Consider the following 141,774-nt stretch of genomic DNA (forward strand, 5'->3'; position numbering starts at 1 on the left):
AACTCAATCGAATACCTACACCTGCAATAATTCTCTTGGGGTCGTGGAAAGAAGCTGTTATCACAACAAACTTTTCCAGACTTGAGCTACTTTAGCATGAGTGGTGTTTCTGGTCTAATATTTACTCTGTTTTTAGTCTCCTGAGGGAAATACCTGTCTCTTTAGCTGCTAAACGCTCCACTATGTTCACCATCTATTCTAGACCCTAACTGTGTCTGTATGCTGCTCGGTGTTGAGCAGATAGTGTGCATCGGGTTTTTAGAGGGTTCTTTTTTTTAATTGAAAACATCTGTGGATGAAAAAGGACGCCATGAGAGCAGTGAGACTGAACCAAAACCGCGAAGTTGAGGGTCAGAAAATCTAAACTAAGAGCTGAAAGACGCTATAAAACTCCGTAAATCTTTTGTAAAAACCACACCGGTGTTTTCACTGAATTTGACTGACTACACCTCCTCAGGAAGTTGTGGATGTGAAGTCATGTGACTCTCACACTGTCATGGCTTACTGGGAGACGTCGTTAGTGTGAATCGTAACACCTGTGCTTTACCTGTTATGACAAGCCAAAATGTAAAAAAAAACAGGCCTGTCGTAAAAGAATGTTAGGCTACGAAAAATGTTTTTTTTTCCTCGGTGGTAATTTTAGTAACTGGTAATTCATGAACATGTTCCCTCATTTCTTTCCTCTGGATGTCTATCTCTGTCATCTTCAGAGCATACGGCTCCGTCAAACATCTGCCAAACTGCAGCTGAGCCAAGAGACCGGCGGCCATGTAATTCTGTCTAACTCTGTCTCTGTCATCAAAAAATACACAATTCCTGAACATCAATGAAACCTTTATTTGTAGTCAGCCCTCCTCTGGTGTGCACTTAACCAGAGGAGTGCAGGCCGAGAGCAAGAGGAGCAGGCGCAGGAGACCCGAGCTGACGTTTAAAAGGATCCCTGGACTCGGCTCTCCTCTCCAATCATCCTCTGCAGAACACATTAACTCCAGATCAGCTGCGCTTCTCATCAGAGACAGGCTGAGGACCAAATGTCGCACATCAAAAAACGACTGGGATGGACGTATGAACACACACACTGGTTCATGTGTGTGTGTGCAAAGCAGACGCACACAACCTGTCTTTCTAGCACACACCGTATTCCAGTTCTTTAAACGCAGCCTGCGTGGGAATCCCAGCCTGCTCATGTTGCAGGAACAGATTCGGCGAGTGTTCATTAAAGTGGCTGTAAACATCATCTCATTGAGCACATTCATGGTGTCTAGTAGAGAGATGTCTCATTCAAATGATCATTCATGATGCAGGTTGTTGCTGAAGATCAAGTTTTTACAGACAATCATCGTTTACTCTCATTTCGTGCATCACTTGAAATGTTCCTTTATTGCTTGTGTTTTAACAAGCTCTCTGTTTTATTGCACTTATTCGTACAGCGAGGCACAATATTATCGACTCTTAGAGCATACAATGGGATGTCTGCTACCAAGAAAAGCCTCGCGTGTGAGACTGCATCCAATATCTGCAGGATATGTTGAAGGAAAAGCAAATCTTTCTGCAGCAGAAAGGCGGTAAGATAAACGTCCCTCTGTCCATGAAGTGTCCTTCTAGTTGTTCTCTAAAGGTTACACAAGGATCCGATGTGCAGGGGAGAGGCAGAGGTTAGGAAGAACAGAGGTTTCAGCGATTGTCTCTGGAGTAGCTTGATTCATCCGTGGAAAGACCTTGCTCCGGGTAATTTCATTATGCAGATGACTGTGAGTGCTCCTGTGTCCGTGACTGCGCTGAAAAGGACACGGGCGGCGTGCGGCTGGCAGGAACACGTATGGGCTGGCAGAGTTATCCATGCACCACAGTGAGCTCCTGATCACTTGCAGTTATCCCCTTTCCCTGATTGAACAGGGGGGGAAATGGAATTCTGAAGAAAGAAAGCCACAGCATTCCTCTGACAATGCCTATGTCTGTATAGCATACACAGATGGGAGTTCTTGGCTTTGCTGAGTCGCCCGCTTATTAACTTTGCTCTGCGATCTATTGTTGTCATTTTTTACAGGCTGCTGCTGTGTTGGCATTTTTTTTTATCCTGTGGAGACTTTGGTGCTCAATCAAAAAGAATTGGAAGGAACTGAGACCTTCGTTGCTAATGACAACAAAAATGAAAGTGGACATTTAATATAACGTGCTTCATACGACGCGTTGACATGCACCGTGGAAACTCTTCATTTTGTTGATGATTGGTTGGTTTTCTGTTCTTGGAGGCAGTTTTTATTGTTGTCTTTCCTTTCTGTCTTTGTGTTGTAAATAATCACCCTCTTACCTCTTGCTATTAAATCTTAACCATTTCTGCCGCTGTGCAATGCGTGCACTGATCCTTCCGAGCTTTCCTTTGCATGTAATTGGTCAACTGCGCAAACGTACGTTGAATTCTCTCCGTTACTTATCAGTTGAGGTGGCGGGTGATGTGGGTAAAATAAGGTGAAAAATCAAAGTCAGTCATCCATGGCTTATCCACTCCAGCTTGCTTTCATTTTGGGTTAATAGCAAGAATCCGCCTCAGAACTTATGACTTAAAATAGAAGAGACAGGGTTGGTTCCCTTCCACGCCAGAGATCAAGACTTTCCCTCTCTGCTTTGACTTGTGAGGCAGACAGCAGCGTGGCTGCCGCCACAGGGGGCATCGGGGCTCAAAAGCAAGACGCAGACCGTGCTGATGGACTCCTAAAAACGTGGTGGTTACTTGAAGAGAAAAAAAAAAGCAGTGCAGCCACAGAACCTTGAACTGATTTTAGACAATATAAAAGAATGGCTGCCCCGATCAGTGGACTAATCAGTTGTTTTGGGCTTAGTTGACCAAGATGTATTACGTTGATTATCCGTTTTTTATGCTTAATAACTTATTTTTAAGAATCCTATCAACGCAACATTCAAAGTGGTGCATCTGTGTGATATTTAAACTCAGTTTTACCGTTTCTCTCGATGGAATCAACTAATCGATAGCTCGACAAAATCGTGTGAGTTGTAGTCGACAACCAATTTCTTTGGCAGACAGCCCTATCATAGCAAGCTGCAGTCGGGCGCTTCGATGATGCAGTTGATTCTTTGATTTAATTGCTTTTTAAATTGGAAGTGTAGTTCTCAACGCACCATCGCACACTGATGTGGGAAGATAAACGTGTGTGAGTGCACATGTTGGCACTTTATCTCCATCTATATTTAGAGGGACCAGGTTCAATCTCGTCTTCCTACCATCACACCACCAGGCACTTTGAATCTCCTTTCTCCCAACAGCAGAAGTCCATCAATGTCTCGTCACAGTTAATGGACCTGCCACACGGACTCGCTTATTCTCTAATGAAAAAAAGACAAATTACATTAATGGAAATGCCACAGCATCCTGTTTGACGGACACATGCTTCTTCCACCTCCACTCGACCTGTCCATCACCGCTACGTTTTCTCCGACTGCGTCATCAACTCTGAAGTGAAAAGTGATTTACTGATGATGGTTTACTGCTGAGTAAGCTGAGTCGAGATGAATATTCGGAGCCTCAAACTAACTTGCGTTTTTTTTCCTGATTGCTGAAGTGTCTCTTTTGCAGTGTGAGCAGACTCAGATCTCACATCACATCTCACTTGATATTCATATCAGTCCCTCCGAATCGGCCACAAAGTCGATGAAGCCTCATGGCTTCGTGCGAAGCCGTACTTAAGAGAGCCTGCGTTAAGCATCACTTTCTGTTTTACCGCACTCGCGTTTCTTCTTCATTTTTTATTTTTTTTTCACCCATGCAGAAGTGATTTGGCCCTCAGACGCGGGTCTGAACCTGTAATTATCTAACAGCCAGAGCAGTGTCCCTGTAATTCTTTTAAACCGTCCAGGATCCCAAGACATTCAGGGAGGTCTTCCTCTATCACACATCAGGCTAAAGGCCCCCAGTGCCCCCTCTTCACACACACACACACACACACACACACACACACACACACACACACACACACACACACACACACACACACACACACACACACACACACACACACGTGTTTTCACTTTGGTGGACACTTTATATGCGTGAAGCTGTGAACTTATCTCCATAAAGTACAGTCACCGGGATTCCTGCACACAGAAGCTCCAGTGTAAATACTTTTTACAATACTTTAATCTAAAGGATATATATTTAACACAGTTAACACAAGGATCTAGAAAGTAGCGTCAAAAGTATTCAGATTGTTGTAAAAGTAGCAATCACACAATGTAAATACGATATATATTATACAGCTTATGAATATCCTATTGTAAGTAAAAGTAAGACTGTGCAGCAGAAAGGGTGTTATTATAACATTATATTTTTGCAAATGCATCAACAGGCAGCATTTTAATGTAGTAGTTGGTCAAGGTACTTTACTTCATACATGATTATTGCCACATTGACTCCCACAGTTCAGACATATTCCACTACATTTATTTGACAGCTGTTGTTACTTTTTAGATTACGATTTTACAAAACAAATGATGAGCTTGTTGAGTATGATGATCATATGATATTTATGAACGATTAGCTGATTAATCAGTTTGTTAAATGACAGTAAAACACATCAGCTAGCTGGATGAGTTAGATTTATTTTTCATTCATTCATTCCATTGTTCCAGCCTCTCAAATGTCAGGATGTGCTGCTGACTGGAATGAATCTGACATTTTTTTGGACATCAGCAGTGCAAATGCATCAGTAAGAATCTGATGAGCTCATAACAGTGACAAAATCCATGTTGGCCTCCAGTACTTTCTACGCTTCAAGTACATTGTTCTAACATGACGTACTTTTACTTGAGTACAATTTTCAATGCAGGTGCATGTGGTATTTTTTACTTCAGTAAATCTGAATACTTCCTGTTTTAAGCTCTCGACATGTTTTTAATGTGACGTGTAAAGTATGGGGCTGCAACAGGCACTTATTTACATTATTGATTATGTTCATTTTCGATCAAATAAAAAAAAAAAGATTCATTGCTCAATGTTTGTTGTATGAAATGTAAAAGAAAAACCACAACAAACGGCCAGATATACCGGTATATATTTCATCATCACACATGACAAAGATAAGCACATTCTTACAAAGGATTCTATGGACCCATCGAATATTTTGCTTGGAAAATGACTTGAATGAAGAATTGATTGTCAGAAGAGTCGCCATTTTCTGTCGGTCGACTGTCACTGAATGAATGCGGTGGAATAAAAAGTACAATATTTCACTCAGAAATGGATTGGAGTAGAAATAAAGATACTCAAGCAAAGTACACATCCCTCTAAATGTTCCTTCGGTGCAGTACTGGATTAAAGTTACTTGCCACCTCTGCCAGTGGTAGATCATAAAGTTTTGCAGCATAAAACAGCGAGTCAGTGTAGCACATGTGCACATGCTTTGAACCTGCAGGGTGGGGTCATTCATGTTTGGATATCTAATCAGTCCTCAGTGAGTTGTGGACCAGAAGCAAAAACCTTGTGCCGGTCGCTCTGATCAGTCTAATTAATTCCTGAAATGTGTTACAGCGTAGTGTCCTGCTGCTGTCCCGTGAAAGGCTGCATTGAGGTCTGCTCCGACAGATGGGGTCGGTCCATTGAAACAACTCTGAATCAATATGCAGTGGGCCAGGCTACATGCGTTTGTCTGTGGAGCACTTTTACAATGATTATTTTTCTCCTTTCTTTGCTGCTGTTCTCTTACCTCTTTGTATGCAATATGGAAGCAAGTCAAAGAACATTTCAACAGTCGTGAAGAGTGGAACACTCTGATTTTAATATGCGGTATATTGCTTTCGGAAATCCAAACTTTCCAAAGGCTGTTCCTGCTGAAATTGATGAAACAAGATCCAATCTACAAAAGTATCGCAGGCCGACTAACCAGACAACGAAAGCTACACATAATGTAAATGAACACTCACTTTTGTTATTTTACTCCATCAGTGTTTTAAATGGGTCATTTTGGAACAATGACAAAATCATTGTTTTGTTTTTATTGAATATAGTTTTACAACAGAGACTGCAGTATTAAGTATTTGAGTTGTACTGTCTCCCCACAGACATCGTGCACTGTGAGCCCTCTACTGGTCACACATCTCCTCATTGTGAGCCTGCTCACACCTAAAGCAATAAAAAGCAATTACTGGAATGACATTGACAAGACGTTTAGTAGCCAGTGTGATAAACATGTCACATATTCTTCACATCAACGAAAGGGAAAGTCCCCCCCCCCCCATTATGATTCAGACAACCAGTCCTTTTGATCAAGTGGTCTCTATACTCAGACAGAATCGGTGGACTGATAGAAGTCCAACGACAAAACTGATGATGATTTGAATGATTTTTAAAAACTAAAAACAGACTATTAAGTAGCGTCAGATAAACAATTGAGAATCTTCCACCTTTTTACAGATATGCCAAATCACATACAATGTTCTTTTCATATTTATTTTCTGCAGCTGTGATCATGCAGTTCATTGACCTATCAGTACTAGAATAAAAGTTGTTGGATTTACTACAATCATTTTACAACACACTGATTTTTTTGAGCAATGCTTTTGTATTTTACATAACCTCAGCACTTTTCTAATTCATATAATTCAATAAAGATAATTTCGAAAATTACCTTAATTAGGGAGTAGGAGTGTACATACTAAAATATATCTTAATTCACTCATAAGACGGTGTTTGGTAAATGAGAAGAGTGACACCTCTGATGGAGATAATATTCCATTCATTAAGGTAGTAACCCTTAGAGAATAAAATGATCGTCAAATTTAATGAAATATTCATGATTATACTCTGAGAATTCATGGTACCCACCTGCAATAACTCCTAGATGTCCCAGAACGTCACTCTGAGGACCACCTCCATATTATTGACTACTGTTAGTGGTAGGAAATGACCCTTACCAACGGGTCTCGGCATCATGTAGCGTGATTTATTCCCGTCTCCAGAGCAGGGGCAGTGCGCATGCGCTCAAGATCTCCCAACCACATGCGTTTGAATAACGCCTGCATCAATTTACCAGAGACACGAGGAGCAGGAGCGGAAGTGATGCAGATTTATCTCAGTATTAAAGCATGAGATCGATTATGGAATGAGAGACCACTACTAGGAAAACAACTATATGTAGAAGCTTTAATATAAATAAACTTATATAAATAATATTTTGGCCAATTGCTGTTTTAGGCGAGAATAAAACAACATGACACACATCAACGACCAGATAATGCTGAAATGGATGATTTTTTGTCTCCAAAAAAGGATCCGTATTATTTGTGTTAAAGCCTACCGTTAGCAGAACACTTCCTCATGTATCATTTCTGATATGCACTTATATACGGTCTATTATTGCTCGTGAACGATAACGCTAATCAGCCAGCTTTATTTTGGAAAGCCTAACCGGAAGTCGTAGATGAGGTTGCGGCTGACTTGAGAGCGGTCCGTCCAGCATCGGCCGCTGAGCATCACAGCGCTGATCCTCTCCTCTGTGTTGGGGAGGCGTGCAGCAGACGCTGTCAGGAGATCCACTGAACGCGCTGCTCGTGTTTTATTTTCTGCCCAACTCTCAGCCGGAGAAATATAAAGCTCTCCAGCTCGGTCCCAACATGGGTTAGAGCGGAAGCGACCTATGGATTAGCCACTTTGTGCACTTCGCCGAGGATGATGGGGGGGGGGGGGGGGGGGGGCGGGGGACTTGTTTTCCCTGAGACATCCTGACAAAGACGGGGACTGAGAGGGAATAGAGATCGGGATTTTGCTGCTCCTGTGTCTCGCTTTGCATCTTTGTCTTCTTTTTGATTTTCCTGTTTTTGCATTTTTTTAATTTTATTTTATACATACATTTTTTTCCCGCGTGTGTGCGAGGCAGAGAAATGTTTGCAGAATTGCTGTGCAGCGCCGTGGCTCTGGTCCTGTATGTCAACACTCTGGACGCCGATTTCTGCTACGATGACAGGTACTTGGGTGAATGAATGAATGAATGAATGACGTGCAGCTCCGGTGCCGCTAACGTCCCTTGTCTCCGCTGCTGTCCTCACCTGTAACCGTTATCGATCATGGATATGAATAAAGGGGCTTCATTCATCATGTTTGCAATAACTCCGAATGAGCAGTTTGCTATTTCACTGTAACAGCAACACTGGCAGCTGACCTGTGTGAAGCTTTTTCATTAACAGGAGCAGTCTGCCCTCAGGAAAGTATCGATTCATCAACAGAGTATAGGGTGCTTTGACTGCCCTGCTGGTCATCCTTACCCATCTGTAGCAGCTACAGTGTGTAAGAAACTTTTAAATCACTGTAGCATTCCGACAGACGTGTGTGTGTGTGTGTGTGTGTTTTATATGTAGAGATCATGATCATACAGTATTTTCACACCCCCTGTCATACTCCTGCTGTCTTTCCAGGACCACTATCTATAGGATGAACACAGTGACACCAGGACTAAACAGGCAGTGTGCTCGGATGCCTCAGTGCAAAGTGTTGCAGCCTCCAAAGTTTGGACTTGAGTTGTGCTGAGGAAATAATTGATCTCTGGAGGACGAATGTGTCTCCCCACAGCCCGACAGTAGAAGTCCCCCTTTTCCCCCTGAAAAACAGATCCCACTTTGCAGCCTTCACCTGAAACTTTGAGCAAAGTATTTCTTCATTTGTATTTACTGTAGAAAATATGGAGTAAGTCGTCACCCTGCACTTGGGAACCATCAGTTTGAGGAGGCGAGGGCGGTGCTCGGTTCAGCCCGCTGCTCTAACGCGTTACTGCATTACTCATAGCTGGCCATTTGCTATTTGATGGCTGAATGGTTGTCGGTGCCTCAGGCTCATTTATGCAGCATCCACGCTCTCATGTAGGTCAGACGCACCATGTTGCGTCTTGCTGTCGTTGTACATGTACACGTTGTACACGGTTTGTGTGTGTATAACAGGTGCAGCCTTTCAAAGCACACCCAGAGGATACATCTTAGTGAGCTAACACTACATTAACACCCTCCACATCAACCGCTGGTGTATTTCCTTTACAGCTTAGCTCTGTACATGGAACACTTCCTGCTCAACACGTCCCCCAAAGGCCTTTAAAAAAAAAAAAAAGATTTTGCTGAAAGTCTCAATACGTTTCTTGTGTTAAAGTCGCTTGTGTCTTTGCACTTTGTGTTATGGTCAGGTGGTTCAGGGAGAGAGATGGTGTTCTGTGTCCATAAAGCTGTCAGGGAGTGGCGGTGCTGTGCAGAGGTGAGAGGCTATACCTACCGCTGCTGCTGTCAGCCGCTGTGTGGCTGCTGGAGAGCCTCGAGCCTCTGAGCTTTAATGCAAGACAGAAAGCCTAACCCCGATTGTTCTGTGAAGAGATGTTAAAACATAGTGTTATTTATTACCATTTTATTTATTACCATTTTAACCACCGTTTTTTGGCCCAAGTTACTGCAGGCTTCCTAACCGGTGAGTCCTCCAGTCCAGGCTCTCTGACGTGTTCCGTCTCTGACATGCTTTTTTTTTATTGCGGCCTATATATCTCATCCGGCGCTATCTGTTTTTAACACCATGCGTTAGGTTCGGGCTTGCAATTAGCAGCCGTCTCCTGTCCCCCTTGGGCTCCACTGAGGGAGGGAGGGTTGTGACAGCGATAATATTGCGAGGGGGGAAAAGCAACCCTGGACACACACAGACTGATCTAACTCGCTAATGCTGCATTTTAGGAAATACTGAACGTGTGAGAGACGATAAATCAAACTGCACGCTTGCCATCACCCCAACGCCCTGCAGCTCGTATCGGCAGGATTTATTTTAACTGCGAGTCCGACGGTATAATTTATGGATCATTCAGATCATGTTTTTTAAAGGACATCGGTATTACAGAATGTAAAGGCCTCTAGCTCCAAAAATAACGACCGATAGTTGGATGTTTTCTTCGTTTTCCATTTAAAAGTGAAAGTAAACTCTTCTGCTGAGTGTTCACGATGAACAGCTGCAGAAGTATTAAATATGGGTATTTTGTCACAGTGCAACATTGATTCCTCTCCGTGAGAAGACGAGTTGTGCTTCTTTTTGTTTTACTCCTGGCTGTGAAACCAATGCATTGACTTAACTCGGCGAGTGATAAAAAGTTAGAATCCAAAATTGTGGTGTGTGTGTGTGTGTGTGTGTGTGTTTTGGGTGTGTGTAAAATTACTAAGAGCTACAGAGCCTCAGAAGAGACATCTGAGGATTTTGCAATCGATTGGCTGGTATAGTCTCGTATGGCGGCGGAATACTTAATGTGGCTTTCTCTTTGTGTATTCTTCTCGTGGTGAAAGGAGTGTTTGAGAAACATACAACTGTTAAGGGCTTCTTATCACTAACTCGGCTAGTCACACATTCATTTGAGCAAACTGTGTAGGCCATGAGGAGGTCACAGTTAAAGGGGAAAGAAGTTTACGCGTGTTACAAGAAATACCCTCCAAGATGTAAAAAACAAAAGGAAGAAATCTCATGCATGACAGTTTCTTGACAGCCAGTCACAATCCCTCCCTGGATAAAAAAAACTACAGCCTGAAAGAGTAGCCAATCTCCCAGTGAGCTTTTCCTCCAGGACACACTCATCATTAACACACACACACAGCTTTGACACCTGCACCTGGAAAATGGGAATCGTACGTCATGCAGTTCATATCGCTGCTGTTATATAATCCACAGTTAGGGCCGAGCGAAGGAACGGGAGAGCCCAGATAAATGTCAGAGGAGAAATACTGCCGCAATAGTGTGCAGACTGGCCGTGAGCCTGCACACCTGCGGCACAACAGCGAAAACCCGGTGAAGGCATCGGGGCATTATTAGCTTGATTGCAGGTGGCAGAATTTATGTCACAGCCCTTTGAAAAGTTTCTGAATGATGAAGCTTCCTGTGCCTCAGGGTAAACGAGGGGAGCGCACGAGTAGTGAGGTTTAAAAAGAACTAAAAAAAGACCACTTTTTCCATTGAACAGCAGAAAACATTGAGTTGTTTTCAAGGTATATTTCAGCCTGCCCCCACACACACACACACACACACACACACTGGCTCTATGGATTATCGTTCGCTGTCAGGAGCTTTGACAGATGTGGTGAACTGCGCCCAGCCCCGGCGTGATGTCTTACGGTTTCGACTGTGTGAGGATGTGTGAAGGTCGCATCCTCCCTGGCCATGGCCGATGATTTATAACGCTCGGGACAGTCGGTGAGAAGGCGAGCCGGCGCTTTCTGCTCCGTGGCCCCGAGAGCTGTATTTAGAGAAGTCGGGATCGGGGGGCACAACCGAACGCTTCACGCTGATGCGGTTTGATGTGAGCTTCGAGTCGATGACTGCAAAGAAGCCACACAGCGCTCTGGGAAGTGACTCATGTTGCTTTAATGATCTACCATAACAGTAGGGGATCTTTATTAATGTATTTTGGTACTTTTTTTCCATTTTTGCTTATTTTATTCCACTTTCTATCAGCGGTTTCCTCAAAGATGCGCACACAAACAAAAGTAGGCTGGATACTTCGACTTATTGTCGAATGACAAGAAGGTCTTTGCAGAATCTTCATACAGGGCTCTGTGTGGTCCTGCCGGCCTGTTGACCTACCTGGCCTGACGTGGAGTAGGCCGCCGTCTGTGCCCATGGCCGCCTCCTCCTCCTCCTTGGCACTGTGTGTCAGTGCGCTGATCTGGAACCCTTCTCTCATGGCCTATACTGTAGGATGGGCTGTCTGCGGTCATGTTGAGGGCCCAAGGGCGGCAACCCAGCAGTTTGAGTATCTCCTCTTTTTTTCCCCTCCCAGTCAGGCTCTCTGTCTGCTCCCTGTAATTACCTACATGGTTTGGTAGACGTAGCTGCTCCACTCTCTCTCCAGCTCCCATCATCCAACGACTGCCTCCAGATGGTCCCGTTTGGTAAGCAGTTCAGGGTTTTTCGCCCTTCTGCAGTTTGAAGGGGAAGGTTTTGAAATGGATTCAAATGGAGGATGTCGTGTTTGCTTGTCGTTGCCAGGGTGGACACATCAAAGTGCCCAATGACACAGACGGTGCGTTACGGAGCCAGTGAAGAGGGCCTCATGGCAAAAGCACATGCAGCCATATTGTCGTATGTCAAATTGTCAAATGGCAGTGAGTAGTATGAAAGGGCTCACTCATAGTAGACAAAGAAGAAGCTACGGCGAATTAGCTTTGTATCATCTTTCACCTAATTGGTTTTAAGACCAGCATGGTTCACTCTCACCTCTGTCATTGTGTTTTTAGGCCACAACAAGTAGCTGTTTTCAGTGAAAACGCTCAAAGTACCCACTCGACACTACCTTCCCTGCATGTCGCTCTGTATCTGCTGGATGTGTTTAAACTGTTTGCTAACAAGTTAGCCTTAGCAACTAATAAGGTGATACTGTAGCTAGTGTTTGATAGCTTGTTTCTGCACGAAAGTGGCTAATTGAATCAGGGTCTGCAGGTTAATTTAATATCAATTATCAAATGCAAATACCAACAAATTATGAAAATGATTGATGATGGTGGTAGTGGCTATTTTCAAAGTGCAACGGATTTGTTGTCTTTAGGAGGAAGCTTTGGTGTTCCTGCATTTCCTTCCCTTAAATCACCCGGGAGTACGATCTGTTGGCAGGAGAGGAAGGAGGTGTGTGGGAGGCACCCTGCCCTCCCTTGTTGGCGCACACACTTTCTCTGACGGAGTCTCTCAGATGAGGGGGAAGACGGTGTTTGTGATTTCTGACCAAAGTTTACAGATTAAACCAAAATTCCACGTGCCAACTTGAGACTGTTCACATACCATGCACATTAGCTATTGACACGTGTCAACACACTTGTAGAGGTAGAAACTTATTTTCATCCCAGTTCCTTTTAAATTGTTCTCTCAAGATGATTAAACGTCACAGAAACAATAACTGATCTCCTGCCATCGAGTCATTCACAGAAATGGATTCATCTCTTTTAATGTGCCGTCACTGGGGCCATCTTTAGTTGAGCTCCAGCAGCCCGGAAAGATCAGCTCAGTGTCTAACCACAGACAGATCGGATCTTCTTTTTTCCTAAGCTCTCATCCTCCGACAGTTAGCCGATGACGGTAGAAATTGTTATTTTCACCCTTGCCACCAATGTAAGAGAAGCTGTCCTGGCAGAATTTAATTTGTTTCTAAAAATACCATTAATGAGGGGTTATGATACGTTTGTGTCGCTTCCCTTACCCCCAAAACCCTACAGAATTACTTAAGCATCTGAGTCTTGGGTAGCACGAGTTCATATTTAGGTCAATTGGAAACAGCTGACTAGATATGATGCTCCTTTTTCTCCCTCACTGTCATCAGACCCAGAAAAGGGCTTCATTAGACTATATCTTGGTTGTTGAATTGTACCTCCCAAAGTTCATACAAATGCTGGCCTTTCTGTACTGCGTTCCCTGTGATGAGGGCAAAAAAGGAAAAATCTGAAATACCTGCATATTTGGAAAATGTGCAATCGCGATTGAATTTGAGAAAGTGTTTTATTGGTGCACTTCCCAACATGTAAACATGTGTGGACTTCCCTTTCCCTACCTTTATCTTTCCATTCTGGGTCGCCACAGGTTTCTCAGTGACTGTCAAAACAGTGAAATTAGCTCCTCAGAATCCTGCGTGGCCCAGAGTGGGGCTGCAGCCTCCACATGATGCAACAAGACCAATGCATATTCATCCAAACAGCGACACTTTTACACGAACAAGGTTATTAGCCTCGCTAGCAGCTTGGCTCTATGGCAGTTTCAGTAGGTCAGTTCAGCACTTTAGTCCAGACTGAAATATCTCACCAACTGATGGATTTCCATTAAGCTTTGTACAGACATTCATGGTCCCCATAGGATGAATACTACTTACTTTGACTTTTCCTCGAATGCCCTCATCAGGTAAAAATGTAACTTTTGCCAATAGTTTGGTTCATGGCCAAATACCTAGAGCGATAATGATATTACCAACACCTGAAAACTGTAAAGTGCCACTTTTGGTCACGATTTTAAAGATAAATAAATAAATGTTTGTTTATGTTATGCATTGAAGTAAAATCTCCTGGGACCCGCCAGTGGGTCCTGACCCAGTCTTTGGGAATGACTGATATGGTTTATATACACTATGCTGCAACTGAAAGACACGTTTTAAACAACTGCATTCAAATCTGATTAGCGTGTGAACAGAATCAGGTTGAACAAGGTAGCGCCACTAAGCCGCAGTTCAAGTTTTTCACCTCGTCACAGTAATCCTGAACGAGACTTTACAAAGGCAAACACACTACCGGACACCCGTAATCTCCAGGCCCAGAGGAGTTCTAGACCCTTTGATTGCCGGATAAAACTGCAATCGGCATTTGATGAAACTGAATATGTGCTGAATCACTCCGGTGATTGCCCGCTTCGGCTGATTGTCATTTGTGATACTCTACTGCTATAGGTCACTTTTCTCACTGTGGGATTGAGAGCTGCTCACCATGGCCATGGTTTTATGAAAGCCCTCGCTGTGCTCCAGCCTGGCCAAGGCAAGCTGCTTGAAAGCTGAATTAATCAGGCTCTAATGCTTTATAATCACCCAACTGGTATGCGGTGGGATGAGAAATGTAGCCATATGTAGATGTCTGGTTGGCTGCCTGGTGGTGGATTGAAGCATTAGAGATTGTCTTCGCTGCCCTGCACAAGATGTTGACCTTAGTCCTATTTGGTATTCTCAGTGCTGCTTGCCTGGCCATTTAATTTAAAGCCAGCGGATTATCTCTTCTAATACATCATGTGGTTATAGTGGCACACACACATACAGTATGCTGCACACAGACAGACAGACAATAATCGCCTTAAAATGGGAATGATGTTTAATGCCGGACTGGGGGCGACCGTGGCTCCCTGGGTTAAGAGGTTCGTCTGGGAATCGGAAGGTCAGCGGTTCGATCCCCAACTGGGACGTGTCACGTGTCGAAGTGTACCTGAGCAATACACTGAACCCCCGGCTCCCTGGGCGCCGATCAATGGCAGCCCACTGCTCCCTATATACAGGGATGGGTCAAATGCAGTCGTCAAATTTTGTGTAAATGTATATGACAATAAAAATGGTTTCGTCTTCTTTTTCTTCTTTTTCTTCTTCATCCAATAAGAAAATCCCTCACATAGTCAGTATTGCGTGGCAGATGTTAAACACAGCTACTCAATAATGTGAGAAAGGCGTTAAAGCTGCCAAGGAACGCACCAAGTCAAAAATGATGGATCAAATGTGCCGTTGGACCAACCGAATGAGATTAGTGGGATTTATAATCGAATAACATGATGCATCTGGTGTGTTGAAAACAATGTTTTGATCGTGTGCGGTGATGGGTAAATGCTCGCTGTAGGTTATGCTCCCATCATTAGACGTGGGTCTCAAATGATTTGACTCTGCCAGGCTAAATTCTTAATGGGTCTAGACAACGGTTTGGATTTCGAGGGCTCATGCTGGCTGATGGCTCTTAAGCCGTGGCCACTCTCAGGCTCTTGGCCCTCTTCATATTAATGGGATTAACAGGACTGTGGATGAGAGGGGGCACGACGTGTAAGCAGAGAACCCCAAGCCATTAGAAACAACAACTCCCCTGTCCCCCATATCCAACTGGGATGCTATAGTTCCCCCTTTTCAGTAAAGAAGAGGAGAAGACTACCCCTCTTCCCCGGGCCTCTCCATCTCGGTGGCCTTATTCTCTGACAAGGAGCACTGGCTCGTTTCGATAGGGTTATGACACAAGTTGGCCAGTTCGGGGGCAATGCCTTTGTCCATTGTGAGAAGAAGGGGGGCTGTGTGGTCCCTCTGTTCTCCCTGGACCCAATGAAGGAGGCCATTTGTCCCTAAATAGAGGAGAATTAAGCCCTGGTTGTGTTGCTCTGTTGTTTATGAAGGACAAAGAAGCAAGACCTCAGTGTTCCCTGTTTGGACAGAGCCGATAACTGCTTGCGAACCAAACCTGTCAGAACCAATCGGGTGAACTCATTACGGTCGTACGCGCTCTGGTTGGGGTTTTCAAGTGGCGAGACAGAGGACGGAGGGCAAAGGACTCCCAGTTGGTGAGCTAACAGAGGCTTCTTTGTGTTATGAATATGCCAGCTCAACTTGTTAGCTTTGGGTGGCATGGATGGAAAGATGATGCACCGGTCAATTCACTTGGAGAAATGCGGCCCGACAACTTTTTGGAGCTGGTTGCCAAGCTGGAAAGCAGCCATCAACTTTTGGTTGCCAAAGCTGCCAGAATGGTTGCCATATTCAATTTAGGATTAGAGTAATTAAATTGCTTTTTAATTAAAAGTCATATTTTAATCATGAAAAAGTGAAATCAAGAATGCTTCAACCTATTTTACATAAACCAAAACCACTTGTTGGTGCTCTCTTGTTGGGTTTTGGTGTTTTTGAGAACTGATTTAACGGTTGTGAAGCTTTTGTGAAAAACCTGACTTGCCGCATTTATATTCATAAGCGCGGTCGTGCACTGCTGCCTCTCAGTATTTGAGGTTATTTCTCTTTCATTTAGCTGTTGACAGTACTGGCTTTACAGCAGCACTCACTTGCCTCTTTGGAAAATTCCCCACCGAGGGCTTTTGAGACTGTCCTCACAAGAAGAACGGCAGAAAGTTGTTTCAGCAAGTTCCCCCTCAACCATAAGCATCTTTTTATTATTATAACATGACAACGAAGCTCCCCTAACTGTAGTTTGTATGCCACATCCATCAACCATATTGTTGATTTTTAAACAGTGATTTTTTTTTCTGATATTGGGCATCACATCAGAAAACGACACAACTATGCGTCTTACTAAAGGGCAGTCACACACAACGTATTTTGTCACTTCATTTGAAGGACTTATTTGGACTTTATTTACCAAAGTAGCAGTGGAACCCAAACCAAATGGCTAACCGTGAACTTAATTATCGGGGCTACTGGGGCGGCATGGCAATTGCTGCTGTTGAACCCAGTGGAAGAAACTTATAACTCAGACTTCTAGTGCTGTATAGCGGGCCATCACTGAATATACAGTATGTTGTGCTACTTATTCTATTCATTTGACAATATCATCTGTTCGGACTGTTTCCCCTGTCTTCTGAGGTTCAGGTTCAATCCTTAAGGACACAAGTGTTGGAATGTCTCTGACTTGTGTTATTATTGTGGTTAAAGCGGTTTTCAAGTATGATTACAGTATCTGGTGTTTCCTAAGTGTGGTAAGTGAGTCAAATGCAGCACAGAAGGGCCTGTGGTCTGCACAGTTTAGCCACTGTGGCTAACCTGTTGCTCCCCTCAGGCTTGTAACACCAGGAACACAAGAAGACTTGTGCCCCTTGTGGCCTTTATTCTGATGCCGTGTGCTCTTTCAAGTCACCGAGTTTATGTATCTATAGAGAGGGAACAGATAAGAGAAACAGGTGTGTTGTAGTAGAGTTGTCTTTATTTGTGGACTTGTGAACAGGCTGACGGAGCAAACTGGAAGACTGAAATCTTGATAGGACCTCCTCCCCCTCGCTTCCTACCTCTGACCAGACCACAGCCACGGAGGAAGCACATCTTTTTCACAAGCTGCCTCTAATTGATACTGTCGAGCCCTGGGAACCCAGTGTGTGGTTTTAATACTCTGCAAAATGCGTGCAAAGCACAACAGCCTGCAGTGTGCCACCCTCTGGGACACCACAGGTTATTTACAACCAGACGACCAGTCTGGCCCAGGTCTTCGCATAGTTTCATTTAAGTAAGTTAAAAAAAAGAAAGGATACCCACCGCACTTGAATGTGACCCTTGCCAAGCCTTTCATCAAATAGCTACACTGAGAGAGGGTAAGAGTTGAATCCAATCCAGAGCTGTAATTTCAGCCTTAGGGGTCTTTTCACTCAATGGCTGTGTGGGTTATGAAAGATTGAAACCAGTTCTATCTGTAGGTTATTAAGTTCCTGCTGTTGGTGCTGACTTTATGCTGCTGTCTCTGTTAGTACTTTTGCGTTTCCTTACCAGCTACACCTGCAGAGTTGTTAAAATCGAATGATTATATGTCTAGTTAGCGATGCAGAAGCAAGGGCCATACATTTTGTTGGTGTTTCGATACATTCATGTGGCTTTACCAAATCCAATCAAATGGGGTGTAAATTGACTAGTTCTAATGTAGCTTGTCATGGCTTGGTGAGACAGACGTCTCTGACATCTCTCCAGATGGAGAACAGCTTGTGTTGTATTGTGTTTCACAGCCGGAGCCAACTCTCCCGTTCGCTCCCTTTCTCCCTCTCTCTCTGTCACCATGAATGAAATCACGCTGGTGACAGATTGATGGAATCATGATGGTTTATGGGGTTGATTTCACTGGTTTATTTTGGCTGAGTGCTGACCCTCAGTATCTCTGGCTGTGGTGTTTCCCCTCATCTTTGACCTTCTGGCTGTTTTGCCAAGTGAGGTCTTCCTCTACGGCTGGAGACGGATACACACAATTGGAGTTTATTTTTGATCCGAGGAGGAAGTTTGGGTTGGGAGAAAAGTGTGCGCAACTGTTTTCCCGTTACCAACCGCTGAGGTTTGAGGATCTGGAGAGAAGCGCTCTGACAGAATAATGAGACTCCTTTTAAAGGCGCTCTCAAGAAAAATACATGTATAATCTGGGAGGGATTGAGGTTGAGAGAAAAGAGCAGAGCTGGCAAGAACGAATGACTGATGGGGCATTAAGGAATTAGATGGAAGGTCTGTTTAAGTGTGACTGTGAAGGCCTCGGGGCTGATCTCTTTCATTCTGCGGTGAGCACGTGTTGTCCTGACTGTGAACTCCGGCAGCTTTTGGGGTCTTACAACATCTACCTGATGAGATGTTAAGAGGGCTCAAAACCACACCGGATCCCCCAGGCGGCTCCTCCAAACGTGTCCGGCCTGTAGTAGACACATATCTCGATATCACATGGTAGAAACATCAGCGGCTGCTTTAATTACATAGCAGTTCGAGGAAAATCCGTCCATGGCCTTGCTGGCTCACAAGCTTTGTTTTCATACGTGTGAGTGACATGCCGGGGGTCCCCGATGAAGACCCTAACCTTCAGACACAAGAGGCTCACGACTGTTCAAACAAGCTGTCACTCAAGGCTTCTTTTTTTCTGCCAAAACAGTGTTGGCCTTAGAAAGTATTCTAGCCTCATGCTCAGGCTTAATGTTTCATTTTATAAAAACAAGCACCATTATCTTGGAAAAAAGACGCCGTGAGGAGAATGACACTTTTTTTCCCCCAAGAAACTTCTTGAGGCGAGACGATTTCTGTGTGGGAAGGAGTGAAATGACGTTACCCTGCTGGCGTATTTCCATTGCTTGTGTAAAGAAAAAGACATCATCGTCAGCACTAAACACGAGATTAAAGGACTTGCTCTCCATGCCGCCGCTTCTCCCTTTAGCACTACCCAGTCTGAAACACTTGCTAATGCAGTGCGCCCATCACTCCACTTGATTGATGGAGCTGATGACTCTCCCTCATGACAGCCGACGCAGAGCAGGCAGGCCTCAGGGGGGGACCTGCCATGTGGGCTCGTACGTCCCCCAGGGACCCGGCCCCTTTGTTGGGAGACTATGGACCTTGATTGCCGCTGTGATAATGGCACCTCCTAAACCGCACGTCCCACAGCTCATATTCTCACTCTCCCCAGTAGCTAGCAAACTAACACCGGCAGCTCATTCAGAGGTTATTGATTTCTAGCGACGGAACAATCCACCACAGTTTCCCCGTGAGCATGCATCTTGCAGGACCTTTATTAGGTCCATAAGAATTTCATTAATTTCTTCCTGCAGCCGTTGCAAAGCCCATTCATTCAATGAAATATGAATCAATACAGGAAAATAAGAATGACTTATGTGTCTATTGCCTGCAGTTTCACAGCAGTATACATTTTTACGTAGAATATATTCTCTCTGGGTTAAGTTTAGTATTAAGACGTACAGTTCAGGTTTATGTGGTGCATCTCACACTCCACCGGCGGAGGCGTCAGGTGGACGAGTGATGGATATGGGTTGTTACAATGAACAGATGAGTTGGCAGGACACACGCTGGCATGTTTGCCTGCTCAATGAACTTTTAATTTGCGGTAACAACATGATATCAGCATATGAGATGCAGCATTGGAAATCAGAGCATCTGACTTCTGTGGGAGAATAAAGGACTTGTTTATAAGATGCACCCAAGATGATCTGAGCTGCACACAAAATGACTAATTGACTTTTTGGAAGAAAGGCACAGAAACGGTCTTCGTGGAACTTTTCATGCAAAGTATAGACATTACAAAATAAATGTTCAATAGAAGAGTGTTTGGCTGCATTTGGGAGAAAGCTCTTTGGCACAAGGTATAAGTGAAATTAGCTTTTTGTCTGTTGTGCCAGTATTGTTAAACCCTTTGACTTATTTCAAGACAAAGTTTGGCTTCGGTTACTAGTTTGCTGGGATTCAGCTATGCTTGGCTTCCACAACCTGCTCAACACAAGGCGAGGCCTCCTGTTGGGAGTTAGTCAAAAGTCTGTTTTGGAAATGGAAATGATGTGCTGTAAAGCACTTCCTCGATCATTCCGATTTGTGTCTTGAGAGTCATACTGCGTAATACCAAAGCCTAATAGTTTTACAATACACCGTCTGACTGAGTATATTGTTGGAAAGGACAGTATTGTAGCTTTGCCATAATCACATAATGATCATTATGAATGATCTCATGGCATTTAGACCAGCAAAGCTCACATCATGTCCAGTATCTGATCGATGGAGGTAATTGTTTCATGAAATATAGCTTATTACATCTTGGAAGCCATCGGTGGTCATGTTTTTCACAGTGTTGCATTTCCAGTGTTCAACCGAACCAATACGTCTCCATTCAAATGTCCTGAATCATTATGAGCAGGGGAATCCTTGGCCTGGGAATGAATGGCGGTGAGGGGGAACCTGAGCAGAGCTGAAGAAGAGCCGCGGGTCCTTTTTAACTGCAAAACAATCAAAAACGCAACCCGACAGATAATACTGTTGTTAGCAAAGGTACCTAAAACAATTTAACAGATGGATACTGCATGTTTTTCTCACCCAAACAGCTGCATCCTCAAAGATTTAGAATAATGAATTAATAAAACAGAGGATTCTCCCAAAAGCTTTAATTACTTGCAGATTTGTCTGATTTTGGAGGCTTTCTGTGTAACCGTCAGTGGACTCCCAAGGGTGAGTCAGCTGCTGCAGACCAAGCCTATAGTCTAAAACCAGATTAAGAATTTAAACCTTTTAGTCCCCTGTCGAGAGGATGCTAAGCTTTACCCAATTTAGGCCCGTACCTTTATTTCTGCATGCGAGACTGTGCAAAAGTTAAACATAATGGTTACTAGATGATTCATGACTGAACTGAAAGCTATCAAAAGATAAAAAGAAGAGCTTTGAATGCGATGTGCATTTGATCTTGATGAGAGAATTTGTGAAAAAAAAGATTACCGAGATGAAAGTGCATCAAAACTGGTCAAACATCTTGATCTTATTGATCTTGGTTTTATCTCCAGCGTTGCAGCTAGAGATAAAACCCAGTTCTCCCCCCAACGAGTGCGTGCACAATGTTTTCACCTCAACACTTTTGCACTTTCTGACAGCTCTAAACCTTGAAGCGAGAGGTCACTTGCATATTCATAAAGCTTTTGCCGTTGACTTGATGTCGACCGGGGATATGCTCAGCTCTAAACATTCTCACATGTCTGCAGATGATGCAGTGCGGTTGTTGAGGACAAACTGCAACAAAATAAGGGGCAGCTGCTCTCTACTCCTTCTACATCGCGGCGCTGTATATCGTGCGCCATGATGAGTCCAGAGTTATAAGTCTCGGCACACTAAGTGAACACTCTCTGTGAAAACGCTGGATGCAGCATGACAAGGCCCTGATGTAAAATATGGAGCCGCTAGGACCTTTGACTTTGTTGATCCAATAAAGCCACTGTGATGCAAGTTTAGCTGTGTGCGGTGCAACCTTTGGCTGACCTATGAGTCCTTCTCCCTGCCAGCTTTGTGTAGTAACATCAGCTTTACTGGAACACTCGCCTTCACCTGTATCGCACATTAAAATGTTGAGCGGCCTTCCTCATTTTCTTGCACTTTTATTTTTTTTAAGGAATACAAATGCTCTATTGCTAAAGCCCTCATTAGCAAATACTCTGAAGGTCAACCACACTTTATTCCCAAAAAAATAAAATATGAAATAACACCTGATGCCTTACGGTGTTTCCTGCAAATGATGCAGGATAATGAGGCAATCCAACAATGCCAAATCAACATGTACTGACTCTTATATAAATCATTCATAGCTGGATCCAGTGCGATGGACCAACATCCTGGCATATCTCCAGCATCAGTTGACCAAAAAGCAGAAGTAAACACAGTTTCCTCATTCTGTATTTGTCTGCTAGGATGGACAGCATGCACTTTCATTATTGTCAGCAGCTTCGGTTTGGGTTATTAGCTCCGTTGCGGATGTGTTTATGGCTGTTGGAGCTGTGTTTATTTGAGCAGGATTTAAGGCTGTTTATTTGGGACCAGCTTCTACAGTGTACAGTAGGCCCCGTCAGATAATTGTGAGATGTATTTGCTGAATACAACACCAGCTCAGTGTACAGCAGTGTTTACCTCAATAGTTTCGGTACAGCTAAAACATCTGCTACCTTTACGGAACACCATGAAATGATTATGCCTGGTTTAGAATGAACAGAAAGCACCTGCTGATTTTTCCCTGAATGCTGTCTGATTGTGAGGAACTGCACGTGTGGCTGACTTAGTGCAGAGTAATTATCCTGCTGCTTTTTGAACCCAGCTCGCTCTGTAAAAAGACTGAAACTGAACAAAAATATGTGCAATATCAGGCATGTCTTCTTCATGTTACATTCCAAGCATCCACATTAATGTCTTACTTACTTTCGCATCCATTGAAGTCATAAACATGATCCACATTATCTTTGTAAGCGTTTATAGTCATATCCCTGATCCTTGTGATATAATAGTAGTTTTAAGAATAAGGAAAATACTCTCCTTTTATCAAAACCCTGTGGCACTCAGCCTTAAGTCTGTTCTTTATTACTGAAGACGTACATCTTAAACACACATGGTCACAAATATACCCTTTTATTTACCTCATTCAGTAAAAGTTACCTAAACACCAGTGAATATGGCCCTTTTTTGGTGACTACTTTCAGTCGAGGATTAATGCGCATATGTGCTGCTCTAGCGAGCGTAAACGGCAGCTGGACGATGTACATGTAATTGACACTAAACTACCGTGCCGAGTCGACACTAATGGTGATGATGGAACATGTCACCCAGTGCAACGGTGTGGCTCATTTACGTGTTTTTAATGGCGTTTGGACAATGACAGCATTCTATGGCACAGAGAAGTAATCTATATCTGGCTTTGACTACACAGATATTATGAACTGTGAAAAGTATTTTGTCAGCCAGCACTGGTGGAGCTTCATGGGTTTGAATGACTCAAGCGTAGAGCAGTATCGGCTGGTGCATAGTGTTAGCATAGTGTTTTGCCCCAGAACCAGGGGCCGGTGGTAACCAGCATTGGTAATTGATTAGTTTCAGACCCCCGACTGGCCTGCTGAAATGAGATGACAAGTACAGTTCTAAGGCGTAGCTGCGTGGGGAGGGAAGGATGGGTGGGGGGGGGGAGAGGTCCATGACCCACAGGGAGATCAATACTACGTGATGAGGTCGTGGAAATGGTGCCGCAGGCTTTTGTTCTCATCCAGGCCTTGGCTATAAACCAACCATTTTGCCACACTACTCTTGTGATGTTATTAGAAAAAAAAAAAAATATCTAAGTGACACAGGCCATTTGTTTTTACTGGCCATATGTTTGACCATGTGGGTTTTCCACGCTGCAGGCAGAGAATGATTATTTTTAACTGGCTATCATTGTAAGCGATATCAAGGACATAAAATGCAATGTGGATCCCAGATAAAAGGCTCTTGGTATCCCATAGTCCCACTACAAAGGAATCGACACGTCACTCACTTACTTACGCTGCGTTTCGTGTTTCAAATCCCATATTAGAAGACGTTGCAAAGATTAATAACCACAGTTCTGTTCTTTTGGAAAAGGATGAGCTCACGTCTTTGGGATTTGGGATTGATTGCAGCGTACAATACCTGCCTGATGTGTGGGGGGGAAATGGTCTCCATTAATCCCACCAAATATTGGCATTTGCTCGGGGCAAGGCCGAAATAATTTGTTGGTATAACGTGAATAATGCAATCGGAGGACACTACTGCAGAGATGATGTGAGTCTGTTTCTTCTTCCTGGGTTGTGGATCCGACTTTGAATCCAGCTGTAGTGCTTCATCCATCTGTTTGCATTTACAGTGTAGAATCCATGCAGTGCAGCATTTGGCGGCTATTGCCTTCCCAACTTAGCTTGTCCCCAGCCAAAAGAGGGGATAGGCCAATTGCAAGTACACTTTTCGAGTCATAAAAATCCATATACATGTATTTTTCTTTGGGGTTTAGAGAGAATTCCTCGCCCTCAGGAAAGACGGCTGAAGGGTTGGAGGGAATAATAGCTCACTTTGCACCTCGTAAAAAAACCCTGTGTGCACACCTCGAGTGCTGCTGCTGCTGACGGCCTCTCACTGAAAGTCCCATGCTTGCAGCCCTCAAAGCGGTCCCTGGGGATAATAGAAGTGATGGGGAGTGCAGTGGAGAGGATGATATCTGCCTTCACACCACTGACGTTTGTGTTTAGCCCTCTTCATACCATCCCTCACCATAAACCACCAAGTGTCGTACAAGAATGACAGGGCATCACGAATACCTTCTTGGCTTCACTTTTTTTTGAGTTGAGCAGCTTTTCCCCCCCTGCTGGCTCCTCTGGACGGCCACATCTTCCAGTCGACACTCCAAAATGCTGATAGTGTGTTTCTTTGCCACAAGATGCAAGAGTCTGGCCTGAACCCTTGGCTGTTGAGCTGTGCTAAATGTGTGCACGGTGTGGCGTTTTAACCCAGTTGGTGTGACTTGAATTTTGAATACCTGCTAAGCTCCAGGAATGCACTCTGTGGCGCTGGCATAACAGGCATGGCAGAGAGCGGGGGGTCTCCATTGCATCCACTACTTTTGGGCAACGATAGGAGACTGAGCTAGACGACCAAGAAACATTGCCATCCGTCGAACCAAACCGCTAGCGTGGCTAATAAAAGATTGTAATATTTTTTAAGATAAATGTATTGCTCTGCAGCTGAGCCATAAATAATCAAAAGCTAAAGGGGAGATGGACTAGGGTATGCAGTACGTAGCCATAAATGTTTGACTGAACCGTAATTCTGGATTGTATACGGCTCACTCGGTAGGAGTCTGAAATGAGTCCTGACTGCACTCTTCATTCACTGACTTCTTCTAGGTCAAACAGGGCGGTAAATCTCTCCTCTGAGAAGGCCCGTCCTCCTCTGAACTCTGTTATCTGGGATCCGACATGCTAGCAGGTTGATGTAATTAAAGCCCACTGCTTTGCTCACATCTGCATGCAGCTGTGTCTCACATGAGCCGTCTCTGTCTCTCTTTCGCCTCAACACGTTTTGGCCTCCCTTGTGTCCCTCGTTCGCTCATAATTTAGCACATCAGTGAATTGAGGGCTCACTGGTGCTGATTTGTTTCGGGGGTACGCTGGAGATGAAGGTGTGTCTCACGCTCATGCACGGATAAGTAAACACAAACCCACGCCAACCCATGCAGCTCTTCTGAGGCTGATTGGACCGATGGCCTAGTATTTGGAGAGCACCTGAGCTGAGTGTAGTGAGACTGCGTCACAAAGAGCCCGTTGAGACGTCACAAGCAGCAGGTGTTCATGTCACATTATGACTGTTTTTTAAGGACAAAGCTGTGTTTACTAGTTGGTTATTAATTATTTTTTGTGGTTTGTCTGAATTTCATTATTTACCTTTTCAGTGTTTTGGTGGAATTCACCTGGTTTCTGTCATTTCTTTTGCTGATTGCACTTCTTAAGCGGAGGCTTGAATCACCATGTTTTATGATGTTCTGCATTTAGCTCCTTACAAATCAATTGCTCTGATGCTTTTTAGCCGTGCTAATCTCATGACTCTGTGGATATCGAAGTTCGTCGGTCCACCACTGAAATAACTATTGGATAATTTGCTTTTAATTTGGTACAGAAATTCAGCTTCTCCTCAGGCTGAACGGTAATCGTTTTTTATGATCCTTTGACTTTTCATCATCTTTATGATCTTTTTAACACTTTAGTTTATGAACAAATACCAGCAAAACTACTGACATGATCAGCCTCAGCTGTACTTTGTGTATATTACTAATAAACAATGTTAGCATGATAACATGCTAAGATGGTGAAGATGGTTTAGCATGCTAACAGTATTTATACTGGGTATAAACACTTTTTTAAGATAGCTGTAGGGCTGCAATTAATCATTTTCTTTTCTTAATTGATTAATCGCCTATCTCCAAGGCAACATTTTAGTTTTGTCTAACTTAAAGTCCAAACCCCAAAGTTATTAAATTTACAACAATATGAAATTGAGAAAAGCTGCAAATCATCTGAGACAAATCTGAGAATCTGTAAAAAGTTTTTTTTTTGACAATTTGACTTCATAAATTACAATTAATAATTCAACAAAAAAGCTGACAGTATATTTTCTGATGACTAATCATTTCTAAATCCCCAAACACCTTATCTTGTGTATCGTGTTGCTTTTCTTGACTGTCATAAGCTACTACATTAGGTGGTTGGCAGTTTATTCATTCACACAATAGTCTTGTAAATTTCTTCCTCATTACTAATCTTCCACTGTGAGTCACAGGATTGCAAATCGAGGCCAATATAATTCATCGCCACCTCACTGTTTTGGTCATCGCCACAGAACTAGTAAGAAGCTGAACACACCTTCTGTCAACATGTAATTCTCTTAAGATTATGGCTTCATTGCTCCTTCATGAGGAAATTGGGTTGACACAGTGAAATTCTTTCCATTTAAGCAGCCTTAATACTTAATGCTGTTTTGTCTGCCCCTAGGGCCCGCTGAGTGCGCTTTGCACTTTTCTGGACTGGCACAGATTCTCATTACCTCTGGAAAAACTTCCTGTGTTCATGTGAAACAGTGTAACCTGATACCCCGAGACTCAAAATAGTTTGGAGTGGAGACACGACCTGGTGGAGGCGATGGTAGCTCCCAAGACGAGTCACACGAATAGAAAACGGTAGAGCAGGCGATGTAAAGAAACAGCGTGTGCTTGTTTAACACCTATAAATACCTGAGGCGAGGTAAGCATTATCTGTTCGCTCTAGTGAGAGGAATTAGGGGTAATTAAAGAAGACAAAGGGGCTTGCAGAGGGATGCTATCTCAGCTATTTTTATTTGGCTATGTGCTCTTTCTTACACGGTAATGTCTTTAAAATCTTGTGGGGTAAGGCATGACTTATGGTGGTAAAAAAAAACTGACATCTTTAGAAGTTATGTCTTTGGCTTATAGATTTCTGTCTGATGGATATGTTCCCACACAGTCGTACAGTTACTGCTGGAAACCAGTAAACACTGACAACATGTACTCCATCAGAAGAACGGGATCGCAAAATGTCTACAAGACGTCATCTGTTTTGTGCTGGAGGACGTTATTTCTTACTCCCTGGCGAGATCACTGGCAACTTTCCACACTGGAGCCACCTGAAGAGAAAATCAAATACCAACCCGCTGGATAATGATTCTTTGAGTCTTTCAGGACTGTTGATAGTGATTGCCTCTGCGTTTATTGGAACGCAGCTCAAATTCTGCAATGCGTGTTGTTCGGGACTGTGTGTGTGTGTGTGTGTGTGTGTGTGTCTGTCTTTTTATGAGCTTGTCTGAGTGATTTCCCAGTGAGAGTGCGTTTAACAGCCGGATTCCTCCAGGATGAGTCTGACTGTTTGATAGAAAAGCCCCATGGCGGCCTCCTAGTATCCAGCCTAATGAGCATCAAGTCTAACAGGTGGTCCATCAGAGCACTGAGAACAAGAGGAATTAGGCTGTTTGCATGTAAGTTGCTTTATTTCATACCGGTAGTGCTACTCTTTTCTCCATACCGAGAGGAAATGGAATTCTAAACACTTTCCTTGTATCAGCGATTGGCAGCCTGAGATACTCTGTGGTTTGTGGTTGTAAATTACCAAACGGTTTCAGAAAAGCTGTGAGTTCGTCCCAGTTTATTGAATGGTTTTAGGATGATGACGTCACACTGTCTGACTTGTCCTGTGAAAAAGCTGCTTTGTTTTATGATCTTGAACTTATAAAACGGGGGCGCAATTTAAACAGCTGGAATGAAAATAGTTGTAATAGTGTTAATTGTTTCCAGTTGCACTTCCAGGTTATGTTACATGGGTTTATTATATGCTTTGTGAAAATCATTCGCATGATATTAAGCAGTAGTGGTCTATAAGTGAAGCCTGTACATTATTGGCAGCCATCCATTGTAGTTTTTTTTTCTTTTAATGCCAATTTTACGAACATACATAAAGCTGAATTTCTTGCAATTGTAATGTGCTACAACCAGACTAGGTTCCCTTGTCGTTGCCTTTTACTGTTAATGAAAGTCACAATAATATAACTATATTTTTGAAGTGCTTAACTAGCTGAGTTTACAAAGTCATTTTATCTGCTAGCAACGTGGGCGTGCCAATTGTTGGTCGATCCGTCACGTCAAAATTTCAATTTGTCCGATACACAAAATACTTTGTGTTTAGTGCTAATAAGCAAACGTTAGCATGCTAACACACTAAACTAAGAAGGTGAACATGGTAAACAGTATACCTGCTAAACATTAGCATGGCATCATTGTGGGTGAGCATGTGTGCATACTGGTGTTAAGACTTGGTTCAAAGCTTCACTGAACATTAGAAAAGGTGCTTGCCTTTCTCTCCATTACATGTCCACGACTAAAAGACAAAAGACAGAAAATGTTGGTTTCTACCTTTTGACACAGGGCAACATCTTGTTTACATTTTTCTTTCTTTTGTTTTTCTTGCTGAATTCATTAAGTTTCTAGAATTACAAATCTTGAACGGTTATGAGAAACATGACAAGAGGTTTAGCTCTACTTCCAGCTGTATTTGCTGCTTTGGGAAATGTCTTGGTCATGATGAATCGTTTTATTCTTCATTAGCCTTCAAAGTCGACTGATTCATCTGCTTTATGTGCAACTGTGTTTTTAGGGGTTTTTCAGGAAGGTTCTTATCTCAAATTACACTCATTGCACAGTATTAATTGGGTTTAGTTAGGTTAATTACTTATATCATACTTATCATAATAGGATCTCATTTTATGATAATTACTCAGCCAGAAGAAAAGATAAGAGAAAAATATCACGTCATCTGCCATTAATGCTCATGTGTCTTCTACTTTTTTTTTTTGCTGCTACAACTTTTCTGTTTCCTCTTTTTATTGATTTATATTAGTATCTGTGTTGTACTCCCTCCACTGGATTACCAATATACAGTATTTTGGAAACAAAGCAGCATTGTTTAGCATGACCCCCCCCCCCCCTCCCCCCTCCTCCCCTGCTTTGCTGCAGCAGCTGACTTTTAATGCAATCTGATTTAAAAGCTTGTGAATAATTCCTGTGTGGTTGTGGTTTGTAGGTCATTGTGCCATTATGGTGTGTTCCTGGGCCGTCTGAGGGAATATACGTGCATGTGTGAGTGTGTGTTGGTGGGGGAGGGGGAGCGAGTCAGGGAGGCTTCTCTCCTGCTTGTCTGGTTGAAGCATCCTAGCTTCTCTCTCCACACTACTGTAGATGGTCACAGACTGAAGCCATCCTCCCCCCTCAGGCTTCCCCCACAAATCCCTTCCTCTGGGCAACAAAAGGGATTATGGGAAAAATAGACAAATCTACATATTTACTTATGCAAAGTGTCTGCAACAACACAAGCCCAAAAATCAGGAACATTTAATTAAATTCTTTTTTATTCCTTAATCATCCAAAACTTCACTTTTTCTATTTAATGCTTTCTGTGCAGAGCAAAGAAAGAAAGTGCTGCATTTCCAATCTGAGGGCCTTTTGTTTTCTTTATTTGGGAGACGTGAGAAGGAACACTGGGCTTGTAAGGGGCCACCTGCGATAACAAATTACTCCCCAGTGTGTAGGAAAAACATCCAAAAGCCGCAGTCTGGATGATTTTTTTTGTCTTTGATTTATTAATATACTGCATAGGCCTGAGGGTTGTGCCTGAAATATAGCTGGGGGTGTCGCGAGATGAAAAATACGACTTTGCGAAGGGCGTCCCAGCCAGTCGCATTCAGTAGCACATACCAGAAATGACAGTTTGGTACCTGGACAAATGCTTGGAGAGCAACTTTTTTCACCTCCGAATGGTATTTCTGGCCCGGCTCAACTCCAAACATCTTTAATCTCCTCCCCTTCAGTTTATATCTGGACGTCGTGTCTTTATCTGGCGGCGAGGTGGGAGTGGAGTGGCGGTGAGTGGAGAAGGCTGAACGAGGATGAACTTATCACCTTCTCTTCGGGTGAAGGGTTTCATCATAGCTGGCTCTGTTTCATGTGTTCCTGTCTTGATGGTGTGATACGGCGTATATCTCAGGATAATTCAGTCCGGAGAGAAATAAGCCGAGGGATTTTCCGCAGTGAAGGTTTGCACGCCGGGGTGGCTGGAAGCAGATAGAGTAAAAGCTTCGTGGCAGTGATCGCGTTATGGTTCCACCTCAGACTTCCCTAGACGTTCGGAAATTAGCCTTTATGTTTGCACATTCTGTAAAACGATTGTTTCCTTCGCCACATTTGGCCCGGCGATGAAAAGAGCGTGTGATATTCTTTGTTGGCCGATATTTATCTTAGAAGGAAGAGCTTTGATTGTTGCGTGACAGGAAGAACATGTGGTTGTTAGTCTTTGTGTTGCACAGCGCTGGTGTTTGACTCATTTCCAGACTCGATCCCAGATGCTGGACCTGGGTGGTCACACCCATCGCGATGTTGCACAATGCCTGTTTGCTGCCTCTTTGTTTGCTAACCAACCGTTGTCTCTGCGTGTCCAGGAGTCTTGGAAAAATCAGCCCCGCCCATCAGAGGCGTTTCACTGGTTGACCAAACCATTTAACAGGCAAAGCCACTCAACTGTCACAGAGATGTTTCCTTTACAGATGTTCTAATGATAGTCTCATCAGCTCTCACCACCTCCGTGTTCACAATGTGAGCCAGATGGGGTTGCTCTCTTCTGAGGGTGGAGCTGGTCCGGCAGCATGGATGTGGGGACACCCTGTGTTATCATACTGGCCAGAATATAAAACGATTTTTGATGATAAGACATCCCCGCTTTTCCAACTCATATTCTTGACGATTAGACTCCTCTTGGAAGTTTCCCTGAGATATTGTAAAACACTGTTTAAATACCTCCTTTAAGTAGAGCCTAAATCTGTATGTGTAGTTGTGTCCTTGTCTGTAAGACGAACTATAAACAGACTTGAAGAAACTAGCTAGCAACAGTGCGTAAACGTCCTCAAATATAATATGAACCCACCTTTTTAAAACAAGGAGAGCATGAAAATCTGTTTGCTAATGGCCGATGTCCTTGAAAGGTTCCGACGTGGCGACTTTTCTCAGCCTGCCAGGCTTCTCGCGCAAGCTTCAGTTTGGCTCCTCTCTCGGCTCTCTGTAAGTAATAAATGGCCCTCTGGTGACTTGTTGATCTTGTTAGTCACCGTGTGATCGCACGGTTAGACTGACTTGTTAATTTGATCACATAAAAGCTACCACGGGACCAGCCGGGATTACCCCCCCCCACCCCACCCTATAAAAATCTTGCTTTTACAGCTGCGTAACATTAACCATCATATTTCACAACAGTGAGACACGCCACTCTGTCCGAAAAGCATATTCTGTGTTGCAGCTCATTCAACCTTATCTGAGCTGATTTCTAAACATGGCCCGTTGCGTGGAAACAAGAGCACTGTTGAGCTTCTCGAGCACATCGCGGCCGCTCCCAGGAATCCATCACAGGTTGTAACGAGCTGCAGAGTGCCGTGCGAAACGTGCGTGTTTATGTGCCGTACGTGCTCGGCGCTGACGGATATGCAGTGACAGTTGTGAGATATGGCCTGCTGGACATCCAGGACGGGGATCGTGGTGTCTGATGAGTGGCAGCTCTCTGAACCGTCCTCCTTCTCATCTGCTGTTAGCAGCGGATAATGCAGCTCTAAAGCCTCTTGTATAAGGGACCTGGTCACCGAAGACGGGGGCGGGAGGAGTACAGGGAATGACGTAAGTGCCCTCCCGTTCTCCCTTCCTTTCTCCCCCCCCCCCCCCCCCCCCCGATCTCCGATCCTGAGCTCTCGGGAGGTCAGCGGAAGCAGAGCCACTGACCCCAATTCCTTAAGGAAAGGTTTCCTGAGAAAAGTCACCGCCTGCTCCCCCGCTCCCTTTTGGCGGCTGACCTGGAAAAGACGCAAAAGTCGGCTGACGCAGAAGGAGGATGCGTGTTTGTAGAGGCTTCAGACAAGGCCCCGGAGGACCTGAACTGCCTCCCTGGCTTTTTTTTTTGATCTGATGAAGGACACGGCTCCATCTGTTTCCTGCTCCCGAGGGCTGCGGCATTCGCATCGGATGAAGACAAATGAACAAACGGGAAGGATGAGTCACGGCTTTTTTCCCCTGTGTTATGACAAGGACTTCTGCTTGAGTGCCTGAGCCTGCAAATATTGGCATGTTTGTTAAAATGACTGCGAGGCTGGTCAGGGATCAGGCGTCGTGATAAGCAGATGAGCACAAACCGTAGACGGTTCCGCTGACGTTTCGGTCTCTAGCTGTTTACCAATTCAACATCGGCACGTTTACTCGGCAAGCTTCCATTGTTCGCTCCGTCAATAAACAAGCCAACTCAAGATGTAGGACATAAATGCTCGTTGTGCTCTCCACAGGAAGCCAGTGTCTCCCCTTCATCCACCACCACACTCAAACCCACCAGTCTCCTTTCTCTGTGCTCCGTCCTCTTGTCTGTCTTCCTCCAGCACCTGTCAGCTCCATTGTCCTCCCCTGAAGACGAGACCCATCCAGGCATGCTCCTGCGACCTTTTTCAATGGCTCTCTCTGCGCCTTTTGTTCCTGGAGCCTTTTTTTTACCAGGTTTTGGGGGCAATCAGCGAGGGGGCATCGGTCTTCCCATTGAGGGAGGCGTGGTGCTTGCTGGTTGCCATAATGGACCACATATGGTCGTGCTCCAGCGGCTCACCAAGACCCACGGCCTCGGTGCGTGGGCACAGGCCCCCGGCTCCGCGTCCTCTCCCTCCAGCCGGCCCATAAAGCACTCTTCTTCTCAGCCTTTTGTCAGGGCCCTTTTCACTTAGCCTGAGCTCTGCCTTTGTCCTCCTATCTGGGGGCCCGGTGCCTCAGCGTCCACTGCCTCCGCTTTGTTCACTCCACCTACAATATGCCACCAACAAGTATTCCAGAAATGCAATGAATGCAAGTCTGTCAGTGTGAATGTGCCTAAGTAAAGACCGAGAAAGGTTTTTTTTGATTTCATGTTGCTCAGGAGGATTCGCTGCAGTTTATTGAGCTGATGATGTAGATCAATTAATTAGGGGGGGGGGGGGTCCTTGCATTCTTTCCCTATTTCCCTATTGTTAGAGAAAATAAAACGAGATCCTTGCTTTAAGGAGTTAATTAATTAACATTTTTCCTATATGAGGTATTTACGTACAGTGTTATTAGTGAATTAAAGCCTCATGTATGGTTTTAATGGCAGTGAACTCAGCAATACAGAGCAGATCTCGGTCCCAGGAGTCCCCAACGGTTGAGTTGCCTCCATCACAGACCACATGGATCCCAGAAAGGGCTATTTTGATCAGACCTGTAGACATATTTATCATACTTGACCGAATTACAGAGCCAAAAAAAACAGGCGTCAGAAGTCTGGATAGCACACTAAAAACTTAATATATGTCCGTCTGTCTCCACGTCCACCAACGGGTCTGACTTTGCATCAATAAATCTTTATATGCGAGGCTTATTAAGTTTCCTTTTTATCTGTAGAGTGGAGCTTTTTGATGTTTGACACACATGTCAGTGAGGTTTCTTTCTTCTTCCTTTCATTATACTGGAGGCCTCGCTAATTTAGAAAACTTCTGTCAAGGCCCGCGGTGATGGTACCACCCTGACACTTTATTAACATGGGGCATGTCGGATGGTAATGATGCAAATTTAATGAAATCCCCATCCTTCTTTGACTAGGATTTCATTGTAACCATTTTAAACTATAAAAGGGATGTCATTTGATATACCTCATGAATTCACTCGGCTCTGGTTTACCAGACGGATGGCATTGATTTGTTAGTGCTGCTTTGCTGCGTTCACAGACCTGCAAGACCGAAGCGTAACGTTCCGTTGTTAATGCCGGTCCGCTCGAGTAATAAGTCCTCTGCACCACATGGTCCTTTGTTGTTTTGCTGCTAACCAGAATACAGTTTGTGGAAACATCAAAGGGAAACCGCTACCTCTTGGGTAGCCTTACCAGAGGCCTTGAATTATAATTTTTTCCCCCTGTTTCACTCATTCAGGTCAGCGTACTGCCTGTAGTATTTAAAATAGTTATTTCAGTCCAAGTGTTTGAGGTATCGCTGGGTTGAAAAGTTTCCATCTGCAGAGCCGGCTTGGATTCTTTTCATGATATCTATCTGACCCGTGTAAAATTTTCAACTGTCTTTACTGAGCATCATTTTATTGCCACTAAATCTCTGTAACATCAGATCTCAGCCGTGCCAAACTTTTACAACCCCTCATCAAAAAAATACGAGCTTCAAAGCCTCTGAGGCCCAGTGTGCTGCCCATGCTTCCACATTCAAAGCAGGAATTTTAAACAATGTTTTTGCTACTCACAGCACCGGCTAAATTTGAAATGTCAACATGCGCTCAGTATCATCACCTGGGACTGTTTCTCACCTTCAACACCAGCCTCTCAGGGAAATATTGAAATTGAGCTGCTCTCCCTCTGGACTCACATGACCGTGATCATTTAGGCCGGCCAGTTAGGAACGAGAAAACAAGCAGCTGTCTGTTTAACAACCAGGACTGCCCTCAGGACCCAGAAACTATGGATTGCTGCTGTTGTGTGATACCTGTTCTCAGACTCGAACCAAAGCACATCGATCGCCGCCCACTTTATCCAATTGATTCTGTTCGCCTCATCCCACAGTAATTCAAAGCTGATGCTACAGCCTCATCAACATATATACAGTTCATCTGAACGTTGTTATTATTTGATTTCTTGCATTGTGTATGTTGTACAATGTGGCAAATCCAATAGTGCTGACTGTTGCGGTACATGTTGTGTATTAGTTCGGAATTCAATTCAGCTCCACAATGGGAACTGAAGGAAATTGCCTCCGTCTCTGAGTCAATAACAGTCAGAGATTAGCTCGGGAGAAGTCTTTTGTGGTGCAGTGACGGGGCTGAGAATACAATAGAGAGACGACATGAAGACACAGGAGGAAACATAACTGTTAATACAGCAGGTTTTCCATTTTTGTCCATTCCAGGGCACAAAGACGCATGGATGCAATACGAGCTGAGTGAAATGTCTCATTTGTACCCAATTGTTTCAGATTGGTGGAATTTTTCCTTCCCTTTGTCATCAGTTGACTTTGCTGAATACTTGAATATTCTGTTCATACCGTATATGTTGCAGTTGGGTTGAACAGTTTTGCACTCGTCTAAAATGGAGGGCAAAGAGTTTGCGTGACGTAAAAGAGGGGGCTGTGTTTGTGAAGATAGCGAGCACTTAAAAAGCTCTCTGGTAATTATTCGAACAGATGGAATCAACTTCTGTGTTTACGTGTGTTGATTCATGTATTTCAGAGATTCTACACTTTCTAAATGGAAAACTAGGCGAGCAAATCCAGAGTGTGTAAAGAGCACAGGCACTGGTTACAGAGGAGGTGCGGTTTTGTGTGATGTGGCGGCCATAAACTTTCACATGCGTAAATGAGCTCCTTTGCAAAAATATAAATTGACACCATGTGGAAGACGAGGCATTTAAAAACACGTAAGAGGCTATTTGGGTTCCTCTCGGACATGTTTATAGGTTTACAAGTCAGTGTCTCACGCAAGGATATTTAAGGTTCTTTCACTTTAAAAGTAGGCTCATTGTTACTCTCCCTTTATTTGGTTCGTCTGTTCAAAGTTCAACTTTTTCAGTTGCACATTTAAACACTGTTTTCCAAGGGCTATTCTAAAGTAAAGATGATCTTTCATCTCATTTCGTAACATATAAGCATCAACCCCCTAAAAGCCTTGTTTTCCGGTTCCAGTTTAAGCTAAAATAAATGCCTGATTAGCATCGCGCCTCAGCTTGATTTCCTCCCTGTGTACCAGCTCACATTGGCTTGACTATCTGAGATCAAGCAAACGGTAATGAGGCAGAAATATCAGCTATCGGAGGTGCATCAGTCCAGTCTGTCACGGAAAAACCTCGCTGATCCCAGAGGGAGCACCGACCCCCCCCCTCCCGTCCTTCCCGTCCTTCTACTGTCGACCACCACACACCCACGTGGCTGTCGATGGGGGCCCTCGATCTCTGTGTGAGCAGACTACATGTGCCTTCAATTAGGACCTGGAACTGGAGCCCAAATGGGAGAACGAAGAAGAAGAAAAGAAAAAAAAAGCCCGGACTGAGAGCCGTGTGAGAACACTGGCCTGTTGTGATAGCATCTAATGAGATCACTCAGAGCTGCATCCTTCAACGCTGCCATTCATTAATGTAATGATTCTTTGTGTATGCGCGCGTGTCCCAATTCATCCAAGGGAGCTTTCATGCTGTGTTGTGGTTGCTGCCTTCTGGTGAGCAGAGAGAAGGAACAATGAGCCTGCATTAGAGGTTGAGATGTTGCTAATTGCGGGAGGATCTGAGCAAAGTAATCAATTGATCTCTTTCTCCTGGTCTCCATCTGCCTCTCTCCTGTGCCGTTAGTGCCTGTAGCTCTCGTACTTGTTTCTTTGATTGATTGCACAGGGCTTCTAGAAAATAGCCTCTAATCGCACCGCCTGCAGGAAGACCAGCTCCCGGAGTCCTCCTGCACTCCAGCAGCATCTTCATATTTAAACAGAAGAGCCTCCAAAGCTGTGAGGAGAACTGGGACGACACACAGCTGTTTCAAATGCTGCAGATATAAGATGGTCGGGCCACTAAAGATGTCTTCTCCTTTCTGCACCACTGGTATTCTCAAAGGCTCTTCCTGCACTTAAGCCCCCACCACCATGCAATAAACATCAGTGAGCGGAGGCCTCTGCGTTGACTTGCCATGATTCAGGCTCATCCTTCAGGGCTGCTGTGCCTCGTAAAGCCCCTCCATGCAGAAAGGTTTGGGAAGAAGGACGGCAAAATGTTGGCCGGGCGATCCTGTTCGCTCATTCGTTGAGCTCTGGCTCGCGAAAAAGATGTTTCCATCCCACTCTGCTGGTCCTGTCTATCTGGCGAGGGTCTCGCTGAAGCGCTCTGTGGGTCAACATCTCCCGAGCCCAAATCCGAACACTTAAACGGCCCAGTGGTCGGTCAGGCCGGATGGGTCTTGCGTGCTACATGGCCATAAGCCCAGGAAGGCTGGCCTCCCCCTGCATTGATCTCCCACTCCATGTGGAAGAGAAGCACTCTAAACAGGAGAGGAGGAACAAATCAAACACTTTTATTACCACATGGATGAAAAGGTCAGAGCGTGACAAAAGCCCTCCTGTTGTGAGGAGGAGTGCTGTGGAGTGGCCCCCTCCGAGCAGAGCCTGGGTGACCGCCGCGGCATTAGCCATGGGTCAGGCTGCGGGGAAACACGGGAGGTACAACTAGCTGGAGAACAAAGACCTCGTTCTTCATTCTTGTTGAGCTGTGACGTTCATTTAATAAGAACCTGTGTGGTTACATTTTCCACTTAAGTGTTTAAGCGGATAAAAAGACGCTGAGAAATGAAATCAATCAATTTGGTGACCATTATTTGACCATTTTGAGAAATTCAACAAGTAGTAAACAGTTAAGAATATTTAAGTTTGTAAGAAATGTAGTGCGATGTTATTGAAATAAAGCGTTCTCAAGCGATTACTTTTCATCCTTCTTTAATAGCATTTTTAGCTTTTATTAGGAATTGAATGAAGAATGAATTTTATTTATAGAGCGCTTTTCACAGACATAATATCACAAAGTGCCAAACAGAGCAGACATTTAAAAGCATAAAAAACACAATGTGACCCTAGGGTCAATAAATGATATACACAGAGAAAAATAAAAAATAAAATAAAAAATAATAAAAAATAAAATAAAAATGTAAAACATATTTTAAGAGCAGGTCTAGGACATGGGTTTACTTTTTACTCAAACACCAGCCTAAAAAGGTGGGTTTTGAGCTGGTTCTTAAAAGTATTCACAGTATCTACGAGGCGTAGAGTTGAGAATTGTGTGTGTGTGTGTGTGTGTGTGTGTGTGTGTGTGTGTGTGTGTGTGTGTGTGTGTGTGTGTGTGTGTGTGTGTGTGTGTGTGTGTGTGTGTGTGTGTGTGTGTGTGTGTGTGTGTGTGTGTGTGTGTGTGTGTGTGTGTTTGTGTGTGAGAGAGGCCTACAGGAGTGACCAGCAGCCCTGCACATGCTGACAGATTTACTGGATACAATAATCGGAGTGTATCACCCTGCGGTGCACATGCAGCTCCTGGAATTGGCTCTTACACCTGGAATGGCCCATAAACATCACACAACTTTACACTTCGACATTTAGGTGATTTGCTCACAACACTCCTGGTTTAGACAGTGATCAACAGGCTTTTCTCAAAGTTTGCTTTAACATGGGGAGCCGCAATAACATTGTTGAAATATAGTTTGGGATTTTTGTATCCTTGTTATTTCAGTGTTGGTGAGTTGTTTTGATGTCTGGTTGGTCAGGAAGTAATGGAAACATACTTCCAGACAGCTCCATCAAAGAGAGCAGTGGCCTGAAGGCCTTTTTGCTGGACATCAGAGGTTTTGAGCAGGACTCATTCGTGCCCCTGGCAACTTTACACCATGCGATTCAATGCCGGGCTGCCAGGATTCCTGCTCTGCCAGCCCGGGGGTTGGCTGGATAGAAGTGTGGCTCGCTGGTTGGTTGGTTCGCCGGCTGGCTGGTTAGCTCTCGGGGATCAGCATTCAGGTCGTGCCCTACTGTGCCCATCCCGCGCCGCACAAAAGGCTGATCAGGAATGCTGGACAGCAGGCACGGGCATTCACCGAGCTAATGCACACCGCGGTGCTGGACGGGCCTGCCCCGCTCCAGACTCCGAGTCTCAGTGTCGCAGTGTTTGCTTGTCTACTGTGCCTTGAAATGGAGCGAGTGTGTATGACTGTGCCAGTGGAGCAATGCAAATACCCTCCCAGAGGGGAAGACTTATTCCACTTAGTTAGGGAACGCCGCTGGATGAATTGGACACGGTGTTGCATGTTGCACTCTGAACGAAGCACTTTCATCCTTTTTTTTACTCTTTCGAGTCTTTAGTGAGATCCCTTGTTGTGCATTTTATGTGGCAGCAGGTTTGCAATATGATAATGAACACTCAACACTTTTACAAAAAAACGTTTTTTTTGGTAAGGAAGTGTTTTTATCTTGTTTGAATGGATGAGTTACAACCTGAAAGAAAAGGTGCACCCATACACAACTAGGCATGTTTAACAAAGTGTACAGTCTACTTATTGTTTTAGTATTTTCCTTTTGTAAAAGTCGTAAGAATGCAGGAAACAAAGTCTCTGAAACTCCATTTTGTTTTCAGAGATCCTGCTTTGTTTTCGAAATGTTTGACGTCTCAAGATTGGCAGTTACGCCTCACCACATTACACCACATCATACTGTATAAAGAGCCTAATTTAAAAGAAGCAGGTAGAGGAAAACCTGCGCACACACACAAAGGATCTGTATATAATGCAGCAATGACAAAAAGATTTTGGAGAATATTGAAGGGAATAATTGGTCCATTAGGAGAACTGAGTAAATTCAGTGTAGATCCACAATTAATTAATGACCTTTACCCTGATTGTCCATCGCAACGAGCTCATCCGTCTTTACTCTGCTGCCTTTCATCAATTACAGTGATGGAGTGGAGGCGTCACACAGCCGGGGATAATATTGTAACAGCCTCCGCTTCATTTGCTCGAAGGAAAGGTGAAGAGGACAGCTTGATTTGTTTTCCTTGTACTGTAAATTTATATAATATTGGTTAGTTTGACAGGAAAAAAAGTATAAATGTTATATTTCTCACTCAGACATTTGCAGAACAAGTTATATTAAGGTCAGTAAATTCAGTTATAGCATGAGATATTTCCTCTGCCGAACAAATTCAAATTGTAAATCGTAAAAACAAAATAGGCTCTCCGACGCTTCCTTGCGGCCGTTGTATTTTATTGGGACCTTTTATTATAGGCTTACGATTCACATGTCAAAAGGAGGAAAGCAGCAATTCATTCTTGACAATAGGGATTTGACGGCGGCCTCAGTGGTGGTGTGTTGGCTACAGTGAGCGACCCCACAACCACTCTCTCTCTCTTTGTCCTCTCGAGCCTCCCTCATCTTTCATTCACTGCTTACCCTCTCGTTCAAGCTAGGATGTCAAAACATGCAGGGACACTGTGCTACTGGAGTTATTAATCACATTTAGCCGGAAAATGCAGAAACGGGTAGTTTTGAACACAAGCCTAAAAATAATTTGGACTTTTTCTCCACCTTGAATGGGACCCGGGTGCTTTTCTTTCCTCCCTGGCTGAGCTAGTCTTCAACGCTTGCTTACATTTGATCTTGCTTGGCGTCCATTGCCGTTGGCTGGTGGGACTCATCCATCTCCCCCAGCTTTAGCAGGCTATTAGTAACAACGCCCCAAAATAGTCATGTTTCGTTTTCTCTCGTTTGACAAATTATCAACCCATCATTGTGCATCAATCATTAACCCTCTGCATTAATCATTTATGTTTTAAAATTAGCTTATTGAGAGTTGAGTTGAACACAAGTAATCACAGCAGAATTATTTAGCTTTCATTTCCTGAAAAGACAATTCTTTGTTAAATGAGCTGTTATTTTAACCGTATTTCCTTAGTTGTGAAACTTTTCAGTAAAGAAAACCGATTGAATAAATGCTCTTCGGCATAGGGAAAAACTTTTTTTTCTTTATTAGGTACCACATAAGTGCGGTGGAGGTATGCCATTAATGGTCGGCTAGCATGCCCATGGGAAGAAGCATTAGACAAAAGAGCTTGCCGGAAACACTGAGCGGACTACCCTGGTGTCTCTGTGGGCAGTCTAAAAATACTACTGTGCCTCTTTCAGATATTGAAGCCGGGCGATGACACATAGTTGGCAGACCTTCGATCACTTTCTCCCAAACTCCCACCAGAGTTGATTTTCTTTTCATACGCTGTCACAAATGGAAATCTTCATATGGCGTGTGTGTTTTAAAGGGCTGACTTTCTCCTCAGCGTTTCAATATCCATAACAAGTTAGTCTCCTACCACTGTGCGATTTGCGGATAGACGCCCCCAGCATGTGCATTCTTTGTTGAGAATAGTTTGCCTATTCTTTTGGAAGGATTTCTGAAATGTGTTATTCTGCTCATGGGTCCATTTCACTCACAGCCTCGTCTCAAATTGATGGAGTAGTATAGGGGAGAATCCTGAAGACAACGTCCTCGGTTTTCAATCTCCGTTCTAATATCCCGTCTCATCTCCTGCGTGTCTGCACCCGCCGCATGGACGCCGATCAATCTCCAATTTTAGATCGCCTCTTCTTTTCCGTGGGATCGTCTTTGCGTTTCTCTCCACCCTGCTGGTGCGTTCACATTATACATGAAGCTGCTCCAGGAGGTGAAGAGGTTAGCGCTCACGTGATTATTCCTCATCTAAGGAGATAAGGCGGTAGCACGGAGCATTTTTCATGGAAATGCTTTTGAACTCCGCAAAAAGGGTTCAAGGTACGCCCATTCAGGAAATTGTTTTACTCTGGCTTTATGACACGGTCGACAGCTCTGCTTGAGCAATTGTCCCTCATTAGAGGCTCATTTATGCAAATACTGAATTTAAAAGCAAGGCTTTTTTTTGAAGCGAGGCATGGCAATGTTTTGAATCAAAAAATATTATAATTTTATCCCGAACAGAGAATTTACACGTGACAGTAAAAACAGTAGGAGGAATTGGAGGTTGTCAGTGTGCTTGCTTTCTGAAGAGGTGTTTGAGTAAAAGTGATCTGTTTTGTAAAGCTGTGAGGAGACTGAGTCAGGCCTTTGATAGGAGCAACAGACACCATGTTGCCTTTGTTTTCTCTGTACACATGTCTAAGATCTCTGGGTCCACCACAGTTATTCCAATCAGTGGCAACAGTGTAATGCATAGGCACAGAAGGCTAACTTAGCATTATGCTCCTTGCATATTCCATACGGTATCTACATAAGGAAACAAGCCTTTACTTTTATTATTTCAAACGAGGGCAACACTTTAGTTTGTGATTCCACCCCCCAGTTTCAGTCCACATTGTGACAGATTGAGATCCAGACGAGTTGTGGAGGAATAGAGGCCGGCAGCGAGAGGTAGATGTTTTCCAGGCGCTCCTCTCTTGTTAGCGGCCACACGATTCCCCTCGCTCCCCAGGGAGTCGGCGTACGGGCGCGCGGTCGGGGGAGGAATGTGCTCCCGGGCTGGAAAAGGTTTGCAGTCCATAGAGAGGTCCTCCTCGCCTCCGGCTCTGCTGAGAAATGGGCCCTGGCCTGAGCCGCAGAAACTCAATCCACCTCTCCTGGCCCCTCAGCTGGGTCCGATGACGGCAATCGAGCCCTGCAGTGGATTAACGATTTGCCATAGACTGGATGCAAATGTGTTAATTCAGTTGTGGTTGTTTCCCATTCAACTGAGCAGTTATCGCAGAGAGATTAAGAGGTTGCACACCCCCCCCCCCCACTCTTTTTCTACGTCCCTCCACTCTCTGCTTGTCAAACCCCAGTGCGTGACATATAGGCAGGAGACCATCTGAGAGGTGAACCTCGTGCACGGCGACTTCGGGAGCCACGGCTGTAAACGCAGAGGGCCTGGAGTGAGTGAGTGGCACTGGCTTTCGTCTGTGTTTCGCTGCCAGAAAAGCCTTGTGTGGTTTTGAAGGCAATATATGATGTATCTGCCCTCGCTGGCTCCACCGCGCAGTGGAAAAAGAGCGCACTTGTCTCCAAAAGGGCTTTTGAGATGTAATTGAACCATAATGCCTCTTGTTGGGATCTAAAGGAGCGTGTTTGGGTTATCAGCATTTAAGAAACTGAATTCTTGACATCAATAGAATTATTGATGTATGTAACAATTATTAATGATTATTAATATAAACGGGGCACCACCCTGCGAACAGGGACCAATAACCAAACGATAAAAACTAAGTCTCATAATTAGTAGTCACTCATAATGTCAATAGTCTGCGTATGACTACACATTCAGTGACAGTGAAGGTTTTTAAGTTCGAGCACAGGCTACTACATACAGTCTTATCAAATACATATGCACAAGTAATCACAGACGACTGCTCCTGAAAGTATAACAGAGTTTATTGAATCAAAATAATAAATGATCAAATCAATTAACATTGCAACCAACAAACGTTATCATACAATTTTATATGCCTAAACTAAAGAATGAATAAAATGGATGAGGGTGTATGTCTGTGTGTGTATGTGTATGTGTGTGTGTGGGTCTGTGGGTGAACAGGAAGGAGTCTTACAGCTACGCTAAAGACTACAAAGATGGCGGCGTCGAGTGACGCTGGCCAAAGGGGAGGGGCCTTAAGAACTACAGCTAAAAACTACAAAGATGGCGGAGTCGAGTGACGCGGACCAAAATGGCAGTTAGGCTGCTGTATGTGTGTGTGTTTCGTGAAAGGAGGAAAGAGAAAAAAGGAGCGAGAACTCGAAGTGAATCACGCTTCGGCGTGCGATGTGGTAGGGAGCCTGATTGCTGGTTCTATCATGCATAAATATACCGCTGTCGTCTTTGAACTGCCGGTAACTTATGCCGTGATAAACCACGCACCTCAGCTCACTCACCGAGTCGAGTTAATGAAAAGAGAACTTCCACCCGGAGTGGAAGACAATGAATGAAAAGAAATCAAATAAATCCAAGCAAACAGTCATAGTTGATACACAAATACAACGGAACTTCTCTGCTCCGTAATGATTGCGTAATACCTCAATATCACGCGACAGTCTTAAACACACAAAAACACGGGAATATCAACATATAAATGAATGGCCTGAATTAAACTTACGTTAATTTAAGCTAAGCTATGCCCAAATGCCAAGAATCTTACTTGTAGATGCTTCGTTGCAACGTTGAAGGGTTCGTGAGCAAAGTGGTCCGTCTTCCTCGTCGGGAAGGGGGACAGGGGGGGGGGCTGCTTGCAGCGCGGCTTTGCAGCGGGCGCTGTGTGTCGCACGGCGTTTGCTGGTGCGGCTTCGGTCCGTCGTGGCGTGTTTGTGGAGCAAACGCAGACGTGATCTGTCCTCGCTGCAGGGAGGACAGTTTAACTTCGGCTGAGACGACGTGGTCCGTAGGTCTCCCGGTAATCATCGGTCAGGAGAGGAGCGAGGCTTCGTCGGCTCCTCTGTGCCGGTTTGTGCACAAAAAAATAAAAAGAAGCAGAAAGCACTGAACGAATGCTGATGCAGATTCGTTATCGCGGGCTGTTTCGTCCAGCGAAATGGCTCGTGACCTGTCAGGGTTTGATGAGGGTTCGAGGGGCTCCCTCGTGGGGGGAAAGCTGGTTCTTCTGTGGCCTGGACGGGGGTGTCCGAGCGAAGAGAGCGTGGTGTGCTTCCTAACTCAACCGAGGTCGAAGGGGGAAAGCTGGATTCTCTGTGGCCTGGACAGGGGGGGGGTCCGGGCGAGGAGAGCGGTGTGTGCCTCCTGTTAACCCCGGAGGGAGAGTTGGAAAAAGCATAGAAGTGGGGGCAGCAGATAGTTTTATAGAACAGAGGTCGAACCACATGGGTCCTGGGGTCTCTTGGCTCTCGGCCAATGAGATTGCCGCGGTTACCATGGTTATTTGGGGGGGGGGAATTCACACCTGAGTGTGAAATCCCTTTGCTCTCCTCAAACTACAAGTCAGGATGAGACCTTTGCTTGAAAAAGCGAAGGCCTGATTGTCTTTGTCCACAGCACATGTTTAAGCCATATGCCAGAGCCCAACATCCCCCCTTTGTTCTGAAGAGCGAGGTGTTGGCTTCGGTCGTTAGAGCAAACCAAGGGCTGGCATGTGCATCCATGTGGTGGGGAAACCTGAAGAGGTGAGACAGTCCAAGTGTTCCTGAGACCAAAAGCAGTGGTTAAAACAGGCAGTGTTCATTGTTCATAGAGTTCAAGGCATAGTGGTCAAGTTCATGGTGTTCAAGTTCAGAGTTCATTGGCATCTGGGCAGATGACTAAGGTGGCATCTGGGCAGATGACTTTAACTACTTCTACCTACATCTACTATCATACACAATTCAAATCATAGGTGAGCAAAACATTATTCCCAAATAATTCAATCGCTATTATGATGTTGTGATAATCTAGCATTGTGGCACAGTGTCAAAGAAAGTAACAACCCAAATAAACAAAACAAAAGAGAGAGAAGGAAAGAATAGAAAGACAAGAAGCAGGTGAGGGGCAAACAGTGGTTACTGGTTCAACTCCTAGACAGGACTGGAGTCCGTCGGCGGAGCAGTCGTAGGTTGGCTACGTGGTGTTATGAATAGGAGGGAATCCAGTTAGTCTGTCGCTTCTGGATCTATTAGTACATGATATGTGCGTCTACCTCTCTCTAATCGGTAGATTTAGAGCGAGTCCTGTGTCTAAGTTTTAGAATCTATCGATATTGGAGTTGCGTTGCCAAGACTATAGGCCAGAGGTACCTGTGAGGGTTGCATAACAGTAGTGGTAGCAGATTTACAGATTTCATTAGCGCGGCTAGTGTGACTAGCTAGGCTGGTCTCTCGCTGCTCCAGCTGTTGACAGCTGAGCCTTCTCGGATGAGGTCCTGGATTAAATCTGACTGCTACGGCAGAGGTTATGTCTTCTTTGGTTACTTCTGGTAGAGTCTATAAAGCATGCAAAGGGTTCTCTATGAGAGTGGAGCATCAGTTTACAGTCGCAATGGTTTGTCAGGTCATGCAACTGTTCTGGTTGAAGTTGGCTGTGTTAGCGGTTAGTGCATGTCTACAGGGTGAGTTGGAGCATGCAGTTAAACGTTAGTAGTCAATAGTAAGCTGCCATTCTGCCGGTTGGTTTCGGCACTGGCGAGATTAGAGTGTACTTCCTGTGAAGTGCATCTCTCTAAGTTTCTGTTGTCAGAGATCCCACCCCCCTCGCGCTGTTCAAGTGGCGAGGGCGGATATCCCACGTTACCGCCAGCACTCAGGGAAACGTCGCGAACAGTTTCACTCTGGAGTGTGTCATGGCGGGCTGGTGATATCTCCCTCCCCCCACCCTCCTAATTAGAGATGGAGACAGGTCCGGCGCACAGGTCAAGTTCAGTTACCTACGGCACTGGCGACTTGACAGGCCCGGGCGATGACTCGGCTGAAAGAAGGCGGTGGCTTCGTTGAACAAGCTGGAGGTGGCTCATGCTGACAGAGCAGGAGAAGAAGGCTTAGTTGACGAAAGATCTTACGAGCTACTCGAAAGGGTGCTCGAAGGGCCTCTAAGGTTGTGGCACCCTAGAGGTGTATGCGAAAAGGTGGGGGAACACATGAGGCTCGTTTCTGACCCGGAGTCGGGTAGAGCAAGAGTGTTATGACCCCCCAGTAGGACTGAAGAATATGTATAGATTTATACATAACGGGCATTGCCTTTGCGAACAAGGTCGCCCAAGAAGGTTGAAGAACGAGGTGCGAAATGGGAGTGGTCGTTTCCGGAAGTGTGCTGAGTTCTCTTCCCCCCCCCTTACCACGTCGACTTGGCAGCAGGGGGAAAGGTCACTCGGCTTAGTCAGGTGGGCTGCGAGTCAGCGTTACCTGATGTGTTGCCCTTGAGGGCGTCTTTCACCCCCCCTGGTTCCGTTGGTCTTTCGACCGCCAGGGTCGTCTGTTCCTCGGGGGTGACCAGGGCTCTGTAGGCCAAGGCCTCTCGTCGTCTTCCGACGCTAGGTCGGAGTCGCTCGACTGTTGGATGCCTAAGACTATGGCGGTGTCTTCGTACCGATTTGTCGGCCGTCCGCGTGTCTCCCATGCAAGTTGCGCGTATTTCCTAATCTCTGGCATGGTGAGGTTACTCGTTCTGCAGTGCATAGTAACATCGTATCTCACGTTGTCGTGGAGATTGTGCAAGAATAGCGACTTGAAGGCATGGTCTTCTTCTAGACCTGGGGCGTTACGTCCTTGGAAGTACGCAGATCTCAAGCGCCTGAAGTAGTCTCTCGGAGACTCTAGCCTTTCCTGGAAAATGGCAAAGGCGCCGAGGGTGGCAGAAGCTGGGTCGTTGTACAAGGAGTACTCCTCCCTAAGGGCGTGACAAAGGGATGAATAGCAGTCGCGGATGCTCGGCTGGAGCGTTTCAATGAAAGCGTGGACGCTTCTCGCAGTGGTTTTCCACACTAGCTTTAGCTTTTCGCGCGATGAGGGGCGCGATAGGTCGAGGAGGCAGCGATCGATCTCCCTTAGGTAGTCATCGATGCTCGAGTCGTGATTATCGGGGTTGAAGCGCTCTACGTCTTTCGCCAGAGACTCAATCTGTCGAGTACGCAGGCCTCCAAGGTTGATGGGGCCTGGGCCGTCCGAGTCGTCTGAGTCTCCATACTCGCGATGGTGGTAACGACTATCATCCTCCCTCCCTGAGGGGGATGGGGTCAGTTCTTGTCGCGCTCGTGAACTGCGTGGAGGATTGCGTTCACCTGAGGTGGTTTTGAAGCCACCTGGGCCGACTAGGACCTGGTGTTGGTCCTCTCTCCTCCTGGTTGGGGATGTCGCTTTCAAGAAATGCAAGGTGGTTCGGGTCTCGGGGAATGAGGGAGCCGAGACAAAGAAATGACTGGGCTGAAAGGCTCGGTAGGGGGTAGCAGTACCTACCGGGGTTGCTGGAACACCTTGAAGCGCTTTCAGTTTGTCATCACTCTCTGATGCTTTAGAGAGTTCTAGGTTGACCTCTCTGAGGTCACTGCGCAGGCTACTATTTTCTGACTGTAGGGCTCTACAGTCACGTGACAACTCCTGAACCTCTGTTCGGAGTGTCCAGATCTCGCGTTGCTGCTCGTCGCTCTGTGCCCGGGTTCGGGCAGCTTGCAGCTGCATTTTCTGATGGTAGATGAGCAGTATTTCGCCGATTACGTTCTGAATCAGGCGCTCTCTGTTACCTGCTGGGTTATTTACATAAGCCACCAGCTGCTCTAATTGCTCGTCGCATAGGACAGCAGTGTATTTTGCAAAGTACTCTCTTTCCTTTGCTGTGAGTCCAAGGACATCAGCCACCGCATCTCGTAATGCGGTGTCTTCTGGAGCTACAGCTCCAGGTATGGGGGATTTCTCGTTGCTCATTCTCTCTAATGAGTGCGACTCCCAGTAGTTGTTAATTCCCTAGTGTTAGAACGGAAACTGTTAGTGTTTACGGTTCTCAGTGAAATGTCTAGTTCTGTGACTTACGTTTCTACTGTTAGATGTTAATTACTGTTAGTGTTACGGTTCATGCAGGCGCACAGTGAAATGTCTAGCTCTGTGACTTACGTTTCTACTGTTGCTGCTCTGAGGTATCACTACTGCTTTGTAGCCAGAGGTGCGAAAATGCTAATGTGGTTTAGCACTTTGGGCCTGTGACAGCTGTGTGTAACTTCTTGGAGGGATTTACGAAAACAAGCAAGGTATTACAAATAAACGGTCAAATCTACTACACAGCTGGCTGTTAGTTTTAAGAAATGAAACGAATAATTAAACCTGGAAACGAAATAAAATTTCGAGAAGGGAATTAAAGATTAAGATTAAAAATCTGGATTTAAAATCAAAAATTTAATTACAATAAGACAAGATTTTGAAGATCAAAGCCTACCTATTTTGGGAAATAAGTTTCAGGAATTTGGATCATTCAAAAGAAGAAAAAAAATAATTTTTCGAAAAAAAATATTTTTTTGGAAAATTAATTATTCAAAATTAATTAGGGATTAATGTGCATATATACTGTAACAAAACTGGAATAACGTAGCCTCACACGGGGCACCATTATGTTGGGATCTAAAGGAGCGTGTTTGGGTTATCAGCATTTAAGAAACTGAATTCTTGACATCAATAGAATTATTGATGTATGTAACAATTATTAATGATTATTAATATAAACGGGGCACCACCCTGCGAACAGGGACCAATAACCAAACGATAAAAACTAAGTCTCATAATTAGTAGTCACTCATAATGTCAATAGTCTGCGTATGACTACACATTCAGTGACAGTGAAGGTTTTTAAGTTCGAGCACAGGCTACTACATACAGTCTTATCAAATACATATGCACAAGTAATCACAGACGACTGCTCCTGAAAGTATAACAGAGTTTATTGAATCAAAATAATAAATGATCAAATCAATTAACATTGCAACCAACAAACGTTATCATACAATTTTATATGCCTAAACTAAAGAATGAATAAAATGGATGAGGGTGTATGTCTGTGTGTGTATGTGTATGTGTGTGTGTGGGTCTGTGGGTGAACAGGAAGGAGTCTTACAGCTACGCTAAAGACTACAAAGATGGCGGCGTCGAGTGACGCTGGCCAAAGGGGAGGGGCCTTAAGAACTACAGCTAAAAACTACAAAGATGGCGGAGTCGAGTGACGCGGACCAAAATGGCAGTTAGGCTGCTGTATGTGTGTGTGTTTCGTGAAAGGAGGAAAGAGAAAAAAGGAGCGAGAACTCGAAGTGAATCACGCTTCGGCGTGCGATGTGGTAGGGAGCCTGATTGCTGGTTCTATCATGCATAAATATACCGCTGTCGTCTTTGAACTGCCGGTAACTTATGCCGTGATAAACCACGCACCTCAGCTCACTCACCGAGTCGAGTTAATGAAAAGAGAACTTCCACCCGGAGTGGAAGACAATGAATGAAAAGAAATCAAATAAATCCAAGCAAACAGTCATAGTTGATACACAAATACAACGGAACTTCTCTGCTCCGTAATGATTGCGTAATACCTCAATATCACGCGACAGTCTTAAACACACAAAAACACGGGAATATCAACATATAAATGAATGGCCTGAATTAAACTTACGTTAATTTAAGCTAAGCTATGCCCAAATGCCAAGAATCTTACTTGTAGATGCTTCGTTGCAACGTTGAAGGGTTCGTGAGCAAAGTGGTCCGTCTTCCTCGTCGGGAAGGGGGACAGGGGGGGGGGCTGCTTGCAGCGCGGCTTTGCAGCGGGCGCTGTGTGTCGCACGGCGTTTGCTGGTGCGGCTTCGGTCCGTCGTGGCGTGTTTGTGGAGCAAACGCAGACGTGATCTGTCCTCGCTGCAGGGAGGACAGTTTAACTTCGGCTGAGACGACGTGGTCCGTAGGTCTCCCGGTAATCATCGGTCAGGAGAGGAGCGAGGCTTCGTCGGCTCCTCTGTGCCGGTTTGTGCACAAAAAAATAAAAAGAAGCAGAAAGCACTGAACGAATGCTGATGCAGATTCGTTATCGCGGGCTGTTTCGTCCAGCGAAATGGCTCGTGACCTGTCAGGGTTTGATGAGGGTTCGAGGGGCTCCCTCGTGGGGGGAAAGCTGGTTCTTCTGTGGCCTGGACGGGGGTGTCCGAGCGAAGAGAGCGTGGTGTGCTTCCTAACTCAACCGAGGTCGAAGGGGGAAAGCTGGATTCTCTGTGGCCTGGACAGGGGGGGGGTCCGGGCGAGGAGAGCGGTGTGTGCCTCCTGTTAACCCCGGAGGGAGAGTTGGAAAAAGCATAGAAGTGGGGGCAGCAGATAGTTTTATAGAACAGAGGTCGAACCACAGGGGTCCTGGGGTCTCTTGGCTCTCGGCCAATGAGATTGCCGCGGTTACCATGGTTATTTGGGGGGGGGGAATTCACACCTGAGTGTGAAATCCCTTTGCTCTCCTCAAACTACAAGTCAGGATGAGACCTTTGCTTGAAAAAGCGAAGGCCTGATTGTCTTTGTCCACAGCACATGTTTAAGCCATATGCCAGAGCCCAACACTCTTATGTGAGCATCTTGCAGCGCAATGAAGATCTCACTTGACAAATGGGCCAGAGAAAACAAGCCGGCATATCTGAGTCATAAGCCGGGCTGGTGGAGAGCTAGAGCCTCCATCAGTCTGACCAGAGACCCTGCAGAGAAACCAAATCATCTGTGCGCTGACAGCCAAGGCATTTCTATTATATCCCAGCTGATTATTTCTATGCCTCTTCCAACGTCCCGAGGCCAGGTAGTATTTATTTCCCTTAGCTGCTTTTTAAGTTTTGTCTTTTTTCATTTTCCTCACATTTACGTTATTTCATACACGGATATAAATACTGATTGTCCTTCTTGTCCGTGACTCCCTCCCACCTTTTCTGCACCCGTCTCTCTTTGAACTGATTGAGTGTGTTAATTGTGACTGCCGTGAGGACACATTAGTATCTGGCGCACTTGGCTTCTCATCACGTGTCATGTCCTTTTAATTACACCTCTGCGCTGCTGTAGCCAATTGTCTCTGCAGAGGCTCATTCTGTTGCCCTCAAATCATCAACCCCCCACACTTTAACGGCCTGACGCCTCAGATCGTGGCGGATAAGACGGGAACAACATTTAACATTCAGGGACTCCTGTAGGGAGAAACGTGCCTTCTCTTTTGCCCCTCCCTTGACCCCTGTTGTCCGTCCCCCTCAGCCACTGACACGCACAGCTTGTGGCTGATGTAGCGGCATTAGGTTCGGTCACGCAGGTTCATCCCTGACACAGAGGAGGTCAAACTGGCCCCTTACTTAGTGGCCATGCCTGCCAAGAAAGCCTGGTAGTACACATGTTTAAAATGTTTTCAACCATGGACATAGAGCTCTGTTTTGCACCACTGCTGCCTCGTCCCCAGACAGACTCTGAGCTCGATTGTCACCACAGGTCACCTTCTCTCCAAGCTGCATTTTGCCAACATGGCGTTCCCCTTATTGCATGTCCGTTTTAGTTTGGGGCTCAGGGTGTGGTGCTCTTGCTTTAGCCCCACAGATTCCGCAGCTGTAAGAGCTGTAACAGCTGCGGTGGCAAAGCTGCCCAGAGCTTGAAGCTCGCCCCCTGATTCTCTGTAAGTGAATGCCACATGACCACACTCTGGGGGTAAAGCTGTGAGCAAATGCGAAGTTTCATTTCGCAGAAAAATAGTATTTTGTGCTTAGTCCGCACTGGTGAAGAATAGCTATACATCCTCCTCGGGGGAACCAGCAGTGCGTTGCCAGTGGAAATACTGTATCCCATAAACACTGTATTCACACGGAGCATTTCATTGAATGTGGCAGGCCGGTGGTGGCCAGGCAGCGAAGCAGTGTGACGGTAATTTAATTAACATAAATTGAGCAAAGTATCCAAGATTCCTTTTCTAACCGGTTTTCTTTTTTTCTTCTCTTTCCAGTCGTGCAATCAAGACCAATCAGGATCTGCTTCCAGAGACCCCTTGGACAAATATCTTCTTCGATGACTTTTGGGGCACCTTACTCACACACAGTGGCAGCCACAAGTCCTACAGGCCCCTCTGCACCCTCTCCTTCCGCCTCAACCATGCTGTGGGTGGGCTGGAGCCCTGGGGTTACCACCTGGTTAACGTGGCCCTCCACGGGGCCGTGACGGGCCTGTTTACCTCCCTGGCTCGCCTGCTGCTCGGAGGAGGCCTGTGGAGCCTGCTCGCCGGCCTGCTCTTCGCCTCTCACCCCATCCACACCGAGGCGGTGGCCGGCGTCGTGGGCCGGGCCGACGAAGGGGCCGCCCTGTTCTTCTTGCTGTCCCTGCTGTGCTACATGCGTCACTGCGAGCTGCGCGGCCACGCCGGGCCCTGGCGACTCGTGGCCTGGTTCCTGGGCAGCCTGGGCTGCGCTGCGTGCAGCATGCTGTGGAAGGAGCTCGGGGTGACCGTCCTGGCTGTGTCGGCGCTGTACGACGTCTGCGTTTTCCACAAGCTCAAGCTGCGACAGGTCATCATGCTCCTCTACAAGGTAAACAGTTTGCTCTCGCCCCCCCGTGGTGCCGCTTTTTCCACTTCTATCATTTCCTGCAGCCGCTCCTCTGACTCGCAAGAATATGACAAACGGCATTGGAAAATTGTGTATATATAGGTGTGTGTGCGCCTGTGTGGGCACTATATGTGTTTGCTTTTCATCACAATATGATTTGAAAAACATCTGCGAGTGTATGCACAGCTGTCAGATTATTGTGTTTCCCATTAAATGCAAGGAAACACATGTTGAGACAGGAAAGCGACCAGAACAGAGAGAACAAACACTACTGCTGTTCTATAGCCCTGCCCATGTGTATTTATTCATGCATATAGGTCATCTGAGAGGAATCTCATTGATCATTATCATCATGAAAAATCATTATAGCAGTCGGTAGGAGGGAGTTCATTGCTTGAATTAAAAAATGCGTAATCTTAATCCGTTCAGCCTCAGGACTAAATGCAAACCCACATGTATACGCTTGTGTTTCTTTACCTACATTTGCTCGTATATTCACATTACACACTGCAAAAGAAAGCGAAAACCAGCTGAGATGGCAAAAAGTGATGGCCATTTTATATATTGTTGTTGCCTTTGAAGCATTCAGCTATTAAGTTCCCCCAACAGCTCCTGTCACAAGTATTTACTGTTTGCTGTCTAGTCAATATGACATCCACACTCTCTACCCATCAAAACGAACAAGACGTGTGCACCAACGTGACAAAAGGGCTCCAGAGCAGCCAATGGCTATCCAGCACGCCCCAGCAAAGAACAACACTTTGTTGTGTGGCAAGGGGGTTGAGGAGGGGGAGGGGGGGGGGGGGGGTCGGAGAGAATAGAGGCTAAAACCAAGAGGGACACACACGGAGAAGGAAACAAGGAGAAAATGGTTTAATTGAAGATCAAATCCAGTCCGTCCCTTTCATTGCTCAGCATAGGGAGGAAGTGAAGAGCGAGGTCTTCTCCACGCTGTCCTCTCTTGATTCAAGCCTCTGCTGACTCCCTGTGTCCTCTGGAGCTAGGCCCATCCATTGCTGCAGGCAGACAGGCCTTGTAATGGCTTGTCAGGCATGGCTAGACTAAAGAGGAGACAGGGCCAAAAGGGCCGAGGGAGATGATGCCTCATATAGCTGACAGTTTTTCAACATTTTGATCGAAATTCCACAAAGTTTGCGAATCCAAATGTTTTTTTGGGGGGGGGGGAAATGGACTGGCAAGATAGTTATACTTCTGGCACGGGGCAAGCCGTACAGTTTTCTTTCATGGCTTGCCATCATGGTTAACTGAATAGGCGAGTTCAGTTTCAGTAAAATAAGTGAGGCAACTAGAAACTACATGAAAGCAAGATTCAAAAGTCGAAATGTTTCTTCAAGGAATTTTTTGAAAGTTGCATGTGGAATGTTGCTGGCAGGTTTGGTCAACAATAATAAGTAAAGTCTTTGTCTTAACTGTTTGTTCGATAAGGCAGGAGCTGGGAGTATAGAGGGCGAGACCGTTGACTGAGTAAACCCTTTCAATTCTTGTTGACTTGTAAGCTACGGCGAAAATATTTCGTCCCTCCAAAGTAATTTGTCAGATGAACGATATCGATGATTTAATTGTTAATGTGGATGCATTGCAAAAAAAAGAAGTTTGAAGGTGAACCTTCACAAAACCCCTGAATGTGTCAGTTTTACTTTAACACAATGTGAAATTTAGCACAACGTAGAAGGCTGCAGGTATGTTTCCAACACTGCAAACTGCAAGCGTCCAATATCTATATTTGCACACTTAAATCTTAAAGAAAAAGGAAAAAGCCAATATCGCGTTCAAGAAGTTTGAAGTGAATTGGACACATTCAAACTAACACACTCGATAGAGTCCAGCGAAAGAGGAAAAGGAAAACTCACAATGGGGGTTTCTGTACTTTGCAAAGAAAAATATGGAACTGCGTGGTTTCTCGGGCACTTTTGGAAACACTCTGCAAAACAGCTACCGGTAACTGTTTTTCTCTCTGTGGAGAGAAGGCGGTAAAGCAGCTGGAAGAGAGACTGCCGTATGTGGCACCATATTATACAATTGTCATAGCGTGTCATTTACTCGCACCACAGACGACATAAAAGGCAGCACAAACTGTCATCATCACGTCAGTCATGTTTACTTGGGAGCTTTCTTGCGATGTGATGGCGCTCTGTGGTCACAGGTCCGTATGTATGAGTGGCGAGACCTTGATCTGTCATCGTCACGGCGAACAGTCCTCATCGGCAGCGTGCCCATTCGTCCCCCTATTGTCCCCGTTGAGGGAGGCGGTCACTTTGACTGATGATAAGCAGAGGGAGTTATTCCTGCAGTTCCCTCCCTTAAGTTCAGGGTTTGAGATCCATCGGGTGCTGACAAACGTGGTCACCCGAACTGTCTTTTATGAATGGGAAAGCGGCATAAGAGGGAGACGCATGAAAGCCATGTCCAGCCTTTCCTTTGTTCGAGTACATAATACCCATCGTTCAGCCGGACGAATGAGCCCGGCTTGTTGCATGACTTGACGGGCCACAGTGGGGGGGGGGCCGGCGCTACGTTTTTATCACCGAGCTCTCCACTCAGCCGCAGCCGTTTGACATTTAACGTTGGAAATGGTGAAATGGGGGCCTGCTTATCTGATCGTGGCGCGCAGTCAATTACATTACAGTTTTATATCTGCTGCAAATCTCCCGTTGTGTCATTACGGCTTCTGTGTGCGGTTTTGAAGGTTGTAGGCAGGCGAGAGTGGGAGCGTCACTGTAATTCCATGTCGGTTCATAACTCATTTTATCAAGACTTTTAAGTTTAGGCTCTCTGCATGCAAATCTGAGGGAAGAGGTAATGCATGGATATGATCTGGATTTATTGGTCATATGTTGCATCATGGATCTTGGAACAGGAGAAGCACTCGGTACAATTAATCATATGCAAAAATAAACCGAGGAAATGATAGCTTTTAAAGAGCAAAATCAAAGGTTACATGCTGTATTCGGTCAGAATATATTGCCGCTGTGAATGGACTGTAATTTGTTTGCGTACTGTGCGTGTGTCTCTCTACTTGCAGGCTTTTGTCTGTGTGATGCCACCTCCAGAGCTGACATGGATCCAATTCTTCCATTCATCAAATTTAATAGTCTCCGGGTAATATAAAGGATTAGACAAATGCATGTCAACTTTAATTATACAATAGATTACACAATGCATTCAGCGTAAAAAGCTAATACTAGTTTAGGACTGCTTCTGCTCTTGTTCATGTTGGTGGTACAGGATCCTCTCTCGCTAAAATAATTAAAGAGAGGCGGCGAGAGGGAAACAATAGTGCCTGGACAGTAATTGAATAAGCACACGTTGGGTTTATTGGTGGCGCTGGAGTCGAAGCTCTTGGCATCCTCTGACATCTCTGGGGAAAGCTTTTATTAAGAGATCAAGATTAAGAGAACCTTTGCATGCACGAATAACATTTCTAAGACGTCACCCATCTGCACTTTTAGATGTTTTTTATGAATATATTGTGACAGCCCCCGGGGTGGCAAGGGGGTTTCACGACAACACGGACCAATAAACACAACCAGTCGGTAGATAAATGGTGCAAGTGAGGTTTTTACTGAATATAGAGAGTGGATAGAGGTAGGATAGACACTCAACAATACACTGTCCGCTTTCCAGAGGGATGGTCGGTGTTCACTTCCACGGTTCGGTGCACAACGGGTATTCCTCATACGGTCCAGGGCGCGGGCAGGAGCAGGGTAGTCGTACAGGCAGGGGTCGGGAGCCGGGCGGGTAGTCAGACGTTCCAGGGTGATCAAGGGGTAAGGCAGTTGTCTCCAATGGGGTTGCTTTTTCTCCGTCTCCTTCCACTCCTACTCTCCCCTAGTTTCCTGTGTCCGGGGCCCTTTTATAGTCCCCTCCTCCTCCTCTGATAGGGTGTGGTCGCTCCCTCGTCTCTCCTCCTCAGGTGTTGCTTGTTGGGCTGATGGTGGTTTGGCGCTCTTTTCCACTCCCTGACATGGGGGCTCCGCCTCCATGTCAGGCAATATCGTCCCTCTACCACTTCTCCTCTGAGGTTGCCCCTCCGGCTGCCACATACCCCCCCCCTTAAATCCGACCTGGGGGGAGGACTGCTCCAGGAACCTAGGGCGTCCCGTCTTGACAGGGCGTCCGCGTTTCCATGAGCGGCCCCGGATCTGTGGACAACAGAGAAAGCATACGGTTGAAGGGATAAAAACCAGCGGGTGACCCGGGCGTTATTGTCTTTTGAACGGGACATCCATACCAGGGGGGCGTGGTCCGTGACCAGGGTAAAGTGTCGTCCCAGCAGATAATATCTCAACTCCCCCAGAGCCCATTTGATGGCCAAACATTCCTTCTCGACCGTGGCGTATCTCGTTTCTCTCGGTAATAATTTTCTGCTTACGTATGTGATCGGGTGCTCCTCTCCATCCCTCAGCTGGGACAGGACGGCACCCACCCCGGTCTCGGAGGCATCCGTCTGTACCACCAACGGTTGCGTAAAGTCCGGGGTCACCAGCACTGGTTCAGAACAGAGTACTTCCTTCAGCTTCTCGAAGGCGTCCTCGGTCTCTGCCGTCCATACGATCCGATCTGGCAGCCGGTTTTTTGTTAGGTCCGTCAGGGGTGCTGCAAGAGCAGAGAACTGGGGAACAAACCGTCGATAGTAGCTAGCTAGCCCAATGAATGCTCGTACCTGTTTCTTTGTGCGGGGGCGGGGCCATTCCCGGATCGCCTCGACTTTCCCTACCTGGGGCTTGACGCAGCCGCGGCCGATGGTGTACCCCAGGTAGTCAGCTTCCCGGAGGCCGAGGCGACATTTCTTGGGGTTGGCTGTCAGCCCCGCCCCTCGCAGAGCTTTCAGGACGGCTTCCAGTCTTTGGAGGTGAGCCCCCCATTCCTCCCCGTGCACGACGATGTCGTCCAGATAGGCTGCCGCGTATTCTCGATGGGGACGTAGTACCTGGTCCATCAGTCTCTGGTACGTGGGGGGGGCTCCGTGGAGACCGAACGGCAGCCTCTTATAGTGGTACAGTCCCATGGGAGTAGTGAAGGCCGTTTTTTCCCTGTCTTCGGGGGCTACTGCCACTTGCCAGTAGCCTTTAGTCAAGTCGAGGGTGGTTATGTATCTGGCCCTCCCGATGCGCTCTATCATCTCGTCCACCCGGGGCATCGGGTAGGCATCGAATTTTGAGATGGCGTTGAGCTGCCTAAAGTCATTGCAGAACCTGACTGAGCCATCGGGTTTCGGAACCAACACTATAGGGCTGCACCACTCGCTCGTCGAGGGTTCGATGATGTCGGCCTCCAGCATACTCTGTACCTCCCTCTCTATCGCCCCCCGGCGGGCTTCGGGGATGCGGTACGGCCTTAGCTTCACCTTCTTCCCGGGCTCGGTGATTATCCGGTGTTGCACCAGTGTGGTGTATCCGGGGTCCGGGGAGAACACGTCCCGGAACCGATCCACCATTTCCCGGACGTCCTGCTTCTGCCGGGGGGTCAACTCTTCTCCCACGGGTACCTCGACTGGCTCCGTTTTTCCTGGGAGGGTAGAGAGAGAGAAACAGAGCATGGCATCCCTACGCACCCATTTCTTGAGCAGGTTCACATGATAAACCTTCGTCGGGTGCCTCCGACCTGGTTGCCGGACTCGGTAGTTTACCGGCCCCAATTTCTCCATCACTTCATACGGCCCCCTCCATCGGGCTAGAAACTTACATTCCGCCGTGGGTACCAGGACCAACACCCGATCCCCTGGGTTAAACACTCGGGGTTGGGTTCCCCGGTTGTACACGCGGGCTTGGGCCGCCTGTGCCTCGGCCATGTGTTCTCGGACGATGGGCCAGAGGGATGCCATCCTCACCCTCATCTCCTCGACGTGGTCCACCATGGTGCGGTAGGGGGAGGGTTGGTGTTCCCAGGCTTCTTTGGCCAGGTCGAGTAGCCCCCGGGGTCGTCGACCGTACAGGAGCTCGAAGGGCGAGAATCCGGTAGATGCCTGGGGCACCTCTCTGATGGAGAACATCAGGAAGGGTAGCAGTTGGTCCCAATTCTTCCCGTCCTGGTCCATGGTTTTTTTCAACATTTTTTTCAGTGTCTGGTTGAATCGTTCTACTAGTCCGTCCGTTTGGGGGTGATACACCGACGTCCTCAGTTGGGTCACCTTCAGCATGCCACACAGATCCTTCATGATCCTAGACATGAACGGGGTTCCTTGGTCGGTGAGAATCTCCTCCGGTATTCCGACCCTGGAAAACAACATCACCAGCTCCCTTGCAATGCCCTTGGTGGCCATAGAGCGTAGGGGAATGGCTTCGGGATACCGGGTGGCGTAATCCACTATCACCAGGATGTACCTGTGTCCCCGGTTGGTCTTGGGTAGTGGCCCCACTAGGTCCATCCCGATCCTGCTGAAGGGGACGGTGATGATCGGCAGGGGCACCAGCGGGTTTCTGTGATGGGGTTGTGGGGCCACTTGTTGACATTCGGGGCAGCTCCGGCAGTAATCCTCCACGGCCTTTTTTATTCCGGGCCAGTGGAACCTGGCCCTCACCCTTTCCAGGGTTTTCTCCACTCCTAGATGGGCACCTAGGATATGGGAGTGGGCTAACTGGAGGACAGAGGGTATGAAAGGACGGGGTACCAGTAACAACCTGAGGGGGGCCCCGTCCCTTATTACTACCTGGTAGAGGAGCCCGTTATAAATGGAGAAATGTGTGGGAGGGAGGTCTCTTACCCCGTCCAGTGGTCGTCCGTCTACGGCGGCCACCTGCCGAAGGGCGTGGGCTAGGTTGGGGTCCTCCAACTGGGCCGTCCCAAACCTCCCTGTGAGGGGCCCGGGTAAGATGGGCTCCTCCGGGTCCTGGGGAAACAGCCCGGCCAGCTCCTCTTCTTCGAGGGAGGGGGTATCTGCCTCCTCGGGGATGGGCGGCGCCTCTCCTTCGGGCTCACTGGGGCTGGAGGGTCCGTCGTTCTCGACGGCTGTGGCATATACGTCCTCGGGGTTGGGTTGGGTGGCCTCCACCAACGCCCGGGCCACGGCACTGGCGACTCCTTCCGATAGGGGATCGGTGGAGATCTCCTCCCCCAGCCCACAGATGGCTTTCTTCTTGTACTTTCGGTGAGGGGTCGTACCTGGTTTCACCACCAGGCTGCGCCACAGCTCCTGGAACACGGGCAGGTCTCGGCCGACCAGCACCTCTACGGGGAGTCCTTCCACTACTCCTGCAGTGCCGACGTATCTACCCCTCGTCGTGTATATCTCGAGGGCGGTGGTGGGGTATTCGCGGGTCTCCCCATGGATGCACGTGACCGCTCGGGTGCCGGTTAGGAGCGGGTACTGAGCAAACGTAGGTCTCACCAAGGTAATAGCGCTCCCGGAGTCCACCATCGCGGAGGCGTCGCGGCCGTTTACTTTGACCGGGGTGAGGGGCATGTGGTCCTCGTGAGTGGCCCAGCATCCGGTAATCAGTCCGCAGGGGCGACTCCCCTCACTGGCCGTGGGCATGGGTGCGTCCTGGCGGTGAGGACATTCCCAGGCGATGTGCCCGATCTCGCCGCAGTGGTAGCACCTCCTCTCTTCCGGTCCAAACGCCGGCCGACGTCGGGGAAAGCCTGGGGGAAAGGAGGGAGACACATAGGTAGTTTCCTCCGTTCTCATCTTTTCTTTGCGGGTGGACCCCTCCACTTTCGGGTTTCTTCCCCCACGCACTAACGCTTGTGCTGCGTGGTAACCCTCCATGATCTCTACCAGTTCCTCGAGGTTGCGGGGGTTTCTCTGGCCGGCCAATTTTTTTTGCCTCATACGGGAGGGATCTAAGGAATTTGTCCATGACGACACGATCGGTGGGCGACACCTCGGTTGGCTCTGCGTGCAGCCAGGCCGTCGTAATCCTCTTGATCTCATGCATCTGGGCTCGCGGAGAAAGGGAGGTGTCATATGTCCATTCATGAAATCGTTGTGCCTTTATTAACAGCGTGACCCCGCATCGCTGTAACGCTTCCGCTTTCAACACCCGGAAGTCAACTTTTCCAGCGCGCTCTAAGTCCTGATACGTTACTTGCGTTTCGTTGATCAAAAAGGGGGCTATCAACTCAGCCCAGTGCTCTTCTGGCCATTTTTCCCGGAGTGCCGTTGTCTGGAATATCTGAAAAAACACTTCAACATCGTCAGCTGCCGTCTGCTTGAGAAGGAAGCGCGCTGGGTTGGCTTTCTCCACGGTACGTTGCTCCTGTTGTGTCTGTAACATGCCCTTGATTTCGCTTTGCATCGCCTCCGCGCGTTCGGTTTGTACCTCCATATACTTCTCCATGTGTACTTGCTGTTGGTATTGTTGTTGCTGCTGTGCTTGGAGGATTTGCATTTGTACTTGCATGGCTTGTTCGTGGCGTTTTTGGGTTTCCTGGTTGCTAGCGATTAGCCCCGCTAGCAGCTCTTGAAATGGCACCGGGGTGGCCATGCTTACTGGGTCGGTCGGTCTATCGGTCAGTGTTGCCAGAACCGGACTGTGCCCGCATCCTCCACCAAATTGTGACAGCCCCCGGGGTGGCAAGGGGGTTTCACGACAACACGGACCAATAAACACAACCAGTCGGTAGATAAATGGTGCAAGTGAGGTTTTTACTGAATATAGAGAGTGGATAGAGGTAGGATAGACACTCAACAATACACTGTCCGCTTTCCAGAGGGATGGTCGGTGTTCACTTCCACGGTTCGGTGCACAACGGGTATTCCTCATACGGTCCAGGGCGCGGGCAGGAGCAGGGTAGTCGTACAGGCAGGGGTCGGGAGCCGGGCGGGTAGTCAGACGTTCCAGGGTGATCAAGGGGTAAGGCAGTTGTCTCCAATGGGGTTGCTTTTTCTCCGTCTCCTTCCACTCCTACTCTCCCCTAGTTTCCTGTGTCCGGGGCCCTTTTATAGTCCCCTCCTCCTCCTCTGATAGGGTGTGGTCGCTCCCTCGTCTCTCCTCCTCAGGTGTTGCTTGTTGGGCTGATGGTGGTTTGGCGCTCTTTTCCACTCCCTGACATGGGGGCTCCGCCTCCATGTCAGGCAATATCGTCCCTCTACCACTTCTCCTCTGAGGTTGCCCCTCCGGCTGCCACAATATATACACACAAAACACCTGGTTCTTACAGAACCTGCCTGCACTAGCTTGCAACTTAACTTTGTATGACCTATAATCTCCGATATACCTTTCAACAGTCATTACCCGCTTCCTTTTTCCTTCCTCCAGTCATTAGCCTGAGCCCACCAGCACATACAGTGCTGATAACCAGTGTAAGTCTACAGCTACACTCAGTTATCTCTAAGACATGTGCTGTCTTCAAATGTGGCGAAAACAAAGCATCATTAAATAGTTTACTGTGTTCTTGTGCATCGAGCTACTCCCAAGCAATGAGTTTACGGCGCACAAAATCGTGAGGGTGCGGTGTTACCACGATTAATGTGGAAAAACGTGCTTTTTACGAGACCGTTCCCTGCACAGTAATAGCCTCATTTTCTGTGAGAGATACTGAAACACAATTAGAGCTCCTAATTTAGTGTAGGAAGGAATGCTTTTTAATCAGAACTCTCAGTCCTGAGGACTGAGCTGTTCTTTCTTTGTTAGTTTCCCATTCAAATAAATGTTTGGACAGTTGAAGACATGTATAATTTGCCTGAACACAGACTCCAGCAAAAACAAGACCAACGTTAACATTTTCACTCCATCTTGACTCCTTTTCTTTTATTTAGTCATGAGCATCCATTCGTCTTCTGTTTGACAGTGCTGCCCACATAGTGCTACTCTCCGTGTCCACATTTTTACCCAGAGAGAGAAAATGTCAGCGAGTTCCTTTCACACTGCAGAGACAATGCTGTGGACATGCAGGTGCGTATGACACGCAGTCCCAACGGGGCTGACACTTCTTACGTGACGATTACGAGTACAACCCTTTGAAAACACAGAAATCTGATGCTTTGAAAAGTGTAAACTGGACACAGAGGAACAATATCTCGGTGATGTAACTCCAAGGCTGTACATCAATCAGTACACAAGGGGCTCAGATGTATCTTCAGAGAAGCTCGAGGTGTTCCTCTGTGATCGCTCTTTGTTCACGTCCGGTGACGCTGCCGCTGGAAAATGATTTCCAAAATCTGGGACAGGACCCAGCTGGCCCTTGGTGAATGTCAAGCTTACACAGTTTATCTTTCCACACCTCCCATTTTCTGTTCACACTTTGGCTATTAGTGCAAGGTCACTGCTTTTGACGTGTGTGTGTGTGTGTGTGTGTGTGTGTGTGTGTGTGTGTGTGTGTGTGTGTGTCATGTGTCTGGAGGGCGAGAGAGCTCAGGTGTCGTGGAGCTGGTGAGGCCGGCGAGTTCTGAACTCAGGGAGGGAAGATGTGAGAAGTGAGTTCCCTCGGAACATATGTATGTGTGCCAGGCTACACTCCAAGGTGTGTGTGTGTGTGTGAGTGTGTGAGTGTGTGCGTGTGAGTGTGAGAGATACACGCCCATACATACCCTTGCTGTGTGTTCGATGAGGTGAAAGGAAACACAGCCCAGACAATGCATTCTTACCTGGGGCGCCACAGATGCTCCTCCGTGCTCTAATGGCTCCCGTCACTGTGTGATGGATTGGGCCTGGTGGGCTCAGCTTGTGCCTCCTGCCCTCACCCACCTGCCGCTCTCACGGGGATACACACCACCGCTTCTGGTTTGGACATGGAAATAGGTGGGAGGCATGCATAATGGAACGACACTCATAGGAAAACAAAAAGGTCATGCAGGTCGATGTTTAGGTTGTATAACTTTAAGGAATAGTAAGCAGTTTGCTACTATAGAATGGAAATGGGGAAATAGATAGCCTGGTGTCTTGCAGTCACTGTGAGCTTGAAAAAAAACCAGAAGAAACTGTACGGCACAAAACTACGTGTTGTTTTTTATTCTTAGGTTATTGTTCGGATAAAACAAAAGAGATATGACTTATTTATTCAGCTTTAGAGTCACTGGTATGCAGATGTCGGTACCTTCGGACTGGTCAGAGGTTAGCTGTTCCCCCCCCCCCCCCCCCTGGTTTCCAGTCTTTATGCTAAGCTAACCATGTCAAGCGTCAGCTGCACATTTAGCAGACAGTCGTTCGAGTTTTACCGATCTCCTCATCTTACACAAAATGTCAAACTGCTCCGTTAAATATGTTTTGAAACTCGCTTCGCGTCTGTCATTCTGAAGAACATCGCGTACAGAAGCAGGGCCAGAGTGAAGACATTCCAAACACAGATGATCGGGCAGGTCTCCAGCCGGCCGCTCATCACGTCTAAGTGAGCCTGACGGGCAGGGTGCCGGCGACAGCCAGCGCAGTGACCCTGCACTGTGCCTGCTGTGAGACGATGGAAGCGGAGAGAAAGGATGAAAACGTCGGTATCAGAAACAAATCGTGAAATACAGCACGAGGCCTGAATATATGGACTGGGTTTTCCCTGAATCGTTAAGCTTTCACAAGAGATAATCGATTCACCCAGAAGTATTACAGCAAATAACACACTCACGGTGGAGAAAATCCCCTCATTTTAATTAAATGAGGGGATTTTCTGGTGGTAGGAACAGCTACTGGAACAGCTGAAAGCCTTATGACAGCTTTACAGAACTCTTGTGAATTCTCTCATGCTCGTTGTTTGTATTTTCAGTGCAGTAAATATGTCTTTTAGGAATTATTTTCAAAGCAAACAACCAGACAAGACAATAAACCATGAACTGCCGGCAAAACCTTCCTGATTGATAAGAGGACTGAAATCGTTCACATGTGGATTGGGCAAACTGCCACTTTCAACAAACAGAGGGAAGGGAACCAAACGAAGGGCCAAATGCATCGTCTCATCGCGTCCTGTATTCACGAAAGGCTCCTGAAGGCAGACCGCTCCAGTCTGTAAATACAGGCAAGTTGCTGTGACAAAAAAAAGTCCCATGATGTAGTCTTAAAGAAGACAAATCCAGGACACGGTCCAGGAATTATTGAAAGTCAGCAACCACTTTGGTGTCCTCTGGCTGGTCGGGACAGGTTGTGCTGTATTTAATGGCTGTTTTATCCACTATATCCAGACATGATGTTATGATGAAGAATGTGTTTCTTCTTTGAGATGAACACAAAGACTCCACTGTGAATTTTGAAGAACAAAGCTGTGAGGCAAACATTTCCAAAATTCTCGACTTGTCCATTTCTTCTTTTTCTCCAATTTCTCATCCCATAGGGCATGCGAGCCATGAAAGACAGAGTGCTGCTCTCCAGCCATGTCCCCCTCATTTCTGCTCCTACAGTACTTTTTAATTGTTTTCAAATGCCTTCTTGTTTTGCTGCTGAGTTGCAGTTTTTTTGTCTTTAAACATCCACTAAATAGACTCTGGCCCACGCCCAACCCTAATTTCTCCTCTGTGACACATTGGAGCGATTATCACAGCAGTAAAGCGAAGCCACGTGGGACGATCTGCCGGTTGTAAACATGGATGCCAAATTGTGGAAAGAATCCTCAACAATAGGATCTGTAAAAGGAAATTCAGTTGTACAGAGAGTCGTTATACGTGACCAAGTCTTGGTTTTGTGAGCAATAACATATTAACTTAGCCCAAAGGACACATAATATAACTGATATTCACAGAAATTCACAGTTTGTTTTACCTCAGGATTAATAATTAATTAACAGGCTGTGAAAACCCGTCACCGTCTTGTCACAGAAGGGTTGAGTGTTCCTCATCAAGGAGACATGCAGGTGCTTGATTTCTGCACCAGCACATCTGGGAGATTCTGCTCTCAATCCGCAGATTCATTGGTAATCTCTGAGCGTACCGGTGTAGAATTGAGTTATCATGCCCTTGTGGGAGTTCAAGTCTGCATGGAGACACGTGGAGGCGCAGTGCCCTTTCAGTATTCCAAGTTAATTCTACCTGCTGGATGTTCTGTGAAAGAGTCATGTTTTTAATTGGATTCAGGATCAAGAACAGCCTCATCCGTAGGTGCGTATTCTCTTGATTTCTGTCTGAACAGGTAGTGTACAGTGGGGGTTTTGGAGCATTTTTGCACAGTGAGAAAGGTGAGAGTGAAACAAAACAGCAAAGTGAGGTGTGAGGTGTCGGAGACTTTAACAATGAAGCTGTAACTCTCTGCAAAGCTGAGCGAAGCTCGGATGTGAAAATCATTACAAATGAACCCTTTCACATCTTAACATTGTTTTGGCATTGTTATAGTACAAATATGGATTCCAGCAGCTTTGCAGCCTCGTGGCTGTCGTCTCACAGAGACACTCCCTCTGTCTTTAGATTGCTTTTCAATTATCCGTGAAAAAACATTCAAGGTTCCAATGGTAAAAAAATTGGAAGGCTATCATGTGATGATGAATCTCGAACCTGAGTGCTTTATGGTTGTCTGTTGTTTCTGCAGTTTGTCATTATCCCACACACCACAAGTCATCTTTTTTTTTACGTTTCCCGAGTCCCTATTGTGCTTGTTACTAGCCAGTACAAACATCAACAAAAAAAGCTCATGCTGTCACCGAGACGTGGTGGTCAACGTAATGTGACACACCAGAGAGCTATTTTCAAAAAGCGGTTGAGAGGAAATATCCAAGCGGAGCAATTTTGCTACTTCCAGCTTCTGACATTTCTCTTGACAGTTCATCCGCTTAGCTTTGGACTCCGGCTTTGTGCGTCTCATTCGTGCATGCTCCGCAGTAGCTTACCGCCTCTCTAAAAGCCTGCAATACAAAGGCTCTGATCTCCCAAATGCACAGTAATGACTGTGAATCCATGCAAGGACAGGACTAATCTAGTTTGGTTACAAACTGGCAAAATGCTTCGGAAAAGCTGCGGAGTCCGTGAGCAGCATGGAGCATAAAGCGCATCTAACCCTAACCCGTAGAGCTTGAATCAGCATCGTGTCACAGCGAATCTGCAGTAGTGGTCACACAGTCTAGTTGGCCCTCTCAGTACAAATAAATACGTGGAACGAAAGACCCGATATAAGGAACACTCGGTTTATTTTTCAAACCATTACTGTGGTTTCACTCAATAAATATGTCTTATGAAATGTTAAGGGGTTTTGAGTTGACTTTGGTTTTCCCATTGTCATCATGTCCTTATTGTTTGGTCTGCCTCTCCCCGAAATGTGACAGCTTGTATTGAGTGCTAATGAAGATGATTTAGAACGGTTTCATCTTCAGGACTTTCCGGTTCCTCTGCTAAATCACGATGCATGACCTCGATGAGGCTGTGACCTGGCAACGCACTTTGAAAAATAACCGAAAACAAAATGGCACAGGCTCAAGTTGGTGCTTGAGTTGAACTTGGAGAGGGCAAACTGTTGTGACTTTCGTAAAAAAAGTGTGAAGTTTCGTTGCTTTTCCGTACATTTGAGCTGAGAACTTGGCAAAGTGTAAGAATTTCCATTGATTAGCTGTTTATGTTCCTTGCCTCAGGCCGTCCCTTCATCTTCCTCCTGCCTACCTATAACACACTTCTCCATTTAAACTCAACCAGAAGTTTGGCTTTCATCCCCTGAAGAGGCACCCTCTGGTTGACAGAATGAGATATGTTTTTTTCCTGTGCCGTTATGAATCTATAGATGCCTGATTGCCACTGATGACAAAATAAATGTACGGTACTCTGATTATGGCATCGGGAGAGGGAGACCCTTTCTGACCCCTAAACAAGGATCATCTGGCTTCAGCATGAAACAAAGAGCATTTTGCAGCGTGATTGGGACATCTTAAATAAGTGTGCGTCAAAGTGAGACGGGGTGAGACGAGCTGGAATGTCCAGTGAAGCTTTTAAAAAGAAATGGAGCCCGTGTTGGTTCAATGATTATGGTTAATAAAAGCTGACCAAGAGAGCATGAGCTGGCGTGTTGTTACGACGTCTTGGTCGGAAATGTTCATGCTTCAATTTATTTGCTTTCGCCACACACGTTTGAATTCCAACTCTTTTTTTCTCACAGTGCGCCTTTGGAGAGATGTTGCTCTTTTTCACATTGAGCACAGAAACGTAACCTGTCAATGGCTTTCATCCAGCGCCACATACTGTTGCGCGTTGCCCTTCTCGCTCTCTTTCCCACTTTCTCCGACCGCCCTGTAGTCCCACACCAATATCCCCCTCACCACTGGAAACCGCATGTTTTTAACTTCTCTTTAACTTTAATGTTTCACAGTCAATAAAAGTCTGTTTCTTGTCTCCAACGGATTCCTTCATTGGCCTTTTTTTTCCGGGGCTTTGCTGTTTCTGAGGCAGATCCTCTCCCTCTCCCATCTTTGTGCTCTGCCTATCTGCCAGACCAGCTGACTCTGTGGGTTTCGTGATGGGTTCACACGGGTTTAAAGCTTTGATCATGAGCAGTGTGAGGCAGGTCCGCTGTGGGGTTTCACTCCATGACCTTTCGCACCATGCGGACCGCGACCCAGCAGTTGTCCTCTTGCCTTTAAGTAAACCATATACTCCACCCACACGCAGTCATTTAGAGAAGGTTATCTATCCTAAAGTGATGACAGCAAATATGTTGCTTATCTTAGCTACATGACAAATTGCGGAATGTGAACTTATAACGTGTGCCTTGAGATAACTCAAGGTCTGATCTGCTCATTACCTCTGTTTATAAAGCAGATTGTGAAAAGAAAAAACCCAAAAAACAGACACTTCTTGGGTGTTCGCAAACTCGAAGTCAAGTGAGTGAACCTGTCGCATTTTAGCTTTAAATTCATCAAAACTCTGTTACTTATTAAAATGAATACACATTTTGGGAAATACACTTATTCACTTACTTGCCTGGTGTTAGTTAGCTTAGCCTAGCTAGAGACTCCACTCACCCAGCCAAGAAATAACCCCATAAAACCACTTGTTTTTACACTTCATATTTTACACAGATTAAACAAACGAGATATAGCGTGTTCAATTATGAGCTTTGGACATGTTGGTCGGCTGATTTTCTTACATTCTTCAAGAGCCAGGCTAGCTGTTTACCCCGTGTCTTTATGCTAAGCTAAGCTAACTGGCAGCTGGCTTTGGTTTCATTACCATCTATATACTCCTCTCATCTCACCCACAAAAAACACAGAAAAGTGCATTTTTCAGTCTTTATATTGAGCCAGAAATGTTACCCAATTTATTTCTGTTATTGTGACATAAATGTCTATGAAATGGGCCGAAACTAAATGGGGCAGCTTTACACGTTCTGTGTGTGGGAGTAAATTGTCAGGCATCAGCTTAATCACATTTTGAAAACACGAGCCAGCTGTTGGTAATCCATAACACGTTGTTAGGAAGTGCAATAGTCGGGTTCTTATCTTGTCTTGCCTGCTAACAATCATGATTTTACAACCAACGGTTCTTTACTGTCTCATAGGAGGGGATCACAACAGCTGTAGCTGATAAGGAGAAAAGATAGGTGGTGCGTTTGTGCTTCATCAACCACAAGCTCGATTAGCTGGTCCAGCGGTCAAGGAACAAGGACACGGAGTGTATAAATCCATCAAACCCTTAGAAAGATGTATGCAGAATGTTTAAAGGGGATCCGGTGTTCTTATTAAATTTGAGCTTTCTGTATGTGTGAGTATGAAGGCTTTGAAGGTGGTTATTCTCTCTGATTGGTACCCGGAGCTCATTTTCACTTCCATTACAAGTACATCAATGTGACAATGTGAAGCCGGATCTTGATGAAAAGCCCTCTGCAGACAATTGATCTCGGTAATGATGAAGAGGAGGGGATAGGTCAGACATGCCACTTCTTCTTTCACAGGATTCTCTCTCGGAGCTCACCGGAGTGTGAGCCAGTCACGGCGCTTCAGTTTGATGGGCTAGTTAGATGTGTCGTGTGATGGATTGTTCTTAAAATGGTATGGTGTGCATCAGCCAATTATGCAAATAAAAAAGCCTGTGTGTAGAGAATAGAGTACTTTCTCCAAAATAATGAATGAATTTTCTCTCTGAGCTCTTTTGTACTTTATTTTCCGACAAACCTTTTTTCACATCACTCGAGTGGATGTAAAAAAAAAAAAAGAAGAAAAAGAAACGTCTGAGATCGAGTTTTCATTTCAGTCAATTCAACCTAATGTCTATTGGGGGGGGGGGGAGGCACAGGCACGAATAGGGATTCCGTAATTGGCCTGTTTTGCATTTCATCTCTAAGGATATTTTATTCACATGCCTGGCTTATAAAAGCTAAATTGTTTCAATTCTGGACTGATTGCGCCTGGAACACAAAAGGGAAGGGGATAAAAAAGCCTCCTACGGGGTTGTGCTGAACCACTTATTTCAAACTAAACTGGATTATAGACAAAAGACGCAGAGCTGGAATCCCCTCGGTTTCCCCTTCATAAGAGAGCTACAGCGACCAGGGAGCCGTTGCCCGGCTGCTAATTGAACTTGTGCTTTTGAAGGGTAGACATTTTAACCGCAGGCATATTAGGGAGGATGCACATGTTTGTTCATTCAAGAGATAATAGACATGAGGTTCATGTTGTCGCAGCAGTAATGTGTCCTCCAGATCATCTCGAGAGCACGTCCTGTTTTGCTTGCTGCCTGTATACGTCTTTGCGTTCACATTTATTGTCCTTTAGCAAGGCAGAGCAGTTGGAAAAGTAGGCCAAGAGGAGGAGCAGAGGGGTTACTGCTGAGGAATCAAAGCATTGTTTTGTCTTTTTGTTCTCAATACCACCCATAGACGTCATTCTGCATGGAGAAAGGGGGAATCTGAATGTGGAAGTGCAGCACAAGAATGTAAATGAAACACCGGCTCAGCCCTCAGCATCGACACGTGGATGTGGTTAAGGTGCTGGTGTCCCAGCGTGCGCTGCGTCTGGGAAGAGTCAGGATGACATATCTTTTTGTCTCGGGGGGGCCAGGTTTGAGCATGTATGGGAGCCGTGCCAGGTTGTCGTCAGCACTTTTAGGAGGCGTGTACACAAAAACATGAAACACACATGCCACCTCGTTGCCCTTCGGACGGTGGTCTCGTTGCAGCAGGAGCAAAGCTGCTCTGCAGAATCAAAGGTATACCGCACGGATCGGCCATCGGCCAAATAAATTGGCTCATTGAATGTTCTCTGGGAACCTGGCACAGTGCCCCATACATATCGCATCCAATTTTGGATGACCTGTTTGCTCTAAAAATAGAGGAAGCTTTTATTCCAGTCTCTCCTCCAGAGTGCTCCAAGATAACTTTGAGGGGGTGTCTCATGAGCAGGCGCTTCGGCCAGAGAGGCGACTTGAGAGCTTATAGAAGAGCCTCATGAATCCAAGCTGGATCTCGCTGAAGCAGTGATTGAGATGTACTAACCCTGCTCAGCAAGCCTCGCTGGCAAAGACTGCACAAAGTACATCCCCTGGGCCTCACAGACCACATCAGCCTCCTTCATTTCTTTTGAAGAATGTATGCTCACCTGCTTAGACCTCCATTTTTGCCACTCCAGTGATTTTAGGGATTGATTGAGACCTGGTGTTTGAGATTTGAAGAGGATAATCTGCACCCACCCATCCATCCATCCATCCATCCATCCATCCGTACCAAGAGTTCATATGGAGATCGGATGACAGATTTTGAGTGTGGGCTGCACTTTGTACAGTTCTACATTTGAAGGCCATGGGGATAATAATATGCCACTGATATTCTTGGAGTATCACATCAGTTTGTTTCAAACTTTTTCTTGTTTTGTTAAAGTTTAATTCAATCGGCTGTATTCATTTAGACATCATGACACATGAACGGGACATCTACGAAGCTACAGCTAGCCGCCGGTAGCTCTGAGCATGTTGATAAAACTAGCTTATATGCAGCTTTAATTAGCAGCTAGCTTATATACAGCTTAATCAGCCACTAGCATATATACAGTTTAATTAATCACTAGCTTATTTGCAGTTTTAATAACCATTAGCTTATGCAGCTCTATTAACCACTCATACAATACACACAGTACACGCTAGGGCCAGGGAGAAGCAGGAGGGAGACTACGGATTTAACTGCGCCACAAGGAACAGGCCGCCATCTTCAGATAGATAAGGAAGGAACAATAGACAGTGAGATACAGGGACAACGCCCTAGCAGTCTCCCCTCTCTACACTTTTCCCAGGTCCTCTCTCCTTCAACATCTCACACACACTGACAGAAGAAACGCCTTCTGGGAGGGGCCAATGTGAACGGACGTTCAGGCCTCCACCCAGGTGTCATACACGTACAAACGTGCCACGCCTGCATCTTTGAATTTAACCAATGGGCTTCCACAAGGAGTAACTATATGAATTATCACGCTGCTGTGTTGAAGCGTTCTTATGGCAGATCTCAAATGCGAGTGAAGCCTTATTAACCCATGCATGTTTGATTGCTGGGCTGAATAACTCTGTTGATAAATAAACTATTGCTTTTGATACAACTATACGCCTCTTGAGAGCTTCTGTTTCATTCTTAAATCCGCTCTAAGTGTGAAAGATAGCTTTATTTTCACAAGAAATTGGTGGAGGATGCGGGCAACTTGATACAGAGCAAATCGGGTTGGAATGTTAACAGACCTCTCTATCTGTGATTTCAGAAATAAAATGCGAGTCTCCCCTGAGGCTGGGAGCCCTGGTATTTGCCACCAGGTCGTGCCTGCAGTTCGGGGGACAGTCTGATAGTGCCGGCACAACAAACAAGGTGAGCAGAAGCCTATTTAACTGAATTCTGCATATTGTATTTATAGACATGATCCAAATTTTATCGGACTGACCGAACTGTGAGTATGGCATAGTCATAGAGTACTGGTAAAGAATAATCACACTGCGGCGGAGTTATTCAGCCCAGCCATTTGGGGGGTCTGTACACATGCGTGAATGAGTCCAGCAGAAAACGTAAAATAAAGACGAAAAATTGCGCTCCTGTGACAGCGTAGATGTGAGGTGATGTGAGCCGTGTCACGCGCCTATTCTGTCGCGGTCACGCGCTTCGCACTAAGCACTCAAATTCATGTCACAAATGGCGTAATTTTTAACGAAATTTATAAGACGTTTTGGGCTACGAAGAAATTGTATAACATGACGGGGATATATGTATATGTCATTGATAAACTGTATTGAGAAAATTTACTGTGGAATTCCCGTATTGAGACCATCGAGTCCCCGGACATTAAATCGTGTGTGGCGTTCAGTGTAAAATAGTATTATCTCTGCTTAGAGTAAGCTTGACGAAGTTTTTGGACGAGAGCACAGACTTTAAGTTTATCGGTGTGTCGTTGATAACGGACGAAATTAAAGAAAGTAGCCATAAGCGAACAGGGCCAGCAGAGTCCTACGCTACTTAAAGTGTGTTAAATTGTGTTGTTGATGTACTGCGCTGATGGTGAAGTGGTTAATATAACGGTCTTCCACACGGTAGGCCCGGGTTCGATCCCTGGCTGTAACTTGTATTTTACAATACGCAGCGGCCGGTGAAGTGGTTAATATAACGGTCTTCCACACGGTAGGCCCTGGTTCGATCCCTGGCTGTAACTTGTATTTTACAATACGCAGCGGCCGTTGTGATGTATTAAAAGTAGCGCTGTTTTGTTTTGTGTGTAGGATAGGGAAAGAATTCATTATTATTTGACTGTATTTGTTTGCTGAAAAAGCAGTTTGTCATTTGTGTCGTGGTCAAGAGGCCAGCGATGCCACAGTCGGTTTGCTGAGTTTGAGTAAATAGAAATTGCTGTTGAAATACGCTGATGTGAATGTAATGTGTCTGGAGACTGCAAAAACGCCATTTCCTAAAGGGACCACGTTCGTCCATGTTGTACACTGTAAAACGAAGATCCATTCAGAGGTTTGTGTACCAGTATTGCAGAAGTGGCCGTGTATGGGTTTGCATGCAGCATAAATGTCAATTATAGCACAAGAAGTCGCCATTTCCTTAGGGACCGTGTTCGCACAAGGCGTACACTGTAAACAATAAGGTCAATAGACCTTTCCTGTCGAGGTCTGTGTGCGATTATTTGTGGAATCACGGCTGTGTATGGTCGATTGAGTGTTTTGTTTGAATGAGAGTGAATGTTTGGAGCGTACATGTAAGAGAGAGAGAGACAGCTGAGAGCTGGAGTCGAGTTCACATGTTCGTGTGCTTCTCAGAGATTGACGGTCAGTTGAGCAGAAAAAACACGCATGACACACAGGCGTTGCAATCACACACAAACATAAAAAACACTAGAATAGACTGAGAGACAGCTGAGGGTTAATATACGTGTTAGTTTTATTGGAATAGTTACAGAGACTACAGATTTATTGGAAAATTGTGTTCCATAGGGACCGTCAGCAAAGTTAAAAGCGGAAAACAGAGCAGGCACTCATTCAGTCAGACAGACGCTGAGAAAATAAGGGAGGAAAAAGCATTCCTGATAACAAAACAGGTGTAGCCGTTGGGAGTGTATCGGCTCCAAGGACAGAGAGCTGAAGAAAATTATAATGGGGGGGGGGTTATGGGCATACTTGTTGCCTTACTGATCTGAGAAATTCGAAACCACGTATCATACACACCAGCTCCTATCTAATTCAACTGCCCCTCTTCCCTCTCCATCCCCGAATCAGACACACACCCGAACTAGACAAAGCACCCCACCAGCTTCTGATCCAGACGATTCAGAAGATAGAGACCTAAAACATCGAGTTACAGCCATTGAATGAGTAATTCCAAAAACATAGAAGTTCACACCTAGCAGGGGTGAAAAGGGGGATTTGTAAATAAAATATATTCATACACTGTTAAATAATATGCGCTGTACTTGTAAAGCTTATATTGCGGAGTTGTGAGGTCACTGTAAGTAGGTCAAAAACGCCGAATGGGGCATTCCGTCACCCGTTCGTACGATAGGAACAGATACAGTGGCCCTGAAAGTAATGCTTGCTTAAACAACCAGATTAGGGCAGAAACTGCCATCTTAAAGTAGGAGAAGAGTTTTCTTTTTTATCTATTCACACAGAGACTTCGAAATAAGTTTAGAACTGTACTGATTTCGTTCTCTTCACCTTAAGTGTTAATAATAAAGTGGATCAACATTTCACACACACTGACGTTCCAGAGAAGGCAGGGTTCGGACGTGAGCCAGTGTGAAGGAAGCTGTCCAGAGCTCCATCAGGCCATTTGAATTGAACGGCACAAGAAAAGTTGGGAGAAGCTTTGGCTCCCTCTGTTGGTACTTCACGAACTGAGAAAAAAAAAGAAAAAAAAAAAAAGAACATTTGACAGGAGTTTTGGCTCTTTCTGTGGCCACTTCAGGAACTGCAACAAGAATAGTGGACAGGAGCTTTGGCTCCATCTGGTGGGCATTTGGGAATACTGAATCCAAACGTTTTATATTGCATATTAGTGAAGACAGTGCAGACATGGCAGGCAAAGAACACACTTATGATAAACACAGAGCAGCAGTAGGAGGATCAGATGTGGAGCTCAAAGCATGGCAAGTGTCACTAATGAAGAGACAGCTGGCAGAGCTTGACGTGGCTCAAAAGACTGCTAAAGACAAAAAGAAGCAGGCAGGAGGAACTTTCTACTGCTACAACTGTGGAAAGCCAGGTCACTACTCACGAGACTGCCGCTCGCGTGGTCAGCAACAACAACAAGGCCCACCACGTGGAAGAAGAGGAAATTACCAGAGAGGGAGAGGCAATCAGGATCCAAGAAGCCAGAATCAAGCTGAACAGCGATATCAGCAGTCACCTGCCTGGCAACAACAGAGACACTGCTGCAACTATTAGCCTCAAAAGAAAACCAAGGTCCAAACATGTAGGAGACAAGTCACTTTCCTGGGTCGCACTCTCTCATCAAGCGCCTAGCTGTAAGCACAGGCCCACAGCCCACAGCCCACAGAGAAAGCATCCTTCATCATGACAGACCTAGCATCGTGGGACATATGCTGTCATTCCTGGGTCTAACAGGCTACTCTCGTAGTCACATTCCTGACTACGCGGACCTCACCACCTGTCTCAGAAGCCTGCTTAAGGAACCAGGAACTAGAAACACCTCAGCCCCACTAGTTTGGACACAAGAAACAGAAGATGCGTTCACCACTCTCAAGCAGACTCTGGCACATGCATCGGCACTTCAAGCTCCAGACTATTCACTCCCTTTCCACCTAGATGTTTCTGAACAAAAAGGAGGGATGGTAAATGCAGTTTTGTATCAGAAAAAAGGGGGAGAAAGAGAGGTACTCATGTATCACTCATCAAAGCTGGACCCAGTTGAAGTTGGCCAATCCACCTGTACAAGACACATGGCGGCAATTGCAAAGGCGATCGAGAAAACATCCCACATTATCATGTGCCACCCTCTGAAAATCCACACACATCATGGGGTGGCTGCATTCCTCCTAAGCAAAGAATTCACGTTCGGAGCTGCAAGAAAATCGAAAATTCAAAAAAGAATGCACAAGAGCACATATTGTCTATGAAACAGGAGGAATCAATATGGCGTCATCACTACAACAGGGAGATCAACCACACAGCTGCAAAGCAAGGGCAATCATTGAAAACAAACTAAGGCCAGACTTAGGAAATACACCAATCCTAGGAGCAGAAATGTGGTTATACACGGACGGATGTTGTTACAAAGGAGATGAAGGAAACACAGCAGCCTATGCTGTGGTGAGACAATCCGAAGATATGGAACACTCAATAGTAGCATCAGGTATCCTACCTCAACCAGCATCAGCGCAACTGGCAGAAGTCGAAGCGCTCATACAAGCCTTGATAATAGCAGAAGGAAAATCAGTAAACATCTTCACAGATTCGGCTTACGCACATGGAGCAGCTCACGTTGATGGGCCCATGTGGCGAAGAAGAGGATTCACGACATCAATGGACGCACCCATCAAACACAAGAAGGAAATCATGGCACTGGTGGAAGCTATGAGCCTACCAAACAGAGTGGCAATCATGAAATGCAAAGGACATGATGGTAAAGCAAGGACCAGAATAAGTGTGGGAAACGACATGGCAGATGAAGCTGCTAAAGAAGAAGGAGGATACAGACGAAAACAGATGGTTCTGAAAACAGCCATACAAGAACCAGAAATCACTGAAGAAACACTGATTGACATACAGAAGAAGGCTGGACCATACGAATGGTCCGAATGGCAAAGAAGAGGAGCAACAAAAGGAGAAAGTGGTCTTTGGAGATCCCATGATGGCAGAGTGGTAGCACCAGCAGAATTGTGTGTCTCACTGATACCAGAGGCACATGGACCAACGCATGAAGGAAAGAAAGGAACATTACAAAGGATGCAAGCACTGTGGTGGCACCCACACATGGAAAGTATGGTGTCCCTCTTCTGCGACGAATGCACCACCTGTGGGGATCACAATGTGAAGAAACCGTACAAAACACCTATGGGCTCTTATCCTGTACCATCAGCCTGCTTCCAGGACATCAGCATAGACTTCACTGACATGGGACATGAAAACAGAGTACAAGGAAAAAGGTACATCTTGGTAATGGTGGACAGATTCTCAAAGTGGGTGGAGGCAATCCCAACTAAAAGAGAAGACGCACAGACAGTAATAAAGTGGCTGCAAACAGAACTGATACCTCGCTATGGTGTTCCTAGATGCATAAGGTCCGATAATGGTTCACATTTCAGTAATAAGCATTTGCAGGAAGTGGAAGCCAGACTAGGAATCAGACATAGGTATGGATCAGTGTATCATCCACAGTCACAAGGTTTGGTAGAAAGGGCAAATCAGACGCTAAAATCAAAAATAGCGAAGACATGTGCAGCATCAAAGCTGACATGGGTTGAAGCTTTACCACTAGCTCTAATGGCAATGAGGAGCGCACAAGGAAATGAGACACATCTTTCACCACATGAGTTAATGACAGGGAGGCAAATGCCTGGTCCTCCAAGAGACGGTAGTCATATTCCTGCCCTAGATGTGCAGCAAGTAGAAATGAAAGCATATATGACTGCATTAATCATTCTCACGGAGGCTCTCTCCAAACAGGTCCAGCGAACCAGTGCAGCTGACCAGGAAGAGGTAAAAAATCTCATCCGAGTGGGTGACTGGGTCAGGGTCAAAGTTCATAAGAGAAAGTGGACTGACCCCAGGTGGACAGGGCCGTACGAAGTGAAGGAGGTTACTTCACACTCGGTCCAAGTCATAGGTAAAGCAGGAGCACCTTGGCACCACCTGTCACATTGTGCCCCAGCACCTGAGCCGTCCAGACCTCTAGCAGAGGTCCGAGGTGATCTGACGCAAAATGCAGGGTAATTTGTTTTGTAATTTGTAATTTGACTTTTCAGCAACCCCAACAGGTGATCCAATTAGCTACAGGACATGGAAACAACAATGTTTGGTTAAATTGGATTGTTGATAATGCTATAAAAAACAAAATGAGTGGCTGTGTAGCTTGTGCTGCAGCTAGACCAGCTATGTTCACCGAACCAGCACCACTATATCCTGAATCTGACCCAACAGGATACGCGTGCATGACAAATATGACTAAAATGGCTACTCCACCAAATTGCACGACTCTGGCATCCATATTTCCACCGATTGACAACCAAACTGCAGTAGGTTATTTCAAAGCTTACAAAGGACTAGGATCCAGATATGTCTGTTACCATTTCACCAACGATAGAGCTCAAACCAACCTAGGCAGAGTGCCAGAAGACTGGTGCAACATGACACGACCAGGCTCAGAGATAGGTTCTTGGGCTAGGGGAGGGCTATTCTACTACTGTGGGGGTCTGCGCTTATTCTCTAACATACCAGCATCTACAATGGGAGTGTGTGCTATGGTGAGGCTAGCAATGCCACTTACCTTAGTGGGAGACAAAATACTACAGGAGCAAAACAAAGTACAAAGCCTGACCCAACGCAGACGCAGACATATCTTAGCAAAAAAGAGCAGCTGGAACTGAGTTCAGTCTGGACAAAGGTCCAACCTACATAGATGCAATCGGAGTGCCCAGAGGAGTGCCTAATGAATACAAATTGGTAGACCAAATTGCAGCAGGTTTTGAGAGTATCGTGAGTATAATTCCATGGATAACAGTGAATAAAAATGTTAATCGTATCAATTATGTCCATTACAATGTTCTTCGTTTGGCTAATCATACTAGGGATGCAATAGAGGGTCTGGCTGAGCAGCTGGCCCCAACTTCTTTGATTTCTATGCAAAACAGAATGGCTTTGGACATGTTGCTTGCTGAAAAAGGGGGTGTTTGCTCAATGTTTGGAGACCTGTGTTGCACTATCATCCCCAACAACACTGCGCCGGACGGTTCAGTCACAAAAGCACTGAATAGTCTGAAGGCACTGTCAAAAGAAATGCAGGAAGCATCAGGTGTAAACAATCCATTTGGAGATTGGATGGAAAACATGTTTGGCAAAATGGAAGCACCTGATCTTGTCAATAGCAGTGTCAGCGGGAGTGTTCGTTGCAATACTGGTGTCATGTGGATGTTGTATAATACCCTGTATTCGTTCTTTGGTTGGCCGTCTTATCACCACTGCCCTCTCCAAGGAACCACCATCACCCCCTCCTTATGGAGCTTACCCAGTATGGGAAGAGCAGACCAGCCTGGTAGGGTCAGGTGAGGCAGAGCCAGACACAAGCGTGTGAACAGGGTAGGAAGGTTAAGAAAGTGACGTCCTTCAGACGTCAAGAGAGGGATTTGTTGATAAAACTAGCTTATATGCAGCTTTAATTAGCAGCTAGCTTATATACAGCTTAATCAGCCACTAGCATATATACAGTTTAATTAATCACTAGCTTATTTGCAGTTTTAATAACCATTAGCTTATGCAGCTCTATTAACCACTCATACAATACACACAGTACACGCTAGGGCCAGGGAGAAGCAGGAGGGAGACTACGGATTTAACTGCGCCACAAGGAACAGGCCGCCATCTTCAGATAGATAAGGAAGGAACAATAGACAGTGAGATACAGGGACAACGCCCTAGCAGTCTCCCCTCTCTACACTTTTCCCAGGTCCTCTCTCCTTCAACATCTCTCACACACTGACAGAAGAAACGCCTTCTGGGAGGGGCCAATGTGAACGGACGTTCAGGCCTCCACCCAGGTGTCATACACGTACAAACGTGCCACGCCTGCATCTTTGAATTTAACCAATGGGCTTCCACAAGGAGTAACTATATGAATTATCACGCTGCTGTGTTGAAGCGTTCTTATGGCAGATCTCAAATGCGAGTGAAGCCTTATTAACCCATGCATGTTTGATTGCTGGGCTGAATAACTCTGTTGATAAATAAACTATTGCTTTTGATACAACTATACGCCTCTTGAGAGCTTCTGTTTCATTCTTAAATCCGCTCTAAGTGTGAAAGATAGCTTTATTTTCACAACAAGCACCAATGATGAAAACGGGGAAACGACTAGCTTGGCTCTGTCGAAAAAACACATTTCACCTCCATTATATCTTCTTTGTTTACTCTGTGCAAAACCCAAAATATACAGAAGGGCATTCTCTTGACTTGTATAACAGGATCTATGTCATCCTGTCTTTAAGGATGCATTTATATTTGGTGAAGCCGGCCTCAGCGGTCAGTCCCACAATCAGCAGGAACGTAGATGCTGCATTCTTTTGTGTCACCGTATGCTAATTAGAATGATACATAGCCATGCTGTTATATTCGTTCAACAGGAAATGGGGCTTATTTGTTTTATTTTATGCTAGACCATTTCAATATAACTTGCATCGTGACGCGTGTGCTTTCTGTTCTAGCCTTCACTTGAACTGGCACAGTTTCAGTCGGTCACATTGAATTCTCACGAGACAAAACTCCACTTTTCTCTTATTTCTGGAACCTTGCACCAAGTTATCAGTTGCATCTGAATATAGCAACATATGTTCGTACTTTCCCTGTTTTTAATCTTTAATAGCATTGAGATCATTGCAATTATTTGTTGTTGACTCCATTGGTTTGTATTCAGTTGCTTAGCTGTGGTCTGCTGTTGTTATGCTGGAGCATCCGTTTTCACAGCAGGTTTCCAGCTAAAGTAGATTAATTACGGCTTGAAATGTTAAAATGTTTCACCCTTCACAGAGCCTCAATGTTCATTGTCTTACTTTAATAATCCTGAACTCTGTCTCATAATTCTAGCCTTCTATTGATTCCTACTAGACACATTACTTTACTCCCTCCTGTCTTCCCATTGCATTCATAGCGCGCTGACTGTAACACCTTTGGCTCATATTCATGAGACATGGTGATGTGGATTGAAACAATGACCTTTTGTTGCCAAGCAACCATATAACTTCCTCAGCAGTGGCTGATCATCATGAGATACTGCACTCTGGGTTGTTGTCAGGCCACCACCGGAGGGTTTGACAAAGTTGACCTTATACATGTAGATATTTTCAAAAACTACTATGAATATTGAATGCAAATATTCAGCACCACAGTGTTGTGCTTCAACCACACAAGTGCACCTGGTGCTTTCACTCGTCAGTATACACACTGAACATAGGAACGCGTCGTGTTTGATTGCATTGTGTTTTCCGGCTGTCGTGTTCACCTCCTCCGCTGCACTACAGCACATATTGTAATGAGCTGTCATGGTGTTGTCACGGTGTTGTCTCCTGTGTTTCCAGTCTCATTTCCTTGTCGCCTGAGTGTTGAGCTGCAGCTCGTGATCATTAGCAGACAACAAAGTGTTGGCCCTGCAGTCAGATGTCTCCTGAGGTTATTGAAGCATCTCTTCACAGATGCAATCTGTAAATAACAATGGACAGGCAAGGGGATCAATAGTACACCCCCAGAGCAGTGGTGATATGAAGAGTATGATCACAGACGAGACATGATTGTGCCCTTTTGGTATGTAGAGATGAAGAGAGATCACATCCACTGGAATAAAAGTAGTGTGGGGCTAGCCTGTGTTGCCTCGGGTTTAATTGTAAGTAATGAAAAGCAATTTGTCCGAGAAGAAATCGAGGACTGTGATGCCCTGAGATTTAGATTTAGACGCCTGCGACTAATGGAACCATCTATTGCTGCATAGTTCATGGAGGATGCTACGGGACACGAGTGGACATTACTGTGCGCTCTCCAGCTGCTGATGTGAGAAAAAGCCAGAGAACAAAATTTATTTGGATTTCCAACATGAGCAGAATACGAAAGGTCATTTGGTCCTAACTTGACAAAATACTTGGAAACATGCTTGTGGGGAAATATGTCCAGTCATTTTTCAGTGCTTTGACGGCAAAGTATTAAACAACCAAACACACTGTATATATTTCATAGGCATTCCAACACTGCATTTAGAAAAGTGTTTAATATCGAGTCTGTACTATGATGAATAGTTGTGTTTGTTTTGAGATGTCTATGGAGGCCATGGAGGAAAAGAATGTGTGCATGAATGGAAAATTCTGGTGCAGAGTCATCTTATTTATATAAAGAAATTGATTAATTGACATGTTCTGGCTTAAATGAAAAGTCAATGTGCAGGTTTTTTTCCCCTCTTGGATGAAGCGCAGCAGCCAAAACAGAACAGAACAGAAATGTATCAAAGCCACTCTATTTAATCAACACTTTCTAAACTGTCTTGGACACTCATTTTGTTCCAGATGGCAGCTGATTATGCAGCTGTACCATTGCAGCTATTTTATTTTCTTGAGAGTCGAAGTAAATCAGGCTTTGCTTTCATCAATTTCCAATCCATAGCCCCGGTTCATAGTAAACGTAAAGGTCCAAGAGTCATAAATATTACAACCACCCAGAAAGCTAGGTTTAGCTTGATGCTTCCACATGTGCAGTATATTTTCTGCAACAGTCGTTCCTCTCCTATCCTGTGGACTGAGGGTTTGATCACTGTTTCTGTGTTTTCTTTGTCCTTTAGAGAAAGAACATCCACCTGCTGCTCAATGTGTTTTTGCTGGCAGCCTGCGGAGCCGTCCTGTTGGCCGGCCGCTTCTACTGGATGGGTAACAAACCCCCCAACTTCTCCAACTCTGACAACCCGGCAGCCGACTCACCCTCTCTCCTCACCAGGACGCTAACCTTTTCCTACCTGCCCGCCGCCAACTCGTGGCTTCTCCTTTGCCCGAACACGCTCAGCTTCGATTGGTCAATGGACGCCCTGCCTTTGATCAGGAGCCTTGCCGATTGGAGGAACATTCACACTGTCGTCTTCTACCTTGGGTTGCTCTCGCTGGCTGGGTTCAGCCTGTGGACGCACCAGGCGGCTAAAGGCAAGGAGACCAATGGCAAAGCGCATCATTACACCAATGGCAGGAATGGGAACAGCAATGGGCACAGTTACCAACATAACAATCAAGAACATTTGAACAATTCCCACACAGACGCTCACATTAACAGTGCCCAGAATGGTACCAAAAAGCACTACGAGAGCAGGACTCCACTGCCCACCACTGAAAATGTCGTGGTGTTCTCGCTGGGCCTGTTGGCTATCCCTTTCCTCCCTGCCACAAACTTGTTTTTCTATGTGGGGTTTGTGATAGCAGAGAGAGTACTGTACATCCCCAGCATGGGCTTTTGCTTGCTGGTGGCGGTGGGGATGAGGTCGCTGTACGTCCGTCTGCGACGCAGGTCCTCCAGGGCGCTGTTGGTGTACTGCAGCGCTACCGTCGTCCTTCTTTTCGGTGTCAAAACTGTGTTGAGGAACCGGGACTGGCAGAACGAGGAGATGCTCTACAAGTCTGGGATTTATGTCAATCCTGCTAAAGGTAAGGAGGCCCTTTCATTCAAATCAGCACACACGAAGGTGCAACCGCTCTCGCATGTGCACGTACACACTTTTATGCACTTTTATACACATTCCAGCACCAAAAAAACCCTCTTTCACCCAACACATTTCGTTGAATAGTGAGCGAGCTCTTAGGCACAGTTTTGAATTTGATAATGTGTGCTGCTGTCGCTCTACTACTGCCGCCCTGAATAATTCAAAGGCAAGCTGCTTCAAAAATGTCTTCTCTTCGTGACTCAGCCTTACCACCGAATATACAAGGGCTCACAAGGCAGTGCCTAAAAAGCCAAATGAGACTGGAGCACTACTCGAGGCTTCTTCCTTGATTTTACTTTTCCAAGGCCTACAACAGAGTTGTACCTCTTTATCATACAGCTTCTTATACCCAGCATGTGATCTGTTTAATGACGAAATGACCCGTCTCTTATTGGCACCTGTAACAGAGGAGGAAATATTCAGCAGCCTCCACATTCAGAGGTCATCGGACACAGATTTCTATCCGAAGCAAAGTTCTCAGAGCTGCTGAGGAGGGGCAGCAGGGCAGGGTACTCGCAAGGACATGTTGTGTGAGCTAATTTCCCTCTCAGATTCTGAGCGGAGCTGAGGCGTGACAGCTGTTTGTTTTGGCAGGCCATCAGCCCGAACAGAGCAGCAGCAATGTCCCCAACTCACATTCGTTATTGCTAATATGAGAGTTGAACAGAACCCGACCTCAAACACGGACACACGCGTTGGATTGTTCCCTGTGAAAGACACTTCACGAGCTCATCTGTGCACAACTGAAGCGCAGTGGAACGAAGGACGCTCGGGTTGTTTTTCTGCTTTTCTCTGTTCATGCTGAATATTCTTCCAGGATCCCGTGGATGTTTGGATTTTCAACAACTAAATACTGTAAATACGTTGCTGAAGGGCACACTGTATATTTTAGCACTTTAAATGCATGTCAACAAAAGCAGAAAGAGCCAAGATTTGATCTTCTTTATTCAATAATACTTTGTGGAGATGAAAGAAGAAACCGTATAATATAACACCATCGATGCACAATGACGTCATTAGGCCGATTTATCTATTTTAATGATTGTTTTTCAGACCTTTCATTCTGTTGACTCATAGTTACTCAAGTTGAGTTTGTGCAGACTATAAAGTAACCTTGTTAAAAACAGATCAAAGAGGATGTTATGTTATATACCCATTGACATTGGCTTCTATTTTACATCCATTGATTATTTCTTCTGCTCCCCTATACATTTATTTTCACACTCCATGGTCTCTGCACAAGCTCTTAGCAACTTTATTTCACCTGCCAGTTGCTGAACTCCTGCCATTCAGACCCCAATGCCATTCGCTGTGCAACAGCTCTGTGGTGGTCTTCTTTTCATACCCACCGACGTAGGATTGACGAGTGCTTTTGGCTCAAACCTCCCCCGCCTGTCTCTGCCCACAATGTCTTTCTTTTTAGAGGTTAAAAAAAAACACCGAACTCGTGAAAATGATTGCCTGCCACAGAAATGTCCTCTCCTGATGCTTTGAAATCTAAAAAGCTTTTAAAGATTCTGAAAAACAAGTTATTTCAGAAGGTTGCCACAAATGTTCTGTTTCACTCTGTGTGATTAACCTTTTCTATTGTAACCTGTCAGCATGGGGCAACCTTGGAAATGTCCTGAAGAGCCAGGGCGAGATGGAGGAGGCTGAGCAGGCGTACAGAAATGCCCTCTATTACCGCAGCAACATGGCTGACATGCTGTATAACCTGTGAGTTCGTGTTTCATCATACTGCTGTGTTGTACTTTACATTATCCTTAATGCTCACGTTCGTTCGCCGCTGCTGAGTTTCTTTGTGTCTCCGCTCCTGGCTGGTTGAATGACTCGGGAGTGTGTCGAACAAATGGACACGTTCTCATTTTACATGCGTGGGTCCATTGATCAGAGCAGTTCTCTCAGAGGAAGTGCCGTCTTGTCTTGTATTCCCCGGAGGGCTGTCTGTCTGACAGGGTTATTAATGATGCTGTCTTAGCCTGAGGGCCAAACACAAAACATCCACAGCCAACACTCAATGTGTGCTCAAGTGTCTGCGGTTTGTTGAGATCTAAATCTTCCTCTTCACTTGTATCAGCTGCTTTTTTACAGAGGCCTTTTTAACTTTCAAACATCTCCTCCTTTTGAGTTCTTGAAAGCTCTAAACTGCTTGTGCCGTCTTTCCTTTTGTCTGTTTCAGCGGTTTGCTGCTACAGGAGAGCAACAAGTTCTCAGAGGCACTCCACTACTATAAGTTGGCCATTGGGAGCCGGCCAACTCTGGCTTGTAAGTACAGCTCTTTATTTATTTTTTTTATTGACAATCTCCAGCTCTTGTGGTTGCGGCTGCGCTGTGTCCAGGCAACAGGGAACAACGGCCGTGGCTATGTGAAGGGAGAGGAGTAGGTGGCAAAGGGCAGTGGGTGTGCGACTGAATTCAACATTCAACACAGCCGTCTGACTGCCTTTCAAAGCCAAAGCCGTGTCAACAGACCAAGCAACTGCATGATGTCATTTAATATGAATTCAGGCCATTAGTCTCTCATTTCACATCATCCCTCCCACGATCACTGCGTCTACTATGTTCTCCCAGTTCCTCTTCCTCTCTGTCCCGTGAGATTTTGCTGTCGGTACGTTTTTCATACGCTGTCACCTTCAGCAGGTTGATTTAGAACAAATGGCTCACAATCTTACCTGATCATGCAATAAATGAGCTCCCCGTTGTTCTGGGCGTCAGTCAATGGCAGGTGAACAGAGAATCTTAAAATGTCTCCTTCCTTCCCTGGATTAATTATCCACCTCATCAAGATCGCGGTAAGACGAGAACATTTCCATTCAGCGTGCAATTATCCAATCTGTTATAGCCGATAACGAGCTTAATTAGTTACCTCAAGCGGCAGACATGTTCGAGGCAGGATGTTAATGTGACGGTTAAAAGCGTTTCTCAAGGTTGAACCATTACTCGCTGACTAATTGGGAGCTAACTAGTGAAAACTGTAGCGTTTTTTTTTATTGAATATTCAGAGCGAGGCTGTTTTTGTGATAAAGTGCTGTTGATTTGTGACACATTTGCTGCATACAGAAAATCAGTTTAAAAGAGCAAATTCCTAATTTCTTTTGTCAATCCGTTGTGTTTCTTATCTGTTCTGCTTTCATTGCAAATCCATGCAATGGGGAAAAAAAAGCCCATTTATCGTGACCATCTAATGCAACACCATGTAGCAACGATGAGACTGTGAGGAGTAAGGATGTGGAGATACAACAATGTGAGCTTTTAAGATAACAAATCCCAAAGACAAGAAGCGGAAGAAGACCACTTGTTTGATCGGAAGAAAAAAAGGCTGTTTGGTTCTCAGCCCCCCCCCCCCCCCTTTAAACTTGATTACACGTCAACACCCTATAGAAGAGCCCTCCAGATTGATCTTCTGTAACAAGTTAATTTATTCCAACAACCAGACATGACAGAGTTGTTTAGAGAGGCAGGTCCGCAGAGATTAATTACTCTCACCGCTGCGTATTGATTATTAGTGTCTGACCACTCAAGGAAAAAGTTTAACAAGCATCCAAAGTATCCCACAGGATGCACACGCAACGGCCAAATACACAGTGAAGCATTACAAAGAGCAACAGTGGTTTATTGTTCCACCTCAGATGTGGAATGTAGAAATAGCCATTACTCATCTTTTCAGCACCATTGATCTGTGAGGATGCAGGTCAGTGAGAGACACTTCTGAGAAGGAAATTACCATTTGGGGGAAATGGTTATATTGTTAGATTTGGCGGAACAGGTTCTTCTCTTTGAGGAAGCTCTCCATAAGTCCAAGCAGCAAGGTTTCTACTTAATTAACTGAACCCTACTTAATAAACACATAAATATTGTCTAGTTAAATCAACAGTACAAAAAAATGCACCACACATGGAGGAGGTTGGGCGTTGTGGAGGAAGCTGCAGTCGTGGAAGTTGTAGGCATGAAGTCAGGTTTACAGTGTACGCCTCCGTGAATCTGGTTGAACGTTACTGGCGCTCAGCCAGGACTCACGCTATTGTCCACGTTTTCTTTCCCCAACAGCGGCCTACTTGAACACCGGCATCATCCTGATGAATCAGGGTCGCCTAGATGAGTCCAAGCGCACCTTCCTGACCTGCGCCGACATCCCCGACGAAAACCTGAAGGACCCCCACGCCCACAAGAGCTCAGTCACCAGCTGCTTGTACAACATGGGCAAGCTGCTCCACGAACAGGGACACCAGGAGGTAAACGTCGATTTCACAGTTGTGCATTTCAAAAATATTTCAGCGTGCTGGGCACTTTCTTGGCAGGCGTAGTACTGTTGACGGGACTGTGATCATTTGACGTAAATACAGAGATATACACATGTCAGACCTAGCTATGTGCTGAGTTACTCTCATTTCCTTCACTTACATATTTGTTTTCAGTACGTTGAGATAGGATGAGTCAGTCGATATGTTATTTGTTGGTGATGGACCCAAAGAAGACAATCCTCGGGCTGTTTCTAACTCATGAACTCTCTTTCATGCCTCTGAAGACCCACAGTGCTGGCTAAAGTCACCGTTTTTCCAACGCTGCACATTTATACTGTACATAAGCACCGATTCAATCAGGATCGAAGCAGCACAACTGCAGATTCAATAAGGGCTTTTTCGTAAATTGTTGGCATGCCGGAAGAAGAGAGCAGTCCCACTTCCTCCGGTCTTTAACCGCAACATTTCAGCTTCAGCAATAAAGTAGCTCCAGCTCCTTCTACCATTTAAATTCGGAGGGACTCTGAGGTGAATCGCTGGACCTACACGCTATACATCCCAGCGTCAAATGTGTGGCGCCGCTCTAGTCCTTTTAACAGCCGTGACTCTGCGGATAGGCCCTTTCTGCTCGATTCTGTATGAAGCAGCCTCCCAGCGACCCCCAATTCCACGCTGTGTATTCACAGTGTCAGGGCCCCGGCTGCAGGGGAGGGATGACTGGTTACCGCCGCGCCAGTTCCTCTGGCTGGGTCTCTAATGCAAACATCCCCCGCCTTCTCTTTTTTTTATTTTTGTGTTATTTGTTTCATTCACAGGAGGCCCTCACAGTGTTTAAAGAAGCAATACAGAAAATGCCAAGACAATTTGCACCACAGAGCCTCTACAACATGATGGGTAAGAGCTGCTTTTGTTTTACAATAACGAGCATAAATGCTGTCGTTTTTAAGTCCACGAAATAGAACAGTCAGCGGTATTTAGGAGTCAAAGTTTATTTTGGAGTATTATGGAACAATTGGCTGCTGTACCTCATTCATTTTTGTTTGACTTTGTTGTGCTCGGTCCCTTTAAACAAATAACTATTTATTTTCTTCCGGACAGGCAGCGTTTTAACTGAGCCAGACTTTTAATGAGAATTAATGGATTACTAATTACAAGTAAGACCACTGCTTACAGCCCCATTAGCTGTTTTACACTTGCAGCTTTGACTGTGGGGTAGCATTAGGCTCACTAACACCCACTGTGGAGCAGGGATCTTCCACACTTTTGGGAATTTGCCCCAAAAACATAAGTTGAAATCAGTTGGATAAGTTAACACAAAACCAATAGAATGGTTGTTGTCTGTGATTCTAGAAAGCTGGGGCTTAGCTTCAGCCCTTTCTTGTTCGATATGAAGATGAAAACTAGGTTACGCTCACTCTAGCGTTCTGCAGCCTGGTGTTTAGGTTAAGCCAGTGGCGGGCCGTGCATTTTATACCCGGCCCTTCGCTGCTGTCCTGCGGTTGAACCACCTAACCTCATGATTACGCCGCAGCTACGGTTATTATTTGTTTCGTGTAAAAATGAAGCTCAACACCTGTAAATATGCTAACTGCAGAGTGCAGACACATGAACACTGCGTCATTAACGGACAATGCGTTAAAAAAAACTGCCGCGCTAAAACATGCATTCCACCGCACACTGATTCATTCAAATATCATTCACATCAGAGGGAACGATGTACACCATAGACACATTAACAGAGTAGAAACGAGCCATGGGACGATCACTCGTTCCAAGAAATACACGAAACCGTAGTTCTTGTTACTGACGGATTTATTCGTCAACACCGAGAGGGAAAATGAGTCCACTTGGAAACACATGAATCTTTAAAGATGATCACTTAAACACTTGAACTTAAACTTAACTTTAACACTTTGCGCGGAGTATATAGACTTCTGCCGCTTCACGTGTCTTCTTGTTGCTGTGTACCAACTAAATGTGTCCCCAGAGCAACATTGGACGTAACAATATATCCTATCACATATAAAACCAAACAAAAATCCATCTTCATAAAAACAAGTTGTACAGATAATGATATATTAACATATTAAAGCTACTGCAGATGTAAAAACAAATGCAGTTGACTTACGAGAGCTGCTGTTCACTGTTTAAAGACAAAGTCCATCCACCTTTCTTTGTTTCGGTTGTTCAGTGCATCCGTGCGTTTTAGTTCCAGTAAGAAGTCATTCTCGATTCATGGACGCCAGTGAAGACAGTCGAGCCTCCCCAGTTGTATTTCTTGAATAGGTGTAATGCGTTTGGCATGGTCACCGCCCAACACGTCAGGCTAGCCCACTGACCAATCACGTATGGGTAAGCCAGCTAGCAGGCTCTGACACGTCAAAGAATACCCCCAACATGTCAAACTAAAGATCTGATTGGTTGAAGACTATGACAATCAACAATATCGTCCCCATTCATTTGAACTGCACATGGATGCACTTGAGAGTCTGCAGGCCTCGGGCCTCTCTTCTTATCTAGAGACACAGACGAGAGATCTGATTGGATAAAAGCTCGATTAAAACAAGCAGCACTGGAAGCAGAGCAACTGAGGAAGACAGTAGCTGTGCAATGAGAACATAAGATAATGGGGAAAACAATTACAATGCATGTAGTGTATTTATGAAAAATTATTAAATTATGAAATAGATATAACTTTGTGATTCTGTCTAGGCCAGCAGAGAAGCCCTTGCACTGGGTTAAGCCCACGGAAAAAGTTTCAATGAGTGCTAGAATAAAGTAGATTGTCAAAAAAAATCTGACATCAAACAAACAACCATTTATATCAGTGAAGTCGTTCTTTAACAAATCGAACCCGACTTAATGCCGCTAAACTGCGTTTTGAGACAGTAGTCAGCTTCATAATATGTTAAACAGAGTTAATTTGCTTTTCACTGTAATATAACAAGCCAGCTTGTTATATTACAGCTGTAGAACAGCTGCTTTCAGGCTCATTATATCTGCTTTCTCCTTGCTTTTTTTACTCTTTTTTTTCTCTCTCTCCGTCTCCGTCCTGCTTTGTTTCTCTCTCACTCACGCACATGCAGCTGCTTACACACACACACACACACACACACACACACACACACACACACACACACACACACACTCGAAACCTGGGATGTCTGTAATCCAGACTTGGTAGTGCCACGGGTTCGCTTACATGTTGGCAAAATGCATTTTGACAGAGCTCCCGAGATTATGTCAAAATGTTGTTGAAAGCTCCAGTCAGCGTTAAGGAGCAGCGCTGCGTCTGTAATGGAGGCACTGAGCCAGAGATCTGTGATGTCTGCAGCATCGTCTTGTTTCACTCGCTGAATTTGCGCATTTGGCACACCTGCTCATACACGCCTCCAGCTTTCGCTCGCTGCGCTGCTCTGATGCTGTTTGTCAGACGCCAGGCAGCAGAAGCTTTCATCAGAGGCTTTCATCAGAGGCAGACCTGGGTGGTAATCTGCACCCTGCTGGTCTCGCTCCAACACTCTCTGGTGGGGCCGAGGAATGTTCCACTCCGAGGGGCTGCTTTTCAGCTCCTCTGATTCAATGCCACTTCTAATTGCACGTTGATGTTTGTGCTAATCTCATACAGACGTCTTGCTGCCGCGAGCGCGAGGCGAGTCATTTTGCCACGTTTAAAGCCACGAACTAATGAAGCGGTCGTGTCAAAACAGTCGTCACGTTGGAGCAGGTGGGGGGGACAAACTGGCTATTGGAATATTGGAAGCTTAAAAATAAATCTCTATTTTACAACAATATGGAGATCCTCTACTGCAGGGGTCTTCAACGTTTTTCAGGCCAAGGACCCCCAAACTGATAGAGAGATGGAGCAGGGACCCCCGACTATATATATTGTATACAATTGTGTTTTATATTAAATTGGCCTCGTGCCATGTATAAACATACCTCTTTATTGTGCATTCAATACTAAGCTATTCAAATAATACACAGGTTCATATGTCCATGTTTTTATTTTAAACATGTGCAAGGTACAGTGAGTAGAGAGGCCGTGCTACTGCCATTCATAAACATACCTTGTCAGCTGATATACCAATGCCAATATCAACATTGTCTGTCAATTGCATGATAATCATGCATACAAGCTATTCAAATTGATGTTTTAATTTTAAACATAATGTGGAAACGAAAAATGAGTGATGGCCTATTAGTGCCACTGCCATGCATAAAGATACCTGTTATCTTGCATACAATACTGAACTATTACAATGATGGACAGATTCATGTTTAGAGATTTTTTTATTATTTTTATTATCTAATTAACCAAATATTTCACGGACCCCCCTGTTGAAGACCTCTGCTCTAATCCATTCTGTTGCTCTATTTGATGTTAGCTGGTGACAAGGACATTTGCGACAATGTAGCTACAACTTTATGGATTTCCAACACTTAAATCTGAAACATCAGGCTGTACTGATGGATATCATCTTGAAAATATATTCTCATGTATCGCATTACATCTCAAGGGGGGAGGTGGATACACACTTGTGCGTTAAGCGGTATTAATACACAGCGGTATTGCTCATTGGCAGGGAAAGGGGAATGTGTGTTTTCAAATCATGAAAAAGGTCCCAGAGCTGCGATTAGGCGTGGGACACCTGTTTCCTATGAGGGAAGAGATTAGACCTAATCCTCTCAGAATTAAAGTGTCGGTCCACTCCAGTCCAAACAACTTGTCTGCTCCAGTTCTCGTGAAATTTTACCACAACTGGTGTACATTCAGTTTCTTTCCCTAAATATGTTACGATGTTGACTTTAACTGTGTTGTGTTCAATCCCCAGCCGCCGCTGTTGTCAAATTCCTGCAGTAACACACGTGTTGTTGGATGGCTATGAAAGAGAGGGTATTGTTTTTTCAGCTGCAGGCAGAGGGGTCAGATGGTGGGGGAGGTATCCCATGATGTCTGACAGATCAGGGAGAGTGAGGGAGTGTGTTATAGGCCCAGTGTATTCTCCCATAGTTTTTAACTCACACACTGAACTTTGCTCATTTCACTTTTTAGGAAATAAAAACCCTGACGGCGGCTTGAGGTATTCATTACATGACTGGGTATCAAAGATTTGCTTTTGTGAAAGACAGAAAGTCCATTTATTTTTGCATTGTGGCACTCTGAAACAAAGGCATCTGCATTCTTTCCGTTTAGTGCCAGGCATCATACAAGTAAACGTATAATTTGATGAAAATACAACATGCGGTTGAGACTGAGAGGCCCTCTGGGTTGGGCTTTGGTCTCGCTGCTGCATCGCTCAGCTGAACAATGGGAAGATGTGTGATGTCTTAACCTCTCGACAGCTTGACCCCTGACTGGACGCTCACTTTGCTCCCACAGGAGAGGCCTACATTAGACTGAACAAGCTGACCGAGGCTGAACACTGGTACAGAGAATCCCTGCGAGCCAAGCCGGACCACATTCCTGCACATCTCACCTATGGCAAACTACTGGCTATGACGGTGAGACTTTAAATTTCGTCCTCGCTCGTTCTACCTTTGAGGCGAGACACTTTTTTCCCTTTGAAAGAAGAAATGACATATTCTTTTTCTCATGGATATTTTTTGCCGACTGTATCAAAGCGGTGACGTTGTCTAAACATTTTGTTTCCCTGAACCGCTTCTCATTCTCTGCCTGTGCTCACTCTCCTTTTTATTACACTCTTTCATCAGTCCTCTGCAGCTCTTTACTGATAGTTCCTAATGTCCTTCTCAAGTCTCTACAGTTAATCAATAGTGTGTGGGTGAGAGAGAGGGAAACGATTGGAAGATAGTGGGCATGAGAGAGAAGGTTATCACGTTGTGTTTCTCAAGATGCTCCTGTCTGAGCTGGGAATAGGACTTCCTGATTTAAAAACCTTGTCCTAGCAGCCTGTTGTTTTGGTCCTGTAGTGTTTTAAAGAAGTAGCTCAAAAAGCTGCATTCACAACTTTGAACCTACAGATATCAGGCATTTGGCATGCTTGTAACGTTGCTCTCCAAAATAAAGAATTGAAATATCTAAAGAAACAAATCAGCATCTGCCCAGCATTTTCCAAGACGGAGATAATATCCTGTCAGGGTCGCTCAGCTGACCTGTGTTTCAATAACCAAAGAAAGTGCCGTCTATGCGGGGAAGGTCTCGGGGGCAGAAACGGTTTCCAGCGTCGCCGGGTTGACGAGGAGGTGGTCACGTGGTCGGCTCGTACAGTCGTCCGTTAAAGATCGCAGGTAGATCGGCGTATTTGGAGTAGATGCTGACCGAGGGGAGCAGTTAGAGCTGAGAGAGACCGTCGGAAGAGAAATAAACAAATTCGAAGAAGAGTTGCACAGAAGGTCAGAAGGAGGGTGGAGGCCCTTCTCTTCAGCTCGTACGCCTCTCTCACACAGTCTGGGCCCTAATGAAGAGACGGCAATGTGTTCGATAGCCTGCGGCAGCAGCTGGAATTCCACAGAGAGGCCGGAGTCTTCCTGGCCCGTCCCTTTTCATTTCCCTTATGGAAACACAGTCTTCTTTTTATTTGTCGTCTTTCCAAAATTATGAGTTTTGTGTTTCACAACTGATATCCGTGGAAGATTTTTGCTCGCACATTGGTTCCAGAAACTGGCTGGAAAATCCAAGATTTAACAATTTTTGTCAGTTTTTATATCAGAGCTTTACTTTAAGCCTATAGGAAGGAATAGTGTGGCGTTTTGGGAAATATGCCTGTTTTCTTTCCTGCCGAGAGCTCGATGAGAAGATTAATACCGCTCTCATATCTGCACATCAAATATGAAGCTACGGCCAGCAGCTGGTTAGCTCTTAGCTTAAGGATTGGCTCTGTCTACAACAAAAATCCACCCACAAGACTACTTCTTGGCAAGGATTGGCAAGTGACTTCTGGCTATAACACATAAAATATATGCATAAAAAGACATTTAGGGAAATGCACTTGTTCGTGTGATTAAAAAAGTGTGACATTTGGCTTTGTTGCGGAGAGTTAGATGAAGCTTGATACCACCCTCATGTCTGTACAGTAAATATGAAGCTACCACCAGCAACATTAGCTTAGCTTAGCATTAAGACTGGCGAGAAGAGAAAACAATTGGACTGTCTCTGTCCAGCAAAAAGTTCACTTATTAACATGTTAAATCTTGGTTCTTAAATCCACACAAAGGTGTAAACAACTAGGCAGGTCTTGTTGTCTTTGGAGAGTCTTACAGTCTTTATGCTAAGCTAAGCTAAGCTGCACATACAGGAGAGTGGTATTAATCGTTTCATCTAACTAATTTCATCTAATTTGATAATTGTGTAGATTCTTCCTCATGTGTGTCATAAATGCGTGGCTCAATCATTTCATTGCATCGCGTATCGTCTGTGAAGAAGTCTTAATGTTGTAGTGTAGATCATTGTGTTCAAATGAAATAGAGCTCCAGCACCATACTAGATTGATGTTCCCATCCGTAGACAGTAGGGGTGTAACGGTACGCGTATTGAACCGTTCGGTACGAGGCTCACGGTTCGGTACGCATGACTAACCGAATACGTTTGGAAAAAAAAAATGAAAAAAATAAAAAATAAAACTTTTTTTTTTTTTTTTTTTAAACCTTTATTTAACCAGGTAGTCCCATTGAGATTAAAAATCTCTTTTGCAAGATATAAGTAACAATACAAGATGTAAGTAACAATACTACATAACATTAAGGAGCAGTTTTTGTTTTTTATGCTGATGTGTTGCTAAGAAGACACCCCAGAAGATGGGTCACTCAGGTATAGTTCCATCATTGTTCAAAGTCAAAGAATAACTTCATGATGTTAGTTGTAATCAATAAATATATTTTAAAATCAAGTACATTTCTCTGGCATTTATAGTTTTCTACTGTACCGAAACGTACCGAACCGTGGCTCCACTGTATCGTACCCAACCCAACCGTGAGTTTTGTGAACCGTTACACCCCTAGTAGACAGACTAATGGTCAGCTTGAAGAATAGTTCAGCTGACACCACAGACAAAAGTCGCTTGTGAAGCTGACGTGAGTTCCGCTCTGTATACAAAAGCCATCGGATATATCAAAGACGATCTGAAACCCAACGCTGTCAGTGAGGACAGTCAACAGGAACAACACTATTCTTTAGAGGGCAGTGTTCAGACTCGGTGAAGTGGACTCGGGGAAGTCGGGGCCGTTAAGAGAAACTCATTTCATATCAGAAAGTGTTATTGATTTTGGAGGAAAGTAGAGCTCAAACCTGCAGGGATGAATCTCTGTAAATCTCTGAGCGTGATGAATGGTGAGCCCTCGTGATTCTGTGAGTGCACATAATGCCAAAGGAACTTAGTTGTTTGCACAAGCTTAAGAGCCTCTTTATCCATAAGAAAAACATGGAATGCATTGGAAAGTTTCTACAAATGAATTCAAAGTTAGGGTACCACTTCATGTATTCTCTTCCTGTTGTAGCTATGGCCTCTGTGCCTGATGACAACGTCATTTAAGTGTGATCAAAACCAGCGCAGGATGTTGACCTGCCCAACAGCCCCCTCTCCTTTCTACCCCTATACTCCCGCACTCATTGTGGCACCACTGTGAGTGATGAAGAAACTTTAGATACCGTCAGGGTTTTCTTTTTTTTGAGGTTCAGATCCCCCGTGGGGGAGGTGGAGAGACTTCGAGATGGGGCTTGGCAGCAGGGTCAGAGAAGGGTGAGGGGAGGACGGTGGAGCTGAACTGGTTACAGAGAGCAACAAGTTGCTGTGATTTGTGGATGTGGGGAGGAAGGGAGAGTTAATAACCCAGATCAGTATCGTCCTCCCCCCCTGCTTCGCTGACCCCTCCACGCCGCCGCTGACACCCCCGGAGATCAGGATGTGATTCGGGCTCTCGTCACAAACCCGCGGGTCAGAGATGGACCCGGCCGTCCCCGATGCTTGCAATATTGGTTTCAGTCATCTACTTGTCATTTCCTCAGCTAATACGATGCAGGCGTCACTCATAATCACCTCGGCGTCCACAGAGCCCCGGCTGCATCTGCAGTTTATCTGATGTTATCAGGAGGTTTGAGGGTGTCAGGCACGCACTAATATTCTCAGCGTGTGTGTGACAGAAGGGAGGATAGTGTATCCACACAACGAGCTGACTCGAATGAGAAGTGGATATATTTAATGGAAAGTGTGGTTTGAAGGGTGGTTGGTATTTTGTTATTGACTTCCTATATTATTTTTGTGTTTTCCAATTAACTCACATTGGGTTGGAAGCATTGGCGTGATTGACGTTGCTGAGAAAAACAACAACAAGACGATTGAGCATCAGTGCTGGTTGGGTTTCATGATTTTTCATGGAGACATACAGGTGAGCCAAATGCGTTGTAATCCAATAATTTGAAGATGAAATACAATGCAGTTGGCTGTGTTTAAAAAAAACAACAACGATACAACAGCAACTGTAACAAATTGCCTCTCTAGGGATTAATAAAAACTGCAATAGGATGAGAATAGAGCAACTTGTTACTTCTTGAGTTCCTAACTGCCATATATCTTACTCTGGGCATGATGTCCATTAATATACTTAGACGTGTCATAGTATAAATCCGCAGACCACTTACAACTGCTCAACTCACTTCAATGTGTGAAAGCTTTATTCTGAGGTTTAATAAATAGACGAAGGCCTCTGTTATTATAAAACCAGCTGGCCCTCAAACTTACACATTCCTACATCTGTGAATATGAGTACAAAAATACACAGCGAGGATGCTTTTCAGCCTGGAACTGTGATCGCTACTTGGACACCATCAACTCCACTAAACATATACTTAGCCCAGGCTTGATTTTCCGCAGCATCAAGGGAAACCCCACTCATATATTTACATTCGAAAATTATGTATTTATTGAATCCTCAGCCCACTGAAAAGGTATACGCTGGACTAAGTGGATGTCATTATTGCTACTCTGCACTGATTGGATTTGAGCCCATTCTTTCGATTTGACTAAACTGAAGCATTTGCTGTATTTCACGCTGAGTTTATATACATTATTTCTCCTGGCTTATGCAATTTGATCCTCCATCATTTTTGACGATTTTGAATTTTCTCTCAAGCGTTTAAAGGACTTGACACAACTCCAATTTACCAATATACTTTGTTTTATTCATGCAAAGGCATCCTCTTGTAGTGAAACACACACTAATGGCTGCATTGTCAATGCTAAAACATCAGCCGTTAGAGATGAGTGTGTATTGTTAATTGTTGATCAGATGGTATCTGGTGCCCTACCGAGAGCAGGGATGTGACAAAGTCCCAGCTGGCACCACGATTGGCCAGCTGCTCTGTTCCGTTTGAGCTATGATTGGTTACGTGTCACAGTCTGAAGGACCTGAGGGAGCTCTTCAGCTCCTCAGGCCTTCAGTGATGCTTCTCTTCATCATGCTATGCTCACCCTCCCTGTATGGATTCTTTTATCCGTCTAAAAGCTGGTGCAACACACAGATTTAAAAAAAACTGTGTGTGTGTGTGTGTGTGCGCCATGCACCTCTGTGCTTGTGTGAGCCTAAAGATCCCTATAGATACTGTATATGATCACCCTCAACATTTCTGTCTCTTTCCTCTCCTCTCGCTCCATTTCCACCCTCTGCCTTGCTTCACAGCACTCAGGGCCACACACTGCCAGTCTGTGGTCATGCTCTGGAAGCGTTACTTGCACGGATAAAAGTGTGTCATGAATGAGCCTGTTCTGCTGTGCCAGGCCTGACAGCGTGCACTTTGACAGGACGACACACGAGCTTGAAAGAAACAACACTTGCGGTCCATTTATCAAGATTTATTGTGAAAGTAGGTCTGCGGCTTGGAGAGGGACATTAGCTATACTGGAAGATATTTTTGCTGTTGAGTGCAGCATTTTTATTGTGAGTAGTTTTGAGGAGCAGTTGAAACAATAATGACGCCGTTTCATTCGTCCCTCTCAGGGGCAGAAAACAGAAGCGGAGAGGTACTTCCTGAAGGCCATCCAGCTCGATCCCGCAAAAGGCAACTGCTACATGCATTATGGTAAGTACCCAGTTTTTTTGGGTTTTTTTTACCTTTACCTGTCTATCTTTAAATCCTCAAATATATTATTTGTCAATTCAACACATACATGATGCACTCGAGCACAAAGGCAGGAACTTCCACAGCTTGGCAGGTTGTTGGCTGACCCCTTTGCCATCTCTTCCCCTGATCAGTCACTGTGTCAGTCTGTACGTGGTCAGTGTAGATCCCATCGGCAGAGGACGATTTCCTCAGATTGTTCTTTGATTTGATGAAAATCTCTTAGCTTACATTATTTACATACGACTTGAAGTTGCAGCGTTACTTCTTTTTTAATATTTTAATATTGATTTTGAATAAGCCGACGAGTTAAATACTTCCGTCATTTAAAACCTTGTCTGTCTGAAGCAGCATTTTACGATGAACTGAAGTGCGAGCTCGCTGCCGTTGCACCAGCTTGCATGTGACATTTAAAGCCATCAATACACCAGGTGGATGGTGGAGTTTTTGCATTTTCCCGAAGTACTTTATTATGTCTAAGTTGTCCCCTTTAAAGGTTAATGACTCATTTCAGAGGCAAAGAACGGAATATAGATAGACGTGCAATTGATGAATGATTAAAGGTGGAGCATCCCCGTGATGCAAACTGATTTCTTATTGGCTCAGACACAAACCATCAATTTATTACAGTACCTTATTCTGATCAGGACTGGCTGCTAGAAGTTGTGTTGTTGATAGTTGCTGACCAGAAAAACCCAAAAGCTCAAGTTCCCCACTGTACTGTACTGGATCTTCCAATATTCCCTTAAAAGTCCCGCTGTTACATGATTAACAAAGGATTACAGTATCAAAGTCTGTATACATAGCTTTGTAAATTATAAAAACATTCCACCCTCTGAAGACTCACTTTACATCCGTCTCTCACCTTAGGCCTGTACTCATGGCTCCAGTTTCATCCGCAGTTATTAAGGAAAATATGCTTATGGTTCACAGTGGTTTAGCCTCCTGGTACAGTAGTGGGGCTAACCAAAGTCAACAGGGTATTCATTCCTCTCTAAAGCTGGCCCTGACCAAGCGGTCCGCCCTCTGTTCAGAGCCCTGTCGGGCTTCCACGATCCCGGCTCATTCTGCGGGTCCACAGAAGTCGACTCCAAACGCAGCCGCACCCGTAATAAGGCTCAAACCTTCCGCCAGGAACAGTTTCATCTGAAAGAAACCGATCTATCGAGGCCGGCTAACCCTGAACAAATGAGTCTGAGAGACGGCCGAAGAGCGACGGTACGTTGCACTCATATCTAGTGTCGGCGTGTTATTTCAGGGGCAGGCCGGGCTGTTGCTCTACCAGGGCCAAAGGCAACACTTGTGTATCCCTCTGTGCCTCCGCAGGGATCCCTCAGCGTTTTTGTAACGGTAGTGCTGTTCTCTCCTGCCGTGCCAGGTCAGTTTTTGTTGGAAGAGTCGCGGCTGCTGGAGGCCGCAGAGATGGCGGAGAAAGCCGCACGCCTCGACAGCAGGGAGTTTGACGTGGTCTTCAGTGCAGCCCACATGCTCAGGTGAGTGTTTGACCGGAACGATTCTGTAAAGACACTCCATGTGCTGTGATTCATTCTTTGTCGATGAGACGGCTCGGGCCACAGTTTTCCATGGTTGAGTAGAAAGGTGTGTGTGTGTGTGTGTGTGTGTGTGTGTGTGTGTGTGTGTGTGTGTGTGTGTGTGTGTGTGTGTGTGTGTGTGTGTGTGTGTGTGTGAGAGAGAGAGAGAGAGAGAGAGAGGGAGGTCTACTGTCTGCACGGGTTATCCAGGGGGGCTTACACTGCTCCTCAGCCAGTGTGATTTACTTGGCTGTACTTTGTAATCCTCTTTTCTCGCCGCACCGCCAGCCGGAGAGAACTGCTGGTTTGTCTTTGCATGCTGTGCAGCTATGTTTCTTCACGCGCTCACTCTCACTCTCGCTGTACCCCTCTCTCACTCCCGTCTCACTCTTTCCCCCGCTCGGCCTGGCTCATGTTGGAAAGTCAGCTTCCAAATCAGCGCAAGGCTCAGCTGATGAGCTTTAGCAGCCGCACAAGCTGTTGTGTTTCTGAACAAAAGCCATGAGTGGGAGTTTGTAAATACAGCGATGTGCCAACTGACAGTCTGCTGCCCCACTGACTGAATAAACCTACAAAACGATGACCCTGTGGAGAGATTTCCTCCTTTAAACACATCAAAGGCCACTGAAGGCTTTTTTATTTTGGGACATATACATATTCTCTTTCTTGCAGCGTTAGGTGGGAAATTTGACACCGCTCTCAAATTTGCCAACTTTTATGTGGATGTCCAATCAGTGCTGACGGCAAATATAGTCTTCTGAAGCAATAAACCCCCAGTGCGTGCTATATTGTCAGAGAAAGCTGATTTCTCCTGCTGAGAAGCCGTGCCGGCTGTGCCTACATGCACCAGGACGCATTGCGTGCAAGTGGCGAGTTTGCATGAGTCTGATAAATAAACATGTTTACATCGAACAAATAAAGGGTTAATTGCCTTGTTAACACATTGTAAAACACTTCAAATTGGACTGTGGGAAAGAAAACAAATATCACCAAAACTATTAGTCTGTTAGTCTTTCCACTATTCCAACAATCATCTTGATCATGATTATCTTTTTCTACTCATTCCATTGATATCGCATGGCAATAAGCAGCTGCCTGTAAAACCTAATCTGTCATATTTACACTTCTCGATCTTGGTTCAGATTAAACAAAAGCTTTCTGCATCGAGAGCCTCTTCCATGGCCCAGACCCCTGTCAGCTAAAGAGAGCTTCATGCAATGCTCGGGCTGGACGGTTCTCTGCCTGCTTGGCATGGGGTCCCACTCCTCCACAGCTCATGTTCTTTATGTGTTTGTCTTGGAAGCAAACACGGAAAGGCCCTCGGTCGGTGGGGACACGAGTGAATCTACGCGGGGGAAGGGAAGAGATTAAAAGGAGAGGCAGGCGCTCTCAGACGTACAAATGTCTTTTATTGCTCTCCCGGGCCGCTCGGTCTTTTGACCGTTCCAAACTAATAATTTCCTTCTACCTCCTTTGAACAACGTTTTCTCTTTTTTCTTGTTTATAGTTTGAATGTTGGTCAGAAAAGGCCGGTTAGTGGTGAGGCAAATGGGGATGTGTTTATACTTCCCTTTAATGTGTCAAATGTCAGTGAAAGCCAAAAAATGACACTGTGACATCATATAGTAATGTTAAATCTGTATATTCACAGACAGCCAGTGGGGGGGAAATGAATCTTTAAAAGACAAACTCAAGCAGGTTATGCACTCATAGTTCACATCCTGGATTCCTATCCAAACCACATGTCTTACATCATAATATAATCGACCATATCTAAAAGATTACTGTATGTTACTGGCACGTCATTATGTCAGATATGCCAATTTGTGCATTTTTAGCCGTCCCAATTTCCAAAAAAGTGTATAAATTGCTAACCGTATAATGGTAATACAAGGATTACACCAGTTACATTACACTACACATGCAGGACTACCGTTGCCAGTGTAGCAATCAGTGTAGCATTCTAACGAAAATAAAAGAATCTAACTCTGCACTCGAAACAGATGGGACGGCTGCGGTTTAAGCACAAATATCTGGCTGTTGTTGAAAATCTGTCATTAGTATCTAACAATGTCACGCTTACAAGCAGGACTGTCAGTGCTCTGATTTGTGCATGCCTGGGGTTAATAGACCATCTCTACATAACAAGGCGTCAGGGTGAAAAGATGAGTGTTAAGTTGCTGATTTGAAATGTGGTCAAGAGTTCTTTTCTAAGCAGATTTTTTGTTGTATTCCTACTCCATTTCCCGTCCTCTTCCTTATTCCTGTGCTCTTGCAGCCTCACACTCTCTCTCTCTTTCTTGGTTTTAAAGCCGGGCAGTGGTTTACATACTTGGCCTCCATTGTCTGCCCTGTGAGAACCCGCAGACAGCCCCAGGAGGTCCCGCTGCCCCTTTGCTCATGGTGTGGCAGCTCTCCAGCGATAATGTGATAATGATATTATACAATTACATTTTTTTTTCTTGTTTTCTCAGAAGGTTTGCACCTTCTAAATATTATACTGACAAACAAACATATGGTTGTGGTTGGACATGAAACCCACATTTATAATCTCAGGACAAATTCAGTAACTCGCCTGGAATGGAATTTTTTGGACCAGAGCTGGAAAACCACAGAGCGGCGGCATGTTCGTCTGTATTTCGGAAGTATGCGACATGATAACATGCAGGATAACTTCTTCAAGATCAATGTTACACAAAAGACATTTGAGTCATGTCAGCATGATAAGGGATCGCCGTGTCAGTTGGTCCACCACATTGCTTACAGACTCAAATTTCTCAGCAACCATCTGAATAATTACCATGGAACAGCCGTTCGTGGTTTCCAGAGGCTGAATCCTACTGACTTTGGTGATTCCCAGCATGTTAGCCTTGTCATTGTGAGCATGTTAGCATGCTGCTGGAAGCATTTAGCCCTAAAACACTCTCACGTTGTGGCTTTTATTTCTCACTTAGCATCATAACTGTGCTCTCCTGTTTAAAGGTACAGCCCCATCACTGGTGTTAGAGCATCACGGTGCTTTTATTGGTCGCCATTGGTTTTAGATGTCAGTTTCTAGGTTCACCACTTGACTCACAGCTCTTGGTAAATTAAAAAGTAATTATTTCTGTCAATATATTTAACTTTTAAATAAGAACATATGTTATATCTTACTGAAGAAAACATTACTTGTCTGCTCATTGATCAGTGATGAATAGTAAAAATATTTGACAGTGTCTTTAAAACCGAACATAAATACTATGTATTTACTTTGGCCACTGATCTGTTAATCCTAAAATAAAAGCGTTGCCTTTTATCTGGCACCACATGGATGATGATCCTTTAATAGACCGCGACAGCCTAAATGAAACTGTGGTTCCAACGGCCTCGCTTCCTTTGATCATCACGACTTGAGGGGCTCCGCGGCCAGCCGTCGTTGACTCTCTCCTTGACTTCGTCAAAGTTAAATTGTTTGCAATGAGACAATTGTTACCATCGGTGAAAAGCATGCAGCTGTGGACCACGAAGGTGATTTCTGAGACACCAGAGCATTAATAACAGGAAAGGCCTTGTGACAGAGGAGCCACAGCTTTGTGTATAACAGTAGGCAGAGCAGGGGGCTTATGAAAGAAGGTAAAAAAAGCACAATATAGGACATCCTGTCTTGACTGCAGGTTCTATGTCCTCAGGAACAAAAATATATCTGGTTCCAGGGACTCATGCCGAGAAGCCATCTGCCCCAGAAATCCTTTTTGTCGCAGTGTGGCATATGCAGCGTGTTTTGGTGCATCTGTGCCATCGACTCTGCTGTCCAGGTTGTTATGATAGTATGATTAAATGACTTTGTGTTTCCACACTGTTTGCATTCCTCCAGTGTCTCAGTATCCAGCCAGCATGTCAAACCACAGTCTCCCCCACCAGCTTCAACAGAAATGTACAGTGAATATTGCCGCTCAGACTCTGTTTGTTAATGAGTTCTCTTGAAGTTCCCAACAAGCCAAAAGTCCGGAACATCAATGTTCAATTAAAGCAGAAAGTGCTTGCTGTGCGCTGCTCAGCACAGATGTTATCAAGTGAAAGATGCTATCGAAGGAGAGCAGGCGATTGGATTGGCTTTCCTCATCCCTCGTCGTGCTCTTCCCTCCTGTTATTTTCTCAGTGACCCCTGGGTGCCAGTAAACATGCAGGGTTCGAGGCCTCATCCGAAGCCAGGAGCAATAAAGATGAGTAATGACCGCCTCTCTCTCTGTTTTCCCTTTGCAGACAAGCCAGCCTAAACGAGGCAGCCGAGAAGTATTACGGACAAGCAGCGAGCCTGAGACCCAACGTGAGTAAGACCATCCCCGTTACTATTTACCCTGATGGACACTGTGCAATCACAGTCTGGGTGGCTTTCCAATATTATTACTGCCCGGTCTGCCTTGTCACAACGGCCTTCATTGTCAGTGAGGTTTTTGCTAAGCTCAGAGGTTTGTTTGTGTAGCATCCATCACCGGCTTCAAAGGGGCAGGCCGGGGTAAGGAGATTGAAAAGAATAATGACAACAACACTCAGTCAGGGGACTCTGACATCTTGAAAATGAATGGGGTCCAAGCCTTTGAGAGCTTTGGCGAAATGTGTTTGCCATGTGGTCGGCCTGTTTGTTCCTGTGTCGTGATTAGAAGAAATCACTTCAAGATTAATGATCTGAATATATATGGACAATGTTGTAGTTTAGTTCTGCAGGCTTACAAACCCCAGTGTAATATATACAAACAAAAAGATGAATGAAAAGTTGAGTATAACAAAGGGATAGAATGTAAGATTTCCACTGAAACCATGAAATTGAGCTGCTATCACATCTCTGTTGTTCTCAGCATCAATGTAGCGTATTTTTAACATTTAACTAGCCCCTGATGCATTTTTTTCAAACATGATGGAATGATGTAAGACAACCATAAGTTTACGGTGAATTGTGTGAGTGTTTCCACAGAGTATCTGTTAATAAATAGCACAAACTCGTCTTTGTGCTGCCCACTTTCTTTCTCCATTTGTTGAAGTTCGTAGAACCTGTGGAGTTAAAGAAAGGTTTGGAAATCACCTTGAGAACGAGTGGAGTGGTTGTGAGGAAACAGAGTGGGCCATTGAGAAGAGCGCTGTCGTGCCGCCACCTGATGGATATGCACTTCTGTAAAAAACGTGCGGAGGATGTTTGTGTTCCTTACGGTTCTATTTCCAGATCCGTGCAATTTTCTCATGACTGTTTCTTGGCATCTGTAATTGTACAAACACGCATTAGACGGCCGTCTCCACACTCAGGGGAACTTTTTTGCCCCTACTTGGTCACTTTTGCTTGGATGCCTTTTGTCATGTGTATTGCTTACAGCTGAATTTAGCATCTTCATCCTTCTCCTTTATCCTTTGTTCTCTCCGATGTAACTTGACTTATGCCATGTACCCTGTCCATCTTCATTTGTTGTGTCTTGACTCTTCGCTCTCCAAAAGCACTGGTGTTTTATATTAAGCACATCTTTTTGCTTGGTCTGAGTGAGAGCACAATTCCCTCCATTCGAAAGGATTTACCCCCTAAGTCCAACAATTCCTTCTATCTAGACGAGCTAAATCCCAGCGGATGCTTGGTTTGCTTTGGCCGTTCTCTGCACCCTGTGACATGTAGATATTCTTAACCCAAATGTCAATCTTAAATCATTATTATCAGGTCATTCTCACAGCCTTCCCACCATGTGTTTCTTTATGGTCTAGGGCTAAAATGCTCCACATCTGGCGATGCCTCTGCTGCTACGTGCCAGTTTTGGGAACGGTAGGCAGGCAGAGAGGTTGCAGAGCAGCAGGAAATGAGGAAAAAAATGAAAGCTTTTGACAAGGGAACGTTTAGCAGAGAGTTGCAAGTGTTGCAAGGGTGAGGAAGAATGCAGGAGTGAGGTTATAAATCACAAAAGTCTTCGCTATATAAAAGTAGGGGTAGAAAGGCTTGGCTGGGGAATGGTGGGAGCCTACAGGGGAGACTGGTGGAAGGAAACTTAACTCAGGAATTGATAAGTCCCGCATGGGCGGAGAAGAAAAGATCTTTTGAGCTGCACTGAGAGGAAAACCAGGAGTCAGTTAACTTTCTATCCAGGGATCAGAAGCCCATTTCAGAATTGTGGGCACACATCTTCACTGACCTCTCATTCATCCAAAACATGCTCTTTTCTCGACGAACTTTATCTCGTTAAAGGCTTGCTCCCCATTGGCCTTTCAAACTGTGTCGTCTCTAAGCTAAATCTCTCAATCTATTGTATCGATTAGTTGGGGCAGTAAACCGGCCAGCTAACATGATGAATAACAGGAAATGATGCAGACTCCTTTGTCTCTGGAGTAAACCTTTTTTTTTTTTTTCATGCCGGTTCTGTCAGAGACAGTCAAATGTAAATCCTTCCTTCCCAATTGTAACTTGAGCAATATTTGATCAACCAGAGTGCTGAAATGACCCCGATCTTCCAGTGATCTTGCACATTAATGGGCAAGATCACTGGTGTTTTCTTTAACTCCGCCTCCTAGCTGCGAGGGCTCATTCAAATATACCGCAGCACTAAAATAACTGGATATGTGCATTTTACAACTTTTAGGACCCAATGATATCAATAAGGGTTATTTATGTTCGTACTGGGAAGTTGATTTAGCTAAAAATTCTAAAACAGCCGTGGACTTACAGACATCTCTTTCCCACTGTAAGTCTATGGGTTATAATTCCACTGTGTGGCCACTTCAAACATTTGCTTCAAAGTGTGTTTCTCTTCCTGGGGGGTTGAATAAAATCCTCCAACTCCTCTATATTGGGGAAAAAGAAAATAATTCAGTCGTTTTTCTTTACAGACATTTCTCCTAAAAAGACCCTCATACTAAAATAATAACAATCTAACTAGCATAATTTATTTAGTTATTCATTCATTATGATCAATAATAAGTTAATCATAACTTCAGAAAGCAAACCTACGCCCCTGACTGAGGATAAGTGATAATAACACCGAATCCTCACCAACGCCACAACATGACATTAACACCAGAGGTCCACATTTTCACCTACTTGTCACATATGTTGTGGGTATAGTAAGTGTGTGGCCCCTTGACTGTCACTTCCAACTATGTCCATATGTATAAACAGTTATGTATTTTGGCTCGCATCATTCTGAGTTGTAAAAAGCCCTGAACTTGCAAATGGATCCCTCAGCGTTGTTTTGTGGTTTGACCTTCCAATGGTGAGTCAAACTGAAGGTAATTTACTGCACAAACAGCCCTAGAATAACCTCCACTATTAAAGTCAAGAGCTCCGGCTGATCCTGTGAACAATAATTGAAACACAGAGAAAATGTTGTTTTGCTAGGGGATTATTGTAATTGCTCAATATGCAGCGAATTTAGTGAACTGGTATCTCGTAACTTTCTAATATGTGGCAGCCTTTACTTTGGCCGAGGCGTTAGTAGCATGTTTTATATGTGTGTGTGTGTGGAAAACTGGACAACAGGATTATTCTCTTTGATTTATTCACCAATTTAAGTCTCCCTATGAGAAAAGCAGCACTATTGGGACATATTGTTCCCATTGAAATTCTCATGCATGGAGCATCACTCATCCAAGCTTTACACTGGAAAAACAGAGTTGTGAGACAAGAGTGGAACAGTCCAGCAAAGGACACACAAGGTTCACACAACCTGCAGAGAGGACAAAGCAAGATAAATGTACATGTGATGAGAGTCTGTTTGATAACCTCTCTGAAAAGGTTCTCTACGCATGGATAACTAAACCAGAGATCTGCAGAGAATGAACTGGTCATCTTTGGCTTTTTAAATCTGATAAAAGTTTTTGTATCATATCGATGGCCGAAGAGCAAAACTTCCTATCTGAAAAATGCCTGGATCATTTTGCAGATAGGATCTTTGCAATCTTTCCATCATTTGGTACAAGTTGGAAGAGGTTCTACAAAGCTATGCTCTAAATTAAGTTTCAATAAAGGGCGGGAGTTCACAGGTAGGACCCAAACGCAAGACCACAGGAGACAGAAGTTAATGGAAACAGGTTTTATTTAGCCTGACTAAGACAGGAAGGTGTGGAGCCCATGGTCCGACACCCGATTGGCAGATCGACGGTGTGAGGCCCGTGGCTCGACACCGGAGGGCTGGCAGCTTGACGGCGTGTGTAGTCCGTTGAACACAAGGAGGGCAGAGCGGCGGAGTGTAATCGGTAGACCACAAGGAGGGCAGAGGATGCCACGGGGTTGACGCGGGTGAAAGACGGTACAACCTGACAACCCCAGACTGCAGGACCAGAGTTTATATCGAGACAGGGGAATCATTAGTGGGACCTGAGTCTGGTGTGTCAGGCTGCAGGAGGTGATCGGCTGGAGTGTCCTCAGCTGTGCACAATCAAGGGTGCGGCCATGGGAGGCGTCTGGAGGCAGAGGACAAACACAGAGCACATGGCACACAATAACAAACAGGGGAATGACAGAACACATGAGGAGAGGAGATCAGGGGAAACACACAACGGGTCAGACAGGGATCCTGGATCCTGACACGGGATTATTTTAAAACAGACTGAATATGAACAGCCTTCCTTGTTCTCATCATCCAAAATGAAATCCGGCAATCAGAAAATTCTGCAGATAGGAGGTTTTGTGCTTTGGCCCTCGATATGTTTTCATTTTGTAGAAATAAAACATGAGCTGAATTGGATCTGAATCTTTTGAGTCATGCAGCTTTTTTCTTTACTTCTGTGTATTTTTGCCATCTAGTAGCTTTGGTCACCACTGATGCATCGCAACACATATTGGATGGATTGCCATGAAATGTGTACAGATATCCATGGTTGATCAGCCATGGTGCGGTTCACTAGATCAAAAATGGAACCTATCGTGTGGAATGGCTCACATCTAACGGATGAATTGAATATTTGGTACAGACAACAATGGTTCCAAGAGAGTAAATCCGAATGACGTTAGTGACGCCATGACTTGTTCTTTCGCGTCACCGTGAGGTTGACATTTGTAGTTTAGAGTGAAAAAAGCCTCCACAACTGTTGAATGGATTGCCATGAAATCTGGAACACACATTCATGTTCCACTTATGAATTGTCATAACTAATGATCATTCTCCAGCACCTTCATCGAGTGCCAATTTTTCATTTGTCCAACTTTTGATTGACAGCGAAATGCCTGCACGACTACTGACATTCCCATCAACCTCAGCTGGACTCCTTTGTTGAGCTCATTAGCAAATGTTAGCATGCTAAAACACCGAACTAAAGATGGTGAATATTGTCAACATTGCCTGCTAATCATCAGCATGTTAACATCGTCACTGTGACGTTACCATTAAGCTCAAAGCACCACCTCACGGAGCCACTGGCACGCTGTAGACTTACAGTCTTACTGTTATTCTGCAGCACTGCTGTTGTTTTGAATGGTTCAGATTTCCACGCGTTTCTCCTAACGTTCCACACATTTCTCATAACATTTATAGAAAAGCACTATTCTCTCGTGCAGGACTGTTGCTCTAGGAATTACTCTTGATTATTTAATAGGCCATGAGAAAGAAATTAAGGCTTAGGCTTGTGGTGGAGCACTCGGTATATGTCCAAGATGCCATAATCGTGTGCCATTCCCTGTGACAATGATGTCTAGGCAGACAATTATAAGAAAAGCTCACAAACTCTGCAATTACAGCACCGTTTTTGCGAAGACTGTTTTATTTGAACATTCCTTGTTTCCTAGAAATGGCAATTACAGAAATTGCAATCGTCTGGAGCAGTAAAACAGTAGCCTTGCTAAAGGATTAGACATCTTTTCCACACTTCTAACTAAAATGGAGATCAGATGTGGGCCCCTCCCTTGGCCTAGATACTTCAACGGTCATGCCGTGATTGCACCCTGGACACTTTTCCTGTACTTATGTCCTCGTGACTCACCCGCCCGTCGCACTGCCCCTTGCAATTTGGTGTGTATTCATTCTAGACCCACTTCAAAGCGGCGGTTGATCCCTCTGACATCTGTGGCCCCAGACAAGACAGAGGAACACGCAAAGCAGCCTGGTTACCAAACTCCAAACACGCCACCGCAAGTCTGTGTGATCTGACAAACGTACCAATAACGTGTTAGGGTCTGCTGAAAAAATGGTCTTTTACAGTGACTGTTTTATTTAAAAGGACAAAATAACTGTTCATACTATAACGTCTTGTAGTCATCGACTGCCATTTTTCACTGGTCTTGTTATAAGATTGATATTTTATAGTGTTTAAAGCTTTAAGTTTCAGAAATACCATCTGGTCAATGCTTGTATGTGTGGATACCCCCGAAGTGTGAATAGTTATACTTCATTTGCATTATTCATCTTATCCATTCATGCCCTATGATGTTGTAAAAAAAATTATTTTTCATGAAATGAATTCTCTAAACACACCATTAGTGGCGAGTAAATAAGCCTTATTATCCCCAAGTCCGCTCCTTCTCGCTATCTCTTAGAAGATGACTCACTGTGTTTGTACTCTGTGTGCCTGCTCTGTCTCTTCATTTTCTTTGTTGATAGTGCAATACAAGTGAGCAACGTGAAACAAACATATGACACAAGACGAGCCAAACTAGCTCGAATGCAAACTAGACTCCAACTTACTGAAACAGAAGAGTTAAGCAACCATATGGGCAGCAACAGTAACAACAACAACAAGAACAAAAGGCTGAAAACAAAAGATAATCAGGATTTGATTTTGAAACTACCCCGAGCTGTTGCTACTTATGGAACTGATCTTGTCCTAAAATGTCCAATACTCTTTTCTTTTCTTTTGCTTTTAGTATCCTGCCGCCTTGATGAACCTGGGGGCGATCCTCCACCTCAATGGGAAGCTGCAAGAAGCTGAAGCCAATTACCTCCGAGCACTTCAACTGAAACCGGACGACAACATCACCCAGTCCAACTTGCGTAAGCTGTGGAACATAATGGAGAAACAGGGCCTGCGGACCATGAGCCCCTGAGCTCACCCTGCCCGCCTACCTGCCCATCTGTACGCCAGACCTGGGGGGGGGAAAGGACGGCCTGCATGCTGCTCATTCCCTCTTCTCATCCAGGAAAGATGGAAGAGACTCAGGGAGGATGTTTGCTCAGAGAGGCCACGACTGTGCCGCGCAGCCCTTCTAATGAATCCTGAGCTCTGCATAGACCTCAGGCCAGCAGCTTTTCCTCTGAAGCATTGCTCACAGTTTGGCAGGCGCTGCGTGGTATTTGGACTCTTTAGAACTTTCTTCAAGTTAGTGCTCTCACAGGAACCACTTCTTTGTTTGTTTGTTTTTTTCCTTTTAGACCTAGAGCACTTGGACTTGAAGTAAGACCATACAGTGGGTACATCCTTCAACATTTGTGATGAATTTTTTTTTTCAAAAAAAGAATTGTGGTTCGGAGATTTTAAATTTCCCCCCAGAGCAGTGTGAGATAAGATATTAAATGAAATATCTCAGGCCGCTGCACTGAGGGCATTTTCCATCACGTTTTATTAAAGTTCTTTGTTTGATCTCATTTTCCATCTTGATAATGAAGAAAAGAAGCAAAATGAGGAACAGGATATACCATCCAACGTCACCAAAACAGGTTTAAATCCCTAAAAACTCACCAATTACCACCAATCGCTTTGTTTCTCTCATGAGATTACTCACACGTCCTCATGAAGATATGAAATTAGAACCATCACTTCAAACCATTTTGAAGCAGATGTCCTAATATTTGCTGAAAACTTGAAAAAAGGAATTTTATTTGGTAGCGAGTAAAGCACAACAATAGCCTCTAAAAGCTCCACCAAGGCTGGACTTTTGCCAAATACAGTATGTGTTGGCAAGAAAACTGTGACTCTGTTCACAATGGAATGCCTTATAATAAAAGGCGTGAATCTCCTACAGCAGTGTACATGAAGCATACAGGTGGCACTTTTACCACTACTGCCTCTTGTTCTGCACTGGCAAGGAAGCCAAGTCACCACGGTAACTCGTTTTTTTTCGGCAACAGTAAAGAGCTACGAGTGGAAATAACAAAGAGGCCGGTGCAGTAGTTCGGTACACGTCCCCTCACACGTCTGAAGTTGTTACAAACGAGCGTGAGGAGCTGAAACTGATGAGTTATTCCAACCAAATACTGAAGCTATGCCGATGCACACCACACATCACTGAACAGCACACAGACGTAGCACGTCTTGAGTTTTAATGCCGATGTTTTTTTGTTGGAATCAAATTAATTTCATTGTGTTTGTATAAATGAATTCTAATATATACCTACATTGTCTGCAGTATACAGAAAAAATCTTGCAGCATAAAAGTAGCCGGACTTGAAGTGGAATCTCAAGATACTGAGAAAGTTTGGTCCGTTACATGAAGTATTTCCCACATTGTCAAAACTCAGTCTTAAAAGTCTCATTTTGTATATAATCAGTGTTATTAACGTCTACTTGTTTGTTTGTTGTTGTCAGCATAAAGTAAGTGAAACGGCACCTTGCGGGAAGTAAGAATATGTACAGTATTTGTTATCACTTTTTTGTCGTCGGCCACAAACCTCGTGAGCTTTCCGTGTCCTCAGTCTAAACATTGATAGTTATTGCTGTGTGTGTTACATTAGCAACAGAACCAGCTGGCACTGTGTTTTTACATGCAACATGAAGGAAGTTAGCGGATGTGGTCATTCCTGAGAAAAATCTCCAAATACAGCTGAGTGGCTCATTATTGGTGAATACAGAGTGACGCCGACAGTTGAGGATAGAGATGTTGAATATATATACGTTGCGTGTTGCAGTCACACTGTTCTGTTTTTGACTGTGATGGTCACCAGTGATATGTTCAGTCAGATGATCACGGTTCACCTTCACCTCACACACCCCTTTGTCAAAGAGCTCGCTAAGTTCTCCCGTGTACATAAAGTGCTTATGAACAAACACTGATAATTATTATTGCTTGAGTGAAGATGTAAAAAAAAAAAAGTCTGTGTCTCTGCTCAGGGATCTCAAGCGGTGGGTTATTGCAGAAACTTGTTCACAGAGCGTTTACTAAATTAAAGATTTATTTTTGGAAGTTGTCGTATTTGTATAAATTATCGAGATTTGTAGCCTTTTTCTCCTTTTTGTAATATAAAGATGAACAATGTGCCAGAAAATACTTTTTTGTTTTCTTTCTTCACAATGTTGCTTCTTTTTCCACAATAAATTGATTGTGTTCTCCTTTTGTTCTGGGTCCTGTGCAGCTGTTTGTTTGTTTTTTAAGTACATTTAAGTTCCAGATTTTTAACATTCACCGCCATACTGAAACACCCATTCCCTTCACACTCTGTGGCAACGTGTACAGCACTAAGTCAGATGTCCTTTGTATTCATGTGGGCTAGCACACTTAATGGGGTGGTCTTGCATGCTGTGGAACAGGTTTTACAGGGCATTTAATGTTCCCCCCCTGCAAATTTGCTAAAATGTGTCATAAAATCAACTCAAACGAATCTCCTTCCTCCTCTTTGATCTTTCAACAACAGAGAAGACACATAAATAATCCCATATGGAAGGGGTAGCACAGTGTCTACATATGGCTGGTGTGTTTTGATTACGACTGCCCTCACAATTCAAACCCCAGCTGACAAGCAGAAGACCCTTCCCTGAGAACGAAGCAGTCTGCCGTGTGATGTTTCTCACATGTCTACATGGAAGGTATGGGCTCACTATGGTTCCCGGCTTTCCTTATTGGACTGGAATGCACCGGGGCTGTCTAGTCCAGTTTGAATCTTCTTCTCAAAACACAGGTGCGCCTCACTTATCTTCACAAATAATGAAATGGTGAAGCTTGCCGGTTTGTTGGATAGTCACGCTACGAAGCCAATGCGCTTTCATTTCTCGCTGTAGGCCTCAGGAGGCATTTGGCCTTCTTCCCATATGTTGTTAAGTAGACCGCTGACTTTGAAATTGTACCACACTGCACGTGGCAGTTGCCACAGCAGCAGAGGATACTGTTTTAGGTCATTATCCAAAAATCTTGCCAAAGAGAGAGAGAAAGCGAGCACGCATTGGCGATCCAGAGAAGAGAGAGGAACCATTTGGACAGACAGAGATGTGAAACTTAATTCATATCTGATAATGAACTATACTGCAGACCTGAGTCCCGAAGAGAAGCCGGGTGATGGCTGTCCATGATGGGTCGATCACCGGTCAAAAATGTGTTCAGTATCCTCTCATCATACGTCTTTTATCTGAACTCTTTCTGCGCAAGTCTAGCTATGATATGTAACTGCAGCCATTACTCACTTGCTAGCTTTCCTAAAATTAACTCAGCATGTTGAGCTTATGAGTTTATTTGGATCTCAATGCCAGTGGCCAAAACAAATAGGAATGTTTCCAGGATTTTTTTTTTCTCCAGGTTCTTTGTCCTCATTTGCCTTTAGAACTCTCAACACTTTGTTTTTGGGTGTTTATGCAAGCGTATCATTTTGTCAGTTCTTATTTGTAGCGCACAGCTCAAATTAGAGTGGTAATGATGAATCAAGTCAAGGGTCCTTTCCCATTGACACCAGCATTATGTGCAGCAGAGAGCCTGCTAATGAAATCATCTGAAGAAATACAATTTGACCCAAAAAGATAAAGTAAGGCAAGGCAAGGCAAGGCAAGTTTATTTGTATAGCACATTTCAACAACAAGGTAATTCAAAGTGCTTCACATAAAACCATTAAAAGCATCAAAACATAAGGCAAAAGAAAAGGAGATTTAAAAACAATTAAGAACATTCATTAAAACATTAAAAAACAGTACAAGAAATAAAATGCAGTAGTAAAATGCAGAAATGCAGGAAATTGATTAATATATGAATTGAATGTGGTTCAATTAAAGGCAGCAGCAAACAGAAAAGTCTTCAATCTTGATTTAAATGAGCTGAGGGTCTCAGCAGACCTGCAGCTTTCTGGGACTTTGTTCCAGATATGTGGAACAGAAAAACTGAACGCTGCTTCTCCATGTTTAGTGCTGACTCTGGGAACAGAAGAAGTAGTGATTCGATTTATCGTGAAAGATACATTTCTTTCACAATAGATAGTCAGAAAAGTGACGAGTGAGTGAGATGAGAAAATGCACATCTCCTTCAACTTGATTTTCTGTTCTGATGTTAAAATATTCACATTTTGTCTCGTGGCATTTGATAAAGCCTGGATTCCCTGTGTCCAGCACCTCACGCATCCAGAAGAGTTCAAACTGGGTGAAAGAAATTTGTCTATTTATGCTCTGACCTGACAAATCTGCCCGCTGTTACCAAGCAGATATTTTGTGGTATGTGCTGATGAACTATCACCCCTTTGATCTGAAGTGCCTGAGCCAGCTTCTGTCGAGTGGACGGCTGTGCGTGATGCTGCGAAGTCTTCCCCTCTGGACCCAATATCCACTGTTATTGCTAGATAGAAGAAGCATTAGGATGAGACTGCTTCATATTATTGAAGTGTTTTGATGCCCAGAAAGGAAATTGTCTTTCTTTGGCGTTATGTTGCGATGCAATATCTACTACTAGCCAGTGGTGTATAGTAACGAAGTAGAAATACTTCGTTACTGTACTTAAGTAGTTTTTTTGGGTATCTGTACTTTACTTTACTACTTATATTTCTGTTGACTTTTTACTTTTACTTCACTACATTTTGCAAAGAAAACTGACTCCGATACATTTCCCCTGAAACCTTCGTTACTCGCTACAAAATCAAATCTATCTTGAGAAAAAAATGAATCACGAGAGCAGCGTTGGGGACTGTGGTGGAACACAGACTGCAAGCCAGCAGGTTTGGTGAATCAGTGGTCCTAGCAGCAAGTTAAATCATTGGTTAATCACGTTAATGCGCAATTGCAAACAAGTGCTCTCAAAGCCGCGGCGTTTTGATTCCCAGTGATGCCCAGGATGCTACATGCTATAAGCTAGCGGGCGACTACCTGAGTATAATTCCACTCTACGATGACTGATTTCATGATGGAAGCAGAAATGGAAGCACCTGCTACTCCCGCAACAAACTACGGTGGTGACGAAGACCAACACCAGTGGATCGCTAGCGAGTTAGTGAGCTGAGGAAGTGTTGACAGTTGTGCAGCACTAGTTGGCTAACGTTAGCTATAGCTAGCCACCACACCATGGGATTGACGGGAGCCGAGAGAGCACAGCGTTAGCGTTAGCATTAGTGTTAGCATTAGCGTTAGCATTAGGGAAATCCTGCGCAGCTGTGTGCAAGCTGTGTGTGACGCTGAACACACCTCTACCTACCTCAGCGGCCTGTGAAAGGCTATTTAGCATCGCAGGACTCGTCTTCAGCCCAAGAAGAGCGAGACTGAATTCTCGCAATTTTGAAGATGAACAGGACATTTTTCAGTTTCAAGTAATGACTGGGTTGTTACTTTCGGTGCTGCTTTAGTATTGATCATGTTTTGATATTTGAGTCATGTTGTGGATGATCAGATGGAGTTATGATGGTAGCAGTCGCCCAATTGCAGATTCAGCTTGAGCAAAACCTTTGTCTGTTGTGTTCAAATCAGGCCCACAGGAGTTTACAAGGCAGGTGTCCTTTCTCTAAACACTGACCTGATGCATCAAGTGGATATGTTTTGCTGAACATAATATTATGCATTGGCCCTCTACATCCTCTAGTCCACATGTGTCAAACTCAAGGCCCGCGGGCCGAATCCGGCCCGCCACGTTATTTTATGTGGCCCGCGAATCCGCCAGCAAAAAAACAATTTTAATAAAAAAAAGATTTTTTATTTTTTATTTTTTGGAAAAATAATTAAAAGTTAGACTTGATAATAAAAGTATCCCCATGGTCGAAATTATGAGATAGAAAGTTGAAATTATGAGATAGCATGTTGTCTGTGTACAGACATTAAAACTATCACAACAGGTGGACAGGAGAGGCAACAGCCCGTAAAGTGGTTTTCCAACAATTGAAAAAGATCGACAAATAATCCCAAAATGTCCATGAAGAGAAAAATTGATGCAGAGGGAAGAAAATGTAATGAAAGATGGGAAAGCGAATACATGTTTGTGCTTCAAGGAGAAACACTGGTCTGTCTTCTGTGTTATGAGGCGTGTCGGTGATGAAGGATACAATTCACGTCGGCATTTTGACACCAAACACGGAGCTAAATTTAGCCTCCAAGAAAAACATCAAACTGTCCAAGAATTAAAAGGCAGACTGCAATCACAGCTGAATATATTTACACAGCTACAGCCCAGTGCATGCTAAAGGTATGTGAGCAGTGCTCCGACCAGATACAGACTTGGGTTAGGGTTAGGGGTTAGGGTTAGGGTTAGGGTTAGGTGAAGAAACACCATCGCAGACCGAGTTCATGAACTAGCAGCAATCTAACAACACAGCTAGCTAAGAGACGAGCAGGTACTTGTGTTTCTAATGAGCGGTTTATGAAAGCACAGACAACACGGATACAGAGCATCTATCCATGTTCATCAGACCTGACTCTCAGTGAGCAGCTCTTGGATGTAGCTGCCATGCAGGACGATGACAGGGAGGAACATTAGTGATGCAGAGAGGTGACACAAACAGCTTTGAACAAAGTTAATGTAATAACTTGTGTTTGATATTTGTCTTTGTTATTTTCTTTAATAGTTTGATCTTTGATAGAGTCATGTGGGTTTATTAACCCTCAATTAAAATGATTTATGGTATAATAACAGAAATGTGTTTAAATATAATTTTTCATTTATATAACTGCATGTACAATATTTTTACACTTGAATAAACAATAATCAAATGCAGAGAGTTATTTAACAATATGTTAGGGAGAAGTTAGTTATACAGTCTTACAGTTACAACCGGCCCTTTGAGGGCGACCGTGATGCTGATGTGGCCCAGAGTGGAAATGAGTTTGACACCCCTGCTCTAGTCTAATGAGCATACTTATAAACGCACTGTTACAACTCCTTCATAGTGTCATATTGCTTTTCGGAGAATTATGATGATAAGTTCATAGTAGATGCAAAAGTATACTTATGTACAATATATTATGTTTAACATTGTTGCTCCTGAATGGATCACAGCCAACCCAATTATGTTCAACACAGCTCCATGTCCTTGGTCATTGTGGCCACAGCACTTAAAAGAATAAACTTCATCATTCTCAAAATTCTGACCCTTTGCTTTTTTATTAACAGCATTTACTTGTACTTTTACTTTCAATGAACAGGTTATGATGTACATTTAATGTCAGAAAATTACTTTTGATACTAAAGTACTTTTGTACTTAAGTACAATAAATATCAGATACTTTAAGACTTTTACTCAAGTAGTATTCTAATGGTGACTTTTTACTTTTACTGGAGTAGTTTTCCAGAAAGGTATCTTTACTTTTACTCAAGTATGGCTTTTGAGTACTTTATACACCACTGCTACTAGCCCAATGTTACAGAAGCTAATTATTTTAAATACAAAGTGTTCATTAGAACATTGCAAAGTTCACAAGGAGGTGGATTCTTGAGCGTTTTCTTGTGTCCGATTTCTCAGTATATTGTAGGTAAATCTCCCATTGCCATATTCAATCTGTAATATGTGGTAACACAGGAAATTAATATTCTCCTCACATACTTTGGGGAACTCAATTGTATATGCATATACATTATGCATATACTCATGGCATTAAAGAGTCATGATACAAGCTTAACACAGTCCAAGCACCTTCTCATGAATCCCGGCCACACTAAGTTTAGGCAACAGATTCATCAAAATGACACTGTCACATCATTTGCTTTCAGGACTAATGTAGATATGCAGTGTAATAGTGCAGTGTAATAGCACCCAACTTAGATTTTGATATCATCATTGAAATGAGTGTGAGCAGTGGCGGGTGGTGGATTTTTTTTTGGGTCGGGCCATCCAATCAATTTCAGCAAATAGTATAATTCAATGCAACAAAAAAAAAAGGTACCAAAAACGCATTAGTACTTTGCAGTTACATTGTTATCATTTATTCCAACACTGACATAATAAGGACATCTTATTCATACAATTCAGTATATTAATATATATACAGATATATATATATCATATAATAATAATATTCAGTATAATGTATAATATGATATATAAATACCATATAATCATAAATATACAATATAAATATCATGAATATATTATAATAAAATATAAATATCATATATAGTCTAATAGAACAAGTATATTTTAAGATGCCCCTATGAACCTTGTTTGTTGGAGAAACACCCAATTAGTGCGGTGAGGAAACCTGCATGTTTTTATGACAGTTATTTGTAAAGGAACTTTGCTCTTCTGAGTGGCAAACCTCTCAATGACCTTCTTATTGAAGTCAGGCATGTCCCTGACAAGTTCCTTCTCCATGGAGAGCATAGCCAGAGCATTAAAACGCTCTTGTACGTTACCGTTGGCATCGAGTGGGTGGAAATGTCCGTCGTCTCGTCTGCTTGAATGCCGATTTAAAATCAGCGTTCTTTACTTCCTCCAGAATGTAATCCCTTACAACCGACAGCCAACCAACAGCTCATTTTGTACAGTCTTTGACGTCCCTTTAAAAACGCTGGCTGTCTCCAGGTGCTCCTCCAGCACACCGTCGAGGGACGCAACAAAATCCACCAGTCCCTTGAACACGCCAGGGTTGTCCGAGGAGTCAGTCTCGTCATGCCCACGCAAAGCCAACTCAAAAGCCCCACAAAACTTGACACAATCAATTATTTTTGATAAAATGTGCCGGTTTTTATCCACCTCCTCGTTGTGTTTCTTTACCGCAAGCCGGTGACCGTCGTCCAGCTGGGTAGCGAGAACACGCGAGATAAGAACTAGACACGGGCACTCCGGGAGAAAAAGACTTCCGGGAGGACCAGATGAGAATGGCCCTCCCGGAAGTCTTTTTTAGAGCGCTGATTGGCTAAATTGTAAGTCACTCATTTATTTCTTTAATCAGTGATTGGCTAAGCTGCTTATTAGACCCGTCTTCCTTGGGTCAAATCCATCTGGCCCCAGCACGTGCATGCGCAGTAGAGACTTGCATGGGGACAGCTGAGAGGTATCAATCAGGGAAAAGCATTTATTTTGCGCAGATATCCTATTTTACAAATATTACTGGGTATATTACATAGCTCAAAAACACAAATATTGACAATTTGGATAATTTATTAATATTATTTAAAAAATATTTTCTTTGTGGCTCAAGGTGGGTGGGGCCTTCAGCCTGATGAAAGACGGGCAGCGACTCTGCTGTCCTGACGTCAGTTCATTCCACCACAGTGGTAATAATGATGGTAAAAATGTAATCTTTTATTTCCTAATCATTTAAATTTTGTGTTTTTATGAAGAAAAAAACAATAAATTACTATAATAAAGTAAAAGTATAAGATTTATTATTTTTGATGGTTTACTCACTTCAGAGCGTTAAAATGATTTTTGTCATAAATATTGTGGATCCTTGTAGACCAGCTGATGTAATCAAACATCAAAGAGATCTGTATCTCTGAATAATGATCATTAATGATCAATAATATGTAGCCTTTTTAATTTTGTGCTAATCTGATCCGTGACTTTTATGATCCGTTCTTCTATTCTTCACAGTTCATTTGGTAGTTTAATAGAATAAAGACGTAGTTTAAAATATAGACGTAGTTTAATAGAATACAGGCGTAGTTTAATATAATACAGAAGTAGTTTAATAGAATGAAGATGCAGTTTAATGGAATAAAGACGTAGTTTAATAGAATAAAGATGTAGTTTAATAGAATAAAGATGTAGTTTAATAGAATAAAGACGTAGTTTAATATAATACAGACATAGTTTAATAGAATACAGACGTAGTTTAATGTAATACAGATGTAGTTTAATATAATACAGATGTAATTTAATAGAATAAAGACGTAGTTTAATGGAATAAAGATGTAGTTTAATATAATAGACATAGTTTAATAGATTACAGACGTAGTTTAATAGAATAAAGACGTAGTTTAATAGAATAAAGACGTAGTTTAATATAATACAGACATAGTTTAATAGAATACAGACGTAGTTTAATATAATACAGATGTAATTTAATAGAATAAAGACGTAGTTTAATAGAATAAAGACGTTGTTTAATATAATACAGACATAGTTTAATATAATACAGACATAGTTTAATAGAATACAGACGTAGTTTAATACAATGCAGACATAGTTTAATAGAATAAAGACGTAGTTTAATATAATACAGACATAGTTTAATAGAATAAAGGCGTAATTTAATATAATAAAGAAGACGTAGAATACAGACGTAGTTTAGTAGAATACAGATGTAGTTTAATCGAATACAGACTTAGTTTACTAGAATACAGACGTAGTTTAATAGAATAAAGACGTACCTGTGGTAGGATTCCATCTGGTCGTCTGAGTCCGCAGACAAACACTCATCCAGTTTCTTGGATGATAAATGGGCTCTGTTGCTTTTTTTTTTTTAAGGTGTGTGGGGGGGGGGGGGATTGGGGGTGCGTGAACCCGGTCGGGATGTAGAAGGGGGTGCGTGGCCTAAAAAGTTTGGGAACCGCTGGGTTAAAGTAAGCTGTTTTCAGTGTGTGTAGGTACGCTTTGAGGGCTTCAGACAGGGTAGAGAAGTAGGAAGGTATTGAATGGGTGGAGTAACACGTATTTGGTTTCGGTCTATTCATTGAGCTTAAAGTGTTTGTTGTGCAAATGGAAATGCAGGTTAAACTTCCCCCAATCTGTTAAAGACAAGACACGTGTACATGGCTTGACAGTGAACTTGTTTGAAAGTGTTTGATTGAGGCGCTTTGCTTCTTTTTCTTGTCTTCTTCGCCAAAAATCTGTTCATCTTGTACTTTACGTGTCGTTTACTTCTTAAATGAAGTCTGTTAACCTGCGTCTAGCTGACCTTGTCAGCCTCAGAGAAGTCATGCTTATTCATTGGCCACAAATGTATCAGATTCATTCAATTACATGTCCCCTGTAGATGCTTCCCACATTATAAGCAGTAGTGGGACCTCTTTCATATATACTGTATCACATAATACATTTTGTGGAATTCTTGCATGGATTCTCAAAATAGACAACCTGAATATAAACACTGACTTGTAGTAATAAAGTATGACGAGGTGCTCAGAGATCATTTTCTAATTCCTGTAGAAAACAACAAATCTCATCATCTGTGGCTGGTTTGAAAACAGAGAAATACCTCTGTTCCAGTTTGGCGCTGTGTCCGCCGGCCTCCTTCCTGTCCCTGACCTCAGAGGTCAAGGCAGCATAATGAGCGAGCTCTCCAGTTTCTCTCTCTCCTCTGCGCTGTCCTGTCAGTGCGCCTCTTGCAAAATATCACCGTTTCAAAGTTGTTTCCGCTTATGCTGCTTCAATTTGACCCCCTGACTGTGAGTTTTTCCACCTGTGTATATTCAGGGGCAAACGCATGACAGTGACTTATGGCGAAGGGGACACAGGACTGGCTGCAGAAATATCACTGATTATGATCAACGTTAACACACAACTCAGCGTTTAGCTGAAGCTCTGCTGTGAAACAGTCATTTATCAACGTCATGTACAGTACGCCGCATCCGAATAATGTTTGTTGTCTCGTGGCTGATGCCATCTACGCCGTATCCACTATGCTCCCCGTAAGATTTAAATAATCACATAAGCTTGAACATTAAAAAGCATCTCAGCCATACTGGAGACCACATTACCTTTGGGGAGCAGAGGTTGGTAAACCTCATTAACGTTGCCCAGAGAGAAAAGCCATTTTTAAAGCCTCCATGTGGACTGTAAAACGGACTGGGTCAATAAAGTCTTTTTTTTGTCTATACACAGGCTGTCAGCAGGTTCTCTCTGTTGTTTTCCTGGGAGTCACTTTTGATTTAACAAATAATCCATTCTAATACAGAGCGGCGAATGCAGAGCAGTGAAGCTTAAGTTCTAACTTGAAAGAAGAGATTTTGGAATTGTATGGAGTGACTCCATTTAGAATGTCAGTGCACACAGTCTGAGAGTGAGATTAGGTTGGGCAGCGCTCGCTCTACTGTTACTATTTTTACATCACATCCAAACAATCGCCTTAACGATTTTCATGAAAACAAACCCCGTTTTTGACATTAAATTAAAACACCTCTTTTGGACCATTATCTCCATACATTGCATATTATTTTGATTATTAATACTGTAAACCCTTGTCGAACCCATAGAAGATATATTTTGCACATTCCTGTATTGCTCTTCCCACTTTTAACATCGCACAAATATAAAAAAAATAGTATTTTTATTGTAACTTTTTCTATTCTATCTGTATGTTTCTTGTCGACTCACAAATAAACCAAAGCAGATTTCTTGCAATGAACCAGATTCTGATCCTGAAGTCGTTTTTCAGTCTGCTATTCTCACGCTGGATTCAGATTGTCTACCTACTGTACGCACACAGGAAATTACACTTGCATGTAATCCTACTGCTGCTTTACATTAAAACCATTCAACTGGGGGGGAAGAAGCCACAATATGTTGTACCTTTTTTAGACAGTGGACCATTTTAAAATATTTAGGCAGTTAAGTTTCAGTTCAGTTCAGTCTATTCAGTTGTGCTTCTGACAAAGTAGCTGCTCAGTGAGTGTCTGCGGTTGTGTTAAACTCAACTTTCTGTTATCAGATACCAAAACTGAAATCTTAAGGGTTACAACTTTAAATCGCTTTTCAAATATTGTACAGTATAAAATGTCTTCAGTTGAGTTTGAGCCATCATGCTTTACGAGCAATCAAATCAGTCACTGCTCCTTTTGACAAACCTGAAAGAAGAGAGCTCGGCGGTTCCCGTAGCGATGCATGTGCTCCTCTGGAATGTCTCTATGTGTGCTTGAAGCTCTCTCTGGCCCACTGTGCTGTGGATCCCTGTGGTGGAGGAACCACTCAGTCTCTCAGCTGCCCTGCAGACTTGCTTTTGCCTATAGCACAATTATATTCTCATTTTTTGGCAGTGCATAAAAGTGCTGCCTGCGGCTGCACAACTCATCACAGGCTGCCAACGCAGGTTGAGCCTTGGCGAAGGAGGGCAGTAGCCTGCTGGTGGATGTAAAGCTGCAGTGTGCACTGTACATTTCACATCCGATAAACCTCTATCTGCCTTCAAGGCTGTGGGAGTGTGGGAGTGGAGGTGCACAGGCTTTTATGGGTCTCTGTGAATAGCAAGGCAGCTGAAGTCAAGGATGTACAACACACGCTGAGATGTGAAGAGGAATAAGCTGCTGATGAAGAATTGAGTTTTAGGAACGGGAGGGTGGGCAGATGAATAAATAACTTGTTTGTGTTTTTATATAAAGAGGACTAGTGCTCTTCCTTTAACCCCTACTGGTGGAAGAACCAATGGAAAGCCTAATCGAAAGCAGACCTCACTACAAGAGCTGGCATTTTCCCCTCATCCTAAAATGATCAGCTGCTACTTTCAGTTTTTTGTCTGCACTTTGTAGCTCATCTCTCACCTCAGCCGGATCAAGCTGGAGGTCTGGCACCAGCCATCCTCATAATAAGGAGAAAATGAGAGAAGCGGAAGCCGTGAAAGGAAATATCCCTCAAATGTGCCTCTTTTTTCTCTCCTCAGCCTCCGCTCCCTCCTCTCTGTCCCCACTCCAACCTCTCAACCTCTATTCCCAGGCTGCACACCAAGCCGGGCCCTCCATGGAGAGCAGGAAGCTGGACTGGGAACTGGGAGCCCGCTGTCTCCAAGCCAAGGCAAGCCGGTATGTCTGCTAGGAGAAGGTGGCCACTTTCCCAACTATGAGCCAGAGTCAGACTGACAGCTATGTTCAACAGACCCGGGGGGAAATTACAGAGTCTGAAAAAGCTAAGTGCACGGGGGCACAACGTGAAAACCAGCACCCGGCGGATGAGCATAATAACACACATTGTGCTCACCGGTCCCTTCATATGAGGCATAATTAAGCAAATCTCTATCTGGCACAAAGAGAGCCTGGGAAAGATTTGCTGGGCTCGTGTATCTTTTAGGAGGCTTGGTAAACCACAATCCGGAGAACTTCCAGAATCCCAGGTTTTTGTCACAAAGCAAAAACCACCAAACTGTATCCCTATGACTACATCTGTAAATAAGCATTTGTTGTTGCCTCCCACATGTTTTATGCATGCAATATGTCATTCATACAATTTTTCCGAATGTAATTTGTTTTTTTGTTGTCGATATGAATGATGTAAAACATACAAGGCGCTGTCTTACACAATTTGCCAGCACAGTGTGCAATAATACTGAAGTGGAGATTTCATAATTGTTACTGCGGCATTTTATTTTGTCAGATCCCACAAAAATTTACATTTTGCCTCAACAAGGGAGCATATTTCTTTAATGTAAATCCAGTAATCAACTGCTGAGAATCAGAAGCTTCTCCGGCGGTCGGATGAGCAGCGGACGAACAAAGACATGTTTTATAGTACTATGTAGACTCCAAGGCAGCTAAATGAAGCAACCTATGGTCAAGCTGGTTTCATATAATTGAAAACACACTGCTCACTTGCATTCTTGTGGCCGGGAAGAGGCTTGTTTTCTAGAGGTTATGCTTTCTCTTTTTTGCCCTGTGTGTGTGTCATATGTGAATTATAGTGGAGAAAAAAAGATTTAACATCTTCCCCTCTGTTCTCACCCCGAGAGCTCATTTAGGATGTTTTCAACCACATCACCATTGTGGAATGTCTCAAACATTAGTTTGATGCTCAGAAATTGTTTTTTAAGTGCGGTGGAGAGCTGTGTTTTTGTGTTTGGTCCAACGGGTTTCCATAAAACATGTTTTGGATTTGAGTTCACTGTAAATGTAAATGTAAGCTCTGTGGGCATATTGGGTTGATTTAGAAATAGCCATCAGATGTTTATTCCTGACATGTGCAGAACAAATAAATAGAAAATCAATAAGAAAAATTGTTAAAATAGGAAAGGAGCTTAAGACATTTACTATTTCAACCTTCAACCTATGTTCCTCTCAAAGGGTCAGTTCACCCAAATGTTCTCACTTGCTGCACCTGTAGTACTTAGCCATGCTTGTTTGTGAAACATCTTGACACCTATTGGATACATTGCCATACAATTAGCTACATACATTCATTTTTCGCTGAGGTCAATTTTAATGTCTGAACTTTCCATCTGGCATCGTCACCAGAGGAACATGGATTTGTGTGTGATTGAATGGCATCAAATATTAATTATGTACTGGTTGCTTATTTGCGATTGCTCAGTGTTAAAAACTGAAGTTCCATGTCTTCTTCCCACACGTATTCTTTCCCTCTGCCCTCACAACGAATGACTGATCGTCCCATAATGCCCTGCGAGAACTGACGGCTGCTCCTTCATTCCCTCGGTGGCCCTGCTAACCAGAGAGCTGTAATCATTTTTGACTGGACAATATCTATGAGAAGTGCAGGCTGAGGACAAGGTGTCCCGGTTGTGTTGTGATAAAGATATGAAAGGAATCCGTCTTCACCTTTATCTTCAGGGAGTTCTCTTTTTAATCAACTCAAAGAAGGATGGCTGGCCCTGTGTGCTCTTCCTCTTATAGAACACTGAAGGATGGGAGCCTCACACTCATGAAGCATTTCAGGGTCATGCTGACATGCTTATATAAATAGCGGAAACTTTTAGCTCTTAACACTTGAGGGCAGTTTTTTTTTTGTTGATCAAAAGGGATAAACTTTGGCCATTTCAAAAATTTGGAATGTAAGAAAATAAGTTTGAGACGGCGTCAGAAAGTAACACAGAGGTTCCCGTCTCCATTTCATTTTGGAATATCTTAACAACTACAATGATTATCTTTGCTCAACACAAAAATGTCAGCAGTTCCATAATTCAAGAAAGGATTATCCATAATTTAGAGCGTTCTGCACTTGTCTGCCTGAGACAGCGGCAACACAACAATCATATATGTACTAACACATAATTCAGCAGTTCATGATTCATCTGTTAAACAGAGTTATAGCAAGTTGTATCCGACCTTTTGAAAGAGAGAGTGAGAGACATACATTTGAGGGAGAAGGGAAAGAGAAACCAGATTACAGCGTTAGGGATCATTACAGAGTGATGGATCAATGCAAGTGGAAACTGGGATTAGGCCTTTCGACATTGGTCTGTCATGTTGGAGTCTTCAGCTTCTGTGACTGTGGGACTATCTGACTGTTCCTAATATTTCAAAGCCTCTTACTCAGTGAGCATGACGTCCAGGGACGGGCACAGGGCATCGTGACAGCTTCAGACGAGCTTACCGCATTAAACATCCAGTATTGGGGATTTGGCTTGATCTGCGGTGGGACTCGAACCAAAAGTAAGATTGCTGCTCCAGCGCATTACTTTAGTTTGATTATCGCAGCTCAAAATTAGCCGGCCCTTTTAATCATTAAGAGCAAAAGTTGAGGTCTGGAAAAGCAACGGGATTCGCTCTGAATATCGTCACTGTCCTTCGGTTTTACTGCCAAACAGATGGTTTGTTTTGCTCTCTCCGTGCTTTATGGTCATGTAACCTCCACGTGTATGCATATATGATGACAGTGCTCCACGGACTCACAGCAGTGTTTGAGTAAGAAGCGATAACGTTAGAGGGCTGCTGTTATAACAGATAACAGCAGCAGCAGATTTGGGACAACCAACAAGTCTCTTCTCTGGCCTTCTGTCTCTTTAGTATAGTACAACAGTTTATTTTTGATTGTAAAACAAGGGTAGGTTAGCTTACCCACATCTGGAGCTAATAATAACGGGGCACCACCCTGCGAAACAGGGACCAATAACCAAACGATAAACTAAGTCTCATAATTAGTGTTCACTCACAATGTCAGTAGTCTGAGTACTATTACACATTCAGAGTGCAAGTGAAGGTTTAAGTTCGAGCACAGACCACATATACAGTTATTATCACAATACATGCACAAAGTAATCACAGACAGCTGCTCTTTAAAATATAACAGAGTTTATTACGTTCTAATACTAATGATCTAGTCAACTAACATCTAAACTAACAACTATACATTCATGAGCACGCTATCGAAAACCAACAGACTATTGAAAAGAGGGGGTGAAGTGTGTGTGTACATGTAGTGTGTGTTTGGAGAGAGAGAGCGAGAGCGAGAGCTCTGGCACACCACAGGAAATGAACACATTGGGCGGTTTGCCGTCATCCGTGCCATAAATCTTCAACACTACAGCATTCTATATTTGGTTTTTAGCCGCCACACCAACTTACAGACAAGAGTACATAGTGTAATATGCGTTTGGGTTTGAAAGGTTTGAAACTAAAGTCGCTGATGCATGTGATTCCCAGAACTCAAAGTTCAGTGCCAATGCTCTCCCAAATGTCAGTAGAGACATGTAGGAATCCTCTAAAACCCATTATTTGGCTCTGACTAATTGTTGGTCGAAGGACTACTCTGTTTTATATCCGACTTTATTCCCATATATACCAGCTACTACCACAGTCATGTGTGTGATTTTGTCTGGGCGGTCACGTGTGCTTGTGCAGGTGTACAATGTTAGCATGAAAAAGGAGTCAGAGACACAAGCCAGATCCCCAACATGGCCACCCCTGAGGATTTACAGAGCGCTATTAACAGCCAAACTCTTGAGACCTTCTGAACACACCGTTTTGTGGGTTTTGTGGGGCAGCTGGGACCTATACACATCTCAGGAAATGGTTCCATTTTTTTTTTTACATCTATACCGACAGAATGTACTTTGTCTTTCTTCTGCCCTGTAGAGAGAGTACTGCAGTGGTCTCTGAGCGTGTGTGTAGAATTGTGTGTATGCAAGATTGTGCATATGCCGTATGTGTGTATGGTAGTCGGAGAGGGGCTGCAGGTGCGGCCTGTGCGTATCGTGGCGTCAGGATTGATTAGTTCCAGAGACAAGATGTGAAGATCCAGCAGCATACTGTCAAAACATCAGGCTCCTCTCCAGACAGCTGGATTTTCATTCAGACCATCACATGGACAAAATACAGGCTTAGGGGTAACGGACTCTCTAGGACACTATTTATAGGGAAGTTGTGTGCAATCCAGTTTGGGCTCTTTTGGGCTATACTTTCTGCCGCCAGAAGATCAATGACTTGCAATAGAACGTTCGAGAAGAATTATTCATTTGACCTACAGAGAGATGATTCCAGTTGATTTAACACACACTGACAACCATAAAGGAGGTCCTCAGCTGTGTGAGCAGCAACGCGTGTGAACAGATTGCACATTTGAATGTACAATTTGGTTTCATCAAATTACTTAAACATCTGTGGTTCATTTTAATTAGTTAATCATCTCGCGACCGTTCAGATTTCTCTTGTGACCCTATGTTTGGGTCCTGACCCCCAGGTTGGGAACCATTGATCTAGATCAACAGTTCAGTTTCAACACTCCCCCAAAACAAAATCGAAATGTTTTTCTCACCCACAGCTGGAGCATCATACTCTTCTCCCAGCAGAATCTCTGGAGCAGAGTACGCCAGCGACCCACAGCTGGTGGCCAACATGGTCCCGGGTTGGAATAAGTTGCTGAACCCAAAGTCTGTCAGCTTCACCGCCCCCTGCTGGGGGAAGAACACCACGTTCTCGGGCTTCAGGTCCCGGTGCACCACGTGGAGCTGGTGGCAGTACGCCACGGCGCGCACGATCTGGGCGAAATGGCGCTTGGCGTTGCCCTCGGCCACGCCTCCCTCGTGGCGGAGGATGTAGTCGTAGAGGTCGCCCCCCTCGGCCAGCTCCATGACCAGGTAGAGGGTGGTGGGCGTGTCAATGACCTCGTAGAGGCGGACCACGTTGGGATGCTGCACCAGCCTCATGCATCTGGAAATAACGAGTAATTATGGCGGGTAAATAAGGATGCCTAGAGTGGTGCGGCCCCTTCAGGGCACCTCAAAATCTACACAGGTTTGCTCTTTTTTTGTTCCATGTTTGGCTCAGATAAGATTCAGATGAATCACACACAGTTCACTACCAGTATGCCTGTTTAAAATCCAATTAAATCTGACCTAAAATAGCTACAAAGTGCTCCCACTTCAGTTTTCAATCTTTTCCTAAATCATTTCTTCTCAAGCTTCGTCTTTCAGTGTAGTGTACCTCACTTCCTGTAAGAGGTGGCTCGCCGCCATCACGTCGAGTTTCGTCTTGTCAATCATCTTGACAGCAACCAGTTGCCTGGTGTTGACATGACGAGCCAGCTTGACCACGGCAAAGTGGCCTCTGCCCAACGTCCGACCCAGGTGGTACAGTCCGCTGAGATCGGAGCGACCGGGGCTGCTCCTGGGGTCGAGGTGCCCCTCCTGGGCGGAGGTTCTCTCTCCAGAGGAGTCCATGTTGGAAACAACAACAAAAAGGGTGTGGGGGGGGGGGGGGGTAGGGGGGATTCGGAGGGGAGGAGGGATTGAACTGAAAGAGCTTCAGGAGAGAGGGACAAAAAAGGAAACGGGAGACGGAAAGCAGTTGTGTCAAGGTGTCGGGGACGGAGGGAGGAGGGGTTGCAGGGCAGCGAAGTTCCTCACCGATGGGGAGTTGCCTGGCAGTACAAAGAAAAAGACAACACAGTGAGACGAAATGAGAGCGTTGAGGATTTCAGCCCTCGGCCCCCGAAAGGGAAACGGGGCTTAGAGGAGGTCAGCTAGCGCCTCATCCCTCCGAGCGCTGGACCTCATTGAAATTTCGCATCGTTTGACAAAGGCAGAGAAGATGGAACAAGTTTTCTAAATCAAGCAGCGAGGACTAGATCGCGATGTATAAGGAGAGTACACTCTAGTAGCCCAGAAGGAGAACAATAGAGGGTCAATTATGATTTATTTTATCGTCTGTGATGTTGAAGGGCTGCATTTGACTCCATCTCATATAACAGCCATCCAGCACAAATGGCACGCCAAATCAATACTGTAACAGGAAACCATAATGTATGTGCGTGTGTGTGTGTGCGCACGTGTGTGTCATTAGTTTGGCTAAGAGGGTCAAAAGGTGGCATTAGTCCTGATGATGTCATCATCAGACCCCCCCCCCCCCCAGGGTAACAAGTTTAGCTGCCATCATCATCTTCATTACCGCGGTCACAATCAATGGAGTGGTCTCGTGTGACGTCACAGTTTAGCTGTCGGCCATGTTGGAGTACACACAGCCACTGGCATGCACGGCTGAGTCGCATAACCTATCGGTGGTGAACTTTTGTGCTGTCTTTGGTTGTGGCAGCAGAGCTGTTAGAGACAATAAATCATTCTTTCGTTTGCCAGCGGTCATTACACATCAAGGAAATGACACGAAGGAACTATTCAAGCGACGTCGCGAGAAATGGCTGTCACGCATCTCGAGATATAAAGGAATGGAATTTGGCGTACACTAGAGTATGTGCGGATCACTTTATAAGTGGTCAGTGATTTTATTTGCAAATTCGTTTGTGAACAGTATTTAATAAAGGAAATATAAATTAAACGTTGACATGAGAAGGTTACCGAAGCTTCATCGGCCCGTGACAGCAGTCGGTGCCAGAGACGTGTCGAGCGTGTACAACAGGCGAAACACAGAGATGCAGCCTCAGCATTGCTTGATATCAGTTTAACGTCGGATCATAAATATATATATATATGTATATATATATATATATATATGTGGGGGGGGGGGATGAAGTTAGGAGTTAGTTGAAAGTGAATTCCTACACACACACACAATGACATGCACGTACAATGTAAACAAACACACGTGTCTGTTTGCGCTGAGTAAACAATTGAATATTGCTAAATATCTGACCAGATCTGTATATATTTACTCTTCCAATGACGAGATGAGAATTCTCGACGACCGTTGCTTTGACGTCTCGGACCCATCCACTGACAAACTGATTATAAGCGTCGAGCCCTTTGTAGCACTCCAACTCGTCTTTTGTGTAAGGACTCGGGGTGTTCACGAGATACGCGTAGATGTTGGCGTAGTTTACCGATGGAAGATAAGTAGGATCGGCACTGAAACGATCTGCACTCATCGTATAGGGATCCAAGTTACCAATAACCTTCAATTTGGCCAGGTAGCGAACCTTTGATGCACTATCCAGTGATTCAAAGTATTGTATTTTCGCCGCACTTCCTTGTTTACGCGCCGCCATGTAGGATCTGTATGTACTCCAACATGGCCGACCGACCTCGTAACTAAGGAGATCGTGACGTCGGTGAGACCACTCCATACAGTTACCACTGTCAACTTCATCGCTGTTACCTTTATCTTATTCATCCTCGTCACCAGCAGCATCGTATCATCGCCATCACTTATTCATTAGGGAATAAGTGATGGTGACACAGACACAGACACACGCACACGCACACACACACACACACACACACACACACACACACACACACACACACACACACAGCTCCACTGGGCCGAGTGAACAGAAGCAGGCCTCACCGGGTTACTGTCCTCTGATATCCTTGGCTGTGCAGGTTCATCGGATCCAAAACACCTACATGCCTGCGGGCTGCTACACTTGCGGCAAAGCCAGCTGTTCTCTACTTGGCCTCAACCGCAGTCCCGAGTTGGCACATACGCATGTAGTCATCCTCCTTGCGGCAGCTCAACACCTCCAAAACAAACGCCACCAACAACCTCGCGGAACAACCGGACGAGCGCGGGGGGAATATAACGCCGCTAACCTCGGTGCCCAACTTACCATTGTTATGCAATAATATCCCGTAGCCGCGACCTGTCCAGCAGCGCGGTTCTCTCTGTCACTCCGCCGCCTCGCCGCGCTGAACTCGGACGTAAGAAATGACAGCGCCGCCTCCTCGCTTTCTTTCATAACACTCCATGTTCGCGGTCCATGTGTGCACATACTTTTCTCATGACCGCCCGCCTCAATTCTTTCCAGAGTCTCGAGCTGCGTGACCGCGCGCGCGCGCGAGAGAGAGAGAGAGAGAGAGAGAGAGAGAGAGAGAGAGAGAGAGAGAGAGAGAGAGAGCTACAGCGGGACGGGAGCATGCAGACGTGCGCGCGCGTGCACGCACATACGCGCGTGTGTCCAGCTTTCCTTCTGACGTCAATACATTCCAACTCGCTCCCGCGGCGCAGCAGCAGCAGCAGCAGCAGCAGCAAGAGAAGCAGGCAGCGGCCGCGAGCCTCTTGTGCTCGTGCGCAGTGGAGAGAGCAAAATGACTGAATGAATGCTCAGGAAGTCCAAGAAATTATATAACTGACTAATGAGTGTTTTTTTCTCAAAATAACAGTAGGGAGGGGGGTCGGGCACAACGACCTATGCCATAACCTATAGAGATGCTTCTACTATAATGACTTTATTCATATGGCTTGAATTCACACAGACTCAGAGGGCCACAACGTAAATGAGGACTGAAACAAAACAGTTGTTTCCATTTATACCCCTTTTTGTCATGAGGAAAATTCACAGAGCATTATTTTACTGTAGGGAGCTACAGCGTGTCAAATAGACTCTTTGAAAGATTTACTCCTGACCTCATCATGTGGCCTGAATGTAATACATTCTTTTTGTGTGTGTTAGCCTGTTTCCATGTCCATTTATTGTATCTGATGTCACATTCAGCAGCACCTCCCACTGACAATCACACTCTTGAACTGACTGCATTTCATATTTTGTTGTTATCTGTAGGTTTTAAAATTCAAGCATGAATATATTGAAAAGTGCGCTATTGGGCACGAGTCTGCTGGATGATCTCATCCCAGCTTCTCTTTGTCTCCTCCAACCAGCCAACCTGCAGAATAATGGGGCCACCTAGTGGTACTTTTCTTTCTTTCTTTCGTTGCAATATCTACCTGCAACCCGAACAATACAGAGGAAGTAAGGGGTTTATGGGCACCGGCAGCAAAGTAGAACAAAATGGACAAGAAATTAAGTACAAATACTTCAAGAATTGGCGAAAAATTGTGGATCACATCACTCCAGTTCTGAGGTCTTTGCACTGGCTTCTTGTCCAAGAAATAATTGACTTTAAAATCCTGCTGGAGTGTGTTTAAAAACACACTGGACCACTGCTACACTGTAATAAAGGATGCATATCGCTCAGTTCCCCGTGCAGCTTTGGGACTCTCTGATCACTCTTTGATTCATCTCCTCCCGACCTACAGGCAGAAATTAATATCTGCAAAGCCTGGTAAAGACTGTGAAGAGATGAGATGGACCAACGAGGCAAAGCTGGAGCTACAGTCCTGCTTTGCCTGCACTGATTGGAGTGTTTTTGAGGCTGCTGCTACAGACATACATACATCAGTTTTTGTGAGGACATGTGTGTGTCGAAAAAAACCTTCTGCACATTCAACGACATGGTTCACTGAAAAACTCAGGCAGCTTTGTCGGCCAAGGAGGAGGCCTACAGAAGTGGGGACAGGATCCTGTACAACCAGACCAGAAACACATTGACAAGGGAGATCAAGGTAGCAAAGAGAAGCTACACTGAAAAGCTGGAGAAAAAGTCTTCAGCCAACGACCCCTCGTCAGTTTGGAGAGGCCTGGAAGTACTCACCAACTACAGGAGCACACCCCCTGCCTCCTCCTCACCTCTCCCAACCGACCCCCCACCGGCACTGAGGATCTGCAAAGAGGATGTGAGTCGGCTCTTCCACAGACAGAAGATCAGGAAGGCACCAGGCCTAGACGATGTGTCACCCTCGTGCCTGAAAGTCTGTGCTGAACAGCTGGCCCCTATCTTCACACAGATCTTCAACCCATCACTGGAGCTATGAAGTCCCCTCATCCTTCAAATGCTCCACGATCATCCCGGTTCCCAAGAAATCCTCCATCACAGGATTAAATGACTACAGGGCCGTCGCCCTGACGTCTGTGGTCATGAAATCCTTTGAGAGACTGGTGTTGCATCTGAAGGTCATCACAGTTTGCCCTGCAGTTTGCCTACCGTGCAAACAGGTCGGTGGATGATGCAGTCAACATGGGTCTGCATTACATGCTGCAACACCTTGACTCCCAAGGGTCATATGCAAGGGTTCTGTTTGTGGACTTCAGCTCTGCGTTCAACACCATCATCCCAGCAACACTCCAACCCAAACTCTCCCAGCTCACTGTGCCAGCCTCCACCTGTCAGTGGATCACACACTTCCTGACTGACAGGACGCAGCAGGCTGGGAAAAATCACATCCAGTACCCGGACTATCAGCACAGGCGCCCCCCAGGGATGTGTGCTCTCCCCACTGCTCTTCTTCCTCTACACCAACGACTGCACCTCAGAGGACCCGTCTGTTAAACTCCTGAAGTTCGCAGACGACACAACGGTCATCAGGGACGGTGATGAGTCTGCGTACAGGCGGGAGGTTGAACAGCTGGTCCTCTGGTGTGATCAGAACCTGTAGCTAAACAGGCTCAAAACTGTGGAGATGACAGTGGACTTCAGGAGGAGCCCCCCAACACTGCCCCCCTCACCATACACAACAACACTGTGTCCGCTGTGGAGACCTTCAAGTTTCTGGGATCCACAATCTCCCAGGACCTGAAGTGGGCTCCCAACATCAACACCATCAGGAAAAGGCCCAGCAGAGGTTGTACTTCCTGCGCCAGCTCAATAAGTTCAACCTGCCTCAGGAGCTGCTGATCCTGTTCTACTCAGCCATCATCCAGTCTGTTCTCTGCTCCTCCATCACTGTGTGGTTTGGATCGACCACCAAACTGGACAGAAACAAACTACAACGGATTGTCAGGTCTACAGAGAGGATCATTGGTTCCAGTCTGCCGTCCATCCTGGACGTGTTCACTTCCAGAGTCAGGAAACGGGCTGGAAAGATCAGTGCAGACCCTTCACACCCTGGACACAAGCTGTTCCCACTCCTCCCCTCTGGTAGGCGCTACAGAGCTCTGTACGCCAAAACCACCAGACACAGGAACAGCTTCTTTCCACTGGCCGTCACTCTGATGAACAATAAATCAGTCAAACTGCACTACTACCTCTGTTTGCACCATTGTATTATATATATATATTAGTGCTGGGCAAGTTAACACGTTATTATCGCGTTCACGCATTAATTAATCATTCGACAATTATTTTATCGCGCGTTAACGCATTTTTTAATGTTTTTTTTTGTTTTCTCTTGAAAGACAAGAGACAATACATAGACATAACAACAAGAGGATGACAAGAACAGTGGGATGAAAGCCAGCAAACATCCTATAGTCAGTTGTGTATGTATGTATGTGTGTGTGTGTGTGTGTGTGTATGTCCTTGAGCCTTTTGAGATGGGTAAAAAAAAATAATAATAATAATAATTAAAAAACAACAACAAAAAAACAAGTATTTTTAATGTATTAGTATTGTAACAGACTGTCTCGTGTTTATCGTTTTGTATTGGAGATGATATGTCCCTTCAGTGTTGCCGTAGAGAAAAGGCGACTTCCGCTTCTGGTCGAGGGGGGGGGGGGCAGAAATAAAGAGAGAAGCTGCACCAGCTGTTGCTCTCCCTGGAGACTACTGGATATCGCTGTGGTAAACTCAGCAGACACTTACATGTTCGTGCACCTATATGCTGGCCATGTATGCACGCGTACATGGCCAATAAAGCAGATTCAGATTCAGTTTCAGTTTCTTTTGGTTTGTAAAGCACTGAATGGTTTGGGCCAAAATACAATTACACACTTCAGTTGAAGTACACTTCCTTCCTGTAAGGTGAGTTTAGGGGGTTTGTTCTCATTAGTAAGCCGACTTCATGAGGATCCCCCCTCTTTCAATATTCCTTCACCTTTTATGTTCATTCATCTTTTCATTAGTTTCTATCTCTGATATGTAGACCGTGTTTCTTATTTGTCTTGTTTATCTCTTGGGGGGGTTAAAGAGTCCTTCAGTTTCACTTTTGCTTGTCTTGAGACACAGTTATTTTTCACAATCTAAAGGTGTTGTAACTCGGTCTTTTAAATGTTTTTATTAATATCACAACAACAAAACTTAACAGAAAAGAACAGATCAGAATTTTGTTTTTTGAAAGCGTTAAAAAATGTCAGTTGACGAAAGCTGAAACTCGACCTGTATTTATCTTTCTCAATTTCTGAATCCATAAATCTATAAAATGGAACAAGTAGACCGTTACTCAAATGCACAAATAACAAATCTAGAGTATGTGACTCCTGCAAATGTTACATTGACTTGATAAAACTAGTCAGATCAATGAGCTCAGCTTGGGTTAAAAGTTGTTATTCTAGTGCTGATTGTCGAGTTAATGTGATTAAATGATTGAAATGAACTCAGTTGTGGACATTTAGAAAGCAAAGAGTCACATCACCCGCTTCTTATTGGAATAGAACGGTCCAGTTCTACTGGTCATGTTATATGGTCATTATAGCTCCGTTCTGACTGGATTTACGTCTGTAGAGAAGGCGCGGTGATGATGACAGCCATAATACCACTTCCTCTTTTTCTGTGCACTCACTGATCCTCCCAACATTTCCAGAGTCCTCTTGCATTTAAAAGTTCATCTCTAAATGTTTGTGCATCAAGCTGTCTTTTTTCCTGTTATTGACTTTCATCAACTTGATGCACAGTTTGACTTCTATGTGACAACTGAAGAAGTAGAAAAGGAATTTGCTAACCTGAAAAGTACCAACTCATGAACACTAACTGTCAACTCATGAATGGGGCTTCTGTTTGCTGTGCAGGTGCACGCTTGCAATGGCTCAGCCTGCGGGGACGGAGGAGAGGATCCACTCTTCTGAAACCCCTCCAGTTGGACAAGATCAGAGGTCCGATCAGGATCTCTTACAGTTGACAATGTCTTTTGTCCGTGAGATTTTTACCTGTTAACACCAGAGTGATGCTTGCATGTGTCTGTTACAGCTGAGAGATGCAGCAGAGACCAGACTGTCCAGAACACAGAGGGATCACTTGATTTGTATCCACGCTGACGGTCACTTCTGATGACTTGGTAGTTTCTGTGCATCCAGCAGATGTTGTGGATGAATGTCTCATAATCTCAATAGTCTGACAATAAATTAATATGTTGATTTATAAACCGCAGAAAAATAAAATAAAAGAAGTGAGAATTTAAGAAAATACATGAATCACTTAACTGAGCTGAGTCAGTAAAGTCAACGGCCTTTTCTGGAAGATCAAAACGACTTTTAAATGTTTGGACATTTGTCCCTTTATACTAATCTAATAAATAATTAAAGTGAGCATTACGGGGAAACTACTTTAAAGAATGAACTTTTCCTGAACTTCTCGGATATGTCTGCTTGGTAGTTTGTTTATGCAACGGTTGCTGTGAGTGGATATCTTTTGTTTTATTATTCTCTTTTTATTGATGGAAAAGCAAAACATTTTATTGTCTCTAAACACATATACATAAACTCATCTGTATACCAATACACTTGTCTCCACATTTACCCTTCAATCAATCATTCAGATTAAACAAGAAAGAAACAAAAAGCATATTACTGCTGGTGAGGCTCTGGTTTCCGGGACATGAGACATATGGTTCGACCAGGAACCCGAAAAAATCTACATTGAGCCGCAGCCCTATGGGCCACCGCTCGAAGGGATATGCGGAAGGGTGATTGGGTAAAAGGGCTAAAGGGGATTCTTTCCTGTGTGAGTTTTCATGTGTACCTTTAGACCTCTGTTGCTCTTAAGTCTTTTATCACAAACTGAGCAGCTGAAAGGTTTCTCTCCTGTGTGGATTCTCATGTGTACCTGTAAAACATGTTTATGTCTAAAAGATTTCTTGCAAACTGAGCAGCTGAAAGGTTTCTCTCCTGTGTGGATTCTCATGTGTGTCTTTAAATATCCACTCTGTATAAAAGATTTCTTGCAAACTGAGCAGCTGTAAGGTTTCTCTCCTGTGTGGATTCTCATGTGTCTCTTCAGATCTCCACCTCCACTGAAACATTGATCACAATCTGAGCAGCTGTAAGGTTTCTGTCCTGTGTGGATTCTCATGTGTACCTGTAAAACATGTTTATGTCTAAAAGATTTCTTGCAAACTGAGCAGCTGAAAGGTTTCTCTCCTGTGTGGATTCTCATGTGTGTCTTTAAATATCCACTCTGTATAAAAGATTCCTTGCAAACTGAGCAGCTGTAAGGTTTTTCTCCTGTGTGGATTCTCATGTGTCTCTTCAGATCTCCACCTCCACTGAAACATTGATCACAATCTGAGCAGCTGAAAGGTTTCTCTCCTGTGTGGATTCTCATGTGTCTCTTCAGATCTCCACCTCCACTGAAACATTGATCACAATCTGAGCAGCTGAAAGGTTTCTCTCCTGTGTGGATTCTCATGTGTGTCTTTAAATATCCACTCTGTATAAAAGATTTCTTGCAAACTGAGCAGCTGAAAGGTTTCTCTCCTGTGTGGATTCTCATGTGTCTCTTCAGATCTCCTCTGGTGCGAAATGTTTTCTCACACTCGGAGCATCTAAAATGTTTTTCACCAGCGCTACATCTTGAATCACTGACACGGACTTTATCACGTTTCAAAGAGTTTAAACCTGACTGAGGTTCTCTGGTCTCCTTCCAGTCATCAGTGTCAGAAGCATCTCCAGTCTTGTCATCAGTATCTGGTTCTGGATGTCTATCTGGATCTAAGTTCCTGTCTGGTTCTGGTCCGCCACAGTCCTCTCCATCAGCTTCTGTTTCCATCTGTTCAGTTTGTCTTTGATGAAGCTCTGAGGACTGAGCCTCCTCTTCATCATCTTCACTCTTCACAGGAGTGAATGAGAACGTGACATCAGCCTCCTCCAGCCCTTGAAGCTGCTCTCCCTCCCTCCTGGTCCAGAGTTCCTCCTGGTCCTCTTTAATATGTGGGGGCTCTGGGTCCTCCCGTTCCTCTTTAATGTGTGGGGGCTCTGGGTCCTCCCGTTCCTCTTTAATGTGTGGGGGCTCTGGGTCCTCCTGGTCCTCTTTTATGTGTGGGGGCTCTGGGTTCTCCTGTTCCTCTTTAATGTGTGGGGGCTCTGGGTCCTCCTGGTCCTCTTTTATGTGTGGGGGCTCTGGGTCCTCTTTTATGTGTGGGGGCTCTGGGTCCTCCTGGTCCAGACTGGAGCTCCACTCCTGCTGCTCAGAGGGAATCTCTTCTTTAACCAACAGCAGCTGCTGTACGTCTGCAGGAAAACAGTAAACACACACAGAGGCGTTACAAAGACATTCTAGAATTGAGCAAATAGTCTCCTGTACATACACTTCCAGAGTATCACTAGAACCAGATAATACAATAATGTAATCAACTTATGTGACCATGAACATATGAACCATTTTAAGCTGCCAAATCCATGTGGTGTTATCAAAGCGAACAAACTTGTACTTTAAGTTGAAATATTTCCTGTCATCTAGAAGCCGGGAGAATTTCATTTTAAATATGGTCTTTAAAATGTATCATTCTGTGTACTCTGAGAAGAAAATTAAATGACAAGACATTTACTTTAAGCAAAAAACTAATGTATTATTCAGTTATTAATCAGTATTTCAGCTCTAGTTGAACAGTCGGCCCGTTAGCTTTTTTTTAATCAATCAATATTATTAACCTTTATTGAGACAAAATCCATTGAGACCGAGGTCTCATTTTCAAAAGTTTTCGTCATATAAAAACAAAGATAGCAAGAGTAGTGAGAACCATCGCCGATACAAAATGTGATTAGTTTTCATTTAATCCTGTTACTGTATGGCTTAATATTAACTTCCACAGTTACTGTAAAGCCATTATAATTGTGGCTTATCTTCTATTTACAATTAATATGCATTCAATCCAGTTTAATTCTTGAAATCATGAAGGTTCAGGCTCCTTAACGCTCTCTCATTACTTCAGGGCCTTTGGGAGCAACTGCACTTGAGATTGTTGGGACCGGAAGTACACTTGCTGTGGTCATTACAGTGAACAGAGTCAGGCAGTGTGATGAGAGGGCACGTGAGCCCTTGTTGCTGTACTTTATCTCATTGGAGCAGAGGCTGCATTTAGCATACCCTGCCTCATCAATGCATTTAAAATACGGTGACAGCAGGAAGCTGTACTGCTCTCTTCACGTCTGTTTAGACCTCCACCTTTATCCAGGACCAGCTCCACTCACATCTCAGCCCTGCGTCAAGCTGCGCTACACACACACAACATCCTCTTCCTGAAGCTCTTTGACCTCATCATCTCATCA

General features: G+C 44.6%; 3 protein-coding genes across 5 annotated transcripts in view; 1 reads left to right on the forward strand and 2 right to left on the reverse strand.

Moving 5' to 3' along the window:
- The first annotated feature begins 7,844 nt into the window (after positions 1-7,844).
- LOC306782164 (protein O-mannosyl-transferase TMTC2-like) lies at positions 7,845-113,919 on the forward strand. Of its 3 annotated transcripts, none has more exons than XR_013772255.1 (12): positions 7,845-7,973; positions 52,569-53,145; positions 82,965-83,811; positions 85,469-85,583; positions 86,047-86,132; positions 87,915-88,099; positions 88,924-89,002; positions 93,492-93,613; positions 99,062-99,143; positions 100,566-100,675; positions 104,957-105,020; positions 111,516-111,585. XR_013772255.1 is itself a non-coding variant. In XM_079275395.1 (12 exons), the coding sequence occupies exons 1-12, from the start codon at positions 7,891-7,893 to the stop codon at positions 111,693-111,695; spliced, it is 2,535 nt and encodes an 844-aa protein (XP_079131521.1). In that variant the 5' UTR covers positions 7,845-7,890; the 3' UTR covers positions 111,696-113,919. The 3 variants fall into 3 exon arrangements, 2 of the variants coding, with proteins under 2 accessions (XP_079131521.1, XP_079131522.1); XM_079275395.1 differs by having other exon boundaries at positions 100,561-100,675; positions 111,516-113,919; XM_079275396.1 differs by lacking the exons at positions 100,566-100,675; positions 104,957-105,020; positions 111,516-111,585 and adding an exon at positions 100,217-100,356.
- A 14,728-nt stretch (positions 113,920-128,647) lies between these two features.
- On the reverse strand, positions 128,648-133,515 carry LOC306796306 (SNF-related serine/threonine-protein kinase-like). The gene is made up of 3 exons (XM_079295166.1): positions 133,351-133,515; positions 130,773-131,208; positions 128,648-130,499 (listed from the first exon to the last, which is right to left on the reverse strand). The coding sequence occupies exons 2-3, from the start codon at positions 131,006-131,008 to the stop codon at positions 130,046-130,048; spliced, it is 690 nt and encodes a 229-aa protein (XP_079151292.1). The 5' UTR covers positions 131,009-131,208; positions 133,351-133,515; the 3' UTR covers positions 128,648-130,045.
- Positions 133,516-139,022: 5,507 nt separating this feature from the next.
- The window catches only part of LOC306781056 (uncharacterized protein), a 7,080-nt gene continuing 4,328 nt past the window's right edge, over positions 139,023-141,774 (reverse strand). The window contains exon 2 of the mRNA XM_079273706.1: positions 139,023-140,736. Coding sequence (XP_079129832.1) covers positions 139,211-140,736 — 1,526 coding nt within the window. The 3' untranslated portion in view covers positions 139,023-139,210. The remainder of the gene's footprint in view (positions 140,737-141,774) is intronic.

The sequence above is a fragment of the Melanostigma gelatinosum genome (genome assembly GCF_949748355.1).
Source record: "Melanostigma gelatinosum genome assembly, chromosome: 1".
NCBI lineage: Eukaryota > Metazoa > Chordata > Actinopteri > Perciformes > Zoarcidae > Melanostigma > Melanostigma gelatinosum.

Excerpts from the sequence above, each read along its gene's own strand:
- LOC306782164 (XM_079275395.1), top strand. The coding sequence starts at position 7,891 with ATGTTTGCAGAATTGCTGTGCAGCGCCGTGGCTCTGGTCCTGTATGTC. Across the intron at positions 88,100-88,923 it reads ACGAACAGGGACACCAGGAG|GAGGCCCTCACAGTGTTTAA; the intron begins GTAAACGTCGAT and ends TTTCATTCACAG. Across the intron at positions 89,003-93,491 it reads GAGCCTCTACAACATGATGG|GAGAGGCCTACATTAGACTG; the intron begins GTAAGAGCTGCT and ends TTGCTCCCACAG.
- LOC306796306 (XM_079295166.1), bottom strand. The coding sequence starts at position 131,008 with ATGGACTCCTCTGGAGAGAGAACCTCCGCCCAGGAGGGGCACCTCGAC. Across the intron at positions 130,500-130,772 it reads CACCTCTTACAGGAAGTGAG|ATGCATGAGGCTGGTGCAGC; the intron begins GTACACTACACT and ends CGTTATTTCCAG.